The sequence below is a fragment of the Pteropus medius genome, unplaced genomic scaffold (assembly GCF_902729225.1).
Source record: "Pteropus medius unplaced genomic scaffold, Ma_sr-lr_union100, whole genome shotgun sequence".
NCBI lineage: Eukaryota > Metazoa > Chordata > Mammalia > Chiroptera > Pteropodidae > Pteropus > Pteropus medius.
The window spans coordinates 917565-1061743 of NW_024344434.1; the positions used below are offsets into that span (position 1 = coordinate 917565).

General features: G+C 41.1%; 3 protein-coding genes and 1 pseudogene across 17 annotated transcripts in view; 2 read left to right on the forward strand and 2 right to left on the reverse strand.

Annotated features, from left to right (window-relative positions):
* Positions 1 to 9556: 9556 nt before the first annotated feature.
* TMEM177 (transmembrane protein 177) lies at positions 9557 to 17670 on the reverse strand. Of its 2 annotated transcripts, none has more exons than XM_039872660.1 (2): positions 17577 to 17670; positions 9557 to 15961 (listed from the first exon to the last, which is right to left on the reverse strand). In XM_039872660.1, the coding sequence occupies exon 2, from the start codon at positions 15937 to 15939 to the stop codon at positions 15004 to 15006; it is 936 nt and encodes a 311-aa protein (XP_039728594.1). In that variant the 5' UTR covers positions 15940 to 15961; positions 17577 to 17670; the 3' UTR covers positions 9557 to 15003. The 2 variants fall into 2 exon arrangements, with proteins under 2 accessions (XP_039728594.1, XP_039728593.1); XM_039872659.1 differs by having other exon boundaries at positions 17275 to 17662.
* A 3494-nt stretch (positions 17671 to 21164) lies between these two features.
* On the reverse strand, positions 21165 to 115937 carry CFAP221 (cilia and flagella associated protein 221). Of its 14 annotated transcripts, none has more exons than XM_039872664.1 (25): positions 115525 to 115936; positions 113913 to 114098; positions 111373 to 111473; positions 103001 to 103087; positions 102742 to 102840; positions 101223 to 101323; positions 84445 to 84548; positions 79036 to 79195; positions 76371 to 76491; positions 76176 to 76287; positions 75872 to 75980; positions 72974 to 73061; positions 68782 to 68868; positions 67363 to 67461; positions 64184 to 64289; positions 62721 to 62854; positions 60641 to 60721; positions 59887 to 59994; positions 59660 to 59794; positions 51233 to 51391; positions 49732 to 49823; positions 44657 to 44749; positions 42385 to 42480; positions 38217 to 38338; positions 21165 to 22487 (listed from the first exon to the last, which is right to left on the reverse strand). In XM_039872664.1, exons 2-24 carry the CDS (start codon positions 114049 to 114051, stop codon positions 38230 to 38232), a joined length of 2520 nt encoding a protein of 839 aa, XP_039728598.1. In that variant the 5' UTR covers positions 114052 to 114098; positions 115525 to 115936; the 3' UTR covers positions 21165 to 22487; positions 38217 to 38229. The 14 variants fall into 14 exon arrangements, with proteins under 14 accessions (XP_039728598.1, XP_039728597.1, XP_039728596.1 ...); XM_039872663.1 differs by having other exon boundaries at positions 21165 to 22496; XM_039872662.1 differs by lacking the exon at positions 21165 to 22487 and adding an exon at positions 35340 to 35700.
* LOC120610407 (uncharacterized) lies at positions 33130 to 33245 on the forward strand (annotated as a pseudogene).
* Positions 115938 to 124802: 8865 nt separating the features above from the next.
* SCTR (secretin receptor) overlaps positions 124803 to 144179 on the forward strand; it is a 78990-nt gene continuing 59613 nt past the window's right edge. The window contains exons 1-2 of the mRNA XM_039872676.1: positions 124803 to 125208; positions 140241 to 140361. Of these exons, the coding sequence (XP_039728610.1) occupies positions 125122 to 125208; positions 140241 to 140361 (208 nt within the window). The 5' untranslated portion in view covers positions 124803 to 125121. The remainder of the gene's footprint in view (positions 125209 to 140240; positions 140362 to 144179) is intronic.

Genomic DNA, 144179 nt, shown 5'->3' on the forward strand with positions numbered 1-144179 from the left:
AATAAGATTGACGTTTTGGGAGAAGAAAGTAAGCAGGAAATCACCCGCCAGAGTGATTCAGCATGGTGACAGAGGAAGAGGACGGAGCTGCAGCAGCACAGATGGGAGAGGACAGGGTGTGAGGAATCAGGATGTTTCCTGGACAAACGAGGCCTGAGGAGCCAGAAAAAGAGGGCTGCGGGAGCTTCAGGCAGAGGGAACAGCACGTGCGAATGTCTGGGGGTGGGAAAGCATAGCCTGGAGTTCCATACAGCTGAATCCTAAATCGAGGCCAATGAGGCGAGATATTGCAGGGCCAGAAGCACACCCTGACCCCTCAGAACCGTTAGCATTTTGGTTCCACATTCTGTGAGGGCGCCACTCAGAGGCAAGCTGGGTGTGCCCTGTATCTTTGAGGCCCTGGCTTTGGGGCTTCTGGGAAGGCCAAGGTGCACCTGAGCTGTCCCCACCAGCCTGCAGATGGTCAACAGGCCTGTGTCTGCCACAGGCAACCATGAGAAGTCTTTTCCAGGCGGGCTGCTTCCCAGGCCAGAGAGACAACTGATTTCGACATAGAGTAAAGATGACGGTTTCCCAATAAAAACAATCCTTCCTTCACAAGATCATATACACTCCAGCCCTTCCCCCACCTCTCATTTCATTTCCTGCTTTTCCCTCATTCCAGCCTGAAACCTGCCAGGCGCAGCTTCCGCCCCACAGCCTTGCCTTGCCCTTCCCTTAGCTCGTAATGCTCTTGCCCCAGATTTCCACTTGGCTCCCTCCCTCCCTTTGTTCAAGTCTTTGCTCCAAGGTCATTTTCTCACTGTAGGCCTTCCTGATCACCCTAATCAGGAAAGCACCTGCTCTTTCAAGCCAGCACTTCCGATCCCTTGCCCCACAGCAGCTTCTACTGTCATCTTATATACTCTGTAATTACTTATTCCTTGTTTATTGTCTGTGCCCCTCACTAGAATATAAAGGCAAAGATTTTTATCCATTGCTGTTTCCAGGGCTTAGAACAGAGCCCAGTACATAGGAAGTGTGCAACACATGTGTGCTGATGAATGAAGTGTCGATAGTAATGGTGTGGCAGATACATGTCAAGCTGTCCCCCACCCTTGGTCGTTACCAGTAATAACACTAGCAGTGCAGTCCTCCTAGGATTTACTGGGCTCTCAATAGTGACCTCAGCCGCTATCTGCCTAATCATACCCTTCGCAGGGCTTGGCTCCTCGGGTGGGGTTTAATCTCGGAGCACTGATCTCTGCCCACGTGCTTTTAAACAGCTGGCATATCTGGGCACTGCTCCATCCAGGCTGCCCATTCCTTTTCCACGCATTTATTCACTGCTTGCCTCCTCGGCTGGGCCCCATAGGATGCCCTTTGGACACAGAGATGAAGTTGTTCCGGCCTGCAGTTCCTTTCCCTGGTCCTTCTTGTCCCCCGGGCCTGAGCCTGCCCTCAGATTCATGGCGCCTGCACACCTTGTTTGGTGAATTAAGCAGTCCTGGGTTTCAGGCCAGGCCATAGAGAGAAGGATATGATTGCAGAGCCGGTCCCCCTGCCCCGCTTTTATAAACTAGATGCTTCCCACAGCCACACACTGGCCGGGGCAAAGCCAGGACCCAAAGCAAGGTGCATGGCCCAAAGCCAAACCCCTTTTTGCTACATCTCATGTAAACTTTGTAAATCCATTGTCTTCTAAGGTAAAACAGGATAATTTAGGTATAATTTGCCTCCCCACATTGTTGTGAAGTTCAAAATATAACGTATATGAAAGTGTTTGTAAAGCGATTAGTGCATCTGGACTTTCCCCGCCGCACCTCGCACCTTGCACTGTGACTGTACACAGTGGTTGCTCAGTAAAAGCCTTTAGATTGGGCTGCTCTCTGGCCCACAGGGTGTCCTTGTCACAGAACTTCCTCCTTGCCTCTCTGCTCTTACTCTGCCCCACCCCCACAGCAGCTCTACCCCCACCCCAGATCGCACACCGGGTGTTCAGCCAGGTGGCAGAGATGCAAGAAGGAAGGTCCCACCCTGACCGAGAGACATTCACAGTCCAGTTGGGAGAGACTGACAAGGAACCAAACAAAATGCGGTGTGAGAAGTACATGGCAGAGTGTGCCAGGCTGCCATGGGAACAGAGTGGGGGCTTGTAACCACAAGAATGAACACAGCTACTTACATCTGTGCATTGCTTTCAGCTTTTCAAAGAGATGGATGTGAAGGGTGGGGGTGGATGGAACAAAAAATTGAGAAATAGAATTTTCCTAGTCCCATTTTGTTCACATTCCAGGACTGTCACCTTAGTTGAGTTCTTTCAATGAAGAAAAAAGAAGAAAGACGGAAAGACACTCTCACGTACCCATAGACAAGGCATTTTTAGCAGCTCTGTGTTGCACAATCATTTCTTGGTGTTTGTTTTTCAGCAAGGCTTTGTAGCATCAGCCGACACCCTGCTATAAAGATCTAAGCATTAAGAATCTGCAGGACTGCTTCCAGTGAGCAGAATTCTCACCTCCTATTAATGAGCCACTTCACAACCCACTTCTAGTTTAGTGCCCAAATTACATGAATTGTCTAAGCAGAGTGAATTTAACCCTTATGGTGGTTTGGCTCTTCAGTGTGGTATAGCAGCAGGAGGGGGTAGATAATTCAGTGGTCATGAACAACCCCAAATCTGTGCCTTAAAACCACAAAGATTTATTTTTCTCTCATTACATGTCCATCATGGGTTGGCAGGTCTCTGCTCCACTCCATCCCCACGTGGAGACCTGACATCTGGAGGCCACTGCAGAAAGGGAAGATGGAGACTCCTGGCTCTTGAATTCTTTCATGTGGAAATGACCCCTACTACCTATCAAATCCACTGGCTGGAGCGGGTCAGTTGGCCATGCCCACCTTCAAAGAGGGCAAGAAGTAGTTGGAAACAAAACCTGGTCCACCGTGACATTCACACAGGTGGAAAGAGCATAACTCACTCATAGCATGGACTCCATCCCTGCTAGTTTCATGTGGTCTTGAGGCTTTTCAGGCCCCAACATGGATGACCAACTCTCTCTCTTCACCTTTGGTTTAACTATTTGAGAAAGAACGTGATGGGACCATGGAATTTATATCACCTTTATTTGGGCCAGACTTCCATATGCTGCCTGGGACATGGTGTGTGTGTGTGTGTGTGTGTGTGTGTGTGTGTGTGCGCACGTGCGTGCGGTATATGTCTCTATGTGTGTTCCTCAAGGCTCCTGCTGGCAGGCAGAGGTCACAGGGGCTGGTAGGTAGGTGGGCCACATGGCTCCTGCAGGAAACTTTTGCTTCAGGTGTGGCCACTGCCTCTTCTCTCAGAAGGAGCTGCATGGATTTGAGAGGCTCCACTCCCCTGGTATTTAAAGAACATTAACCTAAATATTGGCTTATCCAAAAGCAGTGCATTCTCAAACTTAAGGGTACACACAAATCACACCAGGGAGAAGCTACGGAGCAATGCAGCTTCCTGGGTCTTGCCCACCCATGCTCTAATTCCATAGTTCTTAGGTGGGCCAAGGAATCGGTGTGTAACAAGTGCCCCATTTGGTTCAGAAGCTTCCTTTTCTGAAACCTGATGTAATTTCCCTCCACCTTTCTCTCCTTAGAAGTTTTACGAAGAACCTAACTTGCAGAAGAGAGACCTCATGCAAGCATCATATTCCTGTATTAGAAAGCAGTGACTCCAACTGAAATGTTCCAGTTGGAGCTCTGGGGAGGTCCCATGTGCTACCGCTTCAAATCCACTCACCAAGAATCACCCTAGCAGGAGAGCGAGGCCTCCTGGGCTTTCCAAGAGGCTTTGTCACTTCTCAGAATGATGCTACTGTCCCAGCTGTAGAAACCCTGGGTGATCCCTACTTCCCCAGTGAGGCTGCAGTCTTGCTGGAAGAAACAGCACTGGCTTCAAATTAGGGCTCCAGGGGTCTCCTCTTGGCCCCAACAACAACAGCTGTGGGGCCATGGGCAAGTTACTTAACCTCTCTGTGCCTCTGCCTCCCATCTGGACTGGGGGACTATTACCTGCCTTTCTTAAATGGGTTTTGGCAACGAAACGAGATAATGTAAGTCAACAGCCTGACATAGATCAGCTCTTCCCTATGTGTGTGATGTTGTTCCATGGAGGGACTTCCACATGGGACTGGGCAGAACAGGCTGATGGCAAGACCGCCTGTGAGGGCCTGGGGAAATATGAGAACTCTGCCCACCTCGTGAGCACAGAAAGCCCACTCTGCCACCTCTGATGAGGACCAGCCCAGCATCAGCCCAGTCAGGGGGACATGGGCCCTGCTCTGTCTCTAGGGGCCATGAGCCTGTAGCTACAACACCACCATGGCTCTTTTCTTCGGCCACAGGGCATGCTGCTAGCTAGGCCTCCTTAGTTGTCTCTAGGCTTCTTCTGCGCTCCCCCTGGGCTGTCGGTTCTGCCTTCCTCAGGTTAATGTAATCTCTGAATAATTTAACAAATCTTCCCTTGCTCAACTGAAAATCTTATCAGAAGGCAAAACAAAATTGATTCATATGTATGCAAGCATTTTCCCAACAGCTGCCACTGGCTCAGGCAACAGATGGCTCCTGACATTTGTTTGGCTGTCAGGGAGAGCTTTAGGTGCAGTATCTAAAATGGGTCCAACGGGAGTTAGGAAGTGGATGAGGCTATGGGTCTGCAGTTAGGAGGAGGCACTGACAGGATGGGGCCAGGGTAGGGCAGCTGTGGCCTGACTCCTGAGAGGTCTCTGAGAGCCAGTGCCTCTCCGCAGCTCAGGACATCTACCCGCGCATGCTTCCTCTGCAGAGGCTGAGTCTAGACCTCAAAGCTGGAACACTTTTTCTCCCCAGGGACAAGCACAGGACAATCAGTGTGTCATCAGACTGATCTGGACCTGGAACTCGCTGCCTGAGGGCAGCCTCCAGCTGCTGCTGGGAGCAGTGTCAGAAAGTGCCTTATCCATTGGGACAAGACTGGGGTTTAGAGGCCTTGCCCCAGCACCCTCTCCCCTATGGGCCCCTGAGAAATGTGGACTGAGCTGACCTTCACAGGCCAGTGCCTCTGAGGTTTGCCCACTGGTCACGCTCCTTCACTCCCAGCACAACTCAGTCATGTGTTTTGCAAACACTCCTGAATACCGATTCTGTCAGGTGCTAGGAACAAGGGGGTGGGGATGGCTCTGTTGCTGCCCTCGAGAGGTCCCAAGCTTGTGGGGGGAATCAGATGCGTGAATACGGCTCTGCCAGGGGGTTTGAGAATGCTGTGGAGGGCAGTGCAGCCAACGTCGGCTTACAGTGTAACCACCTGAGCTGTTTCCAGAGGTGCCATGTGGGGCCACTTCCCAACCACTGTGCCTCGGTGAACAAAAATACACCCAACTTCCTCAGACTAGAACTCTGTACCAGGCACTGTTCAGAATGCTTTATAAAAATCAACCCATTAAATTCTTAAAACTACCCCAGGAGTGGACATCGTCATCATTCCCATTTAACAGTTGCAAAAAAAGTACAGAGTGCCCAGGGTAGTAAGTTGCAGAAGTAGGATCTTAACCCAGGTGGTCTGGTTCTGAGGCCAAAAGCTGCCTGGAATGGCACAGGTTTGCCCCATGGCCAAGTGCCCGCCAGGAGACCCTCGTCTCCTAGGATCCTGATTCCACTCTGTCCTGCCTCAGCAAATTAACAAAGACACATGTTCCAGACCTGCAGGGCTGCTCGCAGAGGTGAGAACCAGCAGGGACCTCCTATGTGTCACTCTGAAGGGGACTGGTTCAGGAGACTCAGGGATCCAGGAAAGTATGGTAGTCTCTCCGTGGGAAAAAGGGCTAAGAGCTTCATCTTTCCACATGTGGATGGCATCAGGGAAAATTCAACACTGACATTGATTTGAGGTCTTGGAAAACTGAGCCAGTGAGCAGATAGTATCCACCTAATCATGCCATGTGAAAGCAAGCAGAATTACAGCCAGGCTGTGAACCGTCCATGCCTATCTAGCTGGGCAGTATCAAGGTGTCAAACTCTGACAGGTCTTGTTTGATGACAACAGTAAAATCTATGATATAATCAGAGGGTCTGATTATAAAGCAGTGACACTGTTGTCCATGTGGTGTATGGATGCCCATCTACCTCCCTCTCTCCACGTGGGCTCTGGCTCTAGTTTGTTCCTTCTGCCTGGACCACAGCTGAGTGCCCTCCAGCCCTTCACCATGCTTACAGTGCACAGGAATAACAATTTATGCTCCAAGCATCCTGTGCAGCAGGTAGAGTGAGGGGGAGAGTGGAGGTGGGCAAGAACATGAGCCTGGATTCATTGATATGACTTACCCTTGACCTGCAGTGGGGAACTAGGCCTCTGGGGGAACAAAGGCTCCAGGGGGCAAGATTGGAAGAAGTCCAGAGTCAGGGAGGCTTTGAGCCCACCTGGTTCCAGGCAGTGCAAAGATAAGCTGGTCCTCCCCGGTCTGCTGGAGTTCAACATGGCTGAGTTAGATGGCGCAGGGAAGAGAGGCAGAGGAAGAGGCATACCGGAGGAAGGAGTGGGCAGGATTCAGCCTGCAGACACTGGTACTCACCTCCAGCAGCGTCTGCTCTGAACCATAAGTGGATGCTTTAAAGACCATTTCTCACTTCTTCTTACTCATTATGCCTCAGTCTAGGAGGTCTCAAGCATGCCAATGGGCTGAAAGTCTTCAATCATCATCATCAACAAGAACAACACTGTCTTTCCAAGGAGGGATGTCCTAGAAGACGGAAAGAAAATGGGACTTAGCATTTGTGAGCTCTACAGCAAAGGAAGAAAGGGACACAGGGTGTACCCCAGACATCCAGCTCCCAAGCCTGAATCCAGGCAACATTCCTGCCCTTTGACCTCTGACATTCCTCTCCCACAGCCCCAGACCCAATCTGCCACCGCCAAGTTCAGGCCACCATCATCTCATACATGAATACAATGTTCCCCTCCCCCACCAAACTGGTCACTGTACACATTGGAGTGACTTTCTGAAATCCAAGTATAGCCATATCCTTTTCTTGCTATAACATCCTCAAAGGTTCTCACTGCAGTTACAATAAAGCCTGAACACCTTACGGTGGCCCACAAAGCCCTGCGTACTCTGGTCCCTGCCAGGCCTCTCAGCCTCACCTCTACCCACACCTTCCTTTGAACTCTACGCCAGCATGCCGGGTTTTGTTCTTTGGTAACTGAACCCATTATTAATGTATTGCCTTTCAACTCCAAATCCACCCTTCATTGCCTGTGAAATGAGAAAATGGATACAGGCCCTCTCAACATTTCTCCCCAGGTGGCACAATGTTGAATTTTGTCAGTAGAGGGTGCTGGAGGGACGCTGGAGCAGGACCAAATTTTTCTCTTCCTGGTTCCAGTGTGTTCCTCTTGCTTGGCTCTTGCAGTGGGCTCCTCCAGCATGCAGCCTCCCTGGTGCTGGGATTCTGAAGCATGGCCTGCCCTAGCAGCTGCCCTGGTATCCCTTAAGTGGCTTTTCAGCAGAATGCTACTAGTGAGGCCCCATAGATTTCAGCATTTCTTCAGGTGGCTTTGTATCGAGTTCCAAGGTTGGTCACCTGCTGTGGCTGGCTTCCCTGTTACCTCCAAGTTGGGGAGGTATGGGGGGGGGATTTCCAGCAAGTTCTGCCAGTGTGGCACCTGAGTGAGCAACTTCTCTGCACCATGAGTCACGTTGGCACCTTCTCCAATCTCAGCCAGGGCAGGGGCAGGGGCTGCTTCTCGAGTACTCCTAGAGACAGACTGCCTGGTTCAGATCCCAAGTCTATGACTGGCTGAGGGGAAGCCACTTGACTTTCATACGTCTTGACCTCTCCATCTGTAAAATGGGGATAATAGAATTGTGGTGAAGGTTACATAAATTAGTATAAGTAAAGGTTTGGCACATCACTGTTATATGTCTTTGATATTGTCAGCATTAGCTTCTTTCAACTCACACTTAAGGATTTCAGCACCAGGGTCTCCTCTTCTGGGAAGTCCTTCCTGCCCACCTTTCATCCCAGGCTGTTTTAGATGCCCTTCCCCTATGCTCCCACACTAACCTGTTCCTCACACACTTTTACTACACTGATCTGTGTTATCACTGAAGGTTTTTAAAAATTGGTTTTAACAGTCCTAATTAAGAAAAGAATTGGATATATGATGTGAACATCTTGGGTTTTGTTGACCCAGAATTCCAATCCTTTTTTTCTAGAAAATTCCCACTACCACTAACTGGTCTTGTGGGGAGTCCCAATTCCTGGCCATAGTTAACTAGAGAGATGAACAACACATCAAGTAGGGCTGATTGAAACACAGTGTTTGGTCCTGAGCACATGACCTAAGTTAGGCCAATAAGAATTCTTCCTTATGGTTTGAAAAAGTGAAGCTGAGCAAAGAGGCTTACTCCTCTCTAAGACAAATGAAGAGGTAGGACACTTGATTTATTTGTGCCATAATTCCTAGGAAGAAAATCAGGGCAATAGAAACAGAGAGAAGAGATAGGACTCCAGGTGGTCTTTGAATCTCTGATTCTTTGTCTGTGAGGCCCAGGTATGCCCTTGCCATCTCAGAACCATACGAGCCTTCCAACACAGATCCTGTTTGCCTAAGCCAGTCTGACTTGGGTTTCAGTCACTTTTCACCAAAAGAGAGAGGCCTCACTCACATAATGACTTAATTCTGGTTTTAATTTACATTGTCAAAGGTATATTTACATTGTCAAAACTAACTTCATTTTGATACACATCTCAAATATCCCACCCAAAATGGCAAGAAAGCATGAATGTAAATGGCAGGTTTACCTGTCGGTCTCTTCTGCCGGACTGTGAGCTCCATGAGGGCAGGGGTGTGTCCTGAGGACCTCACACTGCACCAAAGGGGGTTATGGTGTTAGTTCAGGTCCTCTGAGAAATAGTGAGACAGGATTACATGAGTAAGAGATGTGTTGGGGGAAATGACTGTGAAGGACAAAGGGGGAGGGAACAAGAGGAGGTGGGGGGTACCTTCATGCCATAATGCAGGTGTGACACCTGTGAAGAAGAGAGGGAAGGAAGGCTGGATAGGAAGGGTCTCAGAATTTAGAGAAGTTCCAAGAAATATCTGCTCAGGCCACTGGGGAGTTCTTGAGCCTTAGCAGCTCATTTGAGGGGTCCTTGAATTCACTGGAGTGGGCCGCATTAGTATTGCCACCATGAGCAGTCCTCTGCTGAAAGCAGCCCACAAGAGGCATGGCCTTGGTGACAGTGTGGTGGTAGATCTGGAGAAACAACAGCTGGGGCTGTCAGTCAATTCTGCTTCCATAGCAAATCTGAGCAGCACATTTTCATGACTGCACAGTAACTGACAGAAGGTTGGCCACGCCCCAAGGAGACAGGGCCAAAAGCATTGATGCCAGAATCTGTCACCTTGATGCAGGGAGAGGGAGTGGGTTCATGAACCCCCCCATCCTGGAGTAAGTCTTCATATATATACACATATATATGTGTGTGTGTGTGTACATATACATATATATATATATAATGGAAGTTCTTATATATATTGAAAGAATAAAGTCATTCAAAATTCTACCATAATGGAATTACTTTAATTTGTGAATTTCCTTATAGGTCTTACCATGTTTACATTATTGTAATCATCATGCAAGTAGCACTTCATATTTTCTAAAGATTTGATATTTATAACTAGTATTTCCACATTTCTACCATAGTCTTCATAATTATACTTTTTAGTGACTGAACAATATTCAAAAAATGGATGTACCACAATTTCCTATTGTTCAACATTTCCATTACTCATATATACATATTTATTTATATTATAGCTAATGCTTTTATATACATCTTTGGGGATATACTATTTAGTTTCTGTTGGGTTATAGTGCTAGGATAAAATTCTAAGTCTGAGGTTACTAGATCAAAAAAATAGTTTTATGATTGTATCGTTTTACCAGATTGCTTTCTAAAAACATATCAATTAGTAACGTGTATGTTATCTACTGCTGCATAAAAAATTACCATACAACTAAGTGGCTTAGTACAACCCACATTTATTGTCCCACTGTGTCTGTGGGTCGGGGATTCAGGCATGACTTAGTTGTGTCCTCTGCTTCAGGATGTGTCACAGGCTGCAATAAAGGTGTTGCTGAGGCTGGGGTATCATCTGAAAGCTTGACTGGGAAAGGATTCTTTTTCATGCTCACATGGTTGTGGTCAGGATTCAATTCCTCATGTGCTATTAGACTGATGACCTCAGTTCTTTGCCAGCTGTTGGTCAGTTGTTGGTTTCCTTCACTCCTTGCCACATGGGCCTCTCCAACATAGCAACTTGCTTCATCAAAGCATGTATCCAAGAAGATAACACTCTGCTAGCAAGATAGAATGTTATCTTCTTGGATATATACAATCTTTTGTAACTTATCGCAGAAGAGACATCACTTCATGTTGTTGTATTCTATTGTTCTGAACTAAGGGGAGCAAGGGAGAGGATGACACCAGGCTAAAAATACAGAAACGGATATCAGTGGGGGCCATCTTGAAAGCTGCCTCTACAAATGTCATCAAGAGAATATGCTTGTGCCAGTTTTACCACAACGTCATTAACACCAGATGTTCTAGTATTTAAGGGTTACCAGTATAGTAGGTGTAAAAGACTCTCCTATCTTAATACCCTCTTCTCTAATCTGGTATCTCCTCCTAGGGTCACCTGGGTCCTTTGCTCTCATATGCTGCCAAGTGATTTCCCAAACGTCAACTGATATTAACCTAAAGAACTGCCCTAACTGGGGCTTGAAAAGCTGTAAGTGCAGACCTGTATTAGGCAGAAGTTCCCTGGGAGGGTTCCAGTCTCAAGGAATTCCTGGTATTTGGGTAGCAACTCCAAGATCCAACACCCTGGTACCTGTACTACTTAAAAAACACTAAAATTTAGGAAACCAGTCTTCTTAAAACTTACTATATACTCTAACTGGGCTTCACATTTTGCAAAATTTATTTCACTTTCATTGTCAAAACGCTATAAGATACGTTATAGACAGGAAACGCAGGATCAGAGGTGTGAAATCACTTGCTCAAGGTCACTCTGCTAAAGTGGCAGAACCAGGATATGAACCCTTAGCTAGCCACCCAGTCTGTGTTCTCCCTTTTCCTCCTAAGGTTCCCTTACCCTCAGCTGGGGTCTCCTAGGGCTCTGTAACACTCTGCCCTTCTGCACCATTCCTACCTCAGCACTAAATACGATAGACCCGATGGCCCCTTCCTCTTTAATTAGTGGATAGGGACTTCCCCTGGAAGTCCTAGAAGACTCTTCTCAGTGACCATTTTTTCCTGATAAAAGAAGTTAGGGTAGAAAGTCACCTCTAACCGGCATAGGGAGAAAGGCTGTAGAGTCCACAAGACAAGTTTATACCATGAAACCCTCAGGATAAATAGGTCAGTATAAATGTAGGCTTTTGAGAATGGGATCTGGAGCCAGACTGCCAGCTTCAAATCCTGGCTCTGCCACTTACAAAGCTTTACAATTTGGGGCCAATTTCTTCACCTTTCTGTGCTATTTGCTTGCATGTAAAATCAAAATAATGTTACCCGACTACATGTTGCAATTTAGGTATAAATTTTAAAAAATGCCTCTAAGAACCCAGCACGGTGTCTGGTGAACAACAAAGGCCCCATAAACATTACTATAGGGATGTGGTGGGCAGGAGGCCTACATTCATTTGGCATCCAGCCTGCAATATATATGCACGTGGGGATCAGGCTCCATGTTTATGTGCCCAGCTCCAGGCATGGCTTCACAGGGCTCTGCATTGTGCACACTAGCTGGTGGGGACAGAGGCAGTAGAGGCTGCTAGGGTCAAGGATGGGCAGAACCAGTGCCTGCACCACGACTCTGGGACTCCCCTCCCCATATACTGGCTGTGTCTGGATGTGTGTGTATATTTGTGTGCTGATGCAGCTCTGAGAACCACGAACATGCGGAAGGCACAACTCAAATACAACGATGTTCCCTGGGAATCAAGGACAGAGTGCTGATGACTGAGGCACACAGCAGGCACCCAAGAAGGAAGATACAGGGCAAGATTCAGAGAGAACTTCCTGCCACCTGGCCCATCTGCGAAACCCTAGAGCATGCTTTTTAATCTTTCTGGAAGCGACCCTCGAACTGTGTACAGGGACACAATATATCACAAAATTTTGGGAGTCACTTTCCTCTAAAGCCTCTTGGAGTCCCTGGTTCCCTGAGTAGTAATTTGTGCCCTACAGGAAGTGATCCTTGAGTGTTCTGGTTTCCCCAGTGAAATCAGTAATTATGAAAGATCAGGGCCAGGCCCTGCCCTGGAAAGTCCCAAGTTGGTAGGACAGAACAGGGTTCACATACGATTCATATGGCCTTGCCCAGGGGTCACATACGATTCATATGGCCTTGTGTTCAGCCAGCCTTACTGTAATTGCTCAGAGACAAAGCCAGGACTGACTGCCGTAGCCTAAGAGCCTCATTCATGTTATTAAAAAATGTTACGGAGAGACTCAGTCCAGAGCTGTAAACGAGACACACAACTCTGCCCTTCAGCAGGAGATGCTAAAGCACTAACTCCACGGCAACTTATTCATGACATACAGTAAGGGCTAGGGAGAAGCACAGGGTGTTTGACAGGGAATGAATGGGGACAGTTTCTGGAGTCAAGTCCTTAAGTCGTGCTGCAGGAGCACTAAATATTTGAGCAAAGGAGACAGAGACAATAGGCAGGAGAGAGAGCATCTCAGTCATGGTAAAGGCCTGTGTGGGGAAGGAGAGGAAGCAGTTAAGGAACCAGACTGCTCATGAGGCTACCATCCATAGAGCTTAGGGAAGTGGGAGGCAGGATGGTTGAGGCCAGCAGACCCAGGCTTGGAGATGCAGCTTTAGATAGAAAATAAGGGGATGTCTGTAAAAGTTTTAAGGAGGAGAGAAACCAGTCAGACTAGCGCTTCAAGAGGTGAGGATAATTGCCAGGAAGTCCAAGTGAGGAAAGGCCTGGGGAGGGCAAAGATGGAGCTGAGAGCCACTGGGCAGGGAAATCACCAAGGCTGGGTACTGAGTTAGCCACGAGGTGGGATGGTGGGCCAAGGGAAGGGCTACAGAGCCCGAAGCAGTTTCTCAGCAAGTTGTTGCCAGCCTCCCAAACTGCCAGGGGAGGGGGTTGCAGTGGGAGGATTTCAGATGGTCACTGTCTGAGCTTGAGCCTGGCCTGGGAGATGTATAGAAGGCAGTGAGGAGGAGGGCCACCTCATAGATGGAGACTCTGTGAGCCAAGGTTTGGACATGGGGACATGTAAAGCATTTGTGGGAACTGGGAACAGCCCATGAGTGGAGACAAAATTTGTCATGGAGTAGAGGGAGCCAAGAAAGCAGCAATTTCAGGGGTCCCCCCACACATGCATAATGGGGCTCCCTGCCCTTACCATTTGGGCAGATCGAGAATGCCTGATGCCACCATCTTGCCTCCCACAGTATTGAGAGTACTTGGGGTGGGGAGTGGTAAGAAAGTAGAGTGCACAGAATCCAGACCCCAGATGACACTTCTCTAGTATATATTAGGTAGTCCCACGTGGCGGCAACAGCTGGATGACACGCTGAAGGGCCACTGAAACGGTATTTCCCAGTGGGGACTCGTTTACCCACTCGCCAACTTATTCGTCCAGCTATGAATTCATCAGGCCTGTGCCTGATGCTGTCCTGGGGACCTGAGAGATGGGGTGCTCTGCCCACACTGTCTGCCTAGGCCTGATGAAGGTACCTTCAGACTGGCACCGAATGAAGCAGGGCACTGAGTGCCAGCCCACAGCAAAGGGCCTGGCAGGAATGGGTGCCTCCCCACCCTGCACGCTCTCCATTCAGTCCCCTGTAGGAACTATGTGCCACTAAGTGAGCCTTAAATGCTGCTTTGTAACCTTCCGAGTTACACTGGCACCAGGCTTGAATTCTTCAGCTCTTCCAGGGAAGACATAATCAACAAAACATAGGAAGCCTGGTTTGCTGATCACAATTCTCCTCACCATCCCCACTGCAGTCTCCTGTCTAAGGATCAAGAGTGGGGTCTGCTCTATCTACCACCAGAGGACTCATGGGATACAAGGCCAAGGATGCAGCCATGAGTGTGACACCAGGCCTGGTCCACTGCCCACCTCAAGCCCTCTGCTCGCCTCACTGCCTCTGTGAGACAAGTTCATCCCCATCTCTCTCTCCCCTCACCCCTCTCCTCTCCAAGCCCTGACCAGGCTCCAGATCTTATCTGCAGGCTCTTTCCCCGCAGGGCCTCAGCTTGGCAATGGCCTTTTCTTTCTTCTTCCTTTGGCCAGAGCTCCAGCCAGCTGTCCCTTGCCACAGGCCTAGCCAGGTTCCAGCAACACCTTCTCTTCCCCTTAGGCCTAGGGGCTCTCCTGGGGCCCACCGTTCCTTGTTGGCTGCCTGGTCCTCTCTGAGCACGTCATTAGCACTGGATACACCACCCTTAAAGCCCCACCACAAGCTCACATTTCCCAGCCTCTCAGGCACACACTAGCTTCTCTTGCCTCTCAAAACTTTTAATCTCTACCACAGTAGAAAGAAATTGGGATTTGACCACCAGGCAAACTCTGGGATAGTTCTTCATTGTAGGAAAGTGTTCACATCATGCAAACACCTTGTTGGTGACATGTGTCCTGACCTCTACAGCCCACTGGTATTCAAAGACCAAGAAGGAGGATATCCTGTTTATGGCACACACACTCTGCCAGGTGACCCCCATAATCCTGCCAGTAAGTTTACAACATCCCCATTTTATAGTGGAGGAAACCAAGGCTCAGATTCATTAAGGGATGTGCCCAAGGTCACTGAGATCATAAGAGGTGGGTGGGGGTAGAATCTAGGTTGTTCAACTCCAAAGCCTGTGACTTTTCTAACATTGGGTGGTGGCTGCAGAGGCACCAAGAGAGCCCCCCAGGGTCAACGGCAGTGTGGTGCCTGCACAACCTGGAACTGTCCGTGAGATGAGCCCCTCAGGAGCGGCCTGGGTTGAGTGTTGCCCTCCACATCTGCAGCATGGAGTCCCGGCGGGTCGTGTAAGGTAAATGTTTGACGCGGAACCAGTGTCTGGGAATGACATTCCCACTGGGCGTATACAGCTTCTCTCCAAGCGTGCCCAACAGACTGCGCAGGGCTAGGTTGCCCGACAGAACTTTCTCATAGAATTCCACTCCTCCCCGGGAATAGGCTGCAGATAGGGAGGCCGTGCGGCGGTCTAGCCAGGCTTCCAGGGCATGAGTGAGTGAGTCCATGGAGAAGGTGTAGGCCACAAAGCCCACTACTGCTGCCACCAGGTTGAAGGCAGCCCGTAAGTTCATGGGGCCCCTGTAGAGCCCCAGTGAATGCTTGGCACCCACACTCAGTGCCCAGGTTCCCGCCAGGCAAGCTGGGGCCGGCAGGGCTTGCAGGACAGGGGCACCACTCTCCAGGTACACCACCTCCCTGGCCAAGGCGAACTTCCGGGCTTCATGGGACAGGTTCAGAGCATCTCTCAGCCGGGCACCTGCAGGGCTTTGCCAATCCACTCTTTGCCCATGTACCACCATAGGCCGGTCAATGTTGGTCAATGGGTCACCCAGGAAGCTGGCAGGGATGCCCACCACAGCCCCTGCAGGGAGTCTTGGGAAGCCAGCACTCACAGGGTAGAAGGTGAAGGTGGTGAAGGCCTCATAGCGATGGCCTGATGGGATGCCCATGTCCTGTAGCACCTCTCGGAAGAGTAACCGTAGCTTTGGGGAGAGCGGAGCTGGCCGGCCTCGAGACCAGTACTGGTACAGCCATTGAATCGCAGGATCTGGGAGGAGGTGGTAGGAGATTTGGGCCCCAAATAGGCCTGCACAGGAACCCACCAACAGGCCTGTCCTGCGTCTCTGCACAAATGCTGCGGCCCGCCACAGGAGACCTGCCATGAATGCTGCCACCGCTATAAACCTGGGCCAAGAAAAAGAGAAGTCAGCCAACAGTTCCCCGGGTCTGCCTGCAGAATGAACAGCCCCCAGGGCCACATCCTTTTAACTGGTGCAATACAACACAGTGGTGAGAGCATGGGCTCTAGAGCCTGAGTTCAAATCTCAGTTCCATATCTGTGCATTGCCCTCTCCATCTGCCAAATAGGCATGTCACAATGGTCCATCGCTAGGTGGCTGTGATGAGTAAATGAATGAACACACATAAAACAATCAGTGTCTGGCACAGCAGTAGACACCCCTTATGATAATATCTACGATTATTACTTTTATTCCCATGGCTAGACAGAGCACTAAGTACTCAACTGCCTCACTTCACTATTAGTGAAGCACTATGACCACTAATTTATAGATGAAACAGTTCAACTCATTGAGTACTACTATCTGCTAGACATAGTTCTGAGAGCTTCATGTATATTATCTTACAACTGAATGCTCAGAACTCCATGACCTAATTACTACTATTGCCCCTATTTTAAAGCAGTAAAAACTGGGGCACAGACAGGTTAAGTAAGGTGGTCAAAATTCCAAACTAGTAAAGTGGCAATGTTAACGGATGAATTGTATGCGCCCAAATTCATATACTGAAGTCCTAACTCCCAGTACCTCAGAATGTATTTAGAGATGAGGCCTCTAAAGAGGTAATTAAATTAAAATAAGGTCATTAGGATAGGCCCTAATCCAATATGTATGGTGTCCTTATGAGGAGAGATTAGAACGAAGACTCATACGGAGGAAAGACCATGAGAGGGGACACATCAGAAATCATCTACAAGACAATGAGAGAAGTCTCAAAAGAAACCAGCCTTGCTGACATCTTGATCCTGGACTTCCAGTCTCTAAAATCATGAGAAAATAAATTTCTGGCACCCAGTACATGTCATGAAGCCCTAGCAGACTAATATAGCCACATTATTTGAACACAGGCTGTCAGGAGTTCACGGCAAACTTCATTAAAAAAAAAAAAAATTGATGCTAAATTGTAAACATACAAAAGTAAACAAAATAGTACACCAACTTCAGTCATTAACAACTCATGACCAATCTTGCTTCATCTCTATTCCCACCCACATTCTCCCTCCAACTGACTTATTTTGAAACACATCACGGGCATCCCATTATTTCATCCGTAAATATTTCGGTAAAAATTCACAATTACTTAACTTTGAAGCTTACTGTCATCCTGTGAAAAGTTTAATTAGCAAATAAGTTGCTGAAAACAAGAACGCGGGATACCGCTTGGCCTATTTTAATCAAAACTCTTAAAGAATGACAAACCTTGGGCCTTTTTTCCACGGTAGAAACTGATGTTAGAAAAGGAAAGGTCCTGGTCGAGGTCCCAACGCCTCAGCGCCACCAGGGCTCCAGGTCGGCCTCGGAGGCAGCGCGGCGAATTCCTTGGGCGGCTGTGCGAGAAGGGGTTCCTGTACCCTCGCAGAGATCTTCCCGTTGGGTTTCCATCCGGGCCCCGTAGGCTACGCCCGAGGCTCGAACATTCTACTGGGAAGAAACCTGGGAAGGGGGCCCGGCCCCTGGGTCCGCGCTGCAGCCCACCCCTACCCGGACGCTCACACGCTCACCTCTTCAGCAGCAGGTTGGGACGCCGCGACACGTGCGCGGGGCGGTGGCCGCAGCAAAGCACGCCGGCTGCGTTCTAGGGGAGGGGCCAGGCGCAAAGCACGCTTGTTGGAACAAAGCACGCTTTGGGGGCGGGACCGGAGCGGGGCCGGGGCGGGGCTGGGGGCGTGGCGTGGGGAGGAGGCTGCTGGCTGATCCGGCGGGTGCTGGTTGCTCCTACCCAACTGAGTGCCTTGAGCGACCCGCAAAGACCTGGCTGTGGGTTGGTCACCTTGTTTAATTCTCGAGGAGACGGCGATCCCGCGTGTGCTAGGAGGCGATCCATAGCAGAGCCTCCATTGGAGCCCATACCCACCTGACTTTTCCTATTTGGAAGCGCTCACCGCCGGTGGTGTGTTCTGGGCTTTATTTTAATTACAAAGTCTGCTGCCTCTCCCTGCCCAATCCCCCTCCATTTCTCTCAAGTGATCGACATTATACAGTCTACAGAGCAGCGTCACATCTGTCACCTCACCTTGGCATCAGCTCTAACAGTAAGTCAGGGACGATGGGCTTGCCTGTGCACTTAGCCCAGTTCGCCACTTGTTTTTGTAAAGTTTTATTGGAGCGTAACCACAACCATTTCTTTACAAGTCGTCTGTGGCAGCTTTTCCAAGAAGGGCAGAATTGAGGAGCAAGAACAAAAACAACCTGACCCAGAAAGGCTAAAATATATACTATCCAGCCGTTACAGAAAAAGTCTGTGGACCCTTGAAGCAGACTATTCCCATTTTAAAGATGAAGAAACTGAGGCACTTAGCTTGAACTCGGGGCCCAGCTCACAGGCACCGGATCAGAATAGGATGACTTTGGTCCCTGTACATTTCCCACTAGGGCTCCTTCCTTCATACAAATTCATCCTTGGGGTCTTGCTAATTCTCCCAAGTGGGTCGGGCCTCTGTGTGTCTTTCTCTTCCATATGAGCTCCCAGGGAGGGGGAAAAGGTGAGGCTGCAAGAAAAGGTGAGGATGAAAGGAAACCCAGAAGTGCGTGGGCATGGGGGTGGAGCTTTGGAAGGTGAGCGGCCTGTGGATCACTGCGTCTCCTGACAAACCACAAGCTCGGCCCTCTTTGCAAGGCTCCTGACCACAAAATGACCAGTTGCAGTGGGTCAGTAGGGATCATACTTGATTGCCAGCTACCCCTCTGTGTGTAGCATCCTATGAGGACACCTTGGGGTCTGCATTCCCTGTCTCAGGCTTGGAGTGGCCACTTGAGGAGTCATAGACTGGTCAGGCAGAGAGATCCTTTTTGACATTAGGGGAGAACCTGGACCTGCTATGGCTGTCCCCAGACCTGGGCCAGTGCTTCAGCTCAGAACCAGTGCTTAGGGAGACTGCAACCCAGGGAATGAGACTGTTCTTAGGAGGCAGAGGGCCCTTGGGTAAGGGATATCACCTCCCTAGATCTCAGTTTTCTCATCTCTAAAATGAAGATAATAATATCTGTCTCAAAGGGCCTTGTTACACTCTAATCCTAGAAGCCACCTAGGCACTCTCATTTGCACTAATTAGTGGTTCCCAACCTTTTTGGCACCAGGGACTGGTGCTATGAGAATCTAATGCCTGATAATCTGAGGTGGAGCTGAGGTGGTGATACTAGTGCTGGGGAGTGGCTGCAAATACAGACGAAGCTTTGCCCGCTTGCCTGCTGCTCACCTCCTGCTGTGCTGCTCAGTTCCTAACAGGCCACGGAGGTACTGGTCCATGGCCCAGGGGTTGGGGACTCCTGGAATAACTGAAGGGGTGGGGGGGAGGGGAATGATACTTCAGGTCACTTGCCCTTGAATAGGACTTGGGGTCTCCCTTCAATCTTGGCCTTGAAAGGCACCCTGTCTGTCACAAAGGGCTTCTGTGACTAGCTGTAAATCTGGCAATGGTGAAGAGCACAGATGCTCTTAGCCCCATGGCTAAGATTAGATTCTCACTCTACCCCTTACTAGCTGTATGACTTTGGGTAAGTTAACCTCTCTGGACCTGGTGTTCTTATCAATAAAATCAGGATGAGAGTACCATCTACTTCTTAGAGTTATTGTAGGGAGTCAATGAATTCACAGTTTGTGCTATATAACTATAAACTATTAGTAAGATCTGTTCTGGTTCTGAGACTCCACTTTGGCTGTTCAGTTGTTCATTTGTAAATGATGCTATAACATATTTTAATAAGTGACCTCAGCTAGATCTGGAATATAGTGTATTCTACAGGGCAAATGATGTGATTTCTCTAACAAATTAATGTCATGGAAAAGATGGAGGGAAAGGATACTGTTATAAATAGAAGACTTGAAAGGTATATCAGTTAAATATAGCAATATTTGGCTTTTGTGGGGATCCTGAATCAACAATTACTTTACTAACTGTAAAAAAAGACACCTTTGAGACAACAGGGGAAATATGAATATGGACTGAGTATTAGGTGATATTAATGAATTGTTTATTTTGTCAGGTAGGATGAAGCATGATGTTTATGTAAACCAAAAAGTCCTTATCTGTTAGAAATGCATATAGAAGTATTTACAGGTACAAAGACATGATGTCTGCTATTTAGTTCCAAATATTACTGTCAAAACAAAATAACAACAACAACAACAACAAAAACCAGCATACATAGAATAACATTGACAAAATGTTGGTAGTTGTTGAAGCTTCATGACAAGTTCAGGGAAGTTCAGTATACTGTGTTCTACTTTATGTATGTTTGGAAATTGCCATAATAAAATGTTTTGTTTAAATGTGTCTGTAAAAATAGGCCGACCAATTGGCCTTCATCAAATTAAAAACTTTTGGGCATCGAGAAAGTGGAAAGACAGTCCATGGAATAGTAGAAAATATTTGCAAATCACAGATATGATAAAAGCTTAGTATGTAGAATATATAAAGAACCCCTAACAACTCAACAACAAAAAGGCAAACAAGCCAATTAAAAAATGGGCAATTTGAATAGACATTTCTCCAAAGAGGATATACACATGGCCAACAAGCACAGCAAAATTACCTCAGCATCACTTGTCATTAGGAAATTCACAGTAAGATAAAACTTCACAACCGCTAGGATGGCTGTGAAAACAAAACAAAACAAACCAACAGAAAATAAGTTCAAGGGTGTGGAGAAACTGAAACTCTCATACATTATTGGTGGGAATGTAAAATGGTTCAGCCGCTGTAGAAAACAGTTTAGCAGCTCCTCATAAAGTTAAACATAGAATTACCGTATGATTAAGCAATTTCACTCTTAGAAATATACTCAAAAGAATTGAAAGCAGGTACGTAAGCAAATATTTGTACATAAATGTTCATATAAGCATAATAACCAAAAGGTGGAAATAACCCAAATGTTCATCAACTGATGAATGGACAAATAAAATATGGCGTATTCTATACAATGAAATATTTGGTCATAAAAAGGAATGAAGTGCTGATACACGCTGCAACATGGATGACCTCGAAAACATGCTAAGTGAAAGAAGCCCATCACAAAAGGCCATATATTTTTAAATTCCATTTATGTGAAATATGAAAAACAGACAAATCTATAGAGACAAAAAGCAGATTAGCAGTTTTCAAGGGGTGGGGGAGGGGTAATGAGGTGGGACTGCTAATGGGTGTGGGGTTTCTTTTAGGAGTGATGTAAATATTCTAGAATTAGATAGTAATGATACTTGCACATTATTGTGAATATACTCAAAACCACCGAATTGTACACTTTAAAATCGTTAAAATGTTGAATTTATATCAATTAACAAAGCATGTTAAAAAAAAAATAGGTCTGCCAACTAAAGCATCCTGGAGGGCTATTTTTAGAGATGGGGAATGAGAACCCATGGGATAGAAAGGCTGGGCTTCGAAAAAGAAGAGTATGTGGTCATCTATATTGTGTGCTATATAAGTCATGCATCCCCACGACTTCCTCACCACTCCTTGGATGTTCATTCATTTACTCATTCAGCTCCTGCCCTGTGCCAAGGGCTGGGGATAATACATGGATAAGAAAGAGTCGCAACCCTCGGGTAGCTTCCAAGTCAAGAAATGAAAAACACAAGCAAATTTATGTGGACAAATAGTCCTCCCTCTTCCTTATAGTAGGGCCACAAATGAGGGAGTGCTCGCTCTTCCTCAAAGAGGTACCCTTGTATCTGAACTTAGGAAGACTAGTTGCAATTTGCTGGGAGGACAAGGGGGCAAGGTGGGGTGCTGTACCTGTAGAGACTGAGTCCCTTGTTTCGGGAGCTGGTGAAGTTTCTCAGTCAGATCCTTTCCTGAGTGTGGGAGTGAATAGGCCATAAAGAGCTGAGGGAGGAGCAGCCATAACAAGATAGGAAAGGCCCCAGAGACATGCCCCTCGGTGACTTGGGGATCAGGGGGCAGGCTCTCAGAGATGAGGCTGCACAGTCCCAAAGGCCTCCTCACAAACCTCTATTGTGAGGTTGGAGGGGGTGAGTGTCTGGTACCCTTGGCACAGTCTGCCCAGGCCTTTCTCTGTTGGCACTTCGCTGCTGCCATCTGGTGAGCCCAGGAGCAGCTGAGATTTCTTGCTCCTTCTCCTCCTTGCTGGGATCCTCCTCCTTCTTTTCAGGAATGTCCTGCTCCAGGTCTGGAAGAAGCTGGCCTGACCCAAGGTAGGCCCAGATAGGCTGGTGCAAGGGCTTGTTCTTTGTTCCAAGGAGCTCCTATTGTCCCCCTGCCAACTGGCTCTTACTGGGGACAGTGCCCAGAAGTGCATCGGCCGGTTGTATACTGAGTTCACAAACATGTCCATGAGTGGTGCGCTAGGGCTGTTGGCTAGTCAGTCATCGTGGGGGTAGAACTGAAGGTGCTGGCCTTGCTTCGCTGGGGCTGACTCCTCGTTACCCATTCTTTCTCCCTCCACCTGTGGGTCTGGTCAAACTTTCAGTAAAAGTTTGCTTATTCAGTCAACACATTTATTTAATACATTTATTTACTTAGCAGCTTATTTATTCAGCAACATCAGAAAATAAGATAATTTCCAGCAGGGATAAGGCTACTAAGGAAATAAAGCTGGTACTGTAACAAGATGGAAGCTGCTATTAAATCAACACTTCATACTCCTTAAACCTGTATAATGTTATATGTCAATTATATCTCAATAAAACTGGGAGGAAAAAAAAAGGAAACCCACAGTCATTGGGTCCAAGCTGGTGATTTCATGATGGGAAGATGAAGTTGCTCTTATCTGATTCCTTCCCCCCGCCCTCAGTGACATATGGAGAGTGTAGTGGGAAGGTGGTGGTGAAGGTTTGAAGAAAGCAGAAAATATGGGAAATTTCTGTTTGAAGAGGGAGAAAGAATCTACCAGGAAAATGTAATGATTATCGTACAGAATTGAGTGCCCGTTTGAGATCTGGGTCAAAAATGCAGTGTGAGACTGGTTAGTACTGTTGTGTGATTTTCTCCAACAGTGTTCAGGTACTCAGGTACAGGGATGGGTACATGGACAGTGAACAAACCAGAGCTGGAGTTTGCGAGTTGAGTACAGAGTAGGGAGAAATGGGCAAGGGAAATGAGGGTGTCGCCAAAGAAGTGATTATGTAGTGATGGACCATGAAGTCTAAGCCAGTGAAGGGTATCGTGAAGGCCCATGGTAATGATTTATGTGCTTAACACTTAAACGGTACACACCATGTGCCCAGCACCATTTCTGTACACTTTACAAAAGGAAGAAGTGGTGAGATTATTGGCCCAGTAGAATGTAAGGATTGTTGGAATAGAGTCACCATAGTAAGCCAAGAAGAAGCATAAGGAGGTGGTAATTAGATGGGGAAATGAACACTTTGGAATGGACATTTCAGAGGCAGTGTCAATATCAGTGATGTCAAAGTCAAGAGTATGACTGTGGGAGTCAATGACTGAGGTGGGATGGAAGAGATTATTAAGAACTGAGGAGGTGTATTAATCATGTTTTTAAAAATTTTCTGTATTTTGTGATGCTTTGTCAATTTAGGGCCCTTGCTAATCCAAAGAAACTGCCCCTCACAGGACCAGTTAACTTCTAGAGATAGTGAAGGACTCCCTAACCAAGTGTACCTTTATATGCAAACCAGCCAATCCAGAGCCCATACCCTCAACTGGCTCCTTATCTAACTCTCACAATCCAAGCCAATCTTTCCCCTGCCCTAATTCACCCCAGGACCAGATACTGGACAACTAGAGATTACCCCAACAGCACGGAGCCTGCCAAAATTATTCAAAATAGCCAATCATAAACTTGCTCAAACTTCCCCACCTTGCTTTGCCTCCCCGCCTTTTTTTTTCTAATGGAAAACACAATAAAGGCTCTGGGCGATGTTCTCCTCTTGCTACTCTGCTTCTTGACCAACCCTGGTACTTTTCCATGTGGCCCTGTATGGCATGGCATGCCCCCTCCTCTCATGAAATGTAAATAATAAATACTTCTTTAAATGGCACTGACCTTTCCATGTAGTCCCTCAGTCACCTCTATAAAATCTCAGGTACAGTCAAAGCAGGAGGCTCAGTTACAAGGTGCCAAAATGTTGGGTGGATTGTCTCTGCCAATGTTGAAGTTGGCAAGGATTGTAAAAAGGGGAATGGTGAAGAATACAGGGATCCATATGCTAAAATAATTTAAGATTGAAAGATGGAGACGGAGACTGAGATAGACAGACAGACAGACAGACCAGGTGAGTAAATAATAGCAGCAAGGATGGTGGCGTACTAGACCAATCTGATGAAATGCATTTCAAAGGACTGAGGTTTGTGAAGGAGAAACTTACCACGTGGAGCAATGAGGATACCTATTCTACCCTGATTTCCATGGAGCATGGGGAAGAAAATGCCTTCACTTGAGGGGGCTATGGCATCCTCAGAAAAGACAGTCAAGCTTTAGTGGAAGCAAGCAAGAGACGAGAATGTTCAGAGAAGCGAATTGGCCGATGATGGACTAAGTCCTCTAAAGGTCACAGTGAATTTTGGGGGGACTGTACAGAGAGGGTGATTGAGACTAGATGAGGGGATAAACAGGAAGTAAACTCAGGGACAAGCACCCTGGAAATGATGGATTCCAGGGCATCTGATGGGTTTTCTTCTACACTGTGGTAAAACATAGATAATATTTACCATCTTGACTATTTTTAAGTGTACAGTTCAGTGGTATTTAATACATTCATAATGGTTGTGCAACCATACCATCATCCATCTTTATAACTTTTCCATCTTGTAAACTCTAACTCCCTATTTCTCCTATCCCCTCAGCCCCTGGCAACCACCATTCTACTTTCTGTCTCTATAATTTTGACTACTCTAAGTATCTTATATTAGTGGAATCATACAATTTTTGTCTTTTTTTTGGTGACTGCCTTATTTCATTTAGCACAATATCCTCAAGGTTTATCATGTTGTAGCATTTGTCAGTATTTCCTTCCTCTTTAAGCTGAATAATATTCCATTGTATGTATATAGCACATTTTGCTTATCCACTCATTCGCTGATTGGTTTCCTTTCAAATTTTAGCTATTGTGAATAATACTCCTATGAACATGGGTATATAAATATCTCCTCAAGACCCTGCTTTCAATTTTTTGGGGTGTATATCCAGAAGTAGAATTCTTCAATCATAAAAATTTCATTTTTAATTTTTTAAAGATTCAGTATACTGTTCTGTAGAGGCAGTACCACTTTACATTCCACCAACTGTGCACAAGTATTTCAGTTCTCCACTTCCTTGCCAATAATACTTATTTTCCGTTTTTGTTTTTGTTTGTTTGTTTGTTTTTTGTTTTTGGTAGTAGCATCCTAATGGGCATGAGGTGTTATCTTCTGGTTTTGATTTGCATTTTCCTAATGATTAGTAACATTGAACATCTTTTTATGTGCTTGCTGGCATTTGTATATCTTCTCTGGAGAAATGTTTATTCAAGTTCTCTGCCCATTTTTGAATCAAGTTCTTTGTTTTTCTGTTGCTGAATTTTAGGAGTTCTTAACATACTCTGGATATTAGTCACTTATCAAATATTAAGAAAATATACAAATGCCAGTAAGCACATACAAAGATCTTCAGTGTTACCAATCATTAGGGAAATGCAAATTAAAACCACGAGATACCACCTGCATATGAATTTTAAATGGATTTTTCTATTTCTGACAAAAAAAGTCATTGAGATTTTGATAGGGAGTACATTGAATCTGTAGATGGCTTTGGGTCATGTTGATATCTTCAAGATATTAAGTCTACAATTCATGAATAGAAGGCAGCAGGAAAAGAAGTAGAAAGTAGAAAGAATATGAGAAGTAGAAAGAATATGAGATGGATTCATTTCATAAAAGAAGCCATAGGCCTGAGTCTACAGGAGCTGAATAGGGTTGTTGAGGGCAGAACATTGTAGACATTCATTCATAGCCAGGAGTCAGAGCTGACTCAACAGCACATGGTACACACAGTCCACAAATATGGGATGTGTTTCCATTTATATTTGTCTTTAATTTCTTGCAGCAGTGTTTGTTTTATAGTTTCCATTATACACATCTTTTACCTCTTTGGTTAATTCCTATATATTGTATTCTTTTTGTTGCAATTGTCAATTGGATAGGTTTCTTATTCATTGTTAGTATATAGCAACTGATTTTTGTAGGTTGACTTTGTACCCTCTACTTTACTGAATTCATTTATTAGCACTGACGGGTTTTGTTGTTGTTGTTGTTGTTGTTGTTGTTGAATCTTTAGGGTTTTCTAAATCATATCATCTGTGAACAGACAATTTTATGTCTTTCTTTTCCATTTGGATACCTTTTATTACTTTTCCTTGCCTAATTGTTCCAGCTAGAACTTCTAGTACTATGTTAAATAGAAATGGTGACAGTAAGCATTCTTGTCTTGTTCCTGATCTTAGATGAAAAGCTTTCAGTCTTTCACCATTGAGTGTGAAGTTTGCTGTGGATTGTTCATAGATGGCTTTTACTATTTTGAGACAGTTTCCTTCTATTCTTAGTTTGTTAGTTTTTTTCATGAAGGAGTTTTGAATTTTGTTAAATGCTTTTCCTGCATCAATTGAAATAATCATGTGGTTTTATTCCCTTCATTCTGTTAATGTGGTGTATCACATTGACTGACTTTTGTATCATCCTTCCTTTGTGGGAATAAATCTCACATGGTCATGGTGTATAATGTGCTGCTGAATTTGGTTTGCTAGTATTTTGTTGAGGATTTTTGCATCAATGTTCATTGGCCTGAAGCTTAGTTTTCTTGTGGTGTCTTTTGTCTGGCTTTGGTATCAGGGTAATGCTGGCCCATAGAATGAATTAGGAGGCATTCCTTCCTCTTAGGTTTTGGGAAAAATTTGAGAAGGATTGGCATTCTTTAAATATTTGGTAGAATTCACCAGGGGTTTTCTTTGTTGATGATTACTGATTCAATTTCTTTACTTATTATAGGTCTATTTCGATTTTCTCTTTCTTCATAAAAAAATTTCTGAGGGGACTTTTAGACATAAAAGAAATATTTAAGAGTTACTATGTTTTAATTACTATTTGGTTGATTAAAGCAGCAAGTTTAAATATTCCATGTTTCTTAAGCCTAAAAACCTCAATTTAAAAATATTAAAAATCTAGTAATTTTTGTATAAAAATAAATTTTTTTACCTGTTCTTTTAACAACTTTCAATTAACCATGAGCTTTACAGATTGAATCTTCTTTAATCATACCACACCACTTCTGTACTTAATGGATCAAATTCCCTTAGACATTTCAAACTATACTTTCAAATTTAATTTACCTGATTCTCTTACATACCGCGCCCCAAATGAATCTTTCAACAATAAGCAAAATATTCCTAAACCTTTAAGCAACTCTCGTAAATCTGATAAAATAGAGAGAAATGTAATAGATTCTCTAACCTGTTTCAAACATCTCAAATCAAAATATACATGAAGCAATTAAATGAAACTCGTTATTACAGACAACCTAACTAGCACCAACGTATCAATTCAGGTAGGTTCACTTATCCATCCTGACATTACAAATGTACTCTCCAAATCCAGGGGCCCAGAACTGTCAGCTCAGCTACTTTACGCTGAGGCGCTGTGGGTGGACGGACCTCTTGGGGGTGTTCTTGCCCAAGGACAGATGGTCCAGAAAGATCTCCAGGGTAATTCATCATAAGTTGGTGTTCATTAAGCTGAGTCGCTGTGGAGGTAATTGGACTTTCTAAGCCTGTGTCCTTTTTTTTTTTAAGAGTAAAATCTGTAATTTTTTGTGGCCTGAGTTGAGCTGATGAGATTTTGCATCTCCTACCAGGATTGCACTTAATTTTTTAGCTGTTCAATTTGCAGTGATGAAATTCTCATGTTGACCAAAATTTGAGTACAGTATACACATTAATTTGGCTTCATCAACGTTCCATAAACATCATTAAAAAATTGTGCATGTCTTTTTTTTTTTTTTTTTTGTAGCATGTCTCATATAGCTCTGCAGAGAACTGTTGCTTTCTTTTTAATGCCAAAATTGTCACAACTTGCTCAGCGGGAGCCCTACTCAGCTGGCTCCTTTATCCTTTAAAATTGCCCTGGATCATTTTGGAAATGTACTTTCTTTCTGGCAGAAAACAAAAACAAAAACAAAAACTGATACTCCAGGCCCATCTCAATCATCCTTGCTCCAAAATATAGAATCAGATACTTTCCATAGCTTCCTGATTCCTTTTGCTGAGGAGAATTGCATTTGAGATCAAAATTTATGTATGTAGATAAGCTCTGCTTGGTACTGGGGGTGACAGCACAGCAGACCACTTTAGAGGCAGACCCAGAAAACGTATATTTTTAAAATGTCATGGAATCATACAATTATTTTCAATTTAACTCCAACTTAACTGAATAATTAAATAAATCTCGTTCTAATGTAAAATAATTTTTTCTTGTCTTTTCTCAGATACCAGCTTCCCTTATTACCACAATATACAACATTCTCTCACTAACTTTAACATGCCATGCTGTGTGGTGTTTTACTGACCCATGGAGATCAAATTGGATCCTGGAGCCCTTGCCTAGGCTGTGCGTTACACCCCTTTTCACTTTTGTTATCCCATTTTCCTACCAACTATCATTGCTTAGTGTCTTTTTGCCATCAGAAGCTGGGACTTCTGGTGATGACTATAGTGTGAATAGTTTAAGTAATGTCAGCTTATTAGATATAAACGAAATGACTTTATTTTTCCAATAATTGCTACTTAGTGTATTCTTCGAACCATGTGATTTCCTGCTTACTGATAGGCTCCCTAATGATGTACTGTTCAAGGCAACAATTCATCAGTCACTATCAGTGGCTAAGACAGATTCATTTTGGTTAAGACTCAGTCTCATTGTTTTAAAGATTTGGTCCTGTGTTTCACATGAAGTGGCCCCTAGCACATCAGCGCCCCACCCCACTGCAGACTGGGTTCGAGGCTCCAATGCCTTGGAGTCCAGGGTGTGGTCTGCTCTCTCTTTCAAAGCTCTTTCTCTTTCACGATTGCCCTCTAGTAGTCCTCCTACTTGTGGGTCATACTGTGAATAGCTGATGTCAGTGGGAACCAAGTTTCTGTCTCCCATTAGCCTTTCTGTTCATCTAGCTTGATTTCTGGTGGTGGCAGAAGTAAATGGCACACAGAGGCAAGGTGTGATTAGTTTTGGTAAATACTCTGGACTTAGAATCTAGGGAAAGGTGGTTAAACAGTTTAGTTATAGGTCCACAGTAATTAGCTAGAAGTTATAGGATAGGCTTTGGGCATCTGGTCAGGCTTATAAATTGGAGGTGAATGTATCAGCCAGAAGCAGAGGTGAGAGCTTCTGGAAGGCCAGGGTGGGAGGGGGAGCAGCAGAACTATTGGTGTCCTAAGGGTGGCCAGCTTGGTGCTCCAGGCAATCAAGACCTTGAAAGTAGTCTGTCCCTAGGTTCAGCCTCAATTCAAGTCGGCTTCCGCCATCAGGGAGATTAGGCACATCAAGAAAGGCCCCACCTTGTGTGAGCCACAAGCTGTTGACTGCTGGACCTGGGGCAGGGTGTGTGTGTGTGTGTGTCTGTGTGTGTGTGTAAGGGCTTGAGCTGTTGGTTACTAGGGGAGTAAACATCATCTGACAACCTTCTATATATATCTCAAGGTCTTTCTTTTGCATTGTTTCTGCTAAAGTCTTTTCTCAATGGCTTTAACAAACTTCTTGGAATATCTGAAATGAAACATTTTTTTGAAGACACCTCTGTGGGAGAGTGTGTCACCAGACCCCTGTGTCCATGCCTTTGCTAAGTTCTGAGATCTGATTAGGTTCTTGGGTAGTAACAAACAGACTTCCTTAAGCTTCTTCAAGAAAAAGAGGGTTCATGATAAAGTGGGCAATGGGGCAGCTCAGGGATGTGCATGCTCGGGTTCCATTTTGACCTGCCTTTTGTTGTCTCTTGGTACATCTTTATTTTTTGTGTTTTCCAAAGGTCATAACCTCACTCCCTCACTGCCTCCTAACTTCATTTGCTCAGGGCCCATTCCAGCTGCCCTACCCAACTTCTTTACTTCATAGCTGTCCAGGTTCTGTTCCTGTTGCTAACTTGCTCAGTCTCTTTTCACTCTCTGGCTCAGATTCCTGAGAAAAGGGATCAGCCTACCTTTTGATGCCAGGTCTGCTGCGGTCCCTGGTCTGCTTGTTGGTCAATAAGCTTTTGAGTACAGTGCTTGCTTGCTCTGATTGGATTCACCGTGAGGAGGAAGGGGAGGGGTGCCGTGGGCTCTCCACGTCACAGGTAAGTGGCTGCCCCTTTCCTTGGTGCTCCTGGAAAAAGGGGCCTTCTGTGAGATGTCCTAGGAGAGGTAGGACTCTTGCCTTTATAAACGAAACTGTTCTCTGTGACACCATCTAGTGAGAGAAGGGCAAATGGCATGTGGTCTGACAGAGGAGAGGAAGGCTGCAAGGTCTAAACAGAGAACTGAAACTGACTCCTCTGTATCTTTGGAAGGGCATGAGAGACCACTGAGCCAACCAGTTCCTTCCCCTGCCTTCAGAAAGCCCACACCCCAACATTCCCCATACTTTAGCATTTACCCAAACCTATCCTCCAAAACCCTGCTGAAAGAGAGAGGCTTAGTATTCTTTAGTGCAATGTTTCATGCCCCTCACCATCTGGAAAGTTCTCTTTTGTGCGCAGATCTCAACTTAGCTGTTGGAGAATGGGAAATGGATGGTGGAGGGTGGGAAGGGGAATTGAGGAAGATGGGTGGTGGGTAAGAATTCAGCTTCACTCCTTTAACAAGTAAATACTGAGATCCTAATAATAGCTAATGTTTATTGTGCACTGTGCTGCCAGTAACATCTCATTTAACCCCACAACAATCCCATGAAGTCAATACTGTTATTTCCCCTACATAATAAAAGTCAAGCAAACTGCATGAAATTACCAAATTTGCAGAGACTACACACATATTTACCAGGATGGGGCTAGATATAGTTCCCTGTGCTTCCAAATCTCTGATGTTTTACAGTCTAAATTCAGTGCCTATACTCTGTAAACATATGTCCATGGAAAGATAAATGGACATGAGACACATAGTTTTCATATTTCTTTTGTAGTCTTCTATTCAACAAACATTTATTGAGAGCCTACATTGCACCGGACATCTTGCTGGGAGTACAGAAATGAGTAAGATGTGGCTACTGCCCTTTGTGGGAAACGTACCAAACTGATTGCTTTGGGAGCCAGGACATTTACTAATTTGTATTTTTCCACATAACTTATTTTAAAGAACAAATAATTAAGTAAAATTTAAATATCATTATGTAATATCTTTATGCTTAGTGGCTCCCCGATTTATTTATTTTTTATTAAAATGATTAGGATGACATTGATTAACAGAGACCCCAAGTTTGAAAGTTTGAATAACAAGTAAAGAAATGAAAACCTGTACTATTTACATTGATTTTCATGTGGTAGAGAAAAGAGTGGATTGGGAATCAGAAAACCTGGGTTCTGCCCAAACCTGGCTCTTCTGTTGGTTTGGCAAGAACCTCTCTGGGCCTCAGTTTGCCCCACATTTAAACCATGATAGTAACAGCTACTGATAATGACGGAACTTTGCGAGGATCGTTAAGAAAATACTTCACAAACTAATAGTACTAAATAAGGAAGCAATTATAATTACTCATAAAATGAAGCAACTGCAGTGAATTGTCCTGAGATCCTTTGGTTCAATATTTTTTGGCTTTATAGAGAGAATGATAGGATAATCTGAGTAAGTACAAGAGGGAGGGAGCTGGCGGGTCTTCAGAAACAGTTGTCTAACCCTTAGATCCTCATCCACTCAGCCAACCCTTGATTAAATCCACAATCCCTGTGGAACCTGGCTAATTGAGCCCACAGGGAGAGAACCCCCAAACTTCACTTGGTCAGTGACTTCACTGAAGGAACTTTTTCTATGGGATTGATCACGGAAAACAATACATACACAATCTCCTTGCCTTTTTCTACCTCAAGGTGGTCTGAAAAAGAGGAAGAAAAGCATAAATGATCATCTGTATTTGGAAAGTTGCTTCGCTTCATGGTGGGAATCACAGGCTACAACTTCAGAGGCAGAAGAGGCCTTTCTTGTGGCATCCACCAGGTGGCACCAGATCCCAAACACAACCATTCCAAGAGTCCACAACCTGAAGATGGCCCTTAGAAGGCAGGGAGAGAGATAAAAGAAATTGGCTCTGATTTATAGGTGCAGAAACTGAGATGGATACAGATACATGTACCAACGTGTGAGAATAGGATCAAAGGCAATGTAACAATCCCTAAGCAAGAAAATTTACACAAATAATGTAATGCTGGGTGCCCAGGAAGAAAGCGGGGTGAGGCTAGGTGGAGTTAGTCAGTGGTTCAGAAACTGCTAGCTGGATGTGCTGAATAAAGCAAAGTAGACAAAATGGTGTTGAAGCTGGATGTTGAGGGAAGCAGGTCCCTGAACAAGCTTTGACTGGGTCCCTCCCTCCTTAGTAGTGGCAGGGACCAGATACCTGGAGATGAAAGACTTAGTCCCTAACTCAGAAGTTGTGCAGGGCCCGAGGGCCAGAGGCTGGGGGAAGCCTGAGTTGAGAGGGGCGTGAAGGCCAGAGGTGATGGAGTCTTAGGAACAGTGTGCAGGGTGTGAGGAAACTGCTGAGACCAGTGAAGGCTGAGGAGGAATGCGGAGGGGAGAGTGGTTTCTCAGCTCTTAGGAGCTTAAAAAAAATTACCAATGAGAAGGATAAACCAGAAACTAAAGAGATTGGTTCCCTACAGGGGGTGGGTCTGACCAGGGTAATAAAATGAGACACCGAGAACAGGAAGTAGAAATGAGGAGGGAGACACTCCCCTGAGTCTTTTCGTTAGCTCTTTTTGTTAGCTCTGGCTCTTAGAACAATAGATGTGCTCCACATACCCTTCATGTGCTCAAATAAAAACAGATAATTAAAACCAGTGAGGGACATGGTTCCATAGTGTAGTGGTTAGCACACCTACTTTACACGCAGAAGGTCCTGGTTTCATGCCCCAGTGGAGCTAGGGTCCATAGTCTTTGGCCATGCCACCCTGAACAAGCCCGACGTCTGATCTTGGAAGCTAAGCAGGGTAGGGCCTGGTTAGTACTTGGATGGGAGACCACCTAGGAAGTCCAGGTACTGTAGGCATAAGTAATAATTTAAAAAATAATAATAAAAAACAAAACCAATGAGGTTGTGGGGGGACCCAAGATGAAATATAAACAATCAGTGAAACTAACTGCATCCCAAATGAATAATATAACCATACTGATAGGAGTATAGATAAAAAGAAAAGAACTAACCTACGTAATCTTAACTAGATTACAGTATTTGTGTTCTTTTTTTCTTTGGCATTATAGGATCCAGTTAATGCCAAAGACAAAAAGAACACAAATACTATAATCTAGTTAAGTGCATGTGTTTCCCACAGAGATACAGGTTAGGAATTCTGATATTACTTTCTAGATATACTAGGATTGAACAAAGAAGTAAATATATGGTGGACAATGAGAGCAGGGTTAATCACTGTAGGAGAAAGAACTTACAAACAAGGGGGAAAGCTAAAATGAACCTCTTGGTGCTGGATTGTAATTAGAGGTAACAGTATCAATTCATATTTTTCATTAGCTAGCTAGCTAGGTGGTAGATGATAGGTAGATAGATAGATAGATAGATAGATAGATAGATAGATAGATAGATAGATATAGATATGTGGTTATATGTAGGAGTTGGTATAAATAGATATATTTTTTAGCTCTGTCCACTGAGAGAGACTTAGGAGCAGTGAGACATCAATAGCACCTAGGTCTTGGTTTCTGAGTGAGGGGGACCAAAGTTTTGCCACCCTAAAACTGCCTTTTGGGATATTGATCTTAAGCTGGTTATTAAGACAAAAAAAGACTCAGAAAGAACCTTTGACCCTCCCTCTTTTCTGCCTAAGAGATTCAAATGGAAAGCTTGCTCTAGGAAGGAAATTTTAGGATATTCATCTCAGCCTAATTTGAAATAAGTATGACGGATGGGAGGGCTCTAGGCAGGGGCTTGGTAGCTGGATCACCCGTTCCATTGTTTCTGGGTTGCCTAGCAAAAATTGACCTGCCATGTATGTTCTGCTCTTCCTCAACTACTGTAAATTGCCAATTTCCTTTAAAATCTCAGGCCCCGGACCCCCTTTCTTCTGTGTCTAAAATGTCATGTGTACCCCATTTTATCTCACAGTCTTGGGGAATTTTCTTGCTTGTGTGAATTCCCTGTTAGCACATTATCACATTAAAAATATGATTTTCTCTTGTTAATCTGTTTCTGTTAATTTGATTATTAGCCCAGCTAGAAACTGAGAAGGAGGGAGGAAAAGTTTCATATATATTTTTTTAGCCCCCACATAAGCGTCATTTTCCAATAAAAGGAGCCAGGGCTTCTTGGAGAAATAGTTGACTGTGGGACCGAGGCAGAGAAAATACGAAATAAACCTGGAATATCTTGTAATGCCAGGAAGTAAGGAAGTGCTTTAAAAAGGATGGGGGCATGTTGAAAGGACAGAGTCAACCTGAAGGAGCTTCCAATGGCCAAAGTTGGAACAATTTTAGCAATAAAATAATGCTGGTATTGAATTATAATCCATATAATAAATTAAATATCCATTAAAATTCCGATATAAATAATGAACGAACGAATGAATGAATGAGGGAGGGAGAGAGGAGGGCAGCTCATAGAAATCATTAAGTGAACACCATGAAAATAATTGTTGTAAGTAAGATTTGTGAGCAGGTGCTAAAGTTGAGGAGAAATATGATGTTTCCATAATCTCAAATGATCTCCTCTAAGATATTTATTAATTAGCAAGGGAAAAGCAGTAATTTTTCAATGAAAAACTCAGTACGCAGCACTTTATGATCAAGGTAAAGATTAATGGATGCATCGCCAGCATGTACCCCTTGATAAGATGAACCAAGAATGACACATCTCTTCTGTGAAATTCTTGCAAAATTGCATAACCTCATCCTAATCATGAGAAAACATTAGAGACACCCACACTTAAGGAGGTTATACAAAATGACTGGCAAAAGCGTCAAGGTCATGAACGGTAAGGAGAGACCTGAAGGGACTGTCACAGGTTAGGAGAGACTCAATGACATAATGCAGTGTGGCATCATGGAAAAGCAAAAGGACATCAGTCAATAGCATTGTGCTCTTTTTAATTTCCTGTTTTTGATAATCGTATTATAGTAAATATTAACATTAGGGGAAGCTGGATAAAACATACATGAGAGCACTCTATAGTAGTTTTGCAAAGTCTAAAATTATTTCAAAATTTAAAAATTTTTTAAAAAATTACTGACTTAGGGCAGTGGGCAGGGGAAAAGTGTCCCAGGGCCTCTTCTCTCTACCCTACCCCATGTTCCAGCCCAGAGCACCCACGTTTGTTTTCTTTTGTTCATGTCACAAGATGTCAGACCCTGAGATGATCAGCCCATCCTCAGAAAAGGCTCTGGTGCCAGAGAGCAGGAATTCTGACTGGAACGTTCTGGTGCCAGATCACCCTCACAGTGTGCTTTTTTGCACCTGCTCTTTATGGTCAGTTCTCCACAAGGGCCCATAAAGTCTGCTCAAAACAGAAAACAACTCAAGTTACTCCCCGGATCAACATTCTCCAAGGGCTTCCCTTCTCACTTAGAATGAAATCCCAAAGCCAAAGTCTGTATCTACACCCCAAGATCCCACGTGACCTGCTCCTGGCCACCTCTGCATTCGTCCCCTCAGCTCACTCTGCCTTAGCCACTGGGGCTTTCTTACTGTTCCTCCAACAAGCCAAGCACACTTCCTTTGCATTTGCTGTCCCTCTGCCTGAAAAGCTCTGTTCCCCAGTGACTGCCTGGCTGCCGCTTCCTCAGTCAGGTGTCTGCTCAGCGACACCTCCTCTGACAGGACTTGGGTGGCCACTCCCTCTCCCCTTAGCATACTTTTGTCTTCCTTTGTACCACTTTGTACAACCTGACATCATACTACACATGTAAAATCTGGTTTTTACTGATGGTGTGCCCCTTTGCTGTGGAGCATGCTTGCAGTAGTGTCCCTTCCTGGGCTGGCTCTGTGCCTGGCTCCTGGATGGCACTCAGCAACTCCTCTGAATTTCGTGTGTCTGTGTGTACACCTTTGTATGTGTGTGTACACCTATATGTGTGTAGGCATCTGTCGTAGAGGAAAGACACTTCCATGCCATGACCACTGCCTGCACACTGCTGCACCTGCCGGCTAGCCCCAGGACAAAACAGAGATTGCTTCCCTTAAACCCCCTCAAAGACTGTCTGGTTGACCCCGCTCCTGTGCCCCACAGCCTGCTGACTTGTGGTGGTTCCTGGAACAGGATGTTGGCCCACCCAAAGAATCCCTCCCTGATTCTGCCCAGGCTTGGAAGTCACACAGGCCTTCAAGGTCTTTACTGGCTTGGGAAGTCACCTGGGTCCTGGGACCGTCAGGTTTTTCCACTGGGGAAGAGTATTATGGCCTCTTTCTGGACAGGGGAAGAGTATTATGGCTTATTCTGGACTGAAGAAGCAGCCCCTTACAGGTCAGCAGAGGGCCTGGCACATGGTAAGCCCAGGGAAAACTAGCTATTCTTCTAGCTGGTTGGAAAGCCTGCCTCATGTCTCACACACAACTCCCATGCATGTTAACCACTGCCTCTACCTCATTCATTCAATATCTATTCATACACTGTCTCTCAAAAGACCACTGGGTGTTGAGTAGGGTTGCCAGATTCAACAAATCAAAATATAGGTCACTGTGTTAAATATGAGTTTCAGCTAAACTATGAATTACTTTTTTAGTGTAATATGTCCTGAATAATACATACACTGTTGGGACATAGTTATGCTAAAACATTATTTGTCATGTATCTGAAATTCAACTTTAACTGGGCACTGTTGTATCTGGCAAACCTAGTCTTGAAGTACAGCAACTGGGCACTGCCTCCAGTTGTCTGTGTCCACCTCCCCAGGGTACTTCCCACAGGACATGGCGTATAACTGAGTGATAAAAACTTCGATTTTGCATATGTGCTGGGTTTAGTCTTCAAGACATGGTCTCTATAGATACAAGCTTAATCGTTTACCTACTATGTTGAGTGACAACAAGGAAATGGTCACTAACAACATTTGATTGTCTAAAGTATGTGAAGAACTGCTTCAAATATTATAGGGCCTTGTCCCTAAAGAGTTTTGGTTTCATAATGGAAAAATAAGTTTCAGAAAAATGTCAGAATCAATGAGTTAATGAAGAGCCCTTTCAAAATTGTATATAGAATCTGATATCAACTTTTTAAATGTATGCATAGAAGAGAGAATGGAGGGAACACATCCACATATATTTGGATAATTATGGGTTGTTATAATATAGCTCCAATGTCATCAGCCTTACCAGCTCATGCAAGTGAATGGAGCCATGTTAACAAACACAATCAAAAGGCCTGGTTTTTACTGACGTGTTTACAGGGACTCCTGGCCCCTTGGCAGTGATCTGCACCAGGTGCTTCTGAGAGTTCCCAGCGGGGTGTTTTTCCAGTTGCTCCCAAACCAGTTTGCAAGCTCTAGTTGCCCCACAATGTGCCCTCCATTTCTAGTTCCCCCTCACTAGTTTCGGCCATCACATAGCTACTTGAGGACCCAGTGTCCTCACCAAGGCTGGTCTCTCCAGGAGTGATGCCAAAGCCAAAGTAAGCAATGCTCAGGGAGGATGCTCAGGGGGGCCGAAGGAGCTGGTTCTGTACAGAGGTGGGAAAGTGACTTTCCCCCAAATCCTTGCTCCCTCTGGTTCGTGGGTACCACACCTCCAAAAGACTCATGAATAGTTATCAGCACGTGGCTCTTAGCCTCTCATCACAGTGGCTCACGCTTTGCTCAGAAAGTCTTTGTGTCAGCACTAAATCTTGCACCAAAAAGCTTCAAACATTGCCATCATACTAATGACATTTTATATAAAAAAAGAAAAATTATAACAAAAACATATACATCATCCACATTTCAATTTTTTTCTCTAGAAACTTTAATTCCCAAATGGCTAGAACATAAATAGACACAAAGGACCACAGTGACCTGAAGAAAGCAAATGAGAGGAACTGACCTACTGGTGATTTTTATTCTAGAATCAGGTATGAGTTGAGAGCTTTGGCCCGCAGATTCTTCATTTCCTCCAGCACTTTTTCTCCTGCCTTCTCCATTGGTTGTGCTTGGTGTATTACCTCCCTAAATATCAAAACATCAGACACAGACACATCAGGCCTCTGCATAAAACATCTGAGTCACCCACCAACACCCTGCTGCTGGGCTCAGAGTCACCAGAGATACCTCAGTGAAGGTTTAAGGAGTTGTTTTATAAAATATTTAGTAACGATTTAGTTCCAGTGAAAACTCTTGGCTGTTAAGTAATTCAAACCGGTTTCCTAGCATGGCCATCACCTAAACTTTCAGTATCCATCGCCAGATATACAGATGGTGGTAATTCCCATCTCCCAGTGCTATTGCGAAGGTGAAATGAGAAATTATTCTTAGACATCCTAGCATGATGTCTTCTAAATGCTCAATTGGCAATAGTTGATTCTTCATGTCGATGACTGAAGAAGACCACAACGTTGCTGACTCTGCCAACGGCTCCAGAAGGGTGGGAACAAGGGGGAGGGTTATGTATCTGGATCGAGTAATGGCTGACGTGGAGTCCAGACTTGTGCTGGGTGGGACTTTCCAAATATCTGGGAGGAAAAGACGAGTACATTTGGTTCAAAGGGCAGATGTCTAAAGATTGTGAGCTCAGCTATATGATCTGCCTAGATTATAAAATCACATGATTCTGAAACATTTTCTAAAGAAAGTGAAATAGAAAGTTCTGACAAATGTCTGGCAGTTCTGCAAAAGCAGAAATACCTGAAAATAAGAGAATGAAAATGTTTCCTAATGCGTGTACTTAAAAAAAATTAATTGGCACCATTTTATAGAATCAATTTAAAAGTATATAGGCCATGTCTCTCGTTAAAGATATTAGTGACTGAATGATATTGTGAAAATCTAAGGAGTGTTGAATGACAGTTTCTTTGACGTTTTACATGGTTCCCCTTAATGAGTCTTGGGAGAGCTGAGGTCACCACCAGGGTAGCAATCTCCCAGGTTAATCACGGTGATGGAGGGAGAGCAGATAGTTCTTTGCATCTATTAAAATATTGTTTGCCAGACTGAAAGGATAAGAAAACAAGACCCCTACACATGCTGCCTACAAGAGACTCACTTCGGATTAAAAGACACACACAGACTAAAAGGAAGGGGATGGAAAAAGACACTGCTTTGATAGACCTAGAAGGTATTTAAGTCAGAGAAAAATAAATACTATATGATTTCACTTATATGTGGAATCTAAGGAATAAAAAGAACAAACTAATAAAAAACAGACTCGAATATAGTGGACAATTGATGACGGGGAGGGGAGTTTGGAGGACTGGAAGAATAGGGTGAAGGGTTAAAGAAGTACAAATTAGTAGCTGATGGATGGTCACGGGGATGGGGAGCACGGCATAGGGAATGCAGTTAGCATTAATACATTGGCTAGGTGGAGGGTCAGAGGAGGGAGGGAGCAATTGGGGAGATCGTTTTATGAACTATATAGATGTCTAACCAATGTACTGTGTACTTGAAACTAACTAAAATAAATAAATAAAAAAAATATATATTGTTTGCCAGAAACTAAATAGGTAGCAGTCTTCATGGGGAAATCAAACATCCCTGGGGTGTTCTTTTTGTTCTGCCTCTGTCTGTCCAAGCTCTGGTTGTATGTGTACCTGACAGTGAGGACAACTCTATTGGCTTCTGGCTGAGGCTGAAGGAGGAAAAGGAACAAGGACAGAGGAGACAAAACTGAGCATTGGATAATACTTGACAGGAGCTGAAGAGAATTTCTGAACCAAAGAACTTTTGAAAATCGTCTATGGGCTACCAACCTGTTGGAATACTATTCAGCTAATAAAACGATAATTATGTTGACAGTTTTGACACATGAAAAAATATACATAAAATAAGCTGCAAAATAGGTGAGTTCAAAATGTGTGGCTATGTTTATTGAAAATGTATGAAATGTGTGTGTATTTTGAAAAAATTGGAAGCTAATTTGGTATGCAGAAAATATTTAGACTTTATTATTTATTTTACTTGGTAAAGTAGCTGAAATACATAAAAGGGGGAAATATATACCACTTTGGGTGAATATATAAAGTAATAACTTCTATTTTATTTAATGATAACTTGGTAATCAAGTGGCATTCAGCGTTAGCTCTGTAATATAACTGTGTTAAAGAATAAGTGAGCAGAGAGAGCTACTAGATACAGCACTGCTCATGGAGCAAGCCATTCTATCTCCAGGGGTAATTTTTAAAATAGAAAAACATTTTAATTTAAGGCTCCTAGTCAACTGTTTGAAACCTGAATCCAAATGCAATGCAAAGTGCATCGATTTGTTGAGGTGTAAGAGGTTTTATGTACTATGTACTGTAACATGATATTTTATTGTTAATTAACTGATCAAAACAGATGTTCACTAAAATTCTGTTTAACATTTTTACTTCCTAAATTCTCTTTTACCAGACACTACCAATCTATTTTCTGAGAAGTGCTGGTTGCTGTAGGCTTCTGAAACTATCACAAACACACCAAAGGAACCCCAGACGTGTGGGCATTCTTTTCAGAAAAGGCAAGGCCTCCCGAAACACCCCAAAGTTAGGAGACAACCTGAGAAATTTATGACAAGGATAAGTAACGGTAATTATCCTTAATATATGAAAGATTTACAAATAAACATTTGTAAGATAAGTATTTCCTACAAATAAACATTTGTAAGATAAACATTTCCTATAAAAATGGGCAAAACAAGCCCCTCATAAAGAAGAAAAATAGTCGATAAGCATAGGAAAATTTTACTACCACTTGTAAACTGTAAATTTTGATATCACTTGTAAACAGAAAAGTTAAAACAATAAGATGGATATTTTTAAATCTATCATATTGGTGAAGGAGAAAAAAAAATGATCGTATTCCATGTTGTTCAGGGCATTTGAATGTGGCAGTCTTGATCTCTGCTGGTATACTTTTTGGATGGCAATTTAACAATACATATTAAAACCTTAAAATGCATATTGATCTAGCATTTACATTTTCAGGAATTTATCCTAAGGAAATAGTCTGATAATAAGTTTGTAAGGAATTATGGCACAAGGATGTTTATTGAGGCACTACTGGTAACAGCAAAACACTGAAAAGAGTTTACGTGACCATCAGAAGAGGGTTGGTTAACTAAATTATGGCACATTTACCAGTCAAACATAATGACGTGTAACTATATTTATAAATATATGTTTATGATATGTTGCTAAATAAAAGTGTAGAAGACAAAATAATATGAATGATATGACTTAATTTTGTTAAAACATATATTTATTTATGAAAGATCATACATCGAAATGTACAAGCTACTGCCTCTGGGAGGTAGGGTTATTGTTTTTATTGTATTCTTTATATTTTTCTGTGTTTTCTGATTTTTTAATAATAAAAAAGCATTTTTTAAATAAAAAGAATTTTTAAAAGTATACCTGGAATTTCAAGCTTTTAAAGCATATGAATCACTTATGGTTATTTCCATTATTAAAATACTCATCAAAACCAGTTTTCTGAAGGATGATAATGTTTGCTTAGCTAGTTGGCTCCTGATGAAGAGGCAAAGGGAAGAATTAACATTTGCTGAGCATCTAGCTCACATCAAGCAACTACTTAGATGTCTATGTGTTCACGTCTCATTTAGTCCTCACAACTGCCTGTGAGAGAGAGTTTATTTCCTGCATGTTACAAATGAGGAAACTGAGGCCCAGTTACTGATTAAGTAACCTGGCTGGAGATCTCACATGTAATAAATGGTGGAGCTGGGATTCAGCCTGAGGTCTCATGTGGTTCCAGAGCCGGGTTCCTCATACGGAATGAAACTCATTTAGCCACAATAAGAAACAAACACATCTCTGAAATTAAATAATAAGCAAATGGAAAAATTGGATTCAGTTTTTAAAGGCTTTCTTGCCAGCAACATATGAAGGAATGCAATTGTGCATAAAATAAAGTACACATCTAAATATTGAAAGAACTGGAAACCTCTCTCTCTTGAAACCTGAAATGTTAAGATGCAAACAACATGACAATTCTGCATTTCATGTAGGACAAATTTATCCAAAGCTACCTGTTACTAAGGTATAAAAACATATACTTACTTTTCCTTTTTGGTGTCCTGGCAGTCCAACGTAGGGAATTCTACTTTGATCATTTCTGGAGTCAACATAACTTCTACATTCTGTTCACAGAGCTCACTGAAAAGGAATAAGATGTTTAGCTGGAATAGTTTTTCCTTCCCCTCAAAAAAGAGAAACATTGTGACCATTAAAGAGTTATGCGATTCTTGGGGCCTTCGACATTAATTCTAACTACTTTTGTTGTGTCTGTGTTAAGAGAAGTGTAAGGCTGGTAAATTGCTTTCCACCAATGAACAATGGTAGGAATAACAGAAAATAAAAAGCAATTTTTAAAATGGGGTTGCAGAATTCATATTCTTTTCAAGTGCACATGGAACATTTACTGATATTGACCATATCCTGGACCATAAAGCCATAATGGAATTCCAATAGAAATCAACTTCAAAGAAGATAACTAAAACAATCCACAATTGCTTGAAAAATTCAACAGTATTTTTCTAAATAATCTATGGGTGAAAGAAGAAATTAAAGGGATTGAGGCTATTTTTATCTTGTGGTCTGCTATCACCTTGAGTAGGGATCAGCAGACTTTTTCTGTAAAGGTTTTGCAGGACATAAGGTCACTTGTATAAATATTCAACTCTGCAGGTGTAGCATGAAAGAAATAGAAAATACACAAATGAATGCGTGTAGTTATGTAAGAAAACTTTATTTACAGAAACAAGTGGCAGGCCAGATTTGGCCATGAGCTATAGTTTGCTGATCCCTGGGCTAGAGCTTTGCTGTTTGGTGGTTATAGCTGTGTCAGCTGGGGCAACGCAGGGAGAGAGAGTGGGGAAGAGATACACTCACTCTTTTAAGAGTCCTGACCTCAGAAGTAGAATATCTGACATCTGCTCACATTCCTTTGGCAAGGTCCTGGTCAAATGGATGACTTAACTGCAAGGGAGGCTGGAAAATTTAGTCCCTACTTTGAACAACTCTTACTTTAAAAGAGGAGGGGAATGGATTTTTTTTTGATAGCAGCAGGCTCCACCACACTCAGTTAAAGAGAAATGCTTCCAAGATCAACAAAGGCAACAAAGGCCTCAAAGTTTGGAATTACAAACAGGAACTCTATTTAGCAGTGATACATAACTAGAGGAGGGCCTAGCAAGTTTCTGTTAAGGAAAGTAGCCATGAAAGCTGCAAAAGTTGTTCCAGTCCCATAAGACTGCAAATTAACAATTACTAAGCAGGTTCTCTGGGCGAATCACTATGTGGGTGCTTTGCAAACATAATCTTCCTATTAGCAGTTCACTCATCTCTAAGGCGGGGATGATAGTAAAATCTCGTGGGGATTAAATGAGTGTACTTGCAAAGTGCTGCACCTGAGCTACACTGAGTGCTCAGCAAATATAAGATATTATAGTTACCATCAGCAGCAGCATTGCTGTCTCCTTTAACAATTGCTTATGAGGTGGGCACTATTCTCATTTCAAAGAAGAGGAAATTGAGTCACAATAGTCTGCATATCGGTGGTGAACGGAGGAGTGGTTAGCTATGTTTTGGTTTGCTGAGAGGCTCCTCAGTGGCCCCTGTCAGCACTTTTTCCTCTGAATCTCAAGCAAATGTGCATTACCTGGCCCTGGCGGCAGCATTCTCAGCAATGCTGACCTCCCCTGCCCCCTCTCCCTGCCCCGTGTCTCCCTCCCCCCAACGCGGTGGTTTGAATAGAAGACACTTCAAACTTCCTGTTCAGACCTCGGTTCGAGCTTTAAACACTCAAGTATTGCCAAGTATCACTGTGGGCAGGTCTCAGAGAACTGGATTGACACCTCTGATATTTTGGATTTCACTATTATTTACATGCAAAAATGTTTAAATGGCACAGTGACAGGACAGTCAAGGACATATTTTTATGGCTGGTGGCTGTTCATCAGTAAAATCAAATTTAAGCATCTTGGTTTTGGGCCTATATTTCTTTATGTCTCTCCAAGTCCTACCCGTCTGTCAAGTACTGACCCAAATCCACATGACCACTGAAGCTTTCCAAACCCACTTAGCACCACCTCTGCTCTCCCCTCTCCTGAACTCCTAAAGAACCTAAAGATCAGCAAACGCGAGACCATAAAAACTGTGTATTCTCCACCACGAATTTAGCATCTTTTCTAGTTAGGAATATGGCTGAGTTTTAGCCTTATCTCATTTGGGTTGTAAGCTCAGGCACCGGGTGCTTTTTGGAAATCTCTCACAGCACCTAGTGTATTTCTGGAAAACAGACTACATTAGAGACCAAAAGTAAAAATTGTACCGTTCAACTGTTTCCAATCTGTCTTCTTCTGGTAAGGAGTCCAGAATGGCTGGGACATTTATAGGAAGCAGCACCGAATTGAGGTTATCGCAGCTGTGGAAAAATCGCGCAAGCAGCCAAGGATAAACAATCACATTATAGACTTGGGATCTTTGTGTAATTTTCTAAAGCACTTTTATTTTAACACTGTTTTTACTGTTTTGTCCTCCTTTGCTCCTAGAAACCCACTCACGTTTCCTTAGAGGCAGACGCAGGGGGTGAGATAGGTGAAATCCAAGAGTATGTTGTCAAATAAGACATTCTCCAGGGTTTAGAAACAGAATTTTTAAACATGTCTAAAATTAGAGAGTTCACTTTTCATTCTTGTTATTTTCCCAATTTTGATATTATTCCTTAGTTCTATTCAATTTCAGACCTTCCTCCCAACCTCTTATATATTGTTTGACATTATAAGTTTAGAAGCGTATACAAAATTCCTGAGTATTGAAGATAGTAAAAGATTGAGATAGAGAGAAAAAATATATTGTTATCTTAATCTTCTTTCAAGATGGTGGAAAAAGCACTTATTTTAGGTCTCAATGCCTCATAAACCTTTCTAATGATATTAAAGAAATAAAAACTGAACACACAATAGCAAAGAGAACAGAAGAAATGACAAATAAAAAGTTTTCAACAATTTTCTGGAATACATTTCTTGAAGGTGGGAAGACTGTTGTCTCCTGCAAAAGAGTAAAGGATGGCAGAGCCTCGAACACAGGAAGGAACTGACCTCCCTACAGACCCTACAAAGATCGCAGTCTGAGGGTAAGGCGGGAGGTGGGAATGGAAAAATGGGGCTGACTGAAGCCCTTTGAGTGTGTGTATGTCTTTGAGGTGAGTTTCTTCTCCTTGTTTTGTTCTTGTGCAAAAATGCACCTGATTTCCGAGTATAGAGATTGGTTGAGTAAAACTATGGCACAAGGCTTTTACAGCTGTAAAAAAAATGAGGAAGATATCTACATACTAGTACGGAATGATTTTTAGGAGTTATAAGTGAAAAAGGCAAAATGCAGAAGAGCATATCTAGTGTGCCACTTTTTGTATTAGAAAAAAGGGAAGGTAAGAAAAATACATATATTCTGCTTAGCATTACAAAGAGAAGCAAAGGACCAGTAGATCAGAAGACCAAGGTGGTTACCCCAAGTGGTGGGAGGCAGATGAGAGGGAGTGACACTTCTCTGAGTATGTTTTTTTGTGTAGTTTTGAGTTTGGAAGGCATGTTAATAGTCTATATATTAAAATAATAATAATAATAAAATTAAATCAGTAAGAAAGGAAAGAAAAAACCCAAATTGAAAGTAAACTGAAACCAGTATTTCAAATGAATCCCATAATCACACTGGAGGGAAATAAAGAAGAGAGGGAGAAAAAGAAAAAAAAAAAAAAGGAAAGAAAGAAAGAAAAGGAAGGTGGAAAGAAAGAGGGAAGAAAGGAGGGAAGAAAGTAAGGAAAGCAATCCAGGTAATGTATAAATATAGTACTTGACTATATTTTTCCAGTCTTGGATGGAATGGGGGTAGGGGGAAAATTACAAATAAATCTGAACTTTATTATGTTTTCTTACTAAAGTGGTTATAGGGGAAGTAATTCTGAAACTATTTTAGATGTGCCATAAAATTGAGTAAAATGTGTTAGGAATCAGGGTTCTCACAATGGAAAGAGACATATAAGTATGGAAAGGAGGAAAGCAAGCAATAACTCTATGGATATGGGCTGGAATTATAAGCATTGGTTGAATTCATGATTTCTGAGATATATGCTGTATATGTATGTGTACATATGTTTATGCACACATGTATATGTACATATGTGTATATTAAATGTATGCGTGTGTGTGCTTTGGCATGTACGTGTATATATGTATGTGTATTTGTGTGTGTATGTATATATTTATATATATTTCTCCACATACACACCCTGGCTTGTCTGCTGAGGAGGCCAAGAAACAAAACCGCTCAGTAGCACCAAGATCTTGGACTTTAATACCATTCCTCATTAAAAGAAACCTTGGGCTCCGCCACCCAGAGATTAGTCCTGTTGATTGACTTGATGACGAAGGCAGGTTCTGATTGACACTGCACTGAGACTTCAGTGTGTAGTCGGAAGGGAGCCCTGTCCGAAGAGGGGCTGAGGTGCTGACAGTCTGGACCACTCTCCATAGCAACAATCGAATGCTTTTCAGGAGACAAAACACCCGATTTTTAAATTTTGAGACCATATACCTCTTACTTTTTTTTGTATTAATATGTTCTTCCGAAACTGAAATGGTGGCAATAGATAGTGGCTGGGCGTTTTGTTTTGCTTTGTTTTGTTTTAATGACAAAGTAAAACTCTGATCCTAAATCAGTCCCAAAATTCTGGACATCTCACTTGTCTCTAAAATTTTGAAATCTGGGCACTACTAGAATAGATGATTTCTTCAGTTGCTGTAGACACTCAGATTTTATGAAAGTCCTAGAGACTCAACAAATTCTCTAAATTTATTTAAGAGTGAAGAAACCAAGTGAGCTGTTTTGTTTATTATGAATACAAAAATGACATGGAATAAATAAACACTAAATAAATATATCACATAGTTTAACAACAAACAGGTAACTTTCAGGGGCAAAAGACATGAGGGGTCCACTTCATAAGCAATAGGTAATTTATTGAAGCAAAATAATTGCAAAGTTGAAGTATCATTAATGGATCTCTAGGCACTTAAAAAAGAAACGCCATTATTATTTTGTAACTGCTTTTAGAAATAAAGACATGATCTAGACTTTTACATCATGGAAATGCACGATAAGGAAATATACAATCCTTTCTTGATTTTATAATGTTATGCAATTATGGTTTATTTTGAAACAAACTGCCCAACAGAGCACTCAGACACAGAAGCTGAAAGTGGCAACTCAGGCTTGGTGAGTTTTTTATAATTCATGTAGAATTTATGTTTAATTCATGGTTAATTCAAGCCCAAGGTTACTGCATTCTAACTGCTTTCTGAAAGAACAGCCTCGGGAGATTTTTCCAAGGACATTGCTTTAAGAAAAAAATAGGATTCTCCCCTCCCCCTGCTCCCACCCTGGTAATTCTGGAGACCTCTGCATGTGGACAGCTGGTGGACACAGGCAGTCTCCACTTCTCACCATTTCTCATTTTGCTTCGCCAGTCCCCTGACAGTACCCCACATCCAGCTATATTTACAGATTACACAGGTCAATTTTGAAGTGTCCTCACCCCACCGCAAAATGAGGCAGTGTGTCAGGGTGGCGGCGGATCATCGCCATCTGGTGGCGACAGAGTGAATGCAAGGTTTAGTGGGTGGGTATGGAGGGTGGAAGGGAAAAAGTTATAAATATGGTGCTATATACTTTACATTTTACTTTAATCCTCATAACAGCATGGTGAGGATGCCATTACCATTCCTGTTTCACACGTGGGGAAATTAGTGTTCAAAGGGCTTCAGTAATAAGTAACTTGCACAAGGACATAGAGCTGGTGACACAGCTAACAAGTAATGGAGGCAGATGCCTCAGACCCCAAAGCGTTGTTCCCTCTACCATGTCCCTGTTTTGCCTGGAGATATCAGGTCTTCAAAAATATACTAGAATGAAGAACAAAAATGCTTAGTTTATTTTCAGATTGCAGTGGGGTGGATGAGATATGAATGAACTCATAGAAGAAGTACTAATATTTTTGAGCTCCTACCACGGCCCAAGTCCTATGCTTGGTCTCATGTTAATTTCCAGGCAGAGGGTAGTAGAGAAGCACCAAGGCAATAACCCAGAAGGGTTATTTTCCACGTGCTGTGGAAAAGCATCTGGCAGTAAGGCTGGATTTTACTTAATTCAGGAAGAGCTTTTCTCTCGGCAATGAAAGAAGAAGTAAATGAAGTGTTCTGGAGTCACAAATTGGATTTCAAATATCTCCCCAAATACCTGGGGCAGGGGGGTGGACAGGTAGTATATATGGGGTCACTGCACACGGGGCAAGTGCTCCTACACCTCCTGAAAATATCAAGGCTAAAAATGGTCTTTGCAACAAGTTCAATCCCCTTGTCTTCTGGACAAGAGGACTGAGCCCAGAGAGGTGGCCGAGGAGTGTGGCTGAGGTCACACAGCTTCTGGATACCATGTGGAATTCTGCTGAGGGAGAGGACTTGAGTTTCTATGTCAGAGAATCCAGGACATGCTGGCGGGGGTCACGGTATAAAGGTCGCCTGGCTGATCCTGGTTGGTGGCAGAGCTTGGGTTTCCTGACCACCCCTGGGGCTGTGACAGGACTCTGCCACCTTGGGGTGGGCCTCATTCTGAATCAAGGATTGAAAATAAGATGATGATAATCATTTTAGGATACTAGTCACATTTGCTCATCAATAGCTCACTTAATTATGTTTATAAGGACGATGAACCAAAGAAACAAATTCAAGGGCTCGGAAGTCTGTTATTGACCAAGCAAAGTCCTAAAAATAAGGAATCAGTCTCCTTGTTTGATACCTTAGGGCTTTGAAGAGGTGTTGTATAAGTGAATTAGAAAAAAGGTGATTAAATTTCTTTTTGCTTTGGTCCAACAATATTTTCATCTACTTGTTCTGTTGCTGAAGCTGGGCTATAGGCTAAATCTGAAGCTGAGCTATGTCTCTGTATAATGATAACCGTGTGACCTCACTGTGAGTGCTAGGCTGTGGTATGAGAGAGAAGTGGATCTTTTGGAATTGGATATGAAAGGCGTAGAAGGCTAATCTTGGCAATTTTAAAATGTTAAAAATTGACTATGGATACCTTAGCTGAATTATATGGATTGGCTGTCTCCTTTTATTGAAATATGGTCAACTAGCCACCTGGGACATGAATTTTTTTAAAGGTGTATCTTAAGACCAATTCAAAATATGAAAATCAGTCATATATCATTATATTTCTCTGACTAGCAAACTTCCCTCATGCACTAGAAGTATGATCTGACACATGATTGGCATTTCACTCTTCAGGATCATAGCTTTGTAATCCGTGAAGCAAACATACCTCTGTGAGACAATTGATGGCTGTGCTTACCTCTGCGTCGTCTCTGTCTTAGAGGTCTCGGGCAGGGATGAAAAGATCAGGGACTGGAACCTCTTCCAGTACATTATCCCAGGTATAATGTCCTGGAATAAAAGCCAGCACAGGGGTACCACATGTAAAGGAATCATTTGGTGAGGTGAAATCTAGGAAGGACTTCCATTTCATTCAACTGACGATTGTTTAGTCTTAAACATTGAGCTCCAGAATGTATAATTTCATTCATTTTGATTGAATTTTCTGAAGACAAAAGACAACTGCTTCAGCAAAGGGCATTAAATAATGTAACATGGAATTAAAGCAGGGACAAAGGAACAATTTTCTTCCCCTGATTCATTAGGCACACAAGCAACAGGCCCTGGAGATGGAGGGCAGATTCTGCCTTACAATCTGTTTATTGTGACTGTCCTGCTAATGCAACATTCAGAGAAGCCGAGTGGTTCATCAAATGGCATTCCAGGCAGGAGAAGTGCCTACAAGTGCATGGAGATGAGAAGGAGGGTGCTGTCAGGCCACCAGCTGAGTTGAGCATGGGGCATGTGATGGGGATTGTGGAAAATGAGGCTGGAGAAGCAGGCTGTTCATGAAGGGCCTGTAGGCCAAGCTAATGAGCAAGAAGCTGCTCCCACAGGCAGCAGGACCACTGAGGGTTTTCAAACTGGAAAACAACATGGTCGGGTGTGTATCGAAGGAAGATTTCTAGAGAGGGCTGATGCACAGTGGTGGGCCATGGTGGTGGGGTGGGGAGAAGAGAGAGGGAGATTCGCATGCTGTTTGAAGCAGACTAGTGGAATCCAGTGATGGTTAAATATGGGAATGGGGGAGAGAAAGGAATCAAGGATCATGTGGACCATTGCACAAGTCAGCAAACAAAGAGGTAATGCAGGAGAAGCCAGTTTGAGGTGTGGTTGGCAAAAGTAGGGAAGAGTTAATGATCTGAGCTAGGGATTTATTGAGTTTCCAAGGCCTGAGGCCTTTCAAAGGCCCCTAATGGATGTCACTAGATATTTAGGTCAAGTTGGTAATCGAGGGAGAGAAGGAATTCTGTGGAGCTTCTTCCTTACTGTGCATTTGTCATATCATCACCATGTCTATTCTGATGTTTCTACACTTGTAGGGGCCAAAGAAAGAGGAGGTCAGACCATGGGGTTATATCTGCCCTGTGACCATTTTACATGGCTGAAATAGGACTAAAATGAATATGGGGCGTAGCCTTCAAGGGAAAAAGAGAGTAAGAGTATTTAGAACAGGGCAGCATGCAGTCTTAGAGGTGCGTATGGATAGGACAAGAGTGGTCTTAAGTCTCTCATCTGTACCTCTGCAGGGCTGGCAGTAAGAGAGTGTACACAGCCACCACTGTTACCTTTCTTACTGTTCTGCAGCTGTGGCTGCAAACCTTCTTTGTCTCAACTCCAGCCGTGACCCTTCATCCTTGTCTCCTGCCCTTCCCCATAGCCCAGGGTCAGCGCTGTCAGGGAGCTGGTGATGGCCTTACCGTGTGATGGAGAAACTGTTTTTGGGTGAGAGGAATGCTGGACCCACTGTGGGACTCCTTGGTGAACTTGTACTTGGGATGAGAGCACAAATGGTAATCTATCAAGGTTTCTGCGTAGGTCAAAGGGTGCTTCACAGCAAATAATCCTGGGCTGGGATTCTGCGGAGAGAGAAAAAAAGATTCTCTTTTGTTTACCAGTTTCTAAGTCAGGCATAGTACAGGTGTCAGCTGATGTTCTCCATGGCTCCCATTAGCACTAACACTCTGAGTCCATGTCAGCTCCTCTGGGAAAGAGAAGCAGGAGAGCGGAGTCATCTTCAAATTGGCAGCGTCTTAAATGTCACAATCATTCATAAATGTCACATTTCTGGTTTAAGGGCTTCGTTACATACCATGTGGATTTACTGAGCTCAGTGGAAACAAATACAACTGAAATCACAGTTTCAAATGGCTTAAAGTATTTGTTTCTAAATTTGATGAATTAGGGGGATTTATTAAATAAACAAACTGGATTTATAAAGCAAGTAAGCTTCTGGCTTTGAAAACAAAGTTATCTTCTTAAAAACTACTTCAAAAAGACGACAAAGAAGAGGGTGACATTTGCTGTATAAGGAAATGTCAACATTTAACATTGTTTTGGTAATATTTTTAATTGAGGAAGGCTCCATTTGGCTGTAGTATCTGGTTTTAAGGAAGATTCTATTTTTTACTAGTTTTCCAGCAGGACTAACAGAGGCACAGAACAATTATGTCAAAACATGAAAATATAGAGCCTTTTAATATTCCCTCTAGGACTCATCCAACAAAAACCTCGTTTTGTCCCAAATAACAACATAGCTTTTGCCCCTCACAGTTACTTAATTTCAGATGTTTAAGAGCCCCAAAGTTGATATTTTTGTTCTATTTGTTTGTTTCTATAATTTTTTAAAACAATATTTTAAAAAACAACAAAACTCCACATGGCTTATAGAAACCCAATTTCACTGCCAAGAAACAAATGTGTCCCCACAGCTTAAGGGAAGTGCAGCTAGACAGGGGAGGCATTACAGCACCCAAATGCAAGGGGTGGGAGAGCCTAGAGTGGTGTTGGTAGTAAATTTGTTCCAGTCAAGAACATTAGGACAACTGTAAGCTTGGTTCAGAGGCTGACTTGCTGCTAGGGCCAGGGAGAAAGACAGGGAGAGGGTTCTTGACTGAACTCACTGATATAAGGGAAGGAGGAGGGCAGGGAGGCGATGATGGCACTAAAGGAGTCTGCAAGGCCCACCTCAATGCAGAAACGAACAATATCTCAATAAGCGCTTACAGTCGAAGGAAGAGAGAGAGAAAGTGTGTGTGTGTGTGTGTGTGTGTACAGCAGGTTCTTTTGCAGTTCCTCAAGACCCCTTCCCCAGATAAGGGCTGGAGGGTTGGAAGAGAGCAATGTGAAAGTTGGGGGTCCTGGCGAGGCAAAGCAGGGGAGGCCTGAGAATACAGAGGAAGGTGGGTGAGGAGGAAGGATAGCGAGGAGGGTAGTGGGTAGAGAAGTGGGGGACATTTCCTGTTCCAGTGCATGCCCCCTTAAATAAACCAGAGTGCAAGAGTGCTATGGAGGGAGAACCAAAGAACAGAAGACAGAGCAAGCACCCCCTCCCCACTGGGCCAACCAGGTCTTCTGAGCATAATTACAGAGATGCCCAGAAGTAGAAGAGGGAGAACCTTGGCCACCCCGCAACCAGCAAGTGGGAGAAACAGGCAGGACTAAAGATATGGAAATGGACCCCAGATCCATTTCATGGGTAAGGGAGCCACTGGACTGTAAAAATCTGAAAACTGCTGGCTTCCATCGCCAGAGTCATTTCTGTGGCGACAAAAGGCCAATCAGGATAGCACCTGAAAAGGGACTCTGGAGGGAACTGGGGCAGGAGTGACAGAGACCCTAGCTGAGCAGGATGTAGTGTGTTGGAGGAGGGGGCTGGCCACATCCTGTGGGGGTAGTGATGGGGGCAAAGGTACACAGAACCAGGGAGGGGACATTAGCTGTGTGGCCTTTGGGAGCGCTTCATATACTGGTTCATTGGGGGCATGGGGAGTTGCTGAGCAGCTAACTCTCTGGATCTGCCTTGGGCCAAATGAAATAAGTGAAGTATTTTGAAGATGGTAATATCACTGTCTCTAAGAGTTGTTGCACTTGAGATCTTCCTGGGTGGCCACTGCCACCAGAGTAAGTGCTCTGAGTGGCCACCCCATGATTATTTTAGTATTAATTTTCCTTAAAGTAATGCATTCATATGGTGATAACTCTGCTAGGCTGGAAAGGGTTGTGAGAAAACGCAATGGGGCTCCTGTGGGCCCTCCCTGTCCTCAGGCCCACATCCCAGAAGGTGTTTCTTTCCATTATTTTTGGGTTTTATGCCTTCGAGATGGTCAGTATTCTAACTCAAAACATTATGCTTATTCTTCAATTTCTTGGTTATCAACCTCCGAGGGCATCTATTGACTCATTACTATGCAACATAAGAATTTGCTCATGTGCACAAATGCTCCTTCCAAACTTTTTCCTTCCAGTTTAGAAAACTACACTGTTATTTTAAGCTCTGATGTCGGTTATCTCTGCAATGTGAAATGACACACTTACACCCTCATTTCTTGTATCCTCATCTTTAGTTGAGTATTTCAACGCCCTCTCCGGTGAAATGAAAGCATTACCATTCCTATGCTTTCCTGCAGCTCTCCTCTCTTCCGCAAGTCTACTTTTGTATTATGGAGATTGTTAATGTTCACATTCTGGAATAACAGCCAAAACCTTCAGGCTTTGTTCATAGGTTATCTCTGAAGGTGGAAAATTAGTAAACAGCATTTATTTTGTCTTATCTATGTAAATATGTTTCTTTGCCAGGCCAAGTAGAGGCACCAACTATAGATTTTTTGGGTGAGGTTTCAATGACGTGAGCCATAACAGAGAAAAGATATGGTATGCAGGCCAAGTGTTTGTATTTTCTATCAACTCCAAAAAGTCAAACCAAATTTTAGTTTGGTTTTCTATTTGAGATACTTATCAATTTTTAGTTGAGTACCCTCCACCCCCAACCCTGGAGTTTATAATGGCCTTTTCTTTTGCTTGAACGATGCACCTTTTATATGCTTGAGTTTTTCCATCCTCCCAATTGCACTGTTGCTGAAAGAGTTTTCCTTTCTCCCGACACTTCTTTCCCTCCCTCCTTCAGCCTTAATGCACAGACACCATCCCAGGACTGCACCATAACGCTTTACCGATTGTAACTGGTATTTCTTTCCTTTTTTGTTTCTCTTCTTAGGGTTTTCAGATTCCTTCTTTTATAAATATATTGATGTATAATTAATATATAATAAGCCTCACATATTAAAAGTATATAATTTGATCTGTTCTGACATGTTACATCTGAAAAATCATCACCCCGATAAAAATAATGAATACCACCATTGCCTCTAAAAGTTTTCTTTTGCTCTTTTGTAATCCTGCCATCCCTCCTTCCTGTCCCTTCATACCCATCCACCCAACCCATCCCCAGGAAGCCACTAATCTACTTTCTGTCTTTATACACTACTTTAGATGTTCTAGAATTTAGATGGAATCATAAAATATGCACTTTTTTTGTCTGATTTATTCTACCAAGCCTATTTATTCTGAGAACCATCCATGTTTTCACATGTATCAAGAGTTTACTTCTTTCTATCACCGAAGAGTATTCCATTGTATAGTAATACCACAATTTGCTTCTCCATTAATCTGTTGATGGACACTTTTTTCCCCTCAATTTGGGGAACATACACAACTGCTATAAATATTCTTGTACAAGTCTTATGCTTCCATTTAGCTTGGGTGAATACCTTGGAGCAGAATAGCTGGGTCATATGATAGGCGTATGTTTACTACTAACTTTTTAACTTTGTAAGAAACTGCCAAATTGTTTTTTAAAGTAGTTGTACCACTTTACATTCTCGCCAGCAGTCTTTTTAATTTTAGATATTCTAATAGAGGTACCGCAGTGTGGTTTTAATTTGCACTTTGCTAATGATGCATTATTTTGAGCATCTTTTCATGTGCATATTTGCCATCTCTGTATCTCCTTTGGTGAAGATCTTTTGCCCATTTTAAAATTGGGTTGTTTGTTTTTTACTGTAAGGTTTTAGGGTTTTTTTTTTTTAGGGGTCTTAGGGGTTTCTTACTGTAAGGTTTTGGGTTGATTCTTACTGTAAGGTTTTAGGGTTTTTTTCTCTATTTTGGATACAAGTCTTTTATTACATATGTAATTTCCAAATATTTTATCTAAGTCTATGATTTATCTTTTTTTTAACAGTGTCTTTAGAAAACCAGAAATACTTAATTTGGACAAAGTCCAAAAAAAAATCATTTTTTTCCCCATTTATGGATTGTGGTTTTGATGTTATATCTAAGAAGTCTTTGTCTGACCCTGGGTCACAAAGATGTTCTCCTATGTATTTTATAGTTTTCTAGTTTTAGGTTTTATATGTAGGTCTATGAGCCAATTATTTTTGTTAATAGTATGAGATACAGATTAAAGTTCTTTAATTTTGATTTATTTTTGGTAAAGTAATATCCAAATGTTCCAGCACTATTTCTTGAAAAGACTACCTTTGCTACAATGAATTCTTTGACATTTGTCAAATATCAACTGACCACATATGTATGAATGCATATATTTCTGGATTCTCTATTCTGTTCCATTGATCTGTTTGTCTGTTTTTATGCTAATCCTATACTTCCTGTAGCTTTACAATAAGCTTTGAAGTCGAGTAGTGCAAGTCCTTCAGTTTTGTTCTTCGAAGTGTTTTAGATGTATTTACAGTCCATATAAATTTCAAAATAAACCTGTTGATTTTTACACCCCCCCCCAAAAAAAAGCCCATTTGTTTTTTATTGGAATTGTGTTGAGTTTTTAGATTAGTTTGGAGAGAATTGATATCTTAACAATATTAAATCTCTGAATCTACCAACATGGTATATTTCTCCATTTATTTAGGTCTCCTTTATTTTTTCTCAGAAATTTTTCTTAATTTGCAATGTGCCATTTTTATTTACTTTTGTTAGATTTATTCCTAAGTATTTCCTATTTTTTGATGCTATTGTTAAGAGAGATGAATTCTAAAATTTTTAATTTTAGATTGTTTGTTGTTAGTGTATAGTAATATAATTGATTTTTATATATTGATCTTGTATTCTTCATGCTTAGTAAATTCACTTTTTAGTTTTAGTAGGTTTTGGGGTAAATTCCATTGTATTTTCTACATAGACAATTTTGTTTGTAAATAAAGATAGTTCACATCCTCCATTCAAATCTGGATGCCTTTTATTTCTTTTTCTTACCTTGTTGCACTGGCTATAATTACAATCTTCAATAGAATTAGTAAGAGCTGACATCTGTGCCTTAATGCTGATATCAGAGGGAAAACAGTCATTTACAATTCAGTATGATTTTAGTTACAGATCTTGAATAGATGCTTTTTATCAGGTTGAGAAAATTCTCTTCTAGTCTTCACTTGATGAGAGTGTTTATCAGGGTAATTTTTTTGCATCTATTGAAATCATATAGTTTTTCTTTTTCAGTCTGTTAATATGGTGAATTACATTAAGTTTTTCATGTTAAACTAATTTTGTACTCCTGGACTATGCCCCTATTTGCTCATGATATGTCCCTTTTTATATGATGAATTTAATTTTTTAAAATTTTGTTACAATTTTTTTTTTTTTTGGCATCTATGTTCATGAGGGATATTCTATCCTTTTTTCTTTTCCTATACTGTCTCTGTCTGGCTTTGATATCCCTGACTTCTAGAATGAGTTGGGAAGTAGTCCCTCCTCTTCCATTTACTGGAAAGGTTTTGTAGATTTAGTATTATTTCTTCCTTAAATGTTTGGCAGAATTTCCCAGTGAAGACATCTGGGCTTGGGCTTTTCTTTATGGGAAGGTTTTTAATCATAAATTCAATTTCTTTAATAGATATAGAATCATTAGAATTATCTTGAATAAAATTTAATAGTTTGTACCTTTTAAGGAATTTATCCATTAAACTTGTCTAACTTACTGTCATAAGTGTTTCATAATATTAACTTATTATCTTTTTAATATTCTGTGGAATCTGTAGTGATAATCTATCCCATTGTTGATTTTGGTCATTCTATGGTTTTTACCTTTTTTTTTTCCTTATCTGTATGGTTAGAGGTTTATCCATTTTATTGATCTTCTCAAAGAACCAGTCTTCCTTTATCTGTTTTACTGTTTTCTATTTCATCGATTTTTCAATCTATCTTTACTATTTCTCTCTTCTGCTTAGTTTGAGTTTCAGCTACTCTTCTTTTTCTTGCATTTCTTAAAGGGGTAGCTGAGGACTTTAATTTGAGACCATCTTATTTTCTCATGTAGGCGTACAGAGTTATAAATTTCCCACAAAATTTTTGTCTTGTGTCTTCGTTACATTTAGTTAAAAATACTTTCTAACTTCTCTTTTGATTTATTTGGCCTTTAGCCTACATTAATTTATATAATTTATATAATTATATAATTTAGCTCCCAAATTTGGGGGGAGGGGCAGATTTTCTGGACATTTTTATGCTATTCACTGATAAATATTTTTATCAAAGTCAGAAAAAATACTTTATATGATTTGAATCTTTTCAATTTTATTAAGCCTTGTTTTATCTCCCCAAGTCTGATCTATCTTGGCAAACCTGTGGTGTACACTTGAAGAGAATCTGTTTTCTATTGTTTTTAGGTACAGTGTACTAGCAATGTCAATTAGGTCAAGTTGACTAATAGTGATACTTAAGTCTTTTTATATCCTGCCTGAGTTCTCGTTACTTGTTCTATCAATTATTGAGAGAGGGGTGCTGAAATCACCAACTATAATTGTGGATTTGTCTATTTTTCCCTTTGCAGGTCAATTGGTTTTTGTTTCACGCATTTTGAAGTTCTGGTGTTAGGTGGATAACTATTTAGGACTGATGTGTCCCTTTGATGAACTGCCTTATACCTAAGTTCCTATCCTATACATAGCAGGCATGCCCTAAGTATTTGTGAAATTAATGAATTAATAAATAACTATTGATCTTTTCCAAGGTAGTATGAATGTGAATATGGAAAACTCCCTTAACTTCTCTTGACCAGTTTTCTCACTTTTAAAATGGTGAGGAGATGGTAGTGGGTGAGTCTGTGGGATAAGAAACTGAAGAGTAGTTTTCAAACCTTGCTGTGGGGAGCCCCAGGGTTTTGCAGGGACACTCCCCTCAAGAGAGCCCACTACTCCACTACCATCCCAGCAACCACAACTTTATTTTACATTTTGCCTTTCTATGCAAAATTTCAGCTGTTGAGAGGGTTCTGGTGCTAAATGAAGTTTGTTAATCACTGAGCTAAATGTCCTGTGAAGTTCTCTCGACACTAAGATTCTGTCTCTGAGAAACATTCTCCTCATTTGATGAGACGATAAGAAAATGTCCCAAATCACAAACCTCACAGCTATTTATTTAAAGAAAGCAGCATAATTCAGAGGAAAAATCCTGAGACAAACAATCAGGAAAGGCAGGTTTCTGTCCCAGCTCTCCCACTACCTGGCTGAGTGACTTTAGGTGTGACTGTTAGCATCTCTGCCCACATTAGAAATACAGATTCACACTTGGAGATTCTACTGTGATATTTCACTGATGATTCCATTATTACGTAGAACCTCATCAGATTTGCCCTCTGTATTCCAGTCACCTGGGACGTGGGTAACTGGACATATAAAGTAGAAGAAGGAACTCCATGAGGGTAGATCAGAGTAAGCGAAGGTCTGGTGATGGGGAAAGCACACAAACTTTGGCAGAAATATCTGTAAGGGAATAGTGAAGAACTGGGCTGGGGTTTTATGATCGGCCTCACATAGACTTAATTTGGTAGGAAATGGGGTCAGTGAAGAATGTTGAGCAGGAGAGTGGGATGGCTAGGGTGTGCTTCAGGGAGGGCAATCAAGTGCTGCTACATGAAGTAGAACAGAGGAATCCGGAAGGCAGAGTTGTGAGTATGAAAGGAATTTACTGCCCAAGGATGAAACAAAGAATCTACAGAGCTCTGAGTGATAAGGTTTGGGGTAATTTTACTTTCTTTTTCTGTTATGTTTATATATATATATATATATATGATATATATATCATATATATTATATCACATATAATTAGAAAAGTTCACAAAGCTATTGTCATGAAAATAAATGATGGAATTGTTAAAAGACAGGAAAATTGATATTCTCCATGCAATAAATACTGGCAAGTCATTTTGAAGATGAGATACTGTTTAAATCTTAAAATTCCAAAGAGAGAAAATATTTCCAATTAATGCTTTTGTTTTCTTATAAAGTAACCACCGAAATAAAAGAACATAGAATGCAAGATGTCTGCCAATTGTCACTTACAAATATGTAAAGTGGGTCATAATCTGGAGACGTGGCTAAGGCCTCAGGGGGTTTCATGCTCAAGATGGAGGTCTTACCAGGGAACTGAGGAGTGGCATCCTGCTTTGGCAAGGCTATGATGGTGGTGGCTTCATCCTATACAAGGACCAAAAGCAGTGTATTAGTTTTGATGACAGGACAAGGGGGAAAAGGCGAGGGAGATTCCTGAAGGGGGGGGGATGTGTTACCTCAGCTCCTTGCCTCAGGGCTCGAGCAAGCTTTTGAGGTCTGTAACTTGTTGAAGACCTCTCGACAAAGAATGGCTGATATCCCTTAATTTTGTACAGCTGAGGAACCTGAGAGTGAAAGAAGAAGACTGACTAAATATCCTTAAAAGCCTGTGACCATTTAGTGGGATCTTTCTCAATGACAGTATTTCTGAGCTGCCTGATGGTAAAAAGAAAACAAGCACCACATTGTAATCATCAGATTGTGGCAACTGTTCACTTGACCAGCTCCGGGGAGACCTGAGTGCCCACCCTGAGCCCTGTTCTGGGTTCCAGAACACAGGAGTATTCACAATTACTCTCCCATATCACATGGCTCATCTGCAAAATTACACCAAATACTGGTTTGTCAATTTAAAAAATATTTTCAAAAAACAGAAGTGGTTATATAATTCAAAAAGGGCTGACAAACTTTGCTCACTTCATCTTGTGTTTTTTCTTAAAGTTTCTATATATGTAGTTCAGGTAGCTTCATGTGTGCATAATATATGGTATATCCACAGAATAAGGATCCTGGTTCCCATAAGCCACATGAGGAAAAAAGAATGTATTATTATCTCACATACCGTAAAATAACAGGGGGAAAACATACACAGTATGCAAACAGTATAATCCACAATAGAACAAACTAATAAAATAATGCAATTCAAATTCAAGAATATTTTGTTCACTTTATAAGAAATCTAATTAGCTAATACCGTATGGCAAGTCTGACCTGCAGCTTGAAGAAGGAATGACTGTGCTTGATTTGAATTTCGGAAGGTTTAATTGGGACTGGTCCAAGGCCATCAGGAGCCTAAAATGTGAAAATTCAAGGAATTGACACATTGTCAACATTGAGGAAAAGCATCTATGCTTCTATTTCCATATATTTTGAACATTAAATGAACAGTTCTCTTTTTTAAATAAACCTTCCTGCAACCACAGATGTGTGGGGCCTGGAGGCAGCATTGGTCACCCCTCCTCCTTGTCTCTTATTGCGTGTGATTCTTCTCTTTCACTTTCTACTGTTGCTGGTGCTGCAGTATGCCATCCAGAATCTCCTTTAGGTTTGAAGATTTTAGTCCCCCAGCTGCTAGGAATCTTGTTCATACAAACAACTCTCAGGGGTCAGCCCTCTTCAGTAGGTGCCCTGGCTGATAGGAGCTGCCTCACTCAAGGTCATGTGGCCCTTGGAGGGCAGCCCACCTCCAACGACAGCTTGAAGCAAAGGTATAAATGCTGGGTCTTCTCACTCTATTCCAGTGTCAGAGCTCCTCATAAGTTTAGCCTTTGTCAGGGACAGTAGTCCTGCTTCTTACTCTGTCCACTTCAGCTCCCACTGCCTCCCCTTCACAGGGTTTAACGCCCAAAGTCCTACCTATTCAACTTCCTGCATGCTGATCTGCCTCAGATTCTCAGAGAAGCTGCTACATTATGGGCACTCAATAAACACTATTTCACATAATCTAAGACATCATAATTAAATTAGTATGATACAATGCTAGTATGCCATGAATTATATTTCCCAATTTCGAAGATGCTAAATATTAAAAAAGTGATCTTAGAATTGATGAAATATTCATAGAATGAATTACAAAATTCTTTAGAGACAGGAATGCTGAACGGTTTTTTTCATTAACCCTGAGCAGCGAAGAAGTCCTTGTAGAAATACAATCTATTATGTGGAAATCTATATGTAGAAATATGAACTAACGAAAGCACCAAGTGAAATGTATAAGCTTTGAACCATCCAAAAAGAATAAGACAGGCTCCACAGCATAGCGAGGATCTCTTTCATCCCTATCACCCTTTCCATCCCATCTATTCTTGAATGTCACATATTTATTGTGGCTTAAAAATCTCAGATTTATTATTTCCTAGGAACTAAATACTTTCATCTCTTAAGTCATTTACTTGTCCAATGCAGAAAACACATGGTATTTCTAAAGTCGGTCCTGTAATTCTTGAGTAAATTAACCTGCAATACTTAACACGTATTCTAGAATGTGAATGGCAAATTTATCCTTTGAAATGAAAATAATTTCTTGCATGTACACTTTCAATATCAATTTACACACTTTTGTTAATATGTGAACATTTTATTATTGGCTATGTGCCTTTGTGTCTCAGTTTCTTCCTCATCTATATGATAAACATAGCACATAGATTTGTTTAAAATTAAATGAATTGATACCACTGAAGCACTTAAGATACTGCCTGACTATGGTAAATGAAATGTAAGGGCTATTATTTTTATCATAATGCATCATTGTGCCCATAAGGCAAGAGGGATGAACTCGAACTGCCACAACTCTTGCGCGCGCGAGAGAGAGAGAGAGAGAGAGAGAGCGAGCACGAGCGAGCGCGCGAGAGAGGAGAGAGAATTGTGAGTCTGATGGGTTAGATTGTTGGATTCTGGGCCATCCTTCTTTGTCCTCTCCTTTTGCTCATGCAGCAGAAGGGCTCAGCTGAGCAGGGCCTGCCTCCCTGGTGCAGGCCAGGTCCTCTGGGTTTGTCTCAGGCCTGGTTCTTGGGCATTCAAGTGGGACTCAATGCTCTTGGTGGGTTCCAGGCTGGGAAAGACCCAGCCCAGGCTATCAGGAAGCTCTGCACAGGTATATCAGGGGCCAGGCAGGTGGCAGTAGCTGATCTCTGGTTTCCCATTGGTCACAATTCCCTAGGCACAGGTCTCCCTCGCAAGCTTCTTAAGAGGAGGTCCAGGGACTGAGACTAAGGTCAAGACTTGCCTTGGAATTTGCCTAGCAACCATCTGATCATGCCTGGCCCCTACCCCACAGCCCAGCAGCACCTACCAACTCGTTGGAGCCCTGGACAGGACTGTGGGACGGGAAGGCGAAGGGCAGCACTTGCTTGGGTGACAGAGAGAACCGGCAGTAATAATCGTCTTGACTGTACTGCAGCAGATGGTATTTGGAGGGAATGTTGTCTAAGAGGGAAAAACAAAACAGAACTTTTAGGGAGTCTTAAGGTATTTTTATGTGAAACCACCATCTTCAGTTGCGTATTAGCCACACACCAATTAGTGGGTACCTGTCACATGCCATTTCAAAAAGAGTATGTATGTATCTATATAGTCCCATTTTTAGTATCCTCTTTGTTCTTTATCTCAACCTCTTCTCCAATTGTTTTAAAATTTTATTTTATTTTTACTTCCAAAAAGTTGCTGTTCTAGCAGAGAAGAGGAAGCCTGAATTGGGCTCAGGAGCTTGGGCCTGGGAAGGGAGGAAGGGTAGAAAGGATCAGGGCCTGCCTGTGGATCTGCATATGTGAGCTATATCTGCATATAATTGGAAATACACAGTTTGGGAGAAGATGATAGGACGGCTTTTGGGCTCCCTGAAGCTACAGTGGGCCTCCAACAGCCCCAGTCAACCTGGGGATCAAAGAATTGAAATCTCTTTAAATAGCAAAGATGATATGAGATAAAAAGCTTTATGCACAAATGCTAGGTTGAGATAACACAAGATCCAGCCAATCAATCAACAAGTTGAGATAATACCAGATCCAGCCAATTAATCCTCGAATCCTAGTCCCTCTAGTGAAGAAAGAGAATAGAGGGCACAACACAGGAAGTTAAACCATGGCCAAATGTCACAGACATTACAACTTGGTTAGGCTGATTAGCCTTATTTATTATCAACTGGGCAAGTATTTCAGCCAAACCTGGTGTGGAGGTCTGATTTGTGTCATGTGGTAGGTTGAATAATGGCCCCCCCCAAAATGTCTATGTTCTATCCCCCAGAACCTGTGACTATGTTATCTTACATGGTAAAAGGGACTCTGTAGATGTGATTAACTTAAGGATCTTGAGATGGGGAGATTGTCCTGGATTATCCAAGTGGGCCTAATGTAATCACAGGATTCACATACGAGGGAGGCAGGTGGCTCAGAGTCAGAGAAGGAGACGTGATGACTGAAAAGAGGTCAGAGTGAAGTAAGGAAGTGGACACAAGCCAAGGAAAGCAGGCGGCCCCCAGAAGCTAAGAAAAGGCCAGGAACACATTCTCCGCTGGAGCCTCTGGAAGGAACCAGCCCTGCTGACATCCTGATTTTAGATTTCTGACCTCCATATCTGTCAGATAATAAAAATTAAGCCACTAAATATATGGTGTTTGTAACAGTAGCCATAGAAAACTGATACATGTGATTTGTGAAAAGATTGTATTTCTACAGAGCTCATTTCATTATAAAAAAAACCCTCATGCTCAGAGGACTACTGGTCAAAGCATTGTTGTACTTCCTAGTTGTACCTTACCTTGTGCTATCGACTGTCTTCTCTGCCTGAGCCTTCTGATTATGGCCTCTTTGTCCATGTTTCGAATAGCGTCCAACATATTGAGTAATCGTCGATGAATCATGACCTGGAATTAGATAGAATGATTTCAAATGATTAATTGGCACATGCTCATTATGGCATTCAATTTAATTCACTTTCTCCAACGACAGCTAAAGACTAAGGTCGCTGCTCTAAGTCAGAATCCACAAGGAGAGTAGCATGCTGTCCTAGACAGAGGCCACAGGGACTTCAAGGTCAAGGCAATGTTCACTTTCCTGAATACAAAAAAAAAAAAAGACCAAGTTGTCATCTAGCCTTGTCCCACCCAATTTAGGAGACCCAGTTTTCTCATATTTTCAGAATGTAAAAAATAACTATTTCTATATTTCTTTTCAGTATATCTGAATAGTAGTGTTACTGTCATGTTATTTTCAGAGCTGAAGGACAAACTAAATGAAAAATTCTGTAGAAATAAAGCTGTGGATTATGGCTAATGCCAACTGTATACTACTGTGCTTTGAATTCAGAGCAGATACTATTGAAATTGAGTACTACCTGTGCACAGAGCTGCAGCTGTAGGGAACATTCATTTCATGATTAACACTCCTTTCTATCCTGTAAAGGACTCTTTCATTTAACAGGTATTCTGAATTGGCTACTCTGTGCCCTGTTTTGTGCAAGGTACTGAAGATATAGTGGGAACAAACAAATGTCAGCCTGCACAGAGCTGATGATCCAAGTGTGTGTGTGTAAGGCGGGAGAGGTCGGGGTGGAGTGAGTAGATGACAGTAAACAATTAAGCAAAAAAAAAAAACCCAAGATAAACGCCATGAAGAAAACAAAAGAGAGTAAATGTATGAGGGTATGACTGAAGGACTGGAAAGGCGGTGGCCTGGCTATTCATGCAAGGATAATTAGGGAAAGCCTCTCTGAGGGGGTGAGTTTCATCTGACACTTGAATGATGAAGAGATCTTGGGAAGAAAATTTTGAGCAGAGGAACCAGCAAGTACAAAGATTCTGATTCAAGAACAAAGGAGACATAATGAAGGGACAGAGAAAAATCCACTATGTCCTTGTAGCCTTGATAAAAATTGTACATTGGATTCTAATTGCAATGGGAAGCCTTTGGATGGCCTTACCAGGGAAAGGTAACATCTTTCAGCAGTGAAATGCTACACTGGCTGCTGCCTGGGGATGGGAAACAGGGATACATATTGCAGTCATCCAGTGAGAGATGATGGGGCTGTACTGAGCTGGGAGATGGCAGGAAGTCATCAGACTGGGAACATATCTGCGCTGAACTGACAGTACTTGTTGGGGAGTATGAGGAAAAGAATGAGCCACCACGCAAAGCAAAGCACATAACTATTGACAATACTTTTTTTCCCCCTGGTGGGCTCACTCCAGAAGGGCCAGGGTGGTCCTACCAGTGGAAAGCCAGCCTGGCCTGTATCTTACTGTTGTTTACCCACTGGCGACAGCTGTGCCTCTCTCCCTTGGGGCACAGCTTTGTGCTGCCTCTTTCCACCAATTTCCTCTCCACAATGAGTACTCAATATGTTGGACCCTATGGCCACCTCTGTTCTGCGCATTCACAGAGCCCACCCAGACAAAGCCTCAGCAGGGACTCTGGTTTTTGGGGGCCTTGGAGGTTGGTGAGTAGGTCACAGATGGAGCAAGCTCTGCCACTCTCTGCCTAGACTGTTATCAGTCCAGGCAGAAGGCGCTGCTTGAAAAAAAACCTGTACCATAAACTTTTAGAGTCCCTTATACATATTCACTCCTTTAATCTTTACAACAACCCTATAAAATGGTTCTTATTGTTATCCTCAGTTGCAGATGAAGAAACTAAGGCACAGAGGTTATGTAACTTGTCCAAGATCAAAAAGCTTTAAGAAGTAGTACTAAGAATGAAGGGCAGGCAACCTGGTTCCATAGTTCAAGTCTTAACCTCTGCTCTCCCTTGCTTGAGTAGTGGCTCTGCCTCTCGCCCCCAGGGCAGCCATACTCTAGTGGCAGGAACAAAATATCTAGGGGCAGCATAAGATGCAAGAGGCACCAAGTACTAAAGCTTACAGACTACTTTTTGGAGAAAAGGTAGACTCCAGTTGGCCCAAAGGATGGGTGTGGACAGATGAAGGGGAGATGGAATGGCGCGTTAGTTGAAGGTCAAAGAGCAGAAACACAGGTTTGTAGAAGGGAATGAGCTGGTGTATTTGGAAGAAGATGAAGACTAGAACAACAAAGAGGAAGACAGGTGGCAGCTGGAGAAGTGTGGCTGTAGCCAGAATAGGGAGCCACCTTATACCCTTTATTGGCAGTAGAGGCTAAGAAGTTTTCATTTTGTGCTGATCACAGGAAACCACTGAGGGCTAGCAATGTACTGGGTGGAAAACCAGTGTAAGGGTAAAGAAGCCACAGCAGGGAGATGACACACCTTAAAGGGATGCCATAAGCCTGAATGTTAGAGACAAAGTCCCACAGGAATTCTCAATTGTTTTCTCTAGAAATAACTGATCAACACCCTCCTGTTCTAAAGTTACCACATGACCCAGCAGTTCTACTCCTAGTTATACATACCCAAGAGAATTGAAAACATGTCCATAAACTTGTACACAAATGTTCACAGCATCGTTATTCATAAGAGCCAAAAAGTGAGAACCACCCAAATGTTTTTACAATTGGTAAACAATAAACAAAATGTGGACTATCCATACAACGGGACAGTATTCATCCATAAAAAGGAATAAAGTACTGATACATGCTATGACATGCATGGACCTTGAAACCGAGTTAAGGAAAAGAAGTCGGTTATAAAAGGCCATATATTGTATAGTTCCATTTATATGAAATATCCTGAATAGGCAAATCTATAGAGACAGAAAGATTAGTGGTTGCCAGGGCCTGGAGGATGGAGTGACTGCTAATGGGAACCAGGTTCCTTTCTGTGGTGATAAAAATGTTCTACAATTAGATAGTGGTGATGGTTGTACAACTCTATGAATATACTAAAAGTACTGAAATGTATACTTTACAAGAGTGAATTTTATGGTATGTGAATTATATCTCAATAAAGCTGTTATAAAAAACTCATTGTTTGATTTCCTTGTGCTGATGACTAAACAAATAAAAATTTCAATCTGGTGCTGAAACTTACCTTGCGTGCTACTTGTTGAAACCGTCTTTGGGCCCTGAACCTACTGACCCAAGTATTATTAGTGAGTGGATCAAAATTAGGATGAAATTCCTTGATTTCCTGTGAACATAAAGTATAGGCACATCTTAATTTAAATTTTAACTCCTGGCATAAGCATTTAATAAAATTGTTTTAGAGTTTGATCCAAAATCTAGTTATTATTTATTTGTTCTGCCATATAATAAGCATTTATTAAGCACTTTGGGTGTACATAGTATCATAAGGAATACTTTTTGGGTTGAGGGCCCAAAGTGGAGCTTTGGGTTTAATGGAGTTTATAGTCTGGTTAGGGAAGCTGAAGCAAACACATGCAACCCTGAGGAAGGAGAATAAGGTCACACAGATCTCAGTCCCATGAGCTGGGTGCTGGCACTGTATTCAGAATGGAGGGGAACGAACTGTATGATGCCTAGTGGAAGTGGGAGACTGCTTTGCTCAGGACCAGCACAGTGCCTGCATATACCCCCAGAGATCCTGGGGGTGTACTGAAGCCAGACAGAGCACCTCAGCCACCGTAGATTCTTGAACGGGGAAACAATATGAAGAAAAAGGCATCAGAAATGAATTAGTCTCACACTGGCACATGCAATGGGCTGGAGAGGAGAGAGAGGAGGGGCAGATATATGAACAAACCTTCTGTTGGATTAGTTGGGTGAGACATGAAGTTTGGACTTGGGTACGTATGGCCTTGTGAAAGAGCTACGGGTAAGACTTGGTGGCCAGATTAAATGCGGGGGAGAAGAAAAGAGGTAAAAATAATTCAGATATGGCAAACTCTGGAAAGAAAAGTGAAAATGATGAAGGTGGAGGGGGGTGGATCAGAAAGAATTTTTTTATTGTTAAAATTAAAAATTGGAGTTTGACCAGAAACTCACATGACAGTGGCTATTCAGGTGGAGGGGCTACTGTTCCCATTTTACATTTGAGGACGCTAAGGCACCAAGGCTCAGAGGAGTTTTCCCAGGTCCCAAATCTGTGGAAAAGCTGGGACTGGAACTCTCGTTTCTGACTTCGTGTCTTGTTTCCTTCCCACCAAGCAAGAAGGGCCAAGGAACAGAGGTATAGGGACCCACCCTGAGGACCTGCAGACAGGGCCATGGAGGGCAAAGGAACAGAAAAGGAAACCAAGAAGGAGAAAGTAGAGGGATGGGAAGGAAAAACCAAAGTACTTAGTGTCATTAATATCAAGGAAAATATGAATTATGAGTTTTGATGCTTTACTTGCAAATATGTAAGAAAAAAACACTCTGAAAATGTAAGCATATTAAAAATGATTAAATATCTCTTGCTAAAAGTATTTTTTAAATTGTTTAGTATTTTTAAAGTGAGCATATAAAGATCTCCCAATAATTAGATTCTAAATAAAGGAAAGTTACCCACTTCTAGACTGCGAACGACCCGTTTGTGGTTAACTTCTGTCTTCAGTCGCTGAAATTCCTCATCCAAAACAGGATCTCCTCTATCTAGCTGGATTTTTTAATCATCAAAAATAATAAAGTTGAATATAAATACACAAAACTTTATTTTTCTTTAAAACTGCTAGAAACCCATTATGTGATCGGCCAAACCCACCCAAGAAGTTTCTGTTGTAAGTGGTGGCAAAAGTAGGTAAAAATGATCATTATAGTTATAGTCACTGTTTAAACATAGGGAGTTTTTATAGAAGCACAAACTCAATACCTTCTTTTTGTAACTAGAGGAGAGTGTCTGGAAATTATTCCCAAGGCATTTAAAAGTCATGGAAAGGATTTTAGAAAACGGTGTAACCATGGGAGTATAGTGATTTCATTTAAAAGAAATATAATGTCCCAGTGAAGTTTTAAGCTCCTCAGAGCTGATGATCCAAGTATTATCAGCTATCCAAGTATCTACCTTCCCAGGCGGTAGAGGTTGAACTGGTTTGCCCCTTCCCTGGAGTGAGTGTCCCCCAAGCTGCTTCCTTTCCACGGTCTGCTTCCCCAATGCCCCTGAGCTCTTCCCTCTCCCCAGGAGCCACTGGTCACTCCCAGGAGAGGCCAGCTGGGCTTGGATAAGTGTCTACACATGCCTGCCTCCATGAAAAAGGGGACCACGCATACTGCAAAAACTTGTTAGTTTTTGTTTATCTGTGGCTTTTATTACTTGCTAGATCACTTCCACAACTAGCTTGGCTCTTAGGTACACTGTTCACAATTACTTTTAAAGACTTAACTGGAAGTAATCTATTCTGGTCACCACGTAATCACCCTATTCAGAAGTAAGAGTTATATTATTGTTGCCAGGGTGATGAGCTGTCGAGCTCTGATTTGCACATGTCAGGAAGTTGAGTTCAAAACCGCAGACCTTAGGTTCAAAATACAGGTTTTGTGGAGAGACATCCAGACCACCCCTCAACACTAAAAGTAAAATAAAACAGTCAGTTTAAAGAAGGGATTGGCAAATAGGTTGTTAGCTGGAAGAAAGAGGAAGCAGATTCTTCATATCTTTATTAAAACTTTACTTATTTATGAGGAACATTTCAGAATTTGGTATCGTCAATTGTCTGCCCTGAGTAAAACCTCATCATCCTTGAGGGTTTGTGCCATCCAGCGATAATGCTGACTCCCTCCACATCCTCTCCCTCTCTCTTTTTCTAGCCTTTCTGCCACATGCCTCGGGCTTCTAGGTGTTCCTTGTCACTGGGTAACCTGCCAGGATTCAGCTGCCAGATTGTCTCCTGAACACGCAGAACAGGGTCCCTGAAACACTTGCTCTCCAGCTACACTGTGGCCTCAGGGTGGCCTGCTCATCCTTCTATTTATCCTGATGATGGTAAGGATGCCATAGCTCCTTTCTTGCTCATTTCAGTATCTTTTGAAAGCCACTCTCCAGTCCCTGTCTCCCACGGTCTCTGCAGCTGACCCTGCTTCCTGGAAGATAAGGCCACATGCATCTTTCAAAGGCTCTCTCTCTCTGCATGGCAACCTGACTTATACCCACAGTCCTTCCTTCTTTGGCCTTCGCCAGTTCTTTCTCCTATTTAAAGACAATCTTTCCCTCTGATCATGGCCTCTTCCCAAGCTCTTTCAACCTTTTCCTCTGTGATGGCTCAAAACACGCTCAAGTTCTTCCAACTTAGGAACCCCTTCCTTGACCTCTCACCCCCCTCTAAGAGTCCATCCATTACTCTTCGTCCCTGCTCATCTCAACTTCTCAAGAAACCATCTACTCACTTCTACACATTCCTCGAGCCATTACAATTTGTTTTTTTTTCTCTCTTGAAGTCTATTGGAATTGCTAACACTGAGGTACACAAAGACCTCCAAACAGCCATATCCACTGTGTCCTCTTCAGGCCTTATTATCCTGGAACCTTCTTTGCCCTTGACTGAATCCTCCATGTCTGCTTTCCCTGTGTTCCCAGGTTCTCTGACCTCCCTTCTCCTCTGTCTCCAAGTCTTCCGCTGCCCTTCCCTTAAATGATGACGTTCTCTAGATTTCCTGCCTTGAGCTACTGCTTTTCTCAAGCTATTTATTTTCCCTAGGTCACCACACTTGTTCTGTGGTCTCAGTCTCTACTTATGCTGATCACTCCCAAGTCTCTGTCTCCAGCTCAGACTTATTCCTTCAGCTGCCACTTGGATGCCCTCTAGTCACCCCAGATGTAACATGCCCTAAATTAAATCACCCCAGATGTAATGTGTCCTAAATTAAATTTTTCATATTCCTCTTATGCCAGTTTGTCTTCCATATTTGAGATATTATTTAAAATGACCAAGATGCACCCAAGCTGGAAACCTAGGAACCACTCTATCTTCTCCCTTTCCTTACCCCTCCTTTCCAATTTATCTACAAGTTTTAGCTCTATCACCGCATTCAGCATATTTTACATCATCTCAATGTTTCTGCACCCCTTATGGACTGCGACCTTCTTGAGGGCATGGACCGTGCCTTATTTACCAGTACAGAATCTTACATACGATGAGCATTTCCTAAAAAGACTTTCCAGATGAATACATGGTTGGGTTTTTCTGTCAATCACATGCTGGTAATTACAGCCTTAACTCACACATTGACCTGGTTGTGGAATATGTGTATCACCTTTGTCTTTAAAACAGTTAGAAAATCTTCCATTGTGGGGTTGACAGAAAATATTTGATATTTTGTTTTTAAAATCATGTGCAAAGGGTCTGAACAACATACCAAACTAAATTTAAATGCCAATCTAATACGTGCCTTTCCTAAACGCTAAGATTTACCAATGTAATGGTTTTACATTTTTTTGTTTGTCTGATGAAAAATTTCATAGGACAAATTTATTCAAGTATCTGATTTGGACTCCAAATCTCAGAAGAAAAATGTATTCTACATGAGAAATATATTCATATCTGACAAGATACATTGTTTTTCCCAATCCCTCCTACCCAGTACTGCCATACTGTGTGTAGCGCTGAGAGTGGGAAGCTCACACTCTCAAGCTTAAATATATGTGTTATGGCTGAATTGTGTCTCTCCGAAATTCAAATGTTGAAATCCTAACCCCTCGTCAGGAGATACGGTTTTTAGGCAGGTAATCAAGTTAAAATGAGGTAATTTGTGTGAACCATAATCTAATGTGACTGATGTCCTTATAAGAGGAGGAAATTCAGACATAGAAAGAAGACAATGGGAAGGCACAGGAAAAGATGGTCATCTATAAGCCGAGAGAGACCTCAGGAGGAACCAACTCTACTGACACTTTGATTTTGGCCTTCCAGCCTTTGGAACTGAGAGAACATAAATTTTGGTTGTTTAAGTCACCTAGTCTGTGGTATTTGTTATGGCAGCCCTAGCTGACTAATATAATAAATGACCCTACCAATCAAGTCCAATCCCCTGTGACACAGAGCCTCTACTGAGTCCTATCTCCTCTGACCCCTGTGTGTCCTGTGCTTCAGCCACTACGGACCTGTCCCCAGTGTTCTCTGCACCTGCCCTGCATGTAACAATGTCTCACGCCACGGTGAACCCAAAGGTGTTGCAGAGCCCCAGAGTCCCCATCTCTACTTGCCCCTTCCTGAACCTACAGGAGCTGCCTTGGTGACCTAGATGTAGCCCACCCCCTCAACCAGTTTTCTCCTCTCTGCTCAGCCCCTTTGAATGTCTCTGATTTGGAATTTTTTGTTTATATCTGGCTCTGGTGTGGCTCTCAGTCACTGTCTTTGGGTCTCTCTTACCTTCTTGCTTTGCAGATCATGGGACAGGTACACTTCACACTCAGAGTTCCAGCCCAAAATGGAGGCATTCCTTCCCTCTCAATTGAATGCCTTCATTCTCTTTATGACTTTTCAAAATTATACCATGTCTTCCAGGAAGCTTTCCAATTAGATAAGTTCTCTTTCCTCTCTGGCTTCTGAATCCCTCCCCGCTATCCCAGTACTTAGTAGAGGTCTCTTGTGACATTTACAGACAGCCTTGATTTACAGTCAATAATTAACTTGTCATCAACTTTTTCCCCTCTCAACTTGACTAGTCTTAAGTTTTTTTTTTTTTCTCCTGATATGGCAACTTGCATATAGCAGGAATTCAAAAATAATTAGTGAAATAAATGATATCAAATTCACAGTAATTCTGACCTTGTATTTGGCATTTACTCTTTGCCACTCTTCAGCAAGGTCTTTTCTAAATTTAAAAGACACAGGATCTTTACCAAGGTGCACCCTCCTGGGGAGAAAAAAAACATCCAGAACTCATCAGAATACAATAGTTAATTTTAGGATAGAGTATCTTAGCTATACTCTACAATTAAAAAGGGATGCTGAGATATTGAAGGAGACTCCATGTGGAGAGAAGTTGTAGAGACTTCAGCAACATCACTAAGATGAATTATGTGTTCTACAAAAGCAAGTTTATCTTCTAGTGACGCATGCTGAAATATTTATAAATAAAAAGTCTGGATGTTCAACATCATTAGTCATTAGGGAAATACAAATCAAACTATGAAGATGATGATGGTGATGATGATAACAAAAGAAGATAGCTGGTATTGCCGAGGATGTGGAGAAACTGAAATGCTTGAACATTTCTGGTGGTAATATAAAATAATTTGGCCATGGTGGAAAACAATTTGGCAGCTCCACAAAACATTAAACAGAATTACCCCATGACCAAGCAATTCCACTCCTAGGTGCATGCTCAAAAGAACTGAAAAGATACAGTCATACAAAAACTTGTATATAAATGTTCATAGCAGCATTATTCACAATCACCAAAAAGTGGAAGCCACTCAAATGACTATTAACTGGATAAATGGATAAACAGAATGTTAATACGTCCATAAAATGGAATATTATTCAGCCATAAAAAGGAATGAGGTCCTGATAGATGCTATGACATGGAAGAACCATGAAAACGTGTTAAATGAAAGAGGCCAGTTACAAAAGGCCACATATCATATGATTCCATTTACTTGAAGTGTCCAGAGTTGGCAAATCTATAGAGATAAAAAGCAGGTTAGCAACTGACTGGAGCTGGGGGAGAGGGGAATGGGAGTGCCTGCTTAATGAGTATAGGGTTTCCTTTTGGAGTGATGCAAATATTCTGGAATTAAGTAATGCTGATGGATAGACAACATGTGAATATACCTAAAACCTCTGCATCGTACGCTTTAAAATTATTAAAATGGTGTATTTTATGTTTTGTGAATTTTACCACAGTTTAAAAAACTCTAGTATATAATGTATTTATCATGAAGCCTGGCACATGTTCAAAATAAGTAGTAGCTCTCAGAAGCTAAGCAGGGTCGGGCCTGGTTAGCACTTGGATGAGAGACCACCTAGGAAGACCAGGTGCTGTAGGCGTAAAAAATACAAAAAATAATAGATTGTAACCTGACAAGGTACTTGCAAACTGTGAGGTCAACCAAGGGTTGTTACCTAAAAAAAAAAAAAAAAAAAAAAAAAGTAGTAGCTATGGTTTTAAAAGGGGAGGGGATTTAAGGAGAACTGTTTTAGTTTAACGGAGACTAAAGAGACCTGAAAACTAAATACAAATTACACGATATTAGATTGGACCTTGGATTTTTCCTCTTCAAAAACCAAAACCAAACCAAAACAAAACAAAACTGAATATAAAGGACATTAATGAGCAACTGGGTAAATCTGCATATAGTTGATTATTATAATATTACTGTGTCATTATTAAATTTCTCAGATGTGATTATAGTACTGTTAGTGAATGTCCTTGTTTTTAGGAGCTACGTGCTAAAGTCTTTAGGAACAAAGCTTCATGATATCTGTAACTTACTTCCAAATGGCTCAGGAAAAAAAGGTTTGTGAGCATGCAGGTATGTGTGTATGTGTGTGTCTGTGTGTAGAAAGTAAGGGGAAGTTTATGTGGCATAATGTTAATAATTGCTGAACCTACATCAAGTTATATGGATATTAACAGCAGGTTTAAAATCTTTCAAATAAAAAAAGTTGGGAGAAAATATTAAGTGAATAACACAGCATTCAAAATTGAATTTAGGATGTGATTTCAATTGTGTTACAAAGAAGCACAGAAGAAAGGAAATACACCAGGGTTAACAGTGGTCATTGCATCTTAGTGATTATTTTTCCTTCCCTACACTTTATAAAACATATTTTTCAGGTTTTCTAGCATGACACTGTGCTTTTATAATAGAGGAAGAGTATTTTTTTAAATGCTCTTCAGTAGATGGGGTAAAAGAGGTCAAGTATGTGGTGACAGTAAGAAATCTAACTATGGGTAGTGAACACACAATGCAATATATATATGCTTTACTGTTGAATTGAATACCTGAAACTTACTGGATTTTGTTAACCAATGCCACCATAATTAAAAAGAGAAAAATACAGACCTACAAAAACAAACAAACAAACAAACAAACAAACAAATAAAATGCTCTTCAGTTACTTGGCACACTTCCTATTTAGCTGAGGTCAGACCTTGACTACAGACTCAAGTTGAAGCAGAAGGTATGTCCATGAGAAACACAGGGCACCACCCACCCCAGGCAAGCAGAGTGGCAGGGCGGGGAATGCCTGGGCAGGGGCATGGACAAGGTGGCCTCTCAAAGACCCTTTCCAGGAGTCTCTTTTTTAGCTCATTTCAAGAGTTTCCAAAATTTGCTTGAGCTGAATCTGTATACATGAATATGCCTGGTATGAGCTGGTAAAAATTGTGAAAAGGGTTCCATTTTGATTGAAGGAGCACAAGGCAGAAGTCTCACATCTGAGCAGCCTCCCACAATCCACAAGGCCCCTTGGCCACACAACCCAGGGCACAGGAGCGTCCTGGTAGGATTCTGCCACTGTCTGGTCACTCTTAAGAAAGAGCATAATTTAGTCACACTGATTTATTCCCAATAGAAACTTGATTCTGAAATAGAAGGTCTGGGGAGGGGGTAAGAATAATCATATAAAAAGTTATGACATTTCATTTTGTCTCATATTAAAAAGCCATTACCAAAAACAATGTGCTGTCACTTGTACAAATAATTGTTCCATATTTACCACTTAAGGTGATTTTCAATCTCTTCACATGTGTCCTGTCTGACTTTCTGTTCAAAGAGTGCTTCCTTCATCTGTCTTGTTTTTGAAATCTCATTGCCTTGGTCCAAAACTGAGGGCAGGAGCAAACAATGATTATACTGGTAATCAAATCAGAATCATTTGCCGAGACAGAAACACATTTCTAATGGCAAAACTTAACAGCAATCTGAGTTTTGTTATTGTTATTCATAAATAGTAAATGCCACAAGCAACAATTCTTTCATATCCTGCCCAGGTGCTGATTTATGGTGGATCAACTAGTTACCTTCCTTCAATTCTTTTATCTTCAATTTTCCTGGTTCTTGGTTTAAAACGGTTGCCACAGCAAATGGATTTGATAAATCTACTGGAAATCTCAAGTTCTGATATTCAATTTCCTGGGAACAAATCAGGAGGAAAAATTTATTATTTTGCTTTTCTCTCGCTCCTCCCATCATGGTTAGCATGCCACCCACTTTACCTTAATCTTTGGGGGTTTCGCCTTGGCTGGCGGTCGATGAAAACTTATCTGTGTCATTGTCTTTTCTGGAGGAACGTCTACTTTCTTAGAGAGAGTATTTAATCTTTCAAATTCTTCTAATCTATAGTTTAAAACAGATATTAAATTAGTATATAATCCAACAACTGAAGGTTATTGTTTTTATCTTCCTTCTGATAATACCATGACTTACGGTCCATTAATTGGTATATCTAAACTGAAAATCTGTTTGGTGTGCTAAACCAGTAGTCTACCAAAATAAATGCAATGTCAGTATACCAGAGGATAATCATTTATATTAAAATAACTTACCAATGGCTGTTTGTCCTTACATGCTCAAAGAACATAACAAGTGGCAAATACGACATGCTGTAAATTATTCTCATGGTCTAGCATAATTCATTTCTGGGCTGCTGGTTTTCAATAGCAAAATTTACGACATTAAAAATAATCTTACATTGATTTATCTTCCTAGTAAAATAATAATTATGCCCATTGTAGTAAGATCTTTCAAAAAGTGATTCAGACTAACGTTTGAGCTCTTTATCTGTAACCGCAAACTGCCTTTGGATATATGTAGGTATGAACAGTGCTGTCAACATGCCTATAGAAACCATTCGAGTTATTTATTATAAGATGCTGTAGAACTATGTTGTGTTTATAAGTGCTACCTATTAAGAAAGAATATCTGAATACTTGTTTTACAAGATTACACACATCCATGATATTACAGACATAAGATATGCTAACATTCATTCATTCTGACAGTCAATATGCATTTGCTGAGCACCTACTGAATAGGTCCCACTGCACAACATGGGTGACGTGCCAGCAATCTCAAATTTAACATCGCCCACGTAAGTCCCTGGCAAGTCCATGGCATGGGAGAACCTGTCCTGTGGTGAGACACACACTGACAAGCGTGCTGTGATGTGCAAGGATGAGGTGCTTGGTTAGGGGGTGAGCTGTGGCCCAGCAGCCACATCTCAATGGAGCTTTGAATCATCTCTGCTGTGAATATTAGGAAACAACAACAAAAAATTTTTTGAGAGGGTTAAAAAAGTTTCCTTAAGAAATCTAATTGCTAGTGCTGACAATAAAAATGAAGGGACCTAAGAAAGTGACAGGCTAAAGACTTATTGAGTGGAATTTGGCTATGCGAAGTTTAGGACATGAATTAAGTCCATCATACACCCTATTCTGAAACAAAACAAGCAAACTGAAACTTTTGGAGAACACTGGAGCCAGGATAATTTTTTTCCTTCATGGTGGAATTTATATGTTATAGGACTATTTGCAGTGTGGGGAGACATGCAAGTCTTGAGACGTAGTTCTTGAAAATGTCAAGAGTGTGCTAAAGAGGATACTAAACTCTAGTTGGGAAACCAAAATATAATAGTTTAGGAATTGTATATGCCAGCATTTGTATGGCACTTTCTCCTTACAATGCCCTTGTGTAGTTAAGAACACGTCTGTGGAAGGATATATAAGTAAAAATCCCACTCAGGTGACGTCTTTAACAAAGCCAGTTGCGTATTGCAGCACATTGACGTGAGATGGCAAACAGCGTTCTGCTCAGCCAGTATTTGACAACAGAAAAATTAAGCTTTTTGCTTATATCCAATGCTACTTGTTTACTGTCTGAATAACTTTATTTCTACCGTGGTTATTTGCAGGCTTTGGGTTCAGCAGGCCACAATGATACCCTGTAGTTGATAGAGGCTACTTTGAATTTATAGGAAGAAAATCATGATATAAATATATAATAAATCATGAAGTTAGTTCATTTTTTGACATAAGCTAGTTATTCCATTTTTAATATGCCTAATTATGTTAATATGTGATGTGTATCTATGTGTGATGGGAAGAGGAAAATCAAGCTACTTCTTTATCATTTCAAAATATTTGTAAGGATTTTCCAAGATTAGTATTTACACGGTGACAAATTTTCCTTTTAACTTTTATAAAAATTGTGCATATTAGAAAAAACTTATATTAACTAAATATTTTGGGATATTAAAATACAAGCTCATATTCAAATGGGAAAAAAATTCAGAAAAAAATTATTACAAAGCAAAACTTAATGCCATTTCACAACTTCACTCTGACTTGAACACTTATGGTGCTTTAAATCTTCTGATGTGGCACGTTTCTCTTTCTGCCTTATATTGAAGTCACTTGTTATACATAATTTGTTTTGGCTCCTCTGTTGTGGGTATCTTCAGGGTGTGGACCATTTCCTATAGGGCTTGGCAATGGACAATGCATATAGCAGGCAGTCAATAAATTACAATGTTATATTGAAACTTTGAAAAGAGTTATGTGGTTCTGGCTTTATAATTTAAATTTTTTGAATAGACAGTAATACATACATATGGTCAAAAATTCAAACAACACACCAGTAGTCATCAGTGAAAGTAAGTATCACCCTAGACCCCTTTTTGTCAGTGAACTCTTCTCCTCATGACAGAAGCAGCTACTGCTACAAGCATTAAAGATAGTTTATGCATTATCATTATACTTTAAAGTATATTTTAAGTAAGTTTCTGATAGCATTTTATTACAAGAAAGAAAAACAAAATGGACAGAAGGCTTGGATTCTTAAAAAGTTTTAAGAATAAACAAAAACACTGCAAAGCCGCCATACTTTAAAGCCATGTTGGGGTAGCATGTTCCGGTGAAGACACATTCGTAGGGTTGAGAGTTGAATTGTGAAACCCATAACTGCATTTTTATTTGTGCCATCCCATACTGAAAAGGTGTAAACTTCACAGTCACATTCATCTTCCCATTAGCTGGAATTATTCCTGAGAGGAGAGAAATGAGGAAACATGATACTTTCCCTTCTGCAAAGTGCAGTTAAAGAGGGTGACACACACACGTGTACGTTCTTCCCAGGATAGGCACAAGTATTTCTATTCTCCTTATATACTCATTTCATTAAAGACACATGAATCGACTTCTACATGCTTACATTGATTGATTATTTACCAATTACTACATTAATCCTTCATAATAATTATTTGATTGTGTCAATTATATAAATATATACATATCAATCAGCACTAGTGAATCAGAGATGACTTCCCAGAACTATAACCTTTAAACTACTTACCAGATGTCAATGTTAACACGGTGAACAACAAGGAAAAGGTAGGAACACATGAAGAAGCTTCTGCCAAATAATTCAGTGCCCTATATTTTTGGGTAATTCGATTCTTTCCTTTCAAATATTTAAGATAAACTACTGCTCCCTTCAAAGTCAAATATCCTATCATGCCTTATTCCTCCCTTGTATCTCTCTGGTGCATCAGGGCTGGAACATAGTTAAGTGCTCAACAAATGTAAGAGAAGTAAAAGGGAGAAAGGGAGGGTGGGCGGAAGAGGGAGGATCAATGTACTAAGTGTGAGAATGGCTAATGTTCTGACTGCCACAGAAGGCTCTCTGGTTTGCTTTCTAGCTGATTCCTTATGGCCCTGTGCATCTGGTCTTTCTTCTCCTTGCAAAGGCCTTGCACATTCTCTCATACATTCCTAACATACCTTTCCCATCTAACCCTCCTCTGAATCTTGCATCACTCTCTCCCTTGCTCTCTATGCTCAAACACATGGATCCTTCATTCAGCCAGTACTTACTGTGTGCCAGGCACTGTTTTAAGCGATTTAAAAAAAAAAAGAGCAATAAATAAAACAAAGTCCCAGATCTTAAAGTTTACATTCTAGTTGGGGATAGCAAACAAAAAGAAATAAATGAATGTGAAACATAAAGTCATGTCATGAATAGCAATAAGAAAAATGAAGCAGGGTATAGGGAGGCAAGCAAAATGCGACACTTTCTCTGAGAGAGGATGAACCGAAAGGACTCTGGTGAGGAGGCTGCAGCTGAGACCTGAAGGAGGACAGGGGCCTTCACTCTAACCCTCAGACGTTGGGCTCCTGCTGCCTCAGGGCCTTGGCACTTGCTATTCCCTTAGCCTGGAGAGCCCTTTCTCCAGATCTTTCGGTTTTTTCATCCTACTCTCTGAAATTACCTCTACCATCTGCCTTCCCCTGGATTCGAATGTAAGTTTTACAAAAGCAGGCCCCTCCTCATCACTGTTCCTAGCTCAATAAATACTTGTGAGTGAGTGAATGAACCCAAACTTCAAAGCCTACGTCAACCTACACATTACATGAAACTTCTCCTGACTCTCCATCCATAGAAACTGCAATTCCTCTAAACTTCTGTCAGCCCTACAGCATTCCTGTAAGGCCTGAATTGTTGCCTCTCAGTGTTTACAAGCTCCTAACTAGATTGCAAGTCCCTAAAGCATACAACAAGCCCCAAAGATCTTTTTATCTTCCAGGATCCCTAGCACAGTGCTTCGGAAATACGTATTTGTCAATTTCCTGAGAGCAGAAGTAAAAATATTTAAATTGCACTCACTAGTGACTCAAGATATCGAGACAACCACTGCAGGGGAGCATGAATCAGCAGAAGCCCTCCATTTTATCTGTCAACCAAAGATCAGCTGAATAGAAGAAACACCATGATGTCCTGGAGTGCAATACCTTGACCACCCACTTTGACAGGAAGTAAACCCGTTTGACCTGCAATTCGCTGGGGGCTTTAGGCTAAGAACATTCTATTGCTTCTGCTCCAGTTCATTAACTTAAAAAAAATAAGAACAGCTCTGGAGCAAGGATTAATGTTTGCCTTGACCTGGCTGATTTATTTTTAAGTGCTCCCAGCCCAGACCTAACACATAAAGTATACTGGAGCTGCAGCCTAGGCAACCAGCATATACTGCTTTTTCCATTAACAGGGATACCAGTTAACACAGCTCTGTTAAAGGAACTTGGTTGCAGCTGATTGTCAAATGTTAACATCTATAAAAGGTGTGCCAAGCAGTCATAGCTTACTGCTTGACAAAAATTAATGGTGGGAGAAATGAGAGTATGTATCACGTTTTAAAAGTGAGACGAGCACCTCCAAATTTACTACTTAGTTAAAACAACAACAACAACAACAACAACAACAAAAAACCCAAACCATGATTTTATGGCTTCAGTTCAATTACATCTGGGGCCAGTTTCAGATCACTACCCTTAATCTAACCAGAGACAATGTTAAATCACAGGGCAGGGATAGTGGACAGGGAGAGGTAGCGGGTAGAGAGAGATAGATAGAGAGAGATAACAAAGCTTAGAAATAAACTAACGGCTAAGAAAACCCTAGTTTGTTAATAAAGTGAGAATTATGAAAAAAATGTAACAACACTAAAAAATGCTATAATAATAAATGAAGTCACCAGAAAATATCACTATATTTTTGCCATGATTACAATTATGTAAAACGTGCATATAGACAGGAGATGGAACTATAAAAGTATATAATTTGTTAGAGCAGTAAGGCCCAGGACGGGGATAATTTTTAATTCCTTTTCTTACATGTCCATATAATGTTATTACAGTGTTGTCATGTTTTCTCAAGAACTACCTTCAAAAATCTCAGAAAGTACAGATCATTCTCGCACATGTCTGAAAAGTTAGTAAGTATTGGTCTGAACCTTTGAAATTTAGGATTTCACTAGCTGTGTGATTTTGGGTAAACTTCTTAATCTCTCTAAGCCTCTGTTGGGAATTTATTAGCAACATAGTTTAAAAATTGTCCATGAAGAAGGTGTTGACAAATTCTAACAGTTTTTTCGATTCACTGGATTACAGAAGGGACTGGCTTCAAGGTGTTCCTTCCACCTGACTCAGCCCTGTGAATCACATGTCACCCACTGGGACAACTGTAGGCCACCACTGCTGCTCAGGGTGTTCTGACAAAGAAAGGACCCAGAGAACACACAGACCCTGTCTCACACTCTTGGCGGGCCTCCCACGGGCTTCCATGGGCTCTGTGACTTCACTTGCTTACTTTACTTGAGGCTCAGTTTTCTAATCTATAAAATGGGAAGAGAAGAAAATAATCCCTAGCTTTCTCTCAAATTTTCCGTTCCTTTTCCTGGCAGCTGACACCAGCCTTATTCAGGCTTTCGAGACCTAAGTTATTTCATTCCCAACACAACAATTTCCTGTTTGTCACCATCTTGGTCACACCTGCACGCTGCAGCTACGCTGGCCGCCTTCCTAAATTTTTTTCCAATCTAGACTACTCAGAAATATCAGTAGTTCTCTTTTGCCTACAGAACTTAATAGAATTATAGACCATCAGGCAAAGCAGGACCCTATGGATGAAACTAGTCCAGTGATCCCCAAACACTACTCTGAGGAATGTCCATATAAGAATGACCTGGAGGTTCTTGTTACAAGAACAGAAAACCAGACTTCTCTCAAGCTACCAAACCTAATCATTGGGTGTAGGTCCCTGAGCATGATAGTTTCCACAACTGTTCAACATTCTGGGGCACTGACCTAGTCTAAGTCCCCATCTGATGTTTGACTCCCCTCTGTAACATTTCTATCAGTCTTCAGCGATGGTGAACCAGCTAACTGATAAGCAACAAATTCATCTTTGGATGTCTCTGGTGATGCACAGGTTCTACTTCTACCCTTTGGAGCCACAAGGCACAGGCCCATTCCTTTCCACACCACAGTGACTCTCATTATTGACCCCGCTAATCTGCCTCCAGTTCTTTTTTCTCTTTTTGAAGCCAACAGTCCCCATTCCTTCACTGACTCTGATGTCCTTTCACTGGGTCTTATGTGGATCCGTCTTACAATGTGGCTCTCAGGGACAACCCCAGAGGTCCAGTGTAGTCTGACAGCCCAGGATGGGGCAGAATTACCTCCTCTTTCTTGTTACAATCTTTATTTCGCTAACTAGAGTCTAGACCAAGATCACAAGAGCCAGCTCACTTTACTGACACACCTCTTAGGTTAATTTTTCATTGCCTCTCCAGAATTAAGGAGAAAATTCAATTTGCACTTTATGAGGCAGTACGCAGACTTTGGAACTAGACTGAGTGGGTTCAAATCCCACCTCTGCCACATACTAGTGAGTGTCCTTAGATGAGTTATTGAACCCCTCTGTGCCTCATTTCTCTGTCTATAAAATAGAAATAATAATTGTAGATCTTACATGGTTGTGGTACAGATTATACATATCTTAGATTAGAATAGTGCCCACGTATTGTTACGTGTTACTATCATTATTCTACCAAAAGGCCTATTGTGAGAACGTCAACTATACTTAAAAGCAGAAATAATATCTTGTTTAGTATAATTTTGGTAGCCACTTATTTTCTTTTTAAAGCTTAAAAATAATAAAGTTTTCTCTAGAAAGAGAATCAAGTCCTACTTTTTTCAATGTAAATAGCAGCTACATTGTATTTCAAAATCTCAGAATGGACCCTGTTGTCTAGGAAACAATCTACATACATTTCATAATTTAGAAGTAATTCAAAGTTTCTGCTTTGAACCCTCATTTGTTGGACACAATATATTCTTGTGATGATGAAAGATCAGGACACAAATGGATAACTACCAAAACATTTAAAACCAAAACTTATTTTGGTATTCACAGCAGACCACTGTGGACAGATTTTTAAATCCCAAACCTAAAGAGACAGAAACTGGGGAGCAGAAAGCACTTCAGGTAGAGATTTCACTTTCAAAGGTCCTGAGCAGCATCGGGATCCATGTCTTTTGGGGCATGTCCACACCATGAGGCAATTCATTAGACACTTCACTAAGATTCTGAAAGCTCAAAAAAAATAATATTCCCATTTTATCTGAACTTGAATTAAAAGGTAAATACAAAACCCAGGAGGTAGCAAGAGCCAATTTAGAATGAACTTCTGATTTCAAGTTTTGACCTCGGAAAAAATTTATCTGGACGCTATAATAAATTATCTACATGACACAAATGATCCCAAGTGTCTGATCCCCAAGTGTCCAATTCCAATGGGCACTATGTCAGATATGTAAAATCTGTTACTCTTGCCATTTGAAAATAACATATTCAAATGTGATTTATTCTCTTTTTTAACTTGAGATTTACTCTTCAAATCCTCTTTAAGTTAAGAACTCTAAGGAAACTGGAAACTTGAAATGTTGACTCTCTTACCTGATGTTGGCTCAATGGTAAAGGCTTGATGAGACTGAATCAAAGTAACACGAAACTCAAAATCTATAGGGCAGCTGCACTGCAAAGGAATAACATATATTTTGCTGCAGAAAGAAAGAAAAAAGAAAAAAAAGAAAAATGGAAAATATCATTTTTCTTTAAAACTAGCTATTTTGGTATCAAAGAATAGAGACTCAAGTTATATAATAAATAACCACAACAATGATGACAGTTAACACCAATACAGTAATTCCTGGGTGTCAGCTCTCCTACACATTTCCCAGACAGTAACTATTCTAATACTATCTGGTGGTACTATGATCTCCCCACTTATAGATGAGGAAGCTGAAGCACAAGAGAGTGTAAGTGACATGGCTAGTGACAGAACCAGGATTTAATGGTGGTCGGCTGTCCTGAGTGCTCCAAACACCTCTGTCCTTGTTGCCTATTGGATAATCATAGTCACAGGGGAAAGGTATCTCTGCCACACACCAGGCCCCAAGGAACCTAAGGACCACTGAATATGCAGGCCTTACAGAAGCTGGGAAGACTCCCCCTTTACAGAGCTGAGAACTAGGCTGTGTCAAAGAAACCATACTTTGGGTTGTATTTGATTGAAATTATTTGGTTAGAGGTCCAAAAACCAGTAGGGACCCACAGAGGGTCTATATAATTAGAAGTGTTCTCTCATCCAAGATGAGGCCAACTTCTGGGTAGCTTGAAGCTATCACTTACAGCACCACAAGAGTTCTGCAGTAGTATTTCTCAGATAGCCCCAAGTATCTCCTCATGTCCTTCCTGCTATCAGGCCATTCCCAGGTTGGCCAGAGCTTGTGGGATGAGCAAGGCCTGGAGCAGCAGAGTTTTCTAGCTGTCACTGGCATCCTACACAGAGCTGGGGCAGGTTATCTGGGTGCCTTTGGCAGGAGCATGTTGAGCTCCTTCTTTAAGTGACCCAGCCATGCCTTCTGTCCTTTCTTTCTTTATCGCCTCCCTTCTCCACCTCATAACTCCCGTGCCTTCATGGCCCATCATATCCTCCTGTCCAGTGGCTGCTCACTACTTCTTAACTCTTTGGATGAGGATCTCTCAGCCAACTGCCCTTCCCCCTCCTATTTCCCAGTTCATACTCCTGGGAGATCGTGACTGCGATCAGTTTGAGCAGAGCTGCCAGGCCAGCTCCTACACTGACTTCTGGGTGGTGCCCATCCAGACCTAGTCGTCTAGGGACTTTTCCCATCATGACCCGCTTCCTTACCTGCCCAACGCCAGTCTACCTGGGAGACTGTTAAGTCCTATGAAGGCAGAGCTGAGTCTACTTGCTTCTCCAGAGTAACGTCAACAAAATCCCAGAGTCTCGCAGAGACTAAACACTCAATAAATATTTGCTGCAGCTAAGTGAAGTCAGTCTTATTCAGTAGCAATTCAAGGGATACTGTATAGTTCACATGTGGTTTTTAAAATTACCCTGGGACCTCTCCTGCATGCAGAGTCTCTGACTCTCTCATGTACATGGTGTTCCCATATATGTGTATGTATTAAATTTGGTCATTTTCTCTTGCTACAAATAAATTAATTAATTTAATTACATTAGCCAAGAACATTTTTATATGGCTTTAAATTCATTACTTTTAAAAAATTTTTCCAAATATAAAGTTTTTATTATATAGAGAATAATAAAATAAAGATCCCTTTATCTACCATGCCCTATCAAATCTTTTGCTATGGGTAAATCAATGTTTTATTTTCAAATAAACTATTTGCAGAACAGTTGAAGCTCCCTGTATACCCATCTCCTGTCCTCTACTCCCTTCCTTCCTCCCCAGGGATGACCCCCTACCCTATATTCACTATCATTCTCATATATTTTTATAATATCACTGCATATGTATGTACCCACAAAATATATAATATTGTAGTTTCCAACAATCTTGTTTGAAAACTTGCTAATTTTGCTTACCACCATGCTTTTAAGATTTATTAATGATGATACATGAAGTTCTAGTCATTCATTTTAACTTGTGATGAGGATGCCTGTCTCACACTTTATTTATCTATTCTCTTGCTGTAGGGCATTTAGGTTTGCACTCTGTCACTATTGCAATGTGGCAATGACAATTCTTGTGTGTGACTCCTTATGTGTCTGTAACAGAGCTACTCTAGGTATACCCCCAAAAATGGAATCCTTGTAAAGTAAAAATATCCGCTATACTAGATATGGCCAAAATGTTCTCCAAAGCTCTCTTACTAAATCATACTTCCATAGCACATATGAGAGTTCCTGTTGCTTACAACACAGGATTTTCAGAAATTTTTATTTCTTCTAACATGATGGAATCTCATTTTGTTTTCATTTTCATTTCTTTGAGATTGACCTTCTATTCATATATTCATTTGTGTTTACTCTTCTGTGAATTGCCCATGCACATCTTTTGCCCATTTTTCTATTAGATTGTTCTGTTCTCTTATTAATTTGTAAATTCTAGGTATTAATTTTGTCAGTTACATCTATTGGTATAAATTCTAGATAAGGGTTATCAAAGTATTCTATTCGGCCAACAGTGAGATGCACATTCCAGAGGATTTGTTTTTGTTTTTGTTTTTGCTTTTTGTTTTATGAAACTCATAAATCCTGTCTTAACTCAGGCTCCACCAGAAGTATCCAGTCCATCTTAACTCTTTGAGATGCTTCTTAATTCTGAAACACAGGGTACATAAATGTCATGACATTTTCAAGGCAATTCAACCTAACAGACTCTCAGGCCCCACTGAGCATCAGTTACTTACTCTACGGCGCTGAGTAGGCAAAACTAACATTACCAGGTACAGATGCCACTCAAGATGTAAGCAGCCTTGGGAAATGGTCAATGTGAAGTGTTAAACTGCCCAAACATGGTTTCTGAAGATGAGGCCAGTGACTCACACAGCCACAAGAGCTGCATGGCCCTCTGGTCTGTAACCCCAGGGGTCTGCCCTGAGCTGCCCCAGAGCAGCTCAGTGATCTTCTGCTAAAAGCTACATGTTTGCATTTTCCTAAACTAAAACAAACTAAAACAAAAACTGCTGGGGCTTTTCAGATATGCCCACATTTCAGCCACTCTGATAATTCCCACAGAAAAGGTGTCAAGAGTATTTGTTTAATGATGATTACATGAAGTCAAATTCCTGATGCATTAACCAGTTTGGAAAAACAAACAATTCCTTAAGAGCATAAAATTCCAAGTACCTCGATTCAGAAGGGAATACAGCAGCACAAGTAACATAAATTTCAGTGGAATCACTGAACTTTGCTTTCATTGCTGGTGTTCAATATTACAGATGCCAAATTAGTGTGGATGGTACCATAATCATAAATCAAGGACAGAAAAATTTGGGTGAAAAGGAATTTTGGCAGATATAAAGTTTAGTTTATAAACTAAAGAAACATATCTGAAGAAACAGAATTCCATTACATTCTGGGGAGAATTAAAAATTCAAACCTAAATTCCTATTGTTAAAACTGATCTACAATGAAGAAACATGAATATCCACATCTTATACTTGTTATTCCTCAGAAGCAAATAGGAACCTGAATTAGAGTTCTTCTATAACTAATAGGAGGCGCCAATTAAAATCCTAAAGCAGAGAGAAGTTAGTATTTTTGGAGGCAACCACAACTTCTATCCCTGTTGCTTTATTAATTAAACATTTTATCAATTATGCTAAGGCTATATATAAAAATATATTAAGTACTTTAAAAGAATTATTCCCTATTTTGGATAAAATCTAATTCAAATCTTAAAAATACCAGACTTACATTATGATCATGTACAAAGTGTGTGCCTATAAGAAGAGAGTATGAATTTGCCTTACAGTAAGTAAATATTATAATTTAATGTAAATTCAAATATCTTTCTTGTCCCTTCTCTTAATAAATGCTAGTAAAGGGCCAGATATCACATTAGTTTCCAGTTAATTATATAACATTTGTTTTTTTAAGTTACTCTAATATTATTTTCACATTTACCCTAAAATTTAACATTGTGTTTCTCAAGGAACAGTCAAGGATTGTTTGAGAGAATGAATGATCTTGTGAACTTATTGTGGATAACAAAAACCAAATTTCTTCCCTAATTCAAAAATCTCAATGTCAAGAGAGGGGAACGAGAAGGCTTATCTTATCATAAATTGGGTTTGACTCCTTTTTGGAGAATGAAGGTTAACTGACAATGAGTGTGATAGATTCTAACTTATTACAAGACACAGGACTCAGGTGGCACAATAAATTAGCCACCAGCTGTTATGAGTCTGTTAGAGTTGAAGGAAACACCATCAAGACAAAGGGAAGTCTGCCCACAGAGATGTGTGGGTGATTTAAACTATCACACAGACTACGATATGTCAGTGTAGTAAAATTTGTCTTTTGTCAACTGCTCATTGATAGAGACATCACTTATAGATCAAAAGATTTAGATGGCAGTGATTTGTCTGATATTCTTTCCCTTCCAAATGTATACAAGATTCATGAAAAAAATGGAGTCTGGTCAAGCTTTGGGACTACACATTGTGGCAAGTTTTAAAATCAGTCTAGAAAGTCTTGGACGCTCCTTCCATTGAGAGGTGAGTCTGTGTGTCCTTTCCCAGCATCTGGCTTCCCTGACTATTAACCACTAGAAGATAGTGGAAATGATGCTATACCATTTCTTAAGGCCAAGCCTAAGAAACTGTCATCTCCATGTCTCTTGGGATACTCCTTCTGGAACGTACTCATCATGTTGTAAGGAAGCCCAAGCAGCCTGTGGAGAGGTCTGCATGGAGCGAACCAAGGTTCCCAGCCCCCAGCCCAGCTGAGCTCCCAGACAAGGGCTAGCATCTTGGAAGGGGGTCTTTCAGCCTCAGGCAAGCAGCCTCAGCTAACTCTACATGGAGCAAAGCTGGGCCTTCTTTAATGAAGCCATGCCCAAGTTGTAGATACATGAGCAAAAAAGAAATAAAAATAAAAAATAAGAAATGTTGTTCTTATTTTAAGCCACTATTTCTAGGGTGGTTTGTTACACAGCAATAAAAAAATGAACCCAAACATCATTCTCTCCTCCACACCTCATTTCTCCTTTAGTGAATTATTATTACCTTACCCTATTTTTGATTGCAATCTTAATTTAGCAATTTTAAAGTCTTTTGATTGTTGCTGTTGTTCTAGCCCTTAATATGTACTAGTCACTGTGCTTGTATTTCAGTTAAGCCTCTTAACAACCCTAGGAGGTTAAGTACTATTACTATGCCCATTTTATGGATAAATAAACTGACATATAGGAAGGTCCAAGGTTACACAGTTAATAAGAAGTGAGCTGGGAATTAAAGCCAGGTCTCCAGAACCTGAGCCTTTAACTGCTATACTATATTAGCTCTCCTAGGTCTCTAAGATTAAGGAATAGCTAATGACACCTCATCTTTTGCAATGCAGTCTTCTTCTCTAGTGACATTCACTTTGAAACTAATCCCTTTGTGCTTTATATGTTGAGCTTTTTAGAAGGTATTTCTTGTAATTAGTCCATCAGCAAGAAAGGTCTATAAAATCTCAAAACCTTTTCTCAGATGTTACCAACCTCCCCTGAAGTACTGGCATGCACACACACACAGAGAAAGGAGGAAATCTGGGGATTGGACAGTTATTTTTACTTAAACTTTAGATGTAAATTGCTGTATTCAGAAAGTGACCAACAAAAACAGAAAGTAGGCAGACATAATGATTAGTTGCCTAATAAGTTGGACCCCCGACACCCAAACAAATGGGCAAGAATTTGAAAAGATACAAAGAGCTGAGGGTAAATTATGTTTCAGATTTCAAAGTAGGCCCTTTTATCTAAGATAATTTATATTTTTATGAACTTTCATATGCTGTTTATCTTATTTTCAAAGACATAATCTCACTGGGATTGGGGCCTCAAACCAGAAACATAGTGGACTCATCATGATTCTTAATGACATAGTGAAATAAAGACAAACATATATTTTCATAAAGAAATGTTCACGTAACAGGTGTTTAATTATTTTATATGCCTAGAGAACTAAGCATCACTCTCAGTTTAGACTAAGCTTAACCCAATAGTAGAGGCAGAGACCAATAAAGAGTCAGAGTCAGAGAGGCTGGATGTTCTTCTCTTGCTGGCTTGGCCTTTGACCCCTTTCTCCCTCGTGGTTCAATTCCTTCCTCAACTTTACCTAGTCCTTCCTGTTGGTAAAACTGCCCCCATCCCTTCCCTCATCCATGCCTTAGTAGTTTAGGAAAAGGTGGAATTCTGGCGAAAACACTAGGAAACAAGCAGAATTAGTTGAGGCCATGGTTGTGTGCTTGGAAAAAGAAGTTAAGGCATTTCTCCGGGGGGCTGGAAAGGAAGTGAATTCAGAAAAAGTTAGAGGTGACCAAGTGACACTATCTGTCATCTGCACAGATAGTACATACCTTATTCATATTTCAAAAACATCTTTTAAAAGAACTGCAGTAAAATATACATAGCATAAAGTTCACCATTTTAACCGTTTTAAAACGTACACTTCAGTGGCGTTAAGTACATTCACATTGCTGTGCCACCATCACCACCATCTATTCACAGGACTTTTTTCATTTCGTAAAACAAACTCTGCACGCATTAAACAGTAACTTTCCATCTCCCCTCCCCCCTTTTCTGGCAACCAGCCTTCTCCTTTCTATCTCTGAATTTGACTACTCTAGATAGCTCATATAAGTGGAATCATACAGTATAAAATACCTTTTAAAATTAATTTCACTTAAAATACTAACATAAAAAATACATTTTATAGGAAATAGGACTTTACAACTCACCAGAGTTGCAGTCCATGTGGGGTAATGCAGGGTAAGGAAGAAAATTCAAGAGCAGCTCATTTGAGTTAGAGCAGGTCCTGTGGCTAGAGGTCAGAGAACAGGGAGATCTGGCATCTGGGAGAGTCACATTAAAGGGAAAGGAAGCAGCAATATTGTGACGGGAAGGGAGATGAAAAGTCTCCTGCAGACTGGTTACTTTTTTTGTTGAGAGAAACATAGCATTTATTGGGAGAAAATAAGATACACTAAAACTACTGATAGCTTTTTCCTCTTTTGGAATAGAGGGAAGAAGCATATGCTGATTATATTCAGATCATATTTCCTTGGAGCTAAATGACCTATAATGATGTTTGGCCTGAAACAGCTCACAAGACACCAGCTGCCAGCTTACTAGTCCTTGTGGCTTACCCACCAGCAATTATTAGATCAAAAAGATCACTGGGCAGTGGAATAAGAAATAAAATTTTAAAGCAAAGCAACTTAAATTCAAATACTTTGGGTTTGAAATTGCAGTATATAAGATTTTGTCGTGAGAGATTTGGGGCATACGTAAGAGAAAGCAGCTTTTTAAGAAAAACAGTCACGATTCAGTTGACTGGTTGCTAGTTACTCTATTTTAAATATTTTGACAAGCATTAAATAATCACATTCTAGAAACCGTATTAAAAGCGTGCGTGTGTGTGTGTGTGTGAGTGTGGGGGTGGGGGGGTAGGTATTACAAACCTGTGATGCTGGGCATCAGAGCAGCAGCAGTGACCAAATGTGGCTGCATGTGCAGTGTCTGGTGTGAGATTTGACGTCTGTATAAACCATACAAGGAAGACAAGCGCCTGGAAAACACTTTTTGTTTAGGGGTGTATCTCCAGGACCAAAAGACATCCACAGTTTTTGCCTTTGCTGCTTCTAAGCATGTGCTTTAGCTAAACACTTAAACTCTTTATGTTATATTCTTAAATATTAGACTTGAGAATTAATCCATGCTTGCTTTTATAACAATATTTTAAAGCTTCTTACTGCTTCGTCCATAATACTTAATTTCATTGAAGCCACAAAATGTATATGCCGTTGAATTTAATGAATCATTCCAAGAATTTATACAAAGACTAGAAGACCCTAAACAAGAAAAATACTCCACCTTTAATTACTGCCCTGATACCCACTTTTATTTGCTCTAGATGCTGATCATAAATTTGTGCTGCTCTATCCCTTAGTCCTATGCAAACCGATTTAGCAATTTTCCAAATCAAACTTGCACAAAATTTAAGCGAGAAGAGCAGAGTATTACGATTTTCTAGCTAGACTTAAATAAGGTCAGTATTGGCTTTCCCCATTTTAGGTGTTTCCACCTTTCGATTGCTTTCTCTAAAAGTCCAAAGTCTAGATTTTAACATATTACGAGAAAAAGTTCAAAAAAGAAAACAAAAACTAACTTAGGTCTTCCACTGAAAGTTCTCTTTATTGACTGTCTCAAATTGGTAACCACTTCTGCTAAGTGAAAGAAGAACTTATGCCCTTTTGTTATTACAAATGTAGATCCCTGTGGTTTAGGAGTTGGATGACTTTCTTTTCCTGCTAAAATTTATAAAAAGAGGCTGGGTCAAGATGAGTAACTAGATCAATACTAGGTCAGCAAAGGGATATTAAATCAAAGACATTTTCGTGCAGTAAAAACTCAGGCTGTCGTGAAGTGACAATGTTTTATCCAAATGTCAGTTTTGAAGCAATTTAAAAATATAAGTTCACTACTGCTTGATATACCCAAGTAGGGGCTGAAGTGAAAAACAAGTGTGTTGATGAGCTCAAGTTATCCTTGTCGGAATGTTTTCAGAAAATGCTGCTGCTCTTTTAAATCAAATCTGAGTTTAGGACACATAAAATAAGACCCGAGAATGAATAAGAAGCATGTTTTCCTTGACAAGTTGAAAAATGTGAATTTATCCTCTGAGAGGGCTTCAAAAAATCCTTCTGAAGATCAATTTTATAGTCTTATCCTGACACCCTCATCCTAGGCCTTTGACAGCTGGTTCTCGGGCCCCTCACGTGGAGCCCTCATTGGCACAATGCAAAACAGCACCTGCTGTTTATGCTGGGGCCAACTGTCACCATCAATTTCTCCCTCTCAGGGCTAGTTTAAGAAAGCACATTCTCCTGCGGCTCAGGTGCTTTTAACTCCAGGGGCAGTGAGGGAATTGGGTTTTAGTCAGACATCTCATTCTGACCTTGGTTATTCCCATACTTTCTAAAACTCATATGAGGTTTACTGCCATGAGATTCACTGCTTAAGGAAAAGCGTCCTTTGGTAAATTTTTAAACTAATGATGTAAAAGTTCTAGAAACTAAAATATCTTAGATTTGAAATGGAGTAGCCTGAGGCCTTCTCTGTTAGTGTCGTTAATGTGGTCTGTGGTCTGCAGAGAATCTGTGGTCCTGAGATGAACACATGGTTCCACTTGCTATGACAACAACACGGCTGCCTCACCCATGGGACTAGGTCCAGAGCGGAAACGGGAGAAGTGAAGGGGAATCCAAGAGAGGACTCAGGTGACTTTCATGTCAGCTTGTCTACAGCACACTAACCAAACTGGTCAATTAGAGAGAGAGCCTGGTGCAGGGAGGGTAAGTTGATGCCACATGGGGAGAACAACTCATCAACTAGCTGGATTTACTCCAGATTTCAAACAATAATTTGATGCCATGTAGACACTGCTGGAGAAACTGCAGAGCATGATGAATTTACACGAATCTTTTAAGAACCATGGGAATGAAAAGATATAAAATTTCAGTACCTAACATAAGCATGTTCTTATTTACTTGTGTATATAGGAAGGGTAAGATTTTATTTTATCTACAGTACTCTCTGAAATATGAAGTGATTACAAAATTTAACCAGTCATGATGGTTAGGTTTATGTAGTCATAAAGCACAGTTTAAACCTACAGAAGGGAAAGAGAGCTGAAAGTCCTCTGTACCCCAGTTGAGTTTGATTTAGAGATGTTGGACAGAAACTGGAATGCAACTTTTTGTTATTTACAGAGGCTGTCAAAATACATTTTACCAGCTCTTAAGTCAACAAGGTTGTTTATAGGTAGTTGGCAAATATCCACATGGAATTTTATCTTAGTAAGGAAAATTTACAAGCATCAAATCTAGCCAATGAAAATATAGTTGACGAATATACACAAATCCACTTCATGACCTTGTGGAAAATGTACTGAGGTGCTATCCAGTCCTCAGAGAGACTCGACCCAGACCACAATTGCTTCTCCCCAGAAACAAGTTCAAAGTAAGAAAGCAAACTTAGTGGTATTAAATGCACATTCTACAACTTCTGGCCATTTTGTCTAAATCAGTTCTATATGCAAAGGGAAAACATATCCTTCTGAATCTACCTCCTGCTGAATTTGTGTTTTCCCATCACCTTTGTCCTCCATAATATACAATATTTTTTCATTAACTGTATTTTTTCATTAACAGTACTCTCTGAAATATGAAGTAATTACAAAATTTACAAAATTTACTCTGTTGTTTAAAAATTTAAGTATAAAAAAATGATAAAAATTAAAAAATACACATATATATAAATGTGATTGGGAATGGCATACATTGCTGGTAAGAATGAAAAATGGTACAGCCACTATGAAAAGTAGTTTGGCAATTCTTCAAAATGTTAAACATAGAATTACCGCATAATCTAGCAATTCTACTTGTAGGTGTATACCTAACAGAAATAAACACATATATTCACATAAAAACATCTAAGCAAATGTTCATAAAAGCATTATTTTAAAAAGCCAAAAAGTAGTAACAACCCAATGTCTATCAACTGATGAGTGAATAATAAAATGTGATATAGCCACACAAGAGAATATTGTTCAGCAATAAAAAATAATGAAATACTGATACATGCTACGAGTTGGATGAACCTTAAAAACATGCTAAATAAAAAAAATCAGTCATAAAAGATCACATAAAGAAATGCCCAGAATAAACAAATGTACAGAGATAGAAAGTAAATTAAAATTTGCCTGAGGCTGAGAAATTTGGAGGGGAAACGAGGAATGAATATGGGGTTTCTTTCGGGGTGATGAAAATGTTCCAACATTGATTGTGGTGATAGTTGTATATACAGAAAACCATTGAGATGTACATCTTAAATTAGTAAATTTTATGATATGTAAATTATATCTCAATAGACCTTTTTTCAAAGTATAAATGTCAAAAGAAAGAAGCTCTTCATCCTAGACCTGCAGCCACATCCTCATCTCCATCTCTGCTCTGCCCCTCTGTAGAACTGCCATTGAGCCACTCTCCCTAGCTTGTGCACAGTTTCTGGCCGGCTCTTTTGGAGACCCCACGTGTCCCGTGCCACCAGCCTAGTCCTCAGTGTTGGAAGCCCACCTTCAATCTGGCCACTAGCCTTCCCACATCCAGCCTCGCACTGCAATTTCTCTATCCGTCGTCTACATTTATATGTTGTGAACCAACTGGCTGGGTCTCATTTATGCATTCTTTAGATAAAAATCTCTTTGCTGCTGCTGTTGCTGCTGCTGCTGATAGCTAATATAAATCACTGTATATAAAGCTGTTCTTACTCCTAAGTATTAAAAACTTTTAACTATTATGGCTAACTATTAAGTTCTATTTTAATTCATTTAACCCTTAAAATAATTCTACAAGATACTATTCTTATAAACCACACTTTACAGATGACGATTCTGAAAGGCATAGAGAGTTTATCATTTTTCAGGGTCACACAGCCATCATGCAGTAGAGCCTGCAGTGGAATTCAGGCAGACTGGCTCCAGAGCATTGTGGGTCTATGCTGTTAAACACAACACTGTATTCCCTTGTCTCCTTTTCAGTTTCTTTATTAAAAGTCCTTATGGGTCAGGCAGGTAACAAAAATGAGTGAAGAGGGCTGAGTGTGAGGTGACAGAGAGTGGTGGGGACTGAGACGAGCTGGCCAAGGCACTGCTCTCTAAAGAGGTGCTTCTAATCCATCCTAGCTGAATTGATTGTGATCATCCAGAAATGTGAACTCAGTGTTGCTGGGTCTTCCTTTAAAAAAAAAAAAAAAGTGGAAATCTAAATTTCTATGTGAAATCTTCTGATTTTTAAATGTTGGCAGCTAATTCAAATATTAAACAAACAAACAAACAAACAAACAAACAAACAAACAAACTGTGTGGGCCACATCTATGCGGACCAAACCAAGTAGGTAAAAAATTTAATTAAATCAGAAGCCACAAACTGGAGGCCAGCAGGCCCAAATCAGAATGAATTAATGAATAATGAAGCAATGACAAGCTGAGGATTAAAAAGCAGCCTTCAATAGACAAGATTTGAGGATTGATGGACTATTTCCTTCACTCTCTTCCAACAATCTAAAAATTCCTTAGAAAACCATCCTTGGCTTTCGGCTTTTCCCTGTCCTGGGGAAGGAAAGCATCCTGGTGACGGTTCACCTAGCACACATCAGCCCTGTACTATTCAGTCACAACGCAATCCACCAGGAGATTATCACCTCTGCCAGGCGACAGCTCGTATGGGTTCAACCACTCATGGAATCCATACCATCACTCCATATAAGTGCAATTCCAGAGTTAGATGAAGCCAGATGGAGTGCTGACAAGTCGATGTGTAAATCAAAGACCAGTTTGCTTGCCACAGATTTGTAGTGGATGCTGTTGACACTCTCCTTCACCAGCTTATGCACCCATCACCCAGCTTGGGGGCAGCTGTGGCTGATAACTCTCACCTTGACCTTATCCAGATAAGTGCCCTTGATTGTGGGGCTGGACACTCCATCTCCATCCTTCACTCCATTATGGGTTATGCCTTAATAAATCATGTGCAGTCAATACATGTTTCTGCTTCTAAGGAACCTGACCTAAAATTCTACTGCTACATTTAAATATTTGCAATCATCGCCTATTTTTGAAATGTTCCAGGCCCTGTGCTGTCTCATGCGTGGCTCACCACAGCAGTCCTGGCCATGCCCCCTCTACTTCTTTGCATGGGGCACCAAAGTGAGGTTTCTAAAAAATAGACATGACTGTGCTATCTCTCTGCTTAAGTCTTTCAGTTTTGGCCTCAGGGTAAAATCTACATTTCCCCAGCAAAGCCTAACTTCCTCAGCCCTCTCCCTACTTCCCCTGTCACAGTTCTTGCAACCCATGCCCAGTCACATAGATATTCTAGACAGGCCCACACATCTGTGCTGTTTCACGTCTATGACGGTGCCCAAGCTACTGCACTACCTGAAACACCCCTGTTCTCTCCTACTCTGCTCCCTTCTTCTGCTGGCTGATTTCTACTCATCCTTCAAAGCTAGTTCAAACATGTTCTGCTCTATGAAGTCTTATTTGAGTGTCCCCATCCCACCTATCCCTAACTCTCCTCACACTGAGCTGAGTTAGGTGTCCTTCTTCAGAATACACTGAATTAGAAATTACAATTGTCTGTTTAACGATGATATCAGGTCTTAATCTCTGCATCCTCAATACCAAACATTGTGCTTGACACATAGTACGCATTCATAAAGATTTGTTAAATTAATAAATGTTAAAGAATCTACCAAAATGATGCCTTCAATCATCAAGGTAGCCTAGGATTGATGGAGAACATTTCATGTGAAAACCCACTCATATACCTACCCCTTCCCTGCTACCAAACATTCTGGATTGAATGCAGCCTAAAATGATTTGGGTAGTTAAAAGCTAGTAAAGACCCATTAAGGAAAGGCACTACCAGCTGCCAGAATGTTTGCTGGAAGAAAGTAGCGTGGTTTATCTTTTGAAAGATTTTTTAAAGTATCACATTATTATACACAATAACTCAGTATAATAAACTGTTTAGCTGAAATGTTCATTCTGATTATAAACAAAGGGCATTATGTACGAAATAGCTCCAGAAGAGCTTCTAGAGAAGTTGGTAGATTTTTGTGTTTTAAGAATCAAGACTGATGCTTGCATTATAAAGCATATAATTTTCACCAGTTTATTAAAAATATTATTCTTATAAGCCTGGTTTATGGTCTAAACAAAAAAGTAATTTGTGGAGGGTAAGAAAGAAATAAAGAAAAGAAAGAAAGGAAGGGAGGGAGGGAAGAAGAGAAAGTAGAGTGAGAGGGGGAGAAAGAGAGAGGTGCATAGGAAAGTAGGAAAAAGAAGAAAGGGAGTGAAGGAGGAGAGAAGGAAAGAAAAAAGGAAGGACTAAAAAGTTAGTTGTTTCTTGCCACTTCGATTTTGGCAAAAATTGCTGTATTCACTCATTTAAAGGACAAAGCTATGTTCGGCCTCAGAACGCACAGAGTGAGTGGGTCTCACCAGGAGAGGTTTACCTTTGTTACGTGAATCTTGGGGTCTCTGCACAGACCACTTAGTACTAGGAAGAACAGGCAAAGACAGGAAGGGTTGATGAGGGATAGGGAGAAAGCACTGGATAGAATTCTAGCAGAATGTTTTGAAGAAAATAAGCAGAATGGAAGAACAAGGAGCCAAGAATGCATGTCACCCAAAATGTAAAAGTCTGACAATACCCATTGTTGGCAATGATGTAGGAAAACAAATTTTCATGTACTGCAGGTGGGTATGTAAATGAGTACAATCATTCTGGAGAACAATTTGACATTACATAGTAACAATGAACTTATGCTGAACCTGCAATTCCACTTCTAGGTATATATCTAGGAGAAACTCCAGGACATGCATCCCAGGGCATGTACAAGGATATACAATGGCAGTGTCGGGCATAGCTAAACAAACAAACAAACAAACAAACAAATAAATGTGTGTGTGTGTGTGTGTGTGTATAAAACAACTCATAGGTCTATTAGCAGTAGAGCAGGTAAAAAAATTGTGGTATATCCATACAGCAGATACTATAGCCGTAAACTATAGCTATATGCATTAACATGGCTGAACCACAAAAACATAATATTGAATGAAAAAAAGCAAGTTACAAAAGAATTTACATACAGTATGATTCCATTTACATAAAGATCAAATGCTGACAAAATTAAACAATGTGTTATTTAGGGATGCATATGTATGCATCAAAACTATTAAAATGAATCAAAGAAATGATTATCACAAAATTCAGAATAGTGGATGCAAAGTTACTGGTAATTTTTTATGTCTTAAAATCATTGTTTATTATTTTTATTATTCTTTATTCTGCAGAGATTATAATATATTCTTTTATATGTTTTATTTATTTATGATTCTTAAAGAGTTGTTTAAAAATTAGAGTACAAAGAGATGGTGAGTCAGAAGCTCATGGGAAGGTGTGGGGGTGGGAGAAGAGGGTCACACATCGGCTGAACCAAGGTAACTATTCCAGATCTAAATTTGAGGGTTTCACTCAAGAACAAGAGATGGTACTAAAAAAAAAGGGTCCTGAAACTCGTATACATTGGTCCCCACCACCACCAAAAGGGTTCAGTTGCTACTCTTTCTAACTCTAGAAATTTGTACCCCCTCCCTGCTTGGTGCTGCCAGCAAGCATTTGAACTTGCCTTTACCCAAGTGGCATGCTGCCCACAGTCTTTGCTCACCACCTGAGCCTATACCAAGAGGCAGCTGGTATTTGTCAGCTACTGGGTGTATTAAAATCCTTCAGTGACCCTTCAGTGCCTACCACGTATAGTCAGTGCTCTCCACTGCACTGTGCCTTTGTACATGCTATTTCCCTGCTTGGAATATCATCCTCACACCCCACCCCACTGTGTCCTCTTAGGATAACCAGATGTCACCCCCATGAATGAGGATTTTCTCCATCCCTCCAGTCAGTTTTGTGCTACCTGTTCTGGGCCCATACAGGACACTATGTGCGTCTCTACTATAGCAATTAGCAATTGATGTAATTAATTATTGATATGGTTCTATCTCCATTAGACTCAAGACCTTCAGAATCAGAAGCTTTGGCTATTCATGTCATTTTTTTTTTTTTTACCGTGGGTGATATTCAAATATTAGTTAATCAGGACTTTATAGGCAGTACTCAATTAGGATGAATATAAGGCTGGAACCAGGTCTTGCAAGTTCCTCTCCACCCCCAAATTGCTAGGTATTGCACAACTTAGTTTCTGAATCATTGGGAGGTGAGGAGAGGGCAGAAGAGGCGTTGAGCAACTGGGATAGAGGGGAGCGGGGAGGGCTCAGGACAGCATATATTTCCCAACCAGTAGAGAAATGTTTCAGTATTTTAACAACTGGCATAACCACTACATCTTGATAGCTAACAGCTCAATATGCATCTTTTTTATGTCCTTAGGAACAGACAGCACTACGCCTGGTAGTAGGTATTTATAAATATATAGTGAAGAAAAACAAGACATATCTTAAATTACAACTGGAATCATCAACTATTTTCCCAAGAAAAAGGAGGAGGAATCTGAAATTTGGCTCCTACAGTGATTGTCTACTGTCTTTGTCTTCCCTGCATTCATTTCCCCCTTAATCTAAACACAGAGATTGGTTAATGGATGGACAGAAGATCCAAGTTGATCCAATAAGACTCAATTCTGAGACTTTTGCTTAAATACCCCTGACCTCTCTAGCCCCTCCATCCACCCCTATTGCCAACAGTATTTGGAGCTTCTGGCAGCTGTCTTGCCCTCATGAAGAGGATAAAGAAGCCTGCAGAAAACCAAGGTATAGGGAGAGTCAGCTTCCTGCAATCTGATTTAAACTCCTAGACCCAGCCATTTCTGAAGATCCACCTTGTACCTTTCAGTTGAATGACCCAACAAATTCCCTTTCTTGCTTATGATATTTTGACTTGGGTTTTTTGGTGTGGTTTTTTTTTCCCTTTGCAACTACAAGCCCAGCCTAACTTAGCTCAAAAGATAACCTTACATTATGAAAAAAACAAATCTAAGTTTTTATATATGTGAGTACCTCTTAACTTTTCACACCCTATGACATTTTGGTAGTTCGTTTTGGTGACTCACCTTTCACCAAGTAGAACATTTGATAGATTTATAAATGAAGGAAAGTCCAGAGTGTTCATGACAGGGTAGGCATGGATGGGAACAAGCAAAGTGTCATCACCCTAAAATTAATGGGAAATGAATCAAGTTTACCATACTGAAGACTATAATTTTTAAAGATAAACTTGATACTTAATTTATTTTGTTTTCTATTACTAAGAAATATTTCCAGAAAAATATTTCCTAAGAAACCTGAATGCTTAAATACAACATTTAAAATATTGAGTTTTCTTAAGCTATAAACAAAGTATAAAATTTTTAAAATATATTTCATTGAAATAATATTCGCTATGATCCAGGAAAGCTAATGATGACATCACATAGATATAGAGACAGTAGTCTGCCTGCTTCAATTTCAGAAAGTTACAAGAAAGCAGTCTTTAGTGACCTGAGAGAAAGAGAAGCCAGTACAGAGTCAGCTGATCCAGATGGTGCTGAGTAGTAAACAGTGAATGGAAGAGGGGCAGAGGCCTTCTTCTAGTCCACATAATGTGTGACCTTAAGCATGACCTTTAACTGCTCCAAGCCTTGTTTCTTCCTTTGCAGAATGGGGATAATTCTGCCTTTTCTTAAAGGTGCTTTTGAGAATGAAAGCAATGATGGCCTTAAAAGTGGAAAGGACTACATAAAGATATTATTAGCATTGCTATTAAGTAGCAGGAAACATGCTGGGACATTCTATATAATGCCTGGCCTAGGGATTTTTGTTCTTGGTATAGAATATTCCCCCTGAAAGCCATATATTTTAGTTTTCGGTTTTTTATTTTTCCTTTTTAAAAATCAAAACTCATTTATTAAAGCATACTCTCCCATTTTAGTTTTGAAAAATTAAATTTAGTTAACCTTAAGGCTTCTCAACTTTTACAAGAGTTGGGACTAGAATATAGAGCAGAAGCAAGTGTAGAAGTGACAATTTTAAGAGAATTAACAGCATGTGGAGATGGCTCTGGCTCGAGGCCAAAGGATGAATTAGGTGACCTAGAAAAGAACTCACACAGCTTGGCCATCTGGGGTTAGGTCATACATGCTCCAATCTTCCTGCAGACCACCAAGGCTGCCTCTGAAGACATTCCTACACAAGACACTGTAGGCTACTCTTCAGTGTTTATAAACACAACTCTGGGTTGTTGCTAATTTTTTTAACCTAGCAGTTAAAGGAGTATGTTTGTTATTTGAAAAAAGCCTTCATCAACTTCCAGCAAAATATGATAAATGAGGTTTCTAGGCCAGGACAGGTGGGAAACCTGCAGCAAACAGTGACTTGTGGCTCTGTCCCAGTTCTCAGCTGCCTAACATGTCCCCAGCTGGGACCCATGTCACTGGACAAGGACCCTCATGCCACTCAGAATGGATAAACAAGGAACATTAGGCATTAGGCTGAGAAACTTCTTGTCATTCTGTCTCTCTTTATTCTTCCCTTGTGGATATTAGTTTTGACATCATGCCTCCACCTGCAAAAACCTGACTTTAAGAAACTTACCTTACAGTGAACACGAATGCAATCATAATAGTATCGCCACTCATCTGGAGAAAATGTAATGGTGACCGTGAAGGACAAGCCCGGGACAAGGCGGTGTTCCTAGAAGAAAAGTGGGCTCTTTTTGGGATGGCATCGGAGCACACAGCATGCAGGACTGTGGGACAGCACTCAACATACCCGCCCCAACCTGATCGTGACACAGAAAACCACAGCCCAACAAAGAACACTGGGGGAGAACAGGCCATCAAACGATGTTTACCTTTTTCACATACTTGATCTGAAAGTATTTGGTTTGTGGGGGTAAAATATGAACATGTATGTCTTCATCAGAAATGTTGACCAGATGCTGGGAGAAAAAAAGAAGCATTCAGAATAAACACTGTTTTAACCATTTGCTGTTCATTTACTCATTTATTTATACCTCATCTTACTCCTAAAGGGATTCAAGAAGATATAATGTATTTTTTTAATTTTGAAAAGATTTGAAATCCATCATATGCCATTTAAAGTATAATAAAATAAACACCACAAACACCATTTAAATAATAGTAAAATATGCCCCATTGTCTTCGGCCCAGATGAAGAACTTCTTCAGAGTCTGCACTCTGCCACCAATGGTCTCCACCAGCATGTACCCTTCTCCCTAGTCCTGACCAGTTACTGTGTGTCTTCTTGTTGAACTCAATTTAGTCCTGTGATTCAACTGAGCTAAGAAGCCAGCCATCCAACAACTCCCAGTTTCTCTAATTACATGCCACTGGTCCTGGGCACCCTGTGACACTTAGGTGGTCAAAAAATCAAAAAAAGAGTATGGCTAGGACAGCCTCTAATCCATCCCTGGGTCAATTAAAAAGAACTCAAGGTTGGGAGTTCTCTGATGGCAATAAGAGGCCAACCCTGTGAGGCAGGATAACCTGCTGGATAAATTAACTGGTCTCTGAGTAGAGGTGTTTTTCCTTCCTCTGCTTGAGAGAGGAGCAAAAATTTTAGGTTCTGGGGATCTGGGTTTCACCTGGGCCAAGGGATAGTTAAGAGGCCTTTGATTTCCTAGTCTAGGCCAGAGGCTGGGCCTGTCACAGGGACCACTGCCCAAGGCCTCACATTCATCAAAGTCCTAAATTAGACTTTAAACAAATTATATCCTGATGAGGTTATACTTGTGTTTGCATTTTTCAAAAGTTCTCATTTTTCACCTGTGAACATTCTAGAACTATTCCAATTTTTGTGACCTTGTTTTGCCATATCCTCTCTCTCTTTTTAAAAATATATTAAAAGCCTTAAAAAAAACCCCAAAAAGTTGCCAAGACTTCTCTTGACTTCCAAGGCACACTGCATAGGGGCAGTCTTGGTGAAGGTGTGCACTCCTGGGGCCCTACCCATGAGAGCGGTCCTTCCAGGAGAGTCTGGGAGGACAAGTTTTCTAGGACCCAGGATGCTTGGAGCCTATGCCCAACACACTCTGAGCCCTGGGGTGGTGGGAACCTGCCTGGAGATAGAGAGTTAGCCACTCAGCCTTAGGTCCTGGAAGACTTCACAAAGAACTCTGTCCCCATGCCTGTCATGGAGAAAGGATTGTGAAGTCCTTGAGTTGGAGTTCAGAAAAAAATGGGAGCAGAAGTGGTTATATTGTCTGTCATGTACTTTAATTCAGTAAGGACGGTACAACAAACAAGGGTGTATGAACTAATTTTAACATGCATCCCAGGGGTAGCTGACCTTAGAAGAAATCAGTAATCCACTTTCCAGGAGAGCAGAGTATGCATTGAAAGATCCCACACCAGAGTCTACACTCCACAGGCAGCCACTGAGAGTGTTTCAGTTATGCTTACCCGAACTGACACTAGAGGGTCTTCTACATGAGCATAAGGAAGGGTCTTCTACATGAGCATGAGCTTGAGAAAGATATATGGAAATATTATACAGGCACTTCTGCTTTTGAACAAAAGGGTTATGAGAATTTGGTGAGCCCAGAGCTCAATATCCTTGAAATGACAGTCAAAGGCCCAAGACTCCCTTAGGTCCTATGTTTTGCACTTTACAAAAAAATTCTGTCAGACAGTCGGAAGGTCAGCTAATCCTACCAACAGGATTGCTGCCTGCAGACCTTCCCTACAAGGAGCTCTGGCTCGGACTTCCTGGAGATTACCAGTATGATTATTCTTTTTTGCCTGCTTGCTAATACGTGTTTATATACATGCCAAAATTTCTCTTGGACTCATTTTCATTGCAGCAGACTATCTGGTGGCAGGGCTGTTGGGGAGGGGACCTATGGTTCCCACCTCCCATCAGGGTCATATATCAATATCTGACGATTAGAAACAACTTCACTGGCTTAGGTCAGTTTGCAACAAGCGGCATCACAGGCTGAAGACCAGGGGTCGGTCTTCAAAGCCGCTGGGCTGGCTCAGGTGTCCCAATATTCTTGAATACTCCCAAGGGAAACAGGAGCTGGAACTCCTGAGACTGGAGATCCAGTCAGCACCTGTGGACGAGGAGCTGAGCCAGATTTTGACTGAAATAGAGAAACCTGATGCCTCCTGTAGCCTGAGTGTGGCAGAGCAAATCCAACAAGCCCACCACTCATCTGCATGTGAAGGCTGCCTGCTGGAATTCAGGAAATTATGTCTGTATTGTCAAATGAGTAAAAAACTGGCAGTAAGAAAATATTGAAAAATTTCTGTAAAGAATAAAACAATATAAATCTCATGCATGCTAATAAAAGATATATTATTTGGCTACAACTTTCCATATTTATCTTTAAAAGATTCTTGATCTCAAATTATACACTTGGATCAATAAAGAAGAAATAAGAGACTCAAACAAAAATTTAGATACTTAGGTTTACTTAAATAGGGAGTGTAGAAAGAGAGAGAAAATGTTCAGCTTTTACTCGACATCCAAAATGAAAAGGAGACTCGCTGAGACTGAAGGGCTGGGCCTACATTCCACGTGGTAGATGGCAGAGGTCTAAAGGCAGTCAAGAGACCCTAGTGATGGGGGGGAACCCTTCTCACAAGGACATTTAAACCAAATGTTGCTGAAGACATTTCCAGAGGACACGTTTGCCAATGAGTTTCATTTTAATAAACTTAAAACAACAACAAAACCTAACAAATTAAAGCAAAAACTGAATGACCTGTTCTCTACATTTTAGAAAACAAATTCAACATCCAAGATGCATGTTTATTATGTTTTCAAGTAAATTTTTATTATTAATTTAAAATAGACTTTCTAAACACTTCCTTCAGCTTCTCAAGTTTTTTTTTTCCCTTAAATGACTATTATTTTTTCCCAGTTTTAGTTACAAATGGAAAGGCAGGAATGCCATTTTAGTCCTGAAAGGATATTATTTTTAACAATTTAAAACATAAAAATTGACTTGCTGATAAAGTACATAAAGAAAAATTGGAAACGCATTCGGGCACTGAGACATGCTGAGCTAGGAGATGGTGGGATGCAGCAGAAAGAGCCATAGACCAGAGCTGGAGTCAGGTTCTAGACCTAACTCCACCACTTACTCCCGTGCGCTGTGTTACCCTTGAGGATTGCCTAAAATCCTACCCTCTCTTCCAATATGGCGGTCAGCAGATGTCCCCAATCCCTTCAAGATCTCTTTCCCTGGGGATCGACCTTATCCTGGCCCCATGGGTCCTCATGACCTTGATGCTGTCTCCACAAGGCACCACATGAAATTCAGCCCCTGCTTCAGTTTTTCAAAACTGTCCCCCCTAACAAACAAAAACCCACATAACCAATGCGTTTAGCAGCTTTTACTCAAGATTTCTAGAGATTTCACAAGTATTGCCCATAGCTTTCTTCACTCTCCCTTCCATCTCTGTACCTCACAGGTTCCCTTCTGTGTTCCCTCAGGAGATTCTAGTCTTCTGCTCTACAGGGCAGAGCAAAACCTGCCCTCAGTGACATGTTGGCTTGGGGTGGATAGGGGCTAACTTTTAACCTCAAGCACTTATAGTATTTTCCCAAACACAACATTTCAGATTCCAAGCTGGGGTCTTTTAACACACCTCCCTTCAGTGACACAGTTTCTCAGAGAATGTTAATACTTAACCCCAGAGACCTAGGGACAAAATTCAAGCGGCTCTTTAAGTTCTTTAAAGTATTTTTATCTTAAAATCTATGTTGGTCATTCATTTTACTCTAAAATTTTGCTCTATAATGCGTTTCTCCAAAATAGGAGAGTAAAACTGATGCTCCAGAAAGATGCACTGTGTTTACACTGTGGCTTTACCTCTCCTGACCCTCACACACTGAGGAGAGGCTGCTAGGATCCATGGCCCCAATTCTGCGATGCAAGATCTTGGTGGGGCAGAGGGCTCTCTAATGGCTGTACTAAGGAACTGAAAACTAACAATATTATTTCAGAAAGCCTGAAGGAACTGTTAATTCATGTAAGATAAGGCTGTATAGGTAACAACTTCACTGTGGGCTGGAAACAGCAACATGGGTTGTCTCTCAGGGAGATTGATTATTTACCTAATATAGTTTCCCAGATAAAACCTTATGACGGATGGAAAAAGAATTTAAGAAGTTTTGGTTTTGAGAGAACTAGAAAACATTATTTCAAATTTTAAACTAAATCTAAACATTGATTTCAATATGAATCCAAGTAAAGACTTCCAATCCTTTAACCAGATCTGGATCATTCTCAAATGCTAGTGAACAATTTATCATCATTTTAAACCCACATTCAATCATTCCATTCTTGGGCAATTTGCTTAGTTTCCTGTAGCAAAACCAAGATAAAAGTAGAGTTGGATTTTCCCCATTGTTTGGCAAGAATCTCAAGGTATTTGCGTTAGGCTTCGGTTTAACTTTAATGATGGAAACTGGAGATTGGCTCTCCTAAGATTTTTTAGAATGTTATTAAGATGAAATCATTTTGTACTTTTATCTATTTCTGTTTTTTTTAATGTCTGATAGAAGCAGTATGATTATTTGGGCTTTATCCTGTATTTACTTGGAAATACTGAGTCTTTGCCGAGTCACTCTCTTCCAGTAATGTGAGTTCAATATCTTAACAAGTGTTCATTGAGTGCCTTCTCTGTGTTAGGTACTTGCTATACAAAAGACAGATGGCCTCTGTTCTCCAGTAGAATGAAGCTTTTACCTCTTCAAAACCCTGCAATCCAGATAAAACACATTGTACCCCAGTCTCCAAATATGCTGCATCCTTGCTTATCCTGAACCTCTCTCCACAACTTCTTCTATGCCCAAAACATCTTCTCCCCACTTCTTGCTTTGCTTTTGGACTATCTCAAATGGCTTCTCCTCCACAGCCTTTTTTAAATCATGACTGGTGAGGTAGTGAAAAGATATTCAATATATTTACAAGCAACATCTCCAATAAGGGCCTAATATCCAAAATATACAAAGGACTCATACAACTCAATAACAACAAAAAAACAAACAATCCAATCAAAAAATGGGCAGAGGACCTGAACGCACACATCTCCCTAGAGGACGAACAAATGATCAACAAACATGAAAAGATGTTCAACATTGCTAGATATTAAGGAAATGCAAATCAAAACCACAATGAGATTACCACTGAGATACACCTCTTAGAAGAGCTGTAATCAACAAGACAAGTAATAACAGGTGTTGGAGGGCATATGGAGAAAAAGGAACCCTCCTATACTGCTAGTGGGAATGAAAATTGGTATAGCTACTATGGAAAACAGTATGGAGGTTCCTCAAAAAACTAAGAATTGATCTACCGTATGATCCAGCAATCCCTCTACTGGGTATTTATCCCAAAGACTTGAAAACCCATATCCGAAAAGATAATTGCACACTGATGTTCATAGCAGCATTATTCACAGTGGCCAGGACACGGAAGCAACCAAAGTGCCCTACTATAGGTAATTGGATAAAGAAAGCTGTGGTACATATATACAATGGAATATCACTCAGCCATAAGAAGAGATGAAATACTGCCATTTTCTACAACATGGATGGACCTCGAGATAATCATGCTAAGCAAAATAAGCTGGACAGAAAAAGTTGAAAATCACATGATATCACTTATATGTGTGATATAAACCTAAAAGTAACAAATGAACAGGACAAACAAAGGGAGACTCATGGACATGGACAATAGACTAGTGGTTACCAGAGGGTAGGGAGGAGGGGGAAAAGGGGAGGTAGAAAGGGTAAAGAGGGTCAAATATGCGGTGACAGAAAGAAATCTAACTATGGGTGGTGAATACACAATGCCTTACTGTTGAATTGTATACCTGAAACTTACTGGATTTTGTAAACCAATGTCACCATAATAAAATAAATAAATAAATTATTTAAAAAAAAAGATGCTCAATATTATTAGTCATTAAGGAAATGCAAATAAAACAATAGTGAGTTGAATGGTGGCCTCAAAAAGATATGTCCACACCCTAATACCTGGAACCTGTGAATGTGACCTTATTTAAGAAAAGGGTCATTGCAGATGTTATTAAGGACCTTGAAAGGAGATCATCCTGGATTACCCAGATGGGCCCTAAATCCAATAACAACTGCCCTTTTAAGAAATGGAGAGAAGACACAAGGAATCAGAGGAGGAAGCCAAGAGAAGATGGAAGTAGAGATTGGAGTCATGCAGCCACAAAACAAAGAACACCTGGAGCCAGCATAAGCTGGAAGAGGCAAGGAAAGATTCTTCTCAAGGGCTTTGGAGGGAGCACCGCCCTACTGACTCCTTGATTTTGGACTCTGGTCTCCAGAATAATTTTCCATTTGTTTTTTTTTTTTAAGCTGTTAAAATTGTGATAATTTGTACAGCAGCCACAGAAAACTAATATACCATACAACCCAACAATTCCACTCCTTGATATATACCCAAGAGAACTGAAAATATGGCCAGACGAAAACATGTCCATGAATATTCAAAACACCAAAGTGCAAACTCAAATGTCCATCAATGAACAAATAAATGGATAAACAAATTGTGGTACATCCATACAAGGGAATATTATTCAGCTGTAAAAAGAAATAAAGTACTGATATATGTGACAAGTTGAATGAGCCTGGAAAACATGCTAACTGAAAAAAGCTAGTCACAAAAGACCACATGTCCTATGATTCCATTTATATGAAATGAAGGCAAATTTATACCAACAAAAAGCAGACTGTGGTTGCCTAGGGAGTAGGTGGACGAATGAGGTGAGTGAGGGGACTGGGGATGGGTAGTGAATTGTTTATTTATTAGAAACAATGAATATTTATGAATGATACTTATTCTAGATCTATCCTACTATAACCTAGACAGTATACCTAATAACCATGAAAAGTAAGCTCTAAAATGTATCATTAACCTTAGTCTTTGATGCCATGTTCTAAGTACTGCATCCTTGTAGATTCATGGGTGAAGTTCCTAGTCACAGTTGTAAATCCTAACCCTTTTCCTTAGAGGAAACACTTGGCACCTAACAGGTTCCTCTTCTCATTCTACCCACTTCAAGGCATATGGACTCATGGAAATTGCATAATCCATTCGTTGGAGATTGACTGATAAAACCTAACCTCACTTCCTGAGAAGCTTCACCATGTGTCATTTTCTTCCAGTGGTTCTCTTCACTTTGAACAGTCTAACACAACAGTCAGAATTCTATTTAAAATGATTCACTGTAAGAGATGGCTTGTAAAAATGAACCATATCTACAAGTAGAGACTCTTTTGGTGGCTGGGGACAGAGCCAGAGGGTGACATCATAATAACAAGCCCATATGAAGGAAGGCTCACTTCTGCCTGCTCTCACACATGCTCAGAGGCCAGTTTGGCTGAGATCTAGAGCCCAATTGGAATAATTCTGATGACCTTCTCAGTTTGACTTTAGGGGTTGTGCTATAACTGAGGTTATAGAGCAGGGAATGCATGGGAATTAAGTGTACTGCAGTCACGCACAATTCACTCCAGTCTGAACATCCAGGTCAGTGAAAGGGACCCAGCAAGGACTAAACCTCGGTATAACTCTGTTGCAGGCTGCAGTCACCGTAGACTTTAGCTACTTTGCAGTCCATTCTTTCATCTGTCTCTTCTGAAGCCTGTTCAGTGGAGCTGACCTCTTCCATTCCAGATCTGGCCAGAATCATTGATTTAGGCATGGGCTTCTCACCCAGGCAGGTGAAATGAAACCCTCACTGGAACCTCTTAGGAAAGGGACACCCCTTTCCCTGGTGGTGTTGGCAGGGAGCAAGAGTGCACTGGCTTGGAGGAAGGCAGCCTAAGACTCAGTCTATTTCTACTGCTTGGCAGCTATGTGTTCTTGAGCCAACTATTTAACCTTTTGGAATCTCAGTTTCCACACCTATATAATGAAAGTAATATTACAATATTAAATTGAATTATGTAAGACACAAGCACAGTTCTCAGACCAGAAGAGTCATTCAACAATGATGCCATTTTGGAAAGAATGCTGGGCGGAGCCTCTGGCATGGGGAAGTAACTTGTCCAAGGACATTGATGCAACTTTAAAATTTCTCATCCTTGAACTACCTTTCTGGCCTAGTTTATACTTGCATTTCTGCTGCTCTTTAGACTAATGAGTATTATAAATGCAGAAAATTCATGTCTTTCACTATTATGATGAATTATCTCACTTTAAAAAGTACCTACCAGAATCTGTTGATGCTGTTTTTCTACTTGATAGCCTCCAAAATGCAGAATGCCAGGTTTTGCTTGTATGACCTTATTATTCAGAAGTTTTGCATAAATCTCTACAAAGACAATATAGATAAGTACATCATGAGATGAAACATAAAAGAAAATATTAAAGGAAATAATCTTATTAACTCGGGCTCTCTTTAATTTAGGATATTCTAAGCATATGAGAGTTTCAGTTAGAGGATATAGCTGTCAACAAGATTAATGGTCTGTTTCAAATGAACTGTACTGCCTCTCCCTCTACTGTTACATATCATTTGAGAGATATCACAGTACGAATTCAAGTGTATTGTTTATTACCTATTAAAATAATTCGTTCTTCATATTTTGTACAAGTCTTTACAATAAAACACAAGTTCATAAAGCGCACAAACCCTGTCTTTGCTCTGTATAATACTGTGCTTACTTATTATGCAATGAATGCCCAATTCAAAGATTCTAAACACTAAGTGATGAATTTTATTACTGTGTATTTGGCTGTTATTATTTGATTTCCTTTGACTAGAATTACAATATTACATAGAGCAATCTTAAAGTTCTAAATAATGATCACTCTAGATAGGAAAGTCTCAAACTTTTATTGTTGTGATATAAACATTTTTTTTTTTTTCAGTCTTAAGAACAAGGTTAAAACAGCTGAGCTCACAAAAATGTCCAGGTCTACAAAGCTTTTCTCAGTTCTTCATGTAGGCATGAGCTGAGATGTGGGGAGAAGGCACTGAGAACCCACTACACAATCGTTTCCATGCCTCCTGCTTCATGCCAGGCATACATTTGTAATCCTCACTCCAACTCTCTGTAGTAGGTATTATTTCCATTTTGCAGATGAAGGAGCTGAGACTCAATGAGATTAAGCAACTTGCCCATGGCTGATAGCTAAAAATCAAGCCCAGCTCTTTCTGATTCCAACCATTAGACTGCCTTCCTCAAGATGAATGCATTGTCCAGTTCTTTACAAATGATCACCTTTCAACTTTGGCTATACCCCAGTCCTGTGAGCCACAGACACCCTTACCCATCCCTTAGCCCATTGTGATTCTAATGTATGTCTGAAGTGAGTGTGAAACATTTTGTGTTTTTGCTCCTCACCAGGTGAGCTGTTGCCATCATCAGCTTTGAGACAAACTGAAGAGCTGGAATGGAGTTAGGGTGGTGTTTCAGGAAGACTGACCATCTTTGTAGTCATCTGGCAATTTCTTAAGTATTGAAATTCACGTTACTTGGTAATTTTTTTTAATGCTGAAGGTTTTGTTTTTATTTTTAGGGTCACAAAATAAATGTAAACAAGCACTTTTCTGCTAATGCCCAAAAACAGTCAAGTTTATTAATTTGCCCTCAACAAGCTCTACTGTGACCAAAATGTCACACCAAAATACATTTCCAGATTTGCGATAGGCCTTGAGATATGAGTGGAAAGCAAACTAGTGTGATGGTAGAGAACTGGACATGGGGCTGCAATAGCCCCATGAATACTAACTCTCCACTTATTTGTGCCATCTTGGGGAATTCATCTAGCCTCTCTGTCTCAGCTTCTCCAACAGTAATATAGAAAGAGAACATTAATGTTGTGCGAATTAAGCAAAAATAATGTATGCAAAATGATTAGCTTTTTATATAATAGCTATAGGATTTATCAGGTGTTTCAGGCTAGGGATGGGCATGGGAAAAGGCAAGAAGGTGTAAAATGCACATGGTCTTGAAGGAGCAGGAGCAGCATGGTGGGGCTGGAGTTGGGGATGAAAGGTGTCCGACATGGGTGGGCAGGTTTGAATCAACAGCCAGTGGGGCCAAATGCCAAATGAAAGAGTTGTAATTTTATTCTGTATGTAAGCGGAAACCACTGAGATTATTCCAGCAGGATAGGGATGGGAGCCAGCCAGGATTCTACAAAAGAAACTGAATGTGATGAGGGTAGAAAGCACTACAATAGTTCTGGTGACCTGCTGAGGATAAGGAACAAGGCAGTGGGGACATACAGGAAAGATATTTGAGGATGTGAGAGCAAAAGAACTTGGTAACTAATTCATACCTCAAAAATCTTCAGGATGGATCTAAATAGAACCATTGTTCATTCATTCATTCATTCATTCATTCATTTTTTTAACCCTGCCCCCTTCCACCCCTGACCTATGGATGTTGCCTTCTCCCTTTAAAAACTAGATTTCTGAAGATGGGTGTCTCCTCCCACCTCTAGTGGTGCGTACTCGAAGCCTGGTGCACCTGGGGCCTGGCGCACCTGTGGGGCCTGGCGCACCTGGGGTATGGACCGTGGCTCCACTGGGGCACGAACCCAGGACCTTCTGCATGTAAAGTAGACGTGCTAACCACTATACTATGGAACCAACCCTAAAACCATTGTTCTTAATAAAAACTATTATGATCCTATAAAACAATATAGATAAATCACTACCAAAAGTTCCACTATGCTTTCTGGACTTTGGATTCTCTAGGAAGATGTGAGTTGTAAAGAAAATCTGTTTCTAACCACTTACTTGATTCTAGGAGGTGATTAGGCACTTCTCTTCTTTTCTTGGGCTCATCCACTAGGCTCCTCAAAAGGAGGGGTGATACATTATTAAATGGTTCTTCAGCATTCTTTAGTTCTCTGCTGGGGGTTTTCACCACTGCCATTTTATCATGAAAAATGGAGTTTTCTTTTTAGAGCCAAAGGTCATTTCCTACGAAGAAAACAGTAGCAGTTTAATCATCCACAAGAAATCACACACATTCTTTTCTTAGTCTTTGACAAATGTTCCTCTTATCATTGTGTCGTTTACTGTGGTTCAGGCCCTCCCTGCCTCGTCTCTCTGCTGGCCACTCCATTCCCACACATGGTTGTCCCATTAATCTTCTTACATCACACATCACAACCCAATATCATGCCGTTGTTCAAAACCCTTCTGTGGTCTTCTTCAAGGGCTTTTCCAAAAATATAGTCCTAAGATGCTTCTTGAGCTATTAGTAGGGGCATAGAAGGGGGAAAAGGCTCTCACAACAGAATGAGTTTGGAAAATGTTGAAATAAACAATTTAAATAGGCATCTTCATTCTGAGATTTCTGCAAATCAGTTTCTTAGATATGACCATGAAACCCTTTAATATTTGGAGATGCTGTTTAAAGAGCACTGGCATTTATGAGCCACCTTCCTGGACCCCTCTGTAGGCCAATGAGGAGGTGAAGAAGCTATGAACCTCTTCCACTGCCACTGGGTCTTTCCTAGGATCTCTGTCCTAGGACCAAGTGTCCCAGTTCATGTCATACCTTTTGTCAGATTGGCCTTCCCTTACCACAGTCATTTTAAGTTCCACCTTCTTTATAAAGTCCACACTGATCCCAATACCCTTTAACATTCTTTAGCAATTACTGCCTCTCCAACTCATTTGGCATTAACAATTTATTGACTTGTAATGGCACTTTACAAATCCCACACATCTTTATATCTTCCACAGCTAAGTCTCTTAACTTGGTCTTAACTTGGAGCACTTGTAGGGACTAGGGATCTACTCTGTGAAGACCTTGAAATTTGATGTAAAACCATGTGTGAATCTTTATATGCTTGGTTTTGTTTGTTTGTTTGTTTTTTGAGAAGTCTCATAGCTTTAGATTCCAAAAAAAAAAAAGTCTACAGCATCAAGCAAGATACAGTGACTACGCTGAAGAAGGTGCTTAATCACTTTCTGAAAGAAGTTTCTCCTTTCCTCTCACCTTCCATCCCTCTCACTAGCATCGCTGAAGATTCCCCACTCCTCCGCGCAGCCTTTACCTTACCTGGTTCATACTCCCATCCCCTCAACACCTGCTCCAAATGAACCTCTCCAGCCCCCTTTTCCTCGAAATTCCCTGCCCTTCTTCAGGTAGGTACAATAACTAAACCATTCTCACACAGGCGCTTCTTTCAGTTCACTCGCCCCCAGGGTAAACTTGTCTCTCTTTTCACACATCCCACATCCTCGGACCCCTAGCCCCATCCTCTACGGAGCAGGCCCTCCCATCCTTGCCAAACGCCTGCTGCTTCAGCGCTTCTTTACCCATCCCCTGCTAAGGGCGGGGGTTGACCGCAGACCCACGCACCAACCGCCTCCCAATTAATCCTTTAGGCCCGACCTCTCCTCCGACCCCGGCCCATGCTGACTTGCGGCTGGACACCCGCCCGGGGTTCAAGCTGCTTCAGCAGCTTGGCGGCGGCCAAAGATGCCACCCCGGCTCCAGGTCCCAGGCCGCTCACACTGGAGATGGTTCCCGGGCTGCAGTCGGCAGGCGCCCGCACCAGCTCCGAGCGTCGCCGTGACGACGCGGACGCGCTTCCCGGGTCTGCCTCCGGACGCTACCAAACTCCCCGAGGACATGGGGGACGGGCAGAACCGGGTCATCGCAGCGCAAGGTCCAGAGGCCGTGGGCTACTTCCGGGGACTCGGAGCAGCCTGCGGGGCGTGGGGAAGAACAGAGAATGCAACTTATGAAGTGCGAGGCCAATGGACTCCCGAGGGGAAATGAGAAAGTCGGGAGACACCACGAACCCCGAACCTGCTAGAGCAGATCGCGGGAGAGGGGCGGGCCGAGAGGGGCGGGGCTCCCAGGCGCAGTGGGTGGAGCTTGCCCGGCGGACGATTATTTATGGACGCCCAACTTTAATATAGGTTATTTTATGTTTTCTATTATGATAAAGTTCGAACATATACAAAAGTAGTTAGAATAGTATAAAGAACCTTCAACACACACTGCAACAATTATCAAACCATGGCTAATCATGTTTCCTCTATACCTTCCCCCTACTCCCTGTATTATTTTGAAGAAATTCCAGAAGTCATTTCATCCAAAATTTTTCAGAATATCCCTCCAAAAGACAAAGATTCTTTTAAAAAAACATAACCACAATTCCAGTGCCTAAAAAATTACAATAATTTCTTAATATCATGAAATATCTAGCGCTCAATTGTGTTATAAATGCAGTAAAACTTAGAGTTTGCCAGTTTTAGTGAGATCTCCCATAGACACATTAAAGTTTGTGAATCAGTGAACTGATGCTCTACAATTGCAGCTGATTCAGATCATGAATTATTTAATCAATTCATTTATGTATTTTGTTTAGTGTTTGCCATGAGCAGAACAGAAAGGTATCCCAGCCTCCTGCAAACTGATGCAGTGAGATGAGTGTGATAATAAGCACGGAAGCTGTAAGCTATACATTCCATAGCATGGGAGGAACCGTTAATTTCCTTGCTTAAAACTCCTTAGTGGCTTCACATTGTACAGAAAATAAAATTCAAAATACTTAACACAACTATCAAGGCTCTGCAGGCCCTGACTGCTGGCCCTTCACTCCACCTTCTCCTCAACCCACTTCACCTCTTTGCCTGGCGTCGTGAGTTAAAGCTGGCTGAAAATTCTTTGACACTACTCCCATGGACAGGTTGGTCCCTTTGCCCTCCCCTTGAAGCTGATCCAGTCCTGCCTGAATTTCTGACCCCAAAATTCATGAGAAATAAGAAAATGATTGTTGTTTCAAGTTTGTAAGTTGGGGCTAGCTGCAGCAATAAATAACCAGGAACCTGGCTAATTCCTACTCAGCCTTAAGATCCCTTTCTCAAAAAGGCTTCACTTTCCCTGGCTTCACTTTTGTTAAAATTCATGAGAGACCTTAATCTGCACAGAAATCAGGAGGAGCTAGGGCCTGTAGGAAAAACTGTCACATTCTATGTCATCGAAAGAACCCTACCAGAAGAACTCTAAGTTTACAACATAGCTCTATGGTTGGAACAGTTTAATTTCCCTTCTGTAAAGTATATCCTCCGTCTTCGGGTAGAACTTCTACGTAGTTTGCCTTGGCTGCAGTTATAGGATTGCAATCCTTTCTTTTTCCCAAATCAATACTTTTTGGTGATGGAACACCTAGCCAACTTTTATTTTACAATCAATACTTTCTAAATAAGTTTCCACCCCATTATTCTCTCCCAGCACTGCAATCTTTCCCTTCAATGCCCTTAACTCAGTGTGTGACTTTAGATTGATGAGTTTGCATCTTTGATGTCTGTCTTCCTAGACGATACATTCAATGAAGTCTGACTTATTCACCACCGTACACTCATCACTTTGCACACTGCCTGGCACATGGTAGGACCTTCAAAATATTTGTAGAATTAAGTCATTAATGAGTTATGCTTACTGAATTCTAAATATATATATATATTTGGAATATGGTCAATATATTAATATTGTTCAACATTCAAGAAGTAAAAAATCTCCTTCCTATTTTTGTCCTTAAGCCACTACGTTCCCTTTCCCAGAGGTAACTCATGTTACCAGATTCTTATTTATCTTCCCAGGGATATGTTATACATATAGAAGCAATTATATATATGCTCGCATGTGTGAAAAGTTGACACCCTGTTTAAAAGCCCAAACAGTTTACTCTTCTGACTCTTCTTTTTTTCACTTAAAGATATATCTAGGTGATCATTCTATAGATGTTCATGAAGTACTTCCTTTTTTTTATGGCTACAAATATTTTATGATTTATGTAATCAATCCCCTATTATTAGATATATAGGTTGTTTCTGACCTTTTGCTATTATAAACTATGTTGTAATGATTTATACAAATGAATACATCATTTCTACAAACTTGTACATACATCCATTTATATGCATGTGAGTATATCTGTAGGAAAAGTCCCTAAACTGAAAGTGCTAGGTCAGAGGGTCTGTGCATTTGTAATACTGATAACTATTGTCGAGTTGCCCTCAGCAGGCTTTGCATCATTTTTTTTACTCCTACCTGTAATGCATGGTCACACTTGTTTTCTTACAGCCTCACTAACAGAATATATTTTTAAAATTTTCTATTTCTACTAATCTGATGTGTAAAAATTAGTATTTCAGTATGGTCTTACTTTTTATATCTTTAATGATAAGTGAAGGTGAGCATGTTTTCATATGTTTAGGAGACATTGTATTTCCTTTTCTGTAAATCCATGTCCCTTACCCATTTTTCCATTGGGTTCTTGATCCTTTTCTTAGTGAGTTGTTGGAGCTCTTTATATAGTAGGGACATTAGTCTTGTGTTCTGCAATAAGAGTTGCAAAATTTTCCCCCAGTTTGTCATTTGCCGTTAATAGTTTTTGCCTTGCAGACTTTTTTTTCATTTTAAGTCATATTCATTATGTATTGCTCCATAACAAATTGTCCCCAAATTTGGTGACTTAAAACAACTATAATCATTTACTATCTCTCACAGTTCCTGTGGGACAGGAATTCACACAGGGCACAGTAGAGATGGCTTGTTTCTTCTGGTGGAAGACTCAAAAGCTGGGAAGTGGAATAGTCTGAAGGCGTCATCTGGTGGATGGTGTTAAAGCTGCCAGCTGGGAGTCTAGGTGAAGCTCTTGACCAAAATATCTGCATACATCCTGGACTTCCTCACAACATGGTCGCTGGGTTCCAGAAGAGAGCCAGGCTTAAGCAGTATTTCCTTTTATGACCTACCTTTGAAACTTGTGCAGCATCACTTCTACCTCATTTTATCAGTTGAGACTGTTACAAAGGTCCACCAGGAACATAAACTCCACCTTTTGATGGAGGAGAGTCAACATCTTAAGAGAGTACCACATTCTCTGTTCCTCTGGCATTGATTGTAGATATGAGGCTGCAGAACTGCTATAGACATCTCGCTTACAGCAAGATTAGCCTGAGGTCATCCAATTCAGAGGAGCACATGGCCAACAGAGCATGAGCCACACACACTAGTCGACTCTAAAGATGCGCTATCTCTGGATTCACATGTCATGTGAGCCAATACTTATTCTTATTGCTGTTTCAGCCAGTTTGAGTTGGTTTGGCTATTTTCTGCAGCCAAATGCATCTTAATTTATATATCCAGGAAATATAATTGTACTGAATTATTTTCAACCTATAGCAATGCTGAAAGATGGGTATTACTCTCCCCATTATACGGATGAAGAAATTGGGGCTTAGAGGGCTAAAGTAACTTGCCCAAGGTCACATGACTAATTGATGATCAGGATGTGACCCTCATTTTGTCTTTTGTGAACATCGTTTTTTGTATGCCAGGCCAAACTGACTTATAGGGCAGAAATGTAGGGAGCCCCTGAGAGGTTGGGTGCACATGAACGTCTTTGCTCCACACAGTGGAAGTAAGGCCATGGAGCACCATGGGAGCACCAGCAACATTGTTTTTCCGATATGGTTTTATTTGTTCTCTTTTGTTTGATCTGTTTTAACCATAATGTTTAATACAAATATTCAAAAGGATACTGACAAATGGAGATGGAAAATAAGAAAAGTAAAAGATAAACTGCTTTCCTGAGAAAGCCAGCCCACATTTCCAGATTATAAACAGTAAGCCTGGGCCATAAAAACCTCATTACAATGTCAGTGTTGTGCCTTTGTACTTCAGCACTGAATAGGAAATCATGCTTGCCCTATTATTTATGGCTCATCAATAATACATTAGTTTGGAGCCCAGAAAGCTCACATTCAGGAGAGGACAGACCTTTTTGTTTGTTTTACTGAACAACTGAAGGGGCAGAGAAAGTTCATTTCATTGGTGGAGTCATTTATTGAAGGCCTTAGACCTGGACATCCAACTTCTTACTCTTTCCTTAGTGCTCTCCTCACCTCTCACCTCCTAACCAACCCCTTTGGCTCAAATATTACTTTCCCAAGAAGCCTTCCTTAAATATATGTCAGAGTTCTTTCTGTTACAAGCGACAGAAATGGATTCAAAAGTGAAAAAAATTTTTTTTAAATTATCATCTATCTATCTATCTATCTATCTATCTATCTATCTATCTATCTATCTATCAGAGTAGGTACTCCATAAATATTCATTGAATGAATATGCTTAATTAATTTTCCAACAGTGTTTAATGCTGTTGGAAAAATGTCAAAAAAAAATGACGTAATTTCTTGTTGGAAAAGTAATTAAAAATAAAATTTCCTGCTAACTAAATGAACCCTCTCTACAAAATGCTGAAAGGAATGAACCAATTTTATTATTGAATGAACATTAAACTAGACACATCACCAGCAATCCACAGAGAGATTGCAAAGACAAACAGAAATCTTACCCTTTTAGATAGCCAGCCAGATACAATCCATCACATACATGCTAATTGCCTTTATCTAAAGGAAAAATTGAACTTCTCGTATATTTTCTGCAAGTGAGAAATTACAACTTGGAGCCAAGGGTCTAGCTTAAACTTTCATAGTGACAGGGAGACAGAGCACCATCTTGCTTGATGTTCAAGGCCTTCGAGCAAGACATTCTTGGGATACAAAACTAGCAAGAGCTTAATTAGCTTTTAAAATGATTTAAATGTGTCTCAAAGAGAAAGGGAAAGGATTTACAATGATAAGTTTTCTAAAGGAAATGCTGAAAGAAAAGGGAGAGGAGAAAAAGATCTCTTTCCCTTTTGGCTTAAGGAAAATGTTTAAATTTAATTTTTGAGGGGATTTGTATTGTAGGGGAGGAAAAATCTTTTTTCCTCTACTTTTTTCCTGTAGGGGTGAGGGGTTGTAAATTCTCACAAAGAGCTAGAGGAAGACAGCTGAGGGAGACCCCTAGCTGCTCCAGCCTCCAACATTTGAGTGAGCACATCTTGAGGTGACTCTGGTACCAGTCACTGTCTGATTGCAACCCTGTGAGAGATCCCAAATGATAACTGCCTGGCTGAGCCATGCCAACTCCCAGAACTGTGAAATGATAATAAATAATTGCTAGTTTTCCATTGATAGATTTGGGGACCATGGGTATAAGTGGAATGGAAACAATGCAGGGCTGGGAGTCAGAAGACCAGAGTTTCAGTATGAGCAATCCTACCTCTCAGATGTGTGATCTTGAGTTATAACCTCATCAAGTCACAATTTCTTCATTGGTTAAATAAGTTTAGTAATATTTCCAAGTGGGGTCATTCTCTTTTTCTTTCATCCCTTCCAAAGCCATTTTCTATCTTCTCCATCCAGGAGATTAAATTCTATGGACAGTTACCTCCCCGCAACCCCCATCTGCCTGCCTTGTCTCTGGCTTTGGGTTGGGTTCAGCCAATGGGAGACATTGTCAGGAGGTCAGTGGACAAGAGAGAGGTCAAAGTATTTATCCCATGACCTGATGCCCTTGTCAGGCCACAGTTTTGAGAGTGGCTGCTTTCCTTTCTGGTTAAGATCCTATTAGTGGCTTCTCTTTCGAGGACAGCTCTAGCTAGCTTCTGGGAACATTTCTTTCTATCATTACCCTTTGTTAAAGAAAAAATTATTCTAACACTTGTTAAAATGGTAAGGAAGACTTTATTCAAGACTGTTGCAATAAGGGAGAGAGATCAAACTCAACTTAGAATATGACAAGAACAAGTGGGGATTTTTAGCCAAGGAGCAGGGTGAGGGATAAGTGGATGGAAGATTACTAAGAGGAGACATCAAGGATGGGGGATTCTTGCTAAACCAACAGGATTTAGAAATCAAGGGTGAGAGATGAGGAGCTTAGTCAGATATCAAGGGTGATCAGATATCAGAAGTAGAGGTATTCTCAAAAACACTGATGGCAGAACTGTTGCTGAGAGTGGGTTAGGTAGGCCAAAGGCAGAAGGGGTCAAGATGGAGGCCTAGTTTAGAAGAGGACCTGACTAAAGTTTGGTCAAGAGAGTCTTTGTCACCCTTCAGACCCTTTGTTGCTAATCACTGGCACCTCACTGTCCCTTGTTGGTTCCCTTAACCCAGCCCACGCCTCTGCACCTAGATCAAAGTAGAGTTTAATGAAAGTACTCTTTACTTTCATTAGAATTTAATGAAATGAGTTTAATGAAAGTAGAGTTTAATGAAAGTACTCTTTTAATGAAAGAGTACTTTCATTAAACTCTCTTCAATTAATCCATTTGAGTGATGGTTCCTCCCTCTTCTGCTGGCCCCTGACCACTGGTCCTATATCCCACAGACTTGTTTTGAGGATAAAATGAGATGATGTGTGCAAAAGAACTGTGACAGCCCTCAGAGTTAAGGAAGTCGTCTTCATGATTGAGAAGAATCCTACCTAGTACAGTGCAAAGGGCATGGGCTTTGGGTTCAGTCCTGGGTTCAAATCCTGGCCCTATTCTTTGTTAACTGTGATGTTGGCAGCTAGCACTTATCTTCTTCAAGCCTCAAGCTCTGGATTAGTCAAGGAAAGGAATTCTCTCTTAAGTAGTCTTGGAGGATCAGATATGACAACACATCCCAAATTCCTACAAGACACCCTCGCACATGGCAGGTATTAAATATGTTGTTAGCTCCCTATCTCTTGCCTCTTCCCCTATTATTCTCAGGTGGGCTTTGCAAAGCTAGTAATGCATCTATGGCTTGTAAAAGGGCTTCTCACAGAGTACTTCAGACCTTTTTCTTATCACTCTGAGAGGCAGAGCCTCCCATTTAAGGAAGAATAAATGGCCTGCCACAGGCCAAAAATTTATTGAATTGCCCAGAATGTTTTGCTTTTTCAGTGGAGATCATGAGGTTCTGGCATAAAACACAGATTTTATTTTTGTATTGTTTTCTTTTTATTTCTTTCCATAAAAAGAAAAAAAAAACAATACATACAGCAGTTACAGAAAATATTCAAGGAACGAGGTCTATACAGTACAAATTTCAAGTCTTTACCTCATGCACATTTAGGGTGCTGGACTTTAAGCAAGGCCCAACAAGTAACATTTTTTCTTTCCAGTCCAAATCTCAAATCAATTGAGAAATAAGATTAAGATAGATATGGCCAATGTCACTTTTATTAGTGGTAACGTTGGTCTTGGAGAATGTGATTTATACTTGTGGGCAAGTGGGTTTTCTACCAGTGAACCCCAGAACTACATAGACCTTGTCACTGATGATACTCAATCAACACAATCAGAGCCTTGACCACCATTGACAGCCTGGCCCAGAGCAACTCAATTACAGGCTCTCTGCAGGTCGAGGTGCTGACAAAGGAGAGGGAGGGTTGGGAGGCAAAACTTCATGCTAGTTCATATCCCAAACACATCAATCATGTAGAGCTCATCTCATCTCTGTGTGTGTATGTGTGCGTGTGTGTGTTGAAGGGAAGGGCATTACTGAGGGAGTTAGAGAGAGGCCAGGAGGATTATACTTGTGGTTGCTTTCCACAAAGAAGGTAACATCAAGAATGGGGCTAAGTGTTCCCCCTCCATATACATTATCTCTCATTTTCTACTACCATGATAGTGCTTCCACAGATATTCTTGTACATCTTTCATTGGGCCCTTGGGTGAGCATTTCTATAGTGAAAGTCCCTAAAAGCGAGTTTGTGGTTATGCTAACTTTAAATTGACATGTATCGAGTATTGACTGTGGCTGAAAACATCTTTTCCTGGGAGCTGAAAACATTTTTTCCCTTTTAATTTCTGCTGCGATTTACAAACTTCGCCTTATCAATCGCCTCTTCAGGTAGGAAGGCTGCTGAGGGCTACAGCATCTTACTTTAACAGCCACTTAGCAATGTGACCAAAAGTCAGTCACGGAGAATCAGAGTCCGCCATGGTAGTGCAGATCCAGGCTCTCCCATCTGACTTCTAAGTGACATGTATCTGGACCTGTTATTGATCCTCTACCTTCTGTCAAACCTGTATAATATTACCTATCGGTTTGGGGGAAAAATTCAATGAGCTGACGTGTTTAAAGTGCCTGGGGGAAAAGTCAAGATAAAAGGAGACACAAGAGGAAAGGGAGTAGGCAGCAGTGAAGAGGAACAAAAAATTGGGTATCCAAGAGCCATCTGAGGGTTTTTGTGTGTGTGTGTTCAAAAGCCAAATACCATCATCCAGGAAATCTGTGCACTCAGACTCAGATTGAGCTCGCTACTGGAAATATATGCGAAATGTTTAAATAACCTCCAGAGAGACCAAGAAGCACGAAGCCTCCGGATGATTCATCCTCAGCATAGTCTCAACTGTCCAAGTGGACCAGACGTTCCTGCTTGGTCCATCTGATTATCGAAGACTTCCACAGGTAATGGCGCTCATGCGAGCGAAACTTTCCAAAATGGGCCAATATAACTTTAATAGCGAAGGAAAAAAAAGTGGAAATCGGAAATAAAGTCCAAGGTAGCTGCCCCACCCACAGACTAGATGCAACAGGCATTGACTGAGCACCCGCTATGTCACAGGACACTAGCACAGCCTTCTTTCATCCCGAAGATGGGTGTTATTAGATGTATCGTTAGGGTTGAAAACAGTGAGGTTTAAAAAGGTGTCATAAGTTGCCCATCCGCGCGCAGCAAGGTTGTGAGAGGGCTGAGTGCTCTTTCCGGACTTAGGAGTGTTGCAGCGTCAAAAGCTAAGCCAGCGTGCCCTCTCCCGGTCTCCTCCACCCCTGGGCCGAGCCTGCAGGAGCCGGCTTCAGGCCCCCCGCGCCCTCCCTCCGCTTCCTCCCCGTCAGCCTGCACGCCAGCTCCCAGCCAGCCAGTCAGGCTGGGTGGAGGAGCGCCCGCAGCGCCGCGTATTATCAATGGGCCGGGAGACTTAGCGTGCGGCCACCTCGTCGGAGGAGGCGCAGTCCCGAGGCTGCCTCGGGTTGCAGAACCATCAATGGCTCTTCAGGGCTCGGCGGCTGGCTGGAGCCGGAGACCCGGCGCAGGGAGCTGAGCTAAGGAGCGGGCGGTGAGCTGGGTTGGCCGGCCGTCGGGGCTCCCGCGGGGAGCGGGCCTAGAACCATGAGCCTCTGCTCGCCACCTCCGTCCCTGAGGCGGCTGCTGGTGCTGCTGCTGCTGCTGCTGCTGCCGGCGGGCGCCGCGCACACCGTGAGTACCGCGCCCCTCCGCAGACCGGGGGCCTCCGTCAGGTCCACGCGGGATGGGGTTGGCAGAAGATCCCCAGATCTTCCACTGAGGTGTGGAAACCCTTACCCCAGTCTTACGCATCAAAAATCTCTCTCTCCAGAGGGTTCCCTCCCCTCAAAATAAAAATGTGTGCTCCACGCAAAGGCAGCTCTCAGATGAATCCTCTGCCCTCCATTCCCCTCCTTCCTCCGGGCTGCGCCTCTAAGGCCTTCGTAGACAAAAATTCTAGAGTCTGCCCTGGCAGTGCCTATTATGTGCTGGACACCTTGCCTCCATTACTCCTCTGAAACCTCATAATCTCTTTACGAGGTTGGTATTTTCACCCTCACTTTACAGACAAGGAAACCGAGACTCGGAAAGACCAAAAATCTTGCCCCAAGAAAAGACGATTGGAACCCACATCTGTCTCCCCCAAAGCCTTGACATTCACACACACCGGGCTGCAGATAGGAAAACCACAGAAAGAAAGCTCAGCCCGTAGCTTCCGCGTCTGTGATGGGGCCGTTTACAGTTCCCTCCCCACTCTCTCTGGTGGGATTTGGCTCCTCAAAGTCTGCATGCCTAGGGACTCCAGGGAGCAGCCTGTCTCCACAAACCAGGTCCAGGGAGGAGCTGGAAGAGAAAAGAGAAGGCAGCGTTTTTTATTTCCCACAGAAACTCCTAGGAATCACAGGCCTCTCCATGTAGAAGAGAGGAGCTGCACTTAGACCAGCTGGATGGAAGGAATGGAGAGGGGTTGCGGGGGTGGGGTATGGAGAGGTGCAGATTCCAGAACTACTTCTTCCCACCTACATTCCAAACTGCTCCCTCCAGCCTCCAAGGACTCTGTCCCAAGAAATTCCCCAGGGAAAGCATTTAGGGACTCAATTTTGAGTCTCCAATCTCTACCCTGGGAAGGTCCTTCCCAGTGTCCAATGCCTTTGCCCTCCTGTAGTCCTCTCTTGTTTGAGCATAAGAAAAACCTCTGCTCCCGGAGCTGATGGGAGTGTTGACACTCAGGAGAGGCCCATCTTTCTGGCAGTCCATGACATGCCAGCAGCAGCAGTTTGAAAGAATGGAAATTAGGGATCTTGTTCTCAGCTCCCTTGTAAACTTGGAGCCTCTTAGTGCTGGTGTTGAAAGGTGCTAGAGCAACAGCACCTACTCATTAATTTGAACTCCCAATTTGGAGGAAAGCCTCTTGGAGCATTGGGAAGAATTCAAACCCAAACACAGCCTAGAGGTGTGTTATTAGTGCCCAGGAATGAGAGAGGCAATAGTTTCCTCTTTGTGGCCCTCCCAGCCTCCTTCTTAAATATTTGCAGTAACCCTGAGGTTGTTGGAAGAAATCAACAGGTAGCTGGCTTCAGGACTGAGATTCAACCTACATTTTAATCTCAAGGAGAATCTCATATTATCTCAGGAATAAGCAGAGGGGAAAATGAGAGCCTTCACTTGGTTGAAGTCTTCAGTGTGCCTTGGAAGGGTGCTGTATTATGCTCTGGTCCAATTTCCTCTTTTTACAGATGAGCAAACTGAGGCCACAGAGAGAAGGGACCTGCCCCAAATCTGCAAGTTAGTGGTAGAGCTGGGACTAGAACCCAGATCTCTTGATTCCCAGTCACTCAGGGCTTTGTCAATTACATCCCTTGTCTTTACATGTCATTTTCATACATTCACATATTGCCTTGTATTATTACAGGATAGTTTCCTGTGTGTAAGTCTTGGTCTCCTGGTTATTTAATGGGCTTATTCAGACCCGCTTCTTGGTAGAAAACTCCTTTAATAACTAGGAGTGGATTTGATCTACTTTGGCATTTTTTTCTAACCTATGATACCCTGTTTTCCTTCTGTGTGACTGAGTGGTCAGACATTTGATTTTGAAATTAAGGGTATTCAAACAATTTTTTATTCTTTTGGGGCTCTCTTTTGAGGAAGATCATAGGCATCTTCCAAACGGAGGGTCATTAAGGCCAAATTGCCTGTCACTACCTACCCCCTTGCCTTTCCATACAGGGAGGTGCCAGGAGGGTACCTTGCAAGTGGAAACCAAAAACTGATGATGGCTGATGGGGCAGTTTTCTGAGGCTGCCATAGGAAATGCTTACCATACCTTCCCTTGTCACCCCCATTCCCATGTATCTCATGAGGACTTTTACTTGGAACAGTATTGTAATTATTCACTTGCACATCTGTCCTCCCCTGCACCCCAATACGTACACTTCAAGCTTGAGCATTGAGTTTTAATCTTCTTCATCCTTTATCCCTAGAGCCCACCACAGTATAAGAGGGAACTCAATGAGTATGTACTGGTCAAATGAATGAATAAATGAATGAATGATGATACCCATAGGGACTGTCTTAAGTTGTGGAAGTTTCATATAACAACAAGTAATAAAGAATGACACCTCGAAAGCAATCGTTGCTTACAAAATTGTATATAAATGGGTCAAGCAAAGGAGAATTAGTTATTCAAGGTAGGGCTTCTTAAGCCTCTGGCAAACTGCCAACTTGATAACCTTAGTGAGTTCAGGTGTATGGGACTGCTTTTCCTTCAATCACAGTTTCTTAACTTTGACACTATAATCCTGGGTATTAAATTTGGGCTTTCAACAAGGGGTGCCATGAGCTAAGCCCTTTTAACAAGAGCTATGCCCTCCCTTGGCATGGGAGGAAATAATGGGGTGGGGATAATGGGGACAGGGTAGAGAGACGGGAGCTGAATAATTTTTTGTTGTGTATCCTGTGCATTCTATGATGTCTAGCAGCATCTCTCCAAAGTTCTGACGACAGAAACATCTTCAGACATTACCAAATGTCCTCTGAGAGACAGGGAGGGCAAAATTGTCCCTGGTTAAGAATGATTGCCTTAAAGATTGTCATGTTTCAGGGGAGATGCATTAACAGGGCTAATAATCAGTGTTGTTTCTTGGACTCAGGGCAGTGGGGTTGGTGACAGGGAATCTGAGTCGGAGGATGGAAGCAGATGTACCTGATGAAACCTATTTCAAACCAGATAAAAAGACTTCCATGGGGAATAGCTTCCTTGGTCTTTTCCACCCTCCCTTCCCACTTTACCCCTCCTCTCCCCGTTCCTCCCCGGTTGATGGCTCAGAAATACAAAAACTCTACGTATGGGGTCTGGCACTTGGAAGCCTCCAGCATGTGCTGGTTCTGCCCCTTCCTGTAGTGCATCTGAATCCAGAGGCTGAAAGGCTTTATGGTGGCTCTGTGAGCAGAATTTTGGGAAGGCCTTCAAAGGCCACCCGAGGAGCTGGCTATTGATAACTTCAGAATAGGCTCACTGGGATTTTTGTAAAAAAATCACTTTCTAATTTTCTGAGGAAGTATTTGTGGATTTCTTTAAAAATTTTTACTATCCCTAAAATTAATGTGGATTATGATGATTATAAAGTTTTCTCCTTTTGAGTACTTACTTCACACCAAGCAGTCTACTAAGTCCTTCACAGCACTATCTGATTTAATTCTCACATCAATAATCAGTACCTCCATTGTGCAGGTGAGAACACTGAAGCCATTTGCTCAGGTTACCCAGCTGGTCATGGTGGCATGAAGACTCAAACACAGGTATTTTTAACCAGCGCATGCATCTGCTCCCATAGAGAGGCGTGCTCTGGTTTCCAGTTCCCAGGGGGCTGTCATAAAAGCCTCTCCTAAACCTCAAAAGAACATTAATTTCAGTTTAACTAGTTGCTTTATAAAACATAAAACAAATCTAATTGCTTATAAAACAAATGCTAAATTCTACACAGTATTTTTTTGATTAGCTTGGGGTCACAAAATCAAACAAACAGGAGATACACTTTCCAGACTGTCTAGGGGAGTTCTCTTGGCTTTGGTGTCACCTTTTCGGCATTCCCATTGAGCTCCCCTCTCTCCATCCTGTCCCCATTATCCCCACCCCATCATTACATCTCATGCCAAGAGAGCATAACTCTCTTCCTGATATTCCTGTCGAAAGCCCAGTTTTAATATCCAAGATTAGAGTTCTACCAGCAAAGTGGCCCCATCCAGTGGCCCCTGATTTGGTCCCTGCTTCCCTGCTCTTAGGCAACTGAAGTGTCTCTCTACTGACCTTCACTCAGGCTCTGGGACAATGTGAAGCCCAAGGTAAAACCCACAACACTCAGATCCTATCTACTTGCTTACATTACAAACAGAGAGCACAGTGTTCTATGAGCTTCAGAAAATAAGAATGTCCTGGGACTCAGCCAGCCTCACCATTCTGTGTCTGACAGATTCCAAAGGACATTTGGGAAAGGGGTGTCCCTGATTGATCGTCTCCTCTGGACCATCATGCTGCCAGGATTCCTGAGTTTTCTAGTGTCTTCTCCAGAATCCCCACATGTCCAACATCAGTTATCTCACCTCTGACTCTCAGAGGCTCTCCCTGATATCCATGTGACTTCTCAAATTCCTGGCTTTACTACCTCCCCTTTCATTTTCAACACATGGGTTTGCCTCCCATTTCCTGAGGGTCAAGACTACATGGATGAACTTCCTCTGACTGACATCTCATAGGTCTGTCTAAATTATACCCTCCTGTTCTTTTCCTTTCTGTCTCAGTCGGGTTGGGCTGCCATAACAAAACACCACAGACTGGGGGGCTGAAATAGCAGACATTTATTTTCTCGCAGTTCTGGAGATTGGAAGCCCAGATTAAGGACCATCGGGGTTGGATTCGGGTGGAGTCCTCTTTCTGGCTTGCAGATGGCTGCCTTTCCTCTGAGCAGGTGCCGAGAGTGAGCTCTCTAATGTCTCTTCTTATAAGGACACTAATCTTATCCAATCAGGGCCCCACCCTTATGACCCCATTTAACCTTAATCCATTTCCCATTTGCCCTGAGAATACTTGCCAGTGGCTGTAGTGTATACCCCAATATAACTTTTGGATTACAGTCCTAACCTTACCCCCAAAGTTTGCCACAAAATATCTCGCTTTTATTATTATTTTCACATTGTTCTAATATATTGATAGTCTTTGAAAACAAATGACATCATGCTATTTATAGCATTCTGTTTTTTTGTAGTGGTATTTCCATTTACAAAATAGAGTAATTCTTGATCACTGAAAACGTCAAATCCTAGAAAATGTAACATTCTTACGAGTGATGTTAACACTGTTTTGAACAGTTGTTACCTGAAGATTCATTTGATGAATCCAATTTACATATACATTTCTGTTACATTGGGATTAGAGATAAATTCTGTTTAGAAATAGCTCCAAGAACAGATTTTATTTTTTATTTTTGCATTGAAAACCAGTCAGATTTGCTTCAGCCTCAATGTGTGTTTATATAAAATTAAATTAACCCTGGCAGTGGACTGCACTCTTTTTTCCAAATAGGAAATGGGTTAATTACCTCTTAAGGGCCCAACTCCAAATACAGCTACATTGGGGCTTCAACATACAAATTTTGGGGAGACATAAACATTTGGTCCATAACACCATTCGAGTGAAATAAAGGCTGTACTCCTATCCACAGTTGGTCCCTATACCTGTGCTCCTGATCCCTGTCGCCATCATCCTTAGAGACTTCTGTCCTGAGATGACACAATGCAGCCATGGTGCTCAATCTTCATCATTTAAGAACATTCTTGTCACAGTTTCACTTCTGCCCCTGGCTAGCGAGCTTCTTGAAAGAAGCATCCATGATCATCGCCCCCACTTCCACTCCTTTCTCAGCCCACTGCAACCTGGCTCCCACCACGCCATTCACTGAAATCAGTCTCACCAGTGGCCTTCATTTTGCCACATTCACTACACACTTTTCAGTCATGGTCCTACCTAGGGCGACAACATGATTTATGAGAGAGATGAGTAATGACATTGAGACAGCAGGCATACACCTGAACTGGGCAAAGTAGAATATGGGACTGGGCCTCTCAGGGACATTTGGTGCCAGGACACTCTCTTCTTTCTTCTCGCCCGGCCTTGGCTTCCTTTTGTAGTCTCTTGGTTTCCAACCCACCTCTCGTACTGTTCCTCCTGAGGCTCCATCTTTTCAGCCTGTAAGAATCACTCCCTAGGCTCTGTCTTTGGCCCTTCCTCTCCTCATGCTTACCATACAATCTTCCTTGGCAGTCCTACCTTGTCATAAATCCAAACTTCCTTAACCAAAGTCATCTTACCACAAATCCCAAGCCTATCTATCTTTTCTTTGTTTTCCCTATTCTTCAAACTATTGAGGCATGAGAGCCACACTGTCCCATACTCTCACCCCGCACTCAATCCACCCCCTGTTCTTACAGAATCTGCTTACATACTGTCATGCTTGGGCTCTCTTCTTTATTGGGTGTTGCTGCTCTTGGTACAACAATCTTTCCTCACTTCTTATCTAAAAGACAGAGCTACCTCCTGGGAGTTTCCTGCTGCTACCTTTGGTCCACCATGTTCTGGCTACTACCTTTGCCATGCATTCTGGCCATGGGCCTGCCTGGACCCCCTTAGAGACCATGAGCTTCAAGGGCAGGAGCCACTTCCCTTTCACCTTTGTGTTCCTAGTGGTGAGCAGATTGCTAGACATATAGTAGGTGCCCAATAAAAGTTTGCTGAAATGTGTTTTGAACTGGTCGTATAAAATGAGTTCTCTCTTCTTATTTTTTGTTGTATAAACTAGACTAGTATTTCCTTTTCATTTTCCTCCTTGAAACTATTTCTTTCCAGTCTCAAGCTGGCAGGCAAGCAAAGTGATGCTGAATCTCTTAACCTTCTTCAGAATTAAATGGGTTCTTATATCTTCTCCTAGATTTTACCTTTTCAGATTTAAAAGTCTAAAATCGAACTCTAACATAGGTTACAGAACTCTCTTTTGACATCTTTCTTCTCTTATTTTGGGGTTTGCTCCATTATTCTCTCTCTCTCTGCAGACTGGATTTTTTTGTTGCTTCTTGAAGGATAGTATATAACTGCCCCATAGCTTCTAAGTTTACATGTTCTAGGAATAAGAGAGATTGACCTTATTCGCTATATCAATACCAAATATCCAAGAGAAGAAAGCAGAGTGTCTCAGATTGGGTAAGGTTTCCTCCCTTGGCCCCACTAGTGAGATGGGACATCATAACATAAACCAACATACCTAATGATGAAAGGGTCCTTCTAAGGGAGAAGTTGATAGCTGATAGGCTGAGCAGATACCTCAAAATATGTCTACCATCTAAAAAAAATTTCCCAAAGAAAGGGGCGATTCAAGCTAGTCATAATCATTAAATAGGTGTGAACTTGTTCACTCTAGTGGGCCAGCCATGATTTGGTGCCGAGCGAGAAACAGAGGGTGACACTCCCTACAGAGACATAATAGATGTGCAAAATCTCATAAAGTTTACAACTTAAGTGCCTTTTCTAAAAAAAAAGAAAGAAAGAAAGAAAAAGAAATCATCATAATTATTATTATTTTTAATATCCTAGCAAAGCCAAAACTGAACCTTAAAGATGGGATACAAAAAAGTGGAATCCACCCAGAATGGCCATAGGCAGATATCAATTCCATAGTTCTGCAAAAGAAGTCCCCAGCCCCCAACCTGAAGCCATCTAGAGGTCCTCAGCCACCAATCATCTTATTAGCCTTCATCACATCACTTTGGAGATTCCAAGGGCCTTAGAAGCTCTTGTGTGAGGAGCTGGGGACTAAGACCAAATATTAAAACAAAAGATGCTCCTCTCGTTCCATCACTTATGAAATTACAAGGGTTTAGGAACACTGTGCCAAGGAACCAGAGACAAAGACCAAATATATATTTCTCATTATATCGCAATATCACATTAGGACTTACAGTTTAAAATGGCAGGTTAACCACATGTATTTATCTATTCTTCCCCTGGGAATGCTCTTAAAATGATAGTAAAGGAATCAAAAGCGTATAAACCCACAAAGTCAAAGAGAACAAGACAAGAGATGACAAGGAAGCAGAGATTTCAAGAAACCTTTGGGAAATGGAATGTGAATGAAATTGTGGTAGCTGTATGGGAAAAAGAATAACTCAATTGCCTGCAGTGGGTGGGCGGGACGTTCATGAGAAACTGTCCAGTTGGTCTGCGGTACCATGGAAAGGCCCCAGACACAGAGGAGAAATACCCTGCAGATCCTGACTGTGGGTCCCTCACGGCTGGATTATTTTACAGTGAAGGCTACCAGTCAACAAATGGTTCAAACCCACAACAGTTCCAAGGGCCACATTAGTGCTTCAAGCTTAAATATGACATTGAGGAAGGCCTCTAATGTGGAAATGAACAAACAGGAGCAAGGAACTTAGAGGAAACAGAGACCATGCAGAGAGGAGGAAAAACTTAAAATACGTGACAAAACGAATATCCTGAAATACAGTTCTTTAAAAAGGATGCTGGAGTAAAGAAGAGGAAGTGTAGAAAAGAGGATGCTATGGAAAGGGAATCATCAGAGATTAAGAAACGCTGTTTGGAAATTAAAAATATTTTGAGGAAATATTCATTAGGAAACAACAGGTAACGTCAAGGAAATATGCCAGAATGATGATCACATAGACAAAATGGTAGAAGAGTAGAGAAAGGTGAAGATCAGAAGATGGATCCAGGTTGTCAATTATCCAACTAATATGAATTCCAGGAAGGCAGAACAGAGAAGATGAAGGAGGAAATAATAAAATAAATAACTATTTTTAAAATTCCCAGAAATGAAGAACAAAAATCTTCAGTTAGAAATGCCCACTGAATATCTAACCAATAAGTGAAAAAACAAGCATTTCTTCAAGAAATTTTAAAATAATTAAAAGCAAAGAAAAATCCTAAATATTTCTAGAGAGAAAACAAAAATCTTAGACAAAAGATTTGGAATCAGAAATAAATTTCTTATCAACAACACAGGAAAAGAGAAGGAGAAATGCCTTAAAAATTTAGAAGGAAAATTATTTTTAACCTAGCATTCTCTACCCAAATTATTAATTTGATAATTAATCAAATTAATAAAAGCTTTTTCACTTCTGCAAAGATTAAAAAATCTACCTCCTATATATACTTTCTTAGGAAGTTACTAGAGAATGTGCTTCTGTAAAACAGAAAAGTAAAGCAAAGAAAAAGACATGGAATCTAGGAAATGGAACCCTAACCAGGAGAGTCGGGGAGAGGATACCCCAAACCACAGCCAGGTATCAGGCCCAGACTGAAACAAGAGGAAGGATTGTGGGAGAGAGGTCTCCAGAGGTAAAACTGTTGATAGAAGTCTTAACGGAGCTGTTGGAATACTTGGAAAATTTAGCTACACATAGAAAATGAAACAAAAGGTAAAACTAATTATTGACCTCAGGAAAAAATAAAATGTACAAGAAGAGACATAATCATTTTACATGACTAGACACAGCAGTAAATGATATTTCATAGTCAAAATAAGTCCTTATAAATATAAACCATGCATTTAAAAATTAAATCAAGAGGAGGATATATAATATATGAGGAAGGGAGTAAATGTGGGGAGATCTACAAGCATCTAAATCTTTATCTTTCATAATAGAAAGTTTTGGACAATGCCTCAAATTAATAAACCAAGAAATAGCTGTATAGAAACTTAATTTTGAAATATAGAGATACAAATGAGAATAAACAGCTAAAAAGAATTGAAAGGGATTCCTTCCGGAGAGCAGGTAAAGTTTAAGTAAGGGAACAGCTATTTTTCATTATCGATACTTTGGTACTATTACATGTAAAAAAATTTTTAAATGTATTTATACAAACTCAGTATTTTTTATTAAAAAGACTTTAAAGGGACCTTTTAAGGACTAATAGCTTTTGTTTTGAGGAAAATATATAAATTTTCAGCAATTCTTTCATCTTCCCTTGTCTCTTTCTCACGTGAATTTTAAGTAAAATTATATTTAATACTGTTAAATTTAATCTAGAATTAAATATTAATATTTAATAATATATAGAAATATATATATATGTACATATAGCTACTAAATATCAGCCTCTCCTCCCTTTCTCAAGGTTAATTTAGATAATAAAGGGGCTTGTTTTCCATGCATTTGCCTACCAAATGGTTGCTCCATTGAACACGCACGCAATCTCCCCAGCCACTCCCAGCAACCCTGGGGGCCCGCCTCCTTCACTGCTGGTCACCATCCAGAAGCCATGGACTCAGTCCTTTCCACAGAATACTGTCGCTGTCCCACACTTCTTTTGTTGGCATACCACTACCACACAAAATTATCTTGGTTTATTAAATTTTAATGGAAAGATTAAGGATTAAAGAAATGTGGGATGATCCACCTCATACTCATTAGGATGGCTATTATTAACACAGAAAAATAACAAGGATCGATGAAGATGTGAAGAAATTTGGAACCTTTGTGTATTGCTGATGGGAATGTAAAGTGGTGTAGTTACTGTGGACAATAGTCTGGGTTCCTTGGAAAAGTAAACATAGTATTACAATATGATCCAGCAATTTCACTTCTAGGTATATACACAAAACAATAAAAAGTAGGGACTCAAAGAGAAATTTATACACCCATGTTTATAGCAGCATTACTTGCAAGAGGCAACAGGCGGAAACAATCCAGGTGTCCATCGGCAGATGAATGGATGAACAAAATGTCATATGTACATGCAATGGAATATTACTCAACCTTAAAAAGGGATGAAATTCTGATAAATGCAACAACATGGATGTGAAATAAGCCAGACCTAAACGAATAAAAATTGTATGATTCCACTTATATGAACTACATAGCATAGGCAAGTCCATAGAGTCAGAAAGCAAAATAGAGGTCATCAGGGGCTGAGGGGCAGGGTGTTCAATGGGTAGTTAATGTTTAATGGGGACAGAGTTTTTGCTGTGATGCTGAAAAAGTTCTGGAGATGGATAGTGGTGATAGCTGTGCAACATGTAAATGTACTTAATGCCACTGAATCGTATGCTTAAACATGTTTAAAATTGTAAATTTTATGTTATGTATATTTTACAAATTAAAAAAAATGTAGAAAGAGAAGAAAGAGTTAAACATTCCTCTGATTATTATTTTTTCTATAGTCCCAGAGAAAAATACCAAGGAAGTTGAACTTTTCTTAGAGGGAGGTTCTCATTATAAGTGTTCTCATTTCTTATCTTGTTTCATTGCTCTCCAGAGTCCTCTTTGCTGGAATAGCCTTTTCTTCAATCCCCAACAGTGCAAATTGCCACCCACTTTTGGGAAACTTCACTCCCTATCTACACACATTGATGCCCCTCTAGAATCTATTTTCCACTCTATGTCCGTCAGCTATGCTGCATAACAATCACAAACATCTCAGTGGCATACAGAAATAAATGTTTATTTCTCTCTTAGTGTTTTCAAGTGAGCTAGGATTTGATTGATCAACTATGATATTGACAGTGATACAGTCAAGATACAGAACATTTCTATTACTCGGGGATCCTTGATAGTGCCCTGTTATAATCACAACCACTTCCCTCCTACTCCCACCCCTTCCTTAACTCCTGACAACCACTAATGTGACAACCATTAATATGTGCTCCATTTAATAATTTTATCATTTTAAGAATGCTACATAAATGAAATCATATAGTACGTAACCTTTTGGGGTTGGCTTTTTTCATTCAGCATACTTCTCTGGAGGTTGGTGCATGTATCAATAGTTCATTCAGCACCTTGGATTCATAAGTTTAATTATCATGTCAAATTTGGGGAGATTTCGGCTCCACTCTCTATTCTCCTTCAGAAACTAATATGAGTTTCAGATGGATTTACATCTACGGAGCATTAGTCTAGCATTGACACAGAGGTATAATACCTGGTTCTTGACCTTTTGGAAAGCTGGTTTCTAAAATCAAGATCCATGAGTGTACAACCTTGGTCATATTCCCTAACCACCGTGGGCCTTTATTTCTCTTTCTGTTTCTCTTTATAGAGTTATAAAGAATTCAATTGAGAATTGAATAATTAGTGTATGTAAAAATAATCTGTAATATTAAAATTCCATACTCTGTAAAAAGCAAAGTAGTTAGAGGAGGAAAAAAAATGACGTAGATGATAGAGGCTCTGTTCATCCCTCTGGCGACCAAATCAAAGTTATGACAGAAACAAGGAGCAGCAGCAAGGAAAAATCACCTGGGATAACAAACCATACAACTAGGGAGAAATCCAAGAAATCACCCTGCAAAGGCAGAAGGTAGGACCAGGTGAGGACATGGGGCTGCCTGGTCTCCAGCGGCTGAGTGAGATGGAGGCTGCGGCAGCAGCAGCGGCAGATGCCTCTTAAAGGGGCTGAGTCCGCAAGCGGATTTTAGAGATAACGGACCTGCTTGCTCTGAGCACCAGTGCCGATTCTGCTGCACGCAGTGGGCACCAAGGACTTACAAGGAGACATTGTTGGAGTGAGAGCCAAGCTGAGACTGGCTCGGTAGAAGTGCCGGCGGTATCCATTGTTCCCTGTTGAGCCCTCCCCGCTCCCAGTGCATGGACACAGTACCGCCATAACTGAGACGCATCAAACTAGATAACAAAGGTTGCTCCACCCAGAGGATTCCCTGAAACCCCGACTCCCCCAACTTGGGCCTCACCTAAGCCACATCCAGGTGTATCCTCAGCAAGTCAGGTGTTCCTTGCTGAGCAGTGCCTAGATTCACACTGGAGGCAGCTGGCCTCGGTTTCTGGTGTAGCCTTTTGAGGCAACTATAAGCACAGCATCTGTGGATTGCTTGCTGAATCTTGGCAGGTGGCCCTGGAGGGGTAGAGGCTTGGGCTAAATTTGGCCTGCAGCTGAACCCCTCTCAGGACTGTGTCACTAGAAACCTACTTCACAAATCCAAACTAATAAGACCGGGAGACTTAGGAGCTTTGCTTACCACATAGAAACAGACATAGAAAGGCAGCCAGAATGGGAAGACAAAGAAGCAGAGACCATATGAGAGAACAGAATTGAGATCCAGATATAATGGAGTCAAGTAATCTAACAGATGTAAACAGTTCAAAACATTGGTTATAAAGACGCTCAATGAACTTTTGGGAAGTATAGATAAATTCAGCCAGAACTTCAACAAAGAGATTAAAAAATAAAAAATAGAAATGGAAATTATAAAAGGGAACCAGTCTGAAATGAAGAACACATTATCTGAGATGAGAAGGATATCAAATGGAATAAACAAAGTAATAAACAAAGTGAATAAAGAAAAGGATAAAATGCCTATCTAGAGGATGGGAAATCCAGGGACACTCAATCAGAATAGAAAGACATAAGATGCCAAGACTATAAAAATAATTTAAGGAGCATATAGGACACTATTAAGGGTCCAAATAAATATCTGTCTGAGTGGAGTGCCTGAAGAAAATCAAGATGTTGAACAGCTGTTTGAAGAAACAATAATGGAAAACTTCCCTAACCTGGTGAAGGAAATGGACATAAAACCCAAGGAAGCTCAGAGAATCCCCAAAACCAGGGATCCAAAGAGGCCCACACCAAGACACATCATAATTAAAATGCCAAAGGTTAAATACAAAGAAAAATTATTAAAAGCAGCAAGAGAAAAACAGATAGGTACTTATAAGAGAACACCCATAAGACTGGCAGCTGATTTCTCAAAAGAAACTATGCAAGACGGGCTTGGAAAAAAATATTAGACAGGATGAAGACCCAGGATCTACAACCAGGGATACTTTATCCAGCAAAGCTATCATTTAGAGTTGAAGAACAGATAAAGAGCTTCCCAGACAAAAAATAAGCTAAAGGAATTTATCATCACCAAGCCATTATTACAGGAAATGTTGGAGGGACTTCTTTAAAAAATATGTATCCAAAACAAGAATAAAAAATGGTAACAACTACATTCCTATCAATAAGTACCTTAAATGGAAAAGAATTAAGTGCTCCAACCAAAAGAGAGAGTTGCTGAAAGGATAAGGAAACAAGACCCCTACACATGCTGCCTACAAGAGACTCACTTCAGATTAAAAGACACACACAGACTAAAAGGAAGGGGATGGAAAAAGATACTGCTTTGATAGACCTAAAAGGTATTTAAGTCAGACAGAGAAAAATAAACTCTATATGATTTCACTTATATGCGGAATCTAAGGAATGAAAAGAACAAACTAATCAAAAACAGACTTACAAATATAGTAGACAATTTGGTGATGGACAGAGGGGAGTGGAGTTTGGGGGCCTAGGAGAATGGGGTGGAGAGTTAAAGAAGTACAAATTAGTAGCTGATGGATGGTCATGGGGATGGGGAGCATGGCGTAGGGAATGCAGTTAGCATTAATACATTGGCTAGGTGGAGGGTCAGGGGAGGGAGGGAGCAATTAGGAGGATCATTTTACGAACTATATAGATAGCTAACCAATGTACTGTATGCTTGAAACTAATGAAAATAAATAATTTTTTTTAAAAAGTAAAGTTGTTCAATTTATTGACCTTTTCAGTTGTTCATTCATTCACTCACAACATTATCAAGTCTCAGGCACAAATGAAAGAGTGATGCTATCTATGCTTTAGAAATATATGCTTTAAAAATCTACTCTAGAAAGAGCTAGGAAACCAAGACTCTGTGTCAGTCCCTCCTCAGCCCTCCTGTCGAACTCCTCCTCCCTGCAGTTGCTGTTGGTCTGGGTCGTACATACATTCTCCTCTGTGGGACAGGGAAGTGATTATGTGTAGGTTTCAAAGTCCTTGTCTGAACCAAACTAAGCTTTCAAAATCTCAGAAATAAACACAGGTAGAGTGGAATACATGAAGACCTATAGGCTAATCAAAAGTTATCCAGAAAGCAAATAACTTGTTGGACTCGGAAGCCTTGATAAACTTAAGGGCAAGACTTGCAGTGGACAAGCTATAGATTGTTGTTCTAAACTCTCCCAGGGCTGGCTGCCTGCACCTCACTATAGACTAGGAGATCCTCGCAGGCAGCGGCTTTGCCTCCCTGATGTTGAATCCCCCTTGTCCAGCCTCGTTCTTGATCACAGGAAGTCCTTATGTGGCAAAATCAACTTAGTAGCGACGATGAACATTCTTGATTTTGGATTTGCAGGTCAGAACCCTCCCTCGACTGTGTGATGTGCTACAGGTGCTGTGGGAGGAACAGGACCAGTGCCTGCAGGAACTCTCCAAAGAGAAGACAGGAGACCTGGGCATGGAGCAGCCAGCCCCAGGTACATAGCCCACCTTAGTCTACTCTTGATGTGGATTCTGTCCAGTCCCACTGGGTCAGAGGAAGCTTGTCCTCTGGGCCAGGTTGGGGATATGAGGGGCTGGACCACTTTATTCATTCAGATAACCTGCTGGAGGGAAAGGTCTAGAGTGATCCTGGTGATCAGTCTATGCACACCCCCAAAAGCCAGCTCATCACCACTCTTCCTTTCCCTGGGCTTGTGCACACAGCCAGTGATTTTTTACCATTAGCTTCTGCATGATGACTTCACCAAAGTAAGAGTTTGGTAAGAATTACTTGTCAAAGTAGTGTAACTCCCATCCATTCCCTCACCTCCACTGCTAGTTTAATGAGTGAGGTAGTCAGAAAGGCAGACTGAGTTCAACAAAATTAAAAATAAAACCAGGAACCCCATGTTGGCTGACACTCACTGGCTGTGCGATGATGGACAAATTATTTAACCTGAACCTTGGTTTCCTGATCTATAAAATGGAGATGATAATGTCTACTTCAGAATTATAATGAAACAGAAATAAGGTTTGTTAAATACAGGTGTTTCTTGAACATTATTAATTTAAATATAGTTGTTACTAATCAAAACTTTAAATGGTACTAATTTGATATTTAAATGTTAATTTTATTTCTAGTCCCTTCCTTAACTTATGTTCTTTGTTTTCCCTCATCTAAGGGCAAGGATGGGTTGCGTTAAGAAAAGGATCCATTACAAGTGCTCAAATAATGACTTGTACACATAATAGTAGCACTAGTTACAATAGCCAAGAGGTGAAAACAACCTAAGTGTCTGTCAACTGATGGTTGGATAAACAAAATGTGGTGTACATACAATGAAATATTTTTCATATTAGAAAGGAGTGAAGTACTGATATATGCTACAACGTGGATAAATCTTGAAATGTGTTAAGTGAAAGAAGCCAGTTATAAAACATCATGTATTGTATAATTCCATTTATTTTAAATTTTAAATAATTTTTAATTTTTAAATCACAGTTGATATACAATATTATATTAGTTTCAGGTATACAACATAGTGATTAGACATTTATATAACTTATGAAGTGATCACCCTGATAAATCTAGTACCCATCTGACACCAAGCATAGTTATTACAATATTATGGACTATAATATTATAATATACTATACACATTCCATGACTATTTTGTAACTACCAATTTGTACATCTTTTTAAATTTTTTAAATTTTTATTATGGTGACATTTTAACGAAATCTAGTAGTTTCAAGTGTACAATTCAACAGTAAGGCATACACATATCACATTGTGTGTTCACCACCCATAGTTAGATTTCTTTCTGTTACCACATATTTAACTCCTCTCACCTCCCCCATCCCCTCTTCCCCCTACCCTCTGGTAACCACTAGTCTATTGTCCGTGTCCACGAGTCTCCCTTTGTTTGTCCTGTTCATTTGTTGCTTTTAGGTTTATATCCCACATATAAGTGATATCATGTGATTTTCAACTTTTCTGTCTAGCTTATTTCGCTTAGCATGATTATCTCGAGGTCCATCCACGTTGTCGAAAATGACAGTATATCATCTCTTCTGATGGCTGAGTAATATTCCACTGTATATATGTGCTGAGTAATATTCCTCTGTATATATGTGCTGAGTAATATTCCACTGTATATATGTGCTGAGTAATATTCCACTGTATATATGTGCCACAGCTTCTTTAAGCAATCATCTATCATAGGACACAGTGGAGAAAGGAAAGCCTCATCAATAAATGGTGCTGGGAAAACTGGAAAGCCACCTGCAAAACTAGACTGCTGTCTATCACCACACACCAAAATTAATCCAAAATGGATTAAGGATCTGAATATAAGACCTGAAACAGTAAATTATATAGAAGAAAACATAGGAATGAAACTCATGTACCTTGGACTTAAAGAGGATTTTATATTGCATTTTCGGTTGCTTCCATGTCCTGGCCACTGTGAGTAATGCTGCTATGAACATCAGTGTGCAAATATCTTTTTGGATATGGGTTTTCAAGTCTTTGGGGTACATACCAAGTAGAGGGATTGCTGGACATATGGTAGATTAATTCTTAGTTTTTTGAGGAAACTCCATACTGTTTTCCATAGTGGCTGTACCAATTTGCAGTCCCACCAGCAGTGTATAAGGGTTCTTTTTTTCTCCGCATCCTCTCCAGCATTTGTTATTACTTGTCCTGTTGATTACAGCTATTCTAACAGGTGTGAGATGGTATCTCATTGTGGTTTTGATTTGCATTTCCCTAATAGCTAGTGATGTTGAGCATCTTTTCATATGTTTGTTGGCCATTTGTATGTCCTCTGGTGTAGAAGTGTCTATTCAGGTCCTCTGCCCATTTTTCGATTGGATAGTTTTTTTGTTGTTATTGAATTGTATGAGTTTTTTGTATATTTTGGATATTAGGTTCTTATCAGAGGCGTTGCTTGCAAATATATTTTCCCATTAGGATGGTTATCTCTTTACCTTGTTGATGGTTTCTTTTGCTGTGCAGCAGCTTTTTAATTTGATGTAGTCCCATTTATTTCTTTTTGCTTTTACTTCCCTTGCCTTTGAAGTCAAATTCACAAAATCCTCTTTAAGTCCAAGGTACATGAGTTTCGTTCCTATGTTTTCTTCTATATAATTAATTGTTTCAGGTCTTATATGCAGGTCCTTAATCCATTTTGGATTCATTTTGGTGTGTGGTGATAGACAGCAGTCTAGTTTCATTGTTTTGCAGGTGGCTTTCCAGTTTTCCCAGCACCATTTATTGACGAGGCTATCTTTTCTCCATTGTATGTTTTTGGCTCTTTTGTCAAAAATTATTTGCCCATATAAACATGGGTTTACTTCTGGACTCTTGATTCTGTTCCACTGATCTTTGTGTCTGTTTTTCTGCCAATATCATGCCATTTTGATTATTGTCTCTGTAGTATAATTTGAAGTTAGGCAGAGAGATGCCTCCAGCCTCATTCTTTTTTCTCAGGATGGCTTTGGCAATTCAAGGCATTTTGTGCTTCCATACAAATCTGATGATTTTTTGTTCTATTTCTTTAAAAAATGCCGATGGGATTTTGATGGGGAGTGCATTAAATCTGTACAATGATTTAGGTAATAAGGTCATTTTTACTATGTTGATTCTTCCAATCCAAGAATGAGAATATCTTTCTTTTTCTTTGTATCTTTAATAGAGTCTTGTAGTTTTCATTACATAGGTTCTTCACATGTTCTGTTAGATTTATTTCTAGGTATTTTATTCTTTCTGTTGAAATTACAAAAGGAATTATTTTTTCCACTTCTTTTTCTGACACTTCATTATTAGAGTATAGGAACACTATAGATTTTTGAACATTGATTTTATATCCAGAAACTTTACTATATTTGCTTAGTGTTCTTGTGGAGTCTTTAGGGTTTTCTATATAGAGAATGATGTCATCCACAAATAGTGACTGTTTGACTTCTTCATTTCCTATTTGGATGCCGTTTATATCTTTCTCTTGCCTGACTGCACTCTCTAGACCCTCCAATGTTATATTGAAGAACAGCGGCGATGTTCCTGATCTTAGAGAGAAGGTTTTTAGTTTTTCACCATTAAGAATAATGTTGGCTGAGGGTTTGTCATTTATGGCCTTTATTATGTTAAGGTACTTTCCTTCTATACTGATTTTGTTAAGTGTTTTGATCATAAATAGATGCTATATCTTATTGAAGGCTTTTTCTGCATCTATTGATATGATCATATGATTCTTATTTTTTAATTTGTTTATGTGGTGTCTCACATGAATCGGTTTACATATGTTGAACC

Excerpts from the sequence above, each read along its gene's own strand:
- TMEM177 (XM_039872660.1), bottom strand. The coding sequence starts at position 15,939 with ATGGCAGGTCTCCTGTGGCGGGCCGCAGCATTTGTGCAGAGACGCAGG.
- CFAP221 (XM_039872664.1), bottom strand. The coding sequence starts at position 114,051 with ATGGCAGTGGTGAAAACCCCCAGCAGAGAACTAAAGAATGCTGAAGAA. Across the intron at positions 103,088-111,372 it reads AACAGCATCAACAGATTCTG|CATCTGGTCAACATTTCTGA; the intron begins GTAGGTACTTTT and ends TTTTTCTCCCAG. Across the intron at positions 68,869-72,973 it reads GAGTAAATGCCAAATACAAG|CTAGATAGAGGAGATCCTGT; the intron begins GTCAGAATTACT and ends TAAAAAATCCAG.